Source organism: Aulonocara stuartgranti (assembly GCF_965226115.1).
Source record: "Aulonocara stuartgranti genome assembly, chromosome: 14".
NCBI classification, from domain to species: domain Eukaryota; kingdom Metazoa; phylum Chordata; class Actinopteri; order Cichliformes; family Cichlidae; genus Aulonocara; species Aulonocara stuartgranti.
In genome coordinates, this window is record NC_138950.1 from 15,089,815 (window position 1) to 15,202,711 (window position 112,897).

The 112,897-nt window shown below is 40.6% G+C and overlaps 8 protein-coding genes across 8 annotated transcripts; all 8 read right to left on the reverse strand.

The window, feature by feature from the left end:
• Positions 1 to 5,735: 5,735 nt before the first annotated feature.
• Positions 5,736 to 16,966, reverse strand: LOC309688143 (extracellular calcium-sensing receptor-like; the record flags this gene model as incomplete). Its single annotated transcript, XM_082503617.1, has 5 exons — positions 16,930 to 16,966; positions 15,269 to 16,063; positions 14,865 to 15,092; positions 14,544 to 14,667; positions 5,736 to 6,649 (listed from the first exon to the last, which is right to left on the reverse strand). Exons 1-5 carry the CDS (start codon positions 16,936 to 16,938, stop codon positions 5,736 to 5,738), a joined length of 2,070 nt encoding a protein of 689 aa, XP_082359743.1. The 5' UTR covers positions 16,939 to 16,966.
• Positions 16,967 to 28,604: 11,638 nt separating this feature from the next.
• On the reverse strand, positions 28,605 to 30,552 carry LOC309688159 (extracellular calcium-sensing receptor-like). Its single transcript, XM_082503650.1, has 2 exons — positions 28,756 to 30,552; positions 28,605 to 28,667 (listed from the first exon to the last, which is right to left on the reverse strand). Exon 1 carries the CDS (start codon positions 30,287 to 30,289, stop codon positions 29,477 to 29,479), a length of 813 nt encoding a protein of 270 aa, XP_082359776.1. The 5' UTR covers positions 30,290 to 30,552; the 3' UTR covers positions 28,605 to 28,667; positions 28,756 to 29,476.
• Positions 30,305 to 43,734, reverse strand: LOC309688147 (extracellular calcium-sensing receptor-like). Its single transcript, XM_082503621.1, has 8 exons — positions 42,323 to 43,734; positions 38,282 to 38,366; positions 36,528 to 38,110; positions 36,019 to 36,316; positions 34,996 to 35,790; positions 34,592 to 34,798; positions 34,284 to 34,394; positions 30,305 to 30,390 (listed from the first exon to the last, which is right to left on the reverse strand). Exons 3-7 carry the CDS (start codon positions 36,785 to 36,787, stop codon positions 34,317 to 34,319), a joined length of 1,638 nt encoding a protein of 545 aa, XP_082359747.1. The 5' UTR covers positions 36,788 to 38,110; positions 38,282 to 38,366; positions 42,323 to 43,734; the 3' UTR covers positions 30,305 to 30,390; positions 34,284 to 34,316.
• Positions 43,735 to 46,564: 2,830 nt separating this feature from the next.
• Positions 46,565 to 51,528, reverse strand: LOC309688121 (extracellular calcium-sensing receptor-like; the record flags this gene model as incomplete). Its single annotated transcript, XM_082503596.1, has 6 exons — positions 46,565 to 47,478; positions 49,249 to 49,372; positions 49,500 to 49,727; positions 49,883 to 50,677; positions 50,766 to 51,057; positions 51,296 to 51,528. The coding sequence occupies 6 exons, from the start codon at positions 51,526 to 51,528 to the stop codon at positions 46,565 to 46,567; spliced, it is 2,586 nt and encodes an 861-aa protein (XP_082359722.1).
• Positions 51,529 to 62,988: 11,460 nt separating this feature from the next.
• On the reverse strand, positions 62,989 to 88,797 carry LOC309687007 (extracellular calcium-sensing receptor-like; the record flags this gene model as incomplete). Its single annotated transcript, XM_082501676.1, has 5 exons — positions 62,989 to 63,065; positions 64,371 to 64,515; positions 67,759 to 68,547; positions 88,249 to 88,534; positions 88,766 to 88,797. The coding sequence occupies 5 exons, from the start codon at positions 88,795 to 88,797 to the stop codon at positions 62,989 to 62,991; spliced, it is 1,329 nt and encodes a 442-aa protein (XP_082357802.1).
• LOC309721123 (extracellular calcium-sensing receptor-like) lies at positions 74,916 to 75,877 on the reverse strand (the record flags this gene model as incomplete). The annotated part of the gene is made up of 1 exon (XM_082558475.1): positions 74,916 to 75,877. A coding segment is annotated over one exon (930 nt), but the record flags the coding sequence as incomplete, so codon positions are not given.
• On the reverse strand, positions 76,914 to 78,530 carry LOC309686914 (extracellular calcium-sensing receptor-like; the record flags this gene model as incomplete). The annotated part of the gene is made up of 3 exons (XM_082501586.1): positions 78,487 to 78,530; positions 77,964 to 78,068; positions 76,914 to 77,729 (listed from the first exon to the last, which is right to left on the reverse strand). Exons 1-3 carry the CDS (start codon positions 78,493 to 78,495, stop codon positions 76,914 to 76,916), a joined length of 930 nt encoding a protein of 309 aa, XP_082357712.1. The 5' UTR covers positions 78,496 to 78,530.
• A 2,881-nt stretch (positions 88,798 to 91,678) lies between the features above and the next one.
• LOC309687008 (extracellular calcium-sensing receptor-like) lies at positions 91,679 to 104,926 on the reverse strand (the record flags this gene model as incomplete). Its single annotated transcript, XM_082501677.1, has 5 exons — positions 104,817 to 104,926; positions 103,122 to 103,207; positions 102,980 to 103,035; positions 102,696 to 102,819; positions 91,679 to 92,583 (listed from the first exon to the last, which is right to left on the reverse strand). The coding sequence occupies exons 1-5, from the start codon at positions 104,846 to 104,848 to the stop codon at positions 91,679 to 91,681; spliced, it is 1,203 nt and encodes a 400-aa protein (XP_082357803.1). The 5' UTR covers positions 104,849 to 104,926.
• Positions 104,927 to 112,897: the final 7,971 nt, after the last annotated feature.

Consider the following 112,897-nt stretch of genomic DNA (forward strand, 5'->3'; position numbering starts at 1 on the left):
CAGAAACTATTCAGAAAAGCATAAAGTCAAACATGACTTTAAACACCAGTATAGGTTTATGAGGCCCTGAAGGTAAAAAACTACATTTTTCGCAAAAATGCTGTCACTTCTGGTTTCAGGCAGGGAATGGCGGACATGCGATAGTTCATTCTGACGTCTATTGCAACGTAGGAAGTTTTATGAACAGCTGATCAGATCGGCAAAGCGTTTTTCTGGAATATTATGTTTTTGTTGCTGCAAGTGTTTTTTATCCAGTTTTTGCAAAGCTATATGTGTAACGTCATCCCCGAGCTGCTGCTTTGTGAGTTGTTGTTCTGCGCTCACAGACGACACAGACAGCGCGCAGTAGCACACCTGATGATGTTTAAAAGATGCCAAAGCGCAACTGCAGCTTTTCAGACTAACTGTAAAAGAAATTTCCCTCGTACCGTCCCGGTACTGGTAATTTTTTTTTTTTTTTATACAGATGAGGCCTTATTTCTGTACCATTATTTTATTCCAGAGGTTTTTAAATTTTTTGCCCTTGTTGACTTGTAAAAGCCTATATGACATTTTTTGCTTCACCATTCATTAACCGCACAGAGAAGGCGTCGTTTAAATGTGTTAAAATTTTCTTTAAGCAAACAGTATTGCCTCGGACTTCCAGTGTTAAAGTTCTTCCTGACTTTTTGGAAATCAAAATATGGTCACCCTAAAGTAAGCTATTAAGAATCGACTGTACACTGTGTTCGGGTTTTCCTCCAAAATAATAATTTCCGTTGGAGCAGCCTTTCAACTCCTCTCTCTGTCTCTCACTAGCAAAGTTGACCCAGACAAAGTAAAGCTAGTTTTCAGCTACGAGCCTGACACGGAACCCAGCTTATTAGCCAGAGGTCCCTTTACTACGGTTCAGAGCCGCGGACTTGTTTTATATACGTGTGAAATTGTTTTCTATACAAGATCGCTGCAAAAAGTGCAGCCTTATCTAATGTCCACCCTACTGTTACTCATTTTATATTAAGATTTAGAAATCTAGTTGGTATTGGTATTGCGACTAACCTTCAGTAATAGCAATAAATCACACAGTAATGGTACAGTCATGTAGTTGTAAAAAGCATGATAATATATTAAGTAATCCAAAGTTTTCAGAACGTTTCTCTCATTGAGTAACGTAACGTAACGGAATACATTACAAAATACATTGTGAGGCATGTATTCCGTAATCTGTAGTGGAATGTATTTTAAAAGTAACCTTCCCAACACTGCGTATGTTTTACTTCTTATGTCATTTTTACTCCTTTGTTCAAATCTCTGGTTAGAGAACCGGGGGTAAAGCGCCTGTCATAAGCTATCCACTAAGTTATCTCAAGGTCTTCCTCCAGTTTATATTTGTGTACTATATTAAACCACATCTTTAGTGTGAACTTGGTGACACTACCCATTTGGTCGATTACACTCATTGCTCCCTCTCGGTCTCTAATGAGATTTTGAATTTCCCTTCCCTGTATATATTGTTCTAGAGTGTTCCATTTGGATACAAAGTCTCTGTCACACCAACAAATTATAGGTCTAATTTGTTTTGCATGAAAATATTCTTCATTCTTGATCTATGACCATTCTATAGATATCTAGAGATGATTTTATCCCATAATCTATATTGTTTTCTGGGATTGTTGTTTTAAATCACTGCCTATTGAGATAGGCAGTGATTTAAATAGTAGAGAAGCTGGGAAAAAATACTTATTTTTATAGTCTCTATTCTTGAACCAATATCTAATGAAAGAAGGTTCCACCCTTCCACGTCACTCCTTATCTTTGTCTATTTTAGTGAATGGACAAAGAAATAAGGAATGAACACTGGGCTGTGAGTTCAGTTCTTTGATCATTAATATGCAAATTGTCATGACCACTCATCAACAATTACTGATCACTTGGATTCGTTAATGATCTGGTTCATATCTATACAGTGGTCCCTCGTTTATCGCGGGATAAAAATAACCTGTGATAGTTGAAATCCGCGAAGTAGCCAACTTAATTTTTTTTTATTATTATAGATGTTTTAAGGCTTTAAAACCCCTCATTACACACTTTTCTCAGACAGGCATGAACAATTTCACACTTTTCTCTCATTTAAACACTCTCAAAGTTCCAACCTTCGTAGAAAAATAAGTCCAGTATTATAGAAAGAAACCAATGGCACCCGCAGGTGCCTTTGACGGTGCACGATTTGTTGACATTGTTGTGTTTGTTGGGGAGAAAACTTGTCCAAATTGTCCATTGCTATTTTCTTCTTGGTTAAAATTTTTATCTTTCTTTTACTCTTGAGTTACTACTTTGTATTTTTCCTCTGCCCATTTAGTTTGACCTCCAGATAAACTGCACAGCGATCTTATACACCTGCTTCTTGAATTTCACATTTCTTTACCCATAGTTCCTTCTTATGTGTAAAAAAACAAATAGTCAATTTTTGTGTAGCTGTTATTGGTCCCTGAGTAGTGTATAGTCCCTCTTTTAGGGGTGTACTGCCCTCCAGATGTGAACTATCCCAAATTCTTTGTCTTAATTGTTTTTGTAATGAGGTTAGTATTTTTCTTCTTATTTGTTGTGTCCAGTTTACTGTCTAAAACTATATTAAAGTTGTCACCACATATTAATATCCCTTCCATTTCCAGACTTATGGTATCAAAAAAGGTTTAAAGAAATGTTTTCCACTGTTGGGCTATGCATATACAGTACATGAATCACTGTGGCCATTTCATCTTCTAGTCTTCCTTTCACAAGGACAAATCTCCCTTCTTTTTCCTTAATTTTTTAATGCACTCATTTTGCTTAAAAGACAGAAGGTGAAAGTGGGAAGTGCATCCTTGTTTTGTTAACATAAGACTTGTTGCCGCTACTACGGGCACTATAGCAGTTTTTTTAAGAGCAGGGCTCCATGGAGTAAGTTTGCCTTAATAACTTTGTGTCACTGACAATGGGCCAATCTACTTAGCCCAATCTACTTGAATGGAGGAGCCACAGTGTCTGCTGGCCGGGGGTGGGCTAACAACTTGAATCTGTCTTTTAACAGATTTGACAATGGCCCACTTATCACCTCTCCCACCCCCCAGGTTCCATTAACCCCCCCCCCCTCCAGTTGCCCCCCCCCCCCCCCCCCTGCAATGCCATTGTCACCTGAGCTCTCCTCTCACCACAACCCTGCTTCACCCCTATCCACACATCTACCCACAACAAAGCCAGCCCCCCCCCCTCCAGCTCAGCCTCACATCTACTTCACAGCTGATCAGGTGAAAAATCAGCTCAAGAGGACGAAGGCAAGGAAGGCTGCAGATCCGGATGGAATCTGCTCCAGACTGCTCAGGGACTGTGCAGACCAGCTCTGTCAGGTGGCCCTGTACATCCTCAAACTGAGCCTGAGCCTGGAGAGAGTTCCTGAACTGTGGAAGACTTCCTGTGTGGTTCCGGTGCCAAAAATCGCACACCTCAAGTAGTCCAACCACTTCAGGCCTGTTGCCTTGACTTCTCATCTGATGAAGACTATGGAATGGCTCATCCTGCACCACCTTCGGCCACTGGTGGGCTCAGTGATGGATCCCCTGCAGTTCGCCTACCGTTCTGGAATTGGGGTGGATGACGCTGTCATCTACCTGGTACACCGATCCCTCTCTCATCTAGAGCAGGCGGGGAGCACTGTGACGATCATGTTTTTTGACTTCTCCAGTGCTTTCAACACCATTCAACCTGCACTACTGAGAGGGAAGCTGGAGAGAGCCGGAGTAGGCAAACAGCTGACTGCATGGACCATCGACTACCTTACCAACAGACCACAGTATGTGAGGCTCCATGACTGTGCGTCCGAGGTGGCAATCTGCAGCACAGGAGCACCACAGGGCACGGTTCTCTCACCTTTCCTGTTCAGCCTTTACACTTCAGACTTCTGTTATAATTCGGATGATTGCCATCTACAGACGTTCTCAGATGATACAGCCATCATTGGATGCGTATCAGACGGGAATGATCAGGAATACAGGGGGGTCATCAGTGACTTTGTTGGCTGGTGTGAGACCAATGTACTCCAAAACAACGCCGGCAAGACAAAGGAGATGATCATAGACTTCAGGAGGAAGTCACCCACTACTACACCGGTGAACATCCAAGGGAAAGACATTGAGATAGTGGACTCTTATAAGTACCTGGGTGTTCACCTCAACAATAAACTGGACTGGACTACAAATACAGACATCCTGTATAAGAAGGGCCAGAGTCGACTCCACCTGCTGAGGAGACTGAGGTCCTTCGGAGTCTGCAGGACTCTGTTAACCCTTTAAAACCGGTGAGAGCGGGCACGCTCCGTTTTGTGCAACTACATTTAAATACTTGTAGAACTGCAACCACATAAGCTAGCGCAATAATTTTTTTGCATATGAAACCGGAGGAGTTGTACTTACATCTTATGCCATCAGCTTGTCCTAGGTAACGGTTTCCTTCCACATATGGCTTTGCAAAAACTGCATAAAAAGCACTTGCAGCAACCAAAACATAATATTCCAGAAACACGCTTTGCCGATCCGATCAGCTGTTCATAACACTTCCTACGTTACAATAGACATCAGCGTGAACTATCGCGTGTCCGCCATGACCTGCCCGAAACCGGAAGTGATGTCATTTTCGCGGAAATGTAGTTTTTTTTTTTACCATCAGGGCTTCATGAGCCTATACTGGTGTTTTTAAAAGATATGTTTGACTTTATGACTTTCTGTGTCGTTTCTGAGATGCTTAGAACTAAAATTGCACTGCTGGAAATAGTTTATTTTGATGCATATGCTGCTTTTTGAACAAAAAAGCAGCATATGCTTTTTTGTATATTTTTTTTATGCACCAAAAAAAATATAGTGCAAATTTGCACTATAATATTTATTTTCGTTTTTCCTGTTTTGCTGTTTTTCAAAAATAAAACTATGAAGACACTCAAAATAAATTTTCTGTGGTGGGAAATTATTTTGTGCAACTTTTTTGTATTTACAGTTTTGAGGGATAAGCCTCTTAAATTTGTCTAACTAGAAATATATGTTTAAAAAAAACAAAAACGATTTTCAATTTTTTTGTAGTTTATTGCACTTTCTTGCAATTTTTGTAATTTCTATGCACTTAATGCCGACATATTATTAAAATTTGGGCTATAATGGTTGTATTGCAACTTGAAATGCTCCCAAAAATGGCACTACAGCATGTAAAAATATAATATAAGCTCTGGCGGACTTGGTAGGTCGTAAAGGGTTAAGGACATTCTATGACACTGTGGTAGCATCTGCCCTTTTCTATGCAGTGGCCTGCTGGGGGAGTGGATGCACGGACAGGGAAAGGAGCAGGATTGACAAACTGGTGTGGAGGTCTAGCTCCGTGCTGTTATGTCCCCTGGAGTCTGTGGAGGTGGTTGGCGAGAGGAGGATGTTAGTTAGTTAGCTGACATCCATCAGGAACAACCCACATCACCCACTGCATGAGTATATGAGTGGGCTGAGCAGCTCTTTTAGTCAGAGACTGAAACACCCTCGCTGCAGGAAGGAGCGCTTTCGCAGATCTTTCTTGTTTGAATAAGTAATTAAAATGCATCAAAAAAGGAGAAGTAGTTTCTATAAAGACAGTATCAATTGGAGTGTATCCTGCTGACAGCTTCTTTCTATTCTGACAGGATGGTGACAAACTAATTATGTACAAATGATCAAATTAAAATCCCATTTTACCACATTCAGTTTTCAGAGTGAATTTGGTGCCTTCTTCCCCATCATGTGTTTCTTTGTATTCTTCTCAGGTTTCATTAAGATTATATAACATTTGGGTATGAAGATGCAAATTAGCAGTCCAAAACTGGAAGCAAGTATAGCAAAAATTTCTACAGCAACACTGAACTTCCCAGGGGAGCTGACATATGCTGGGACAAATGTAATCCATACTGCACAGAATATCAGCATGCTGAAAGTGATAAATTTGGCTTCGTTGAAATTATCGGGTAGCTTTCGAGCTAAAAATGCAAAAATAAAACATAAAATAGCCAGAAGTCCTATATAACCAAGCACAGCCCAAAAGCCCACAACTGAGCCGAGGGCACACTCCAATGTGATCTTGTCTTTGATTTCCTTAAAATTCTTAAATGGAAAAGGAGGAGAAGTTGTTAGCCAGATGATACATATGTTAATTTGTATAAGAGTAAATGCTGTAACACAGAGTCTCTGCTGTGTCTGCCCAAACCATTTTTTAACATTACTACCTGGACGTGTAGCTCTGAAGGCCATTAAAACAACCATAGTTTTTCCCAGAAGACAAGAGATACAGAGGACAAAGGTGATGCCAAATGCTACATGTCGGAGCATACAGGACCAATCAGAGGGCTGACCAATGAAGGTCAGAGAACACAGAAAACACAGAATTAAGGAGAAGAGCAGCAGGAAGCTCAGTTCAGAGTTGTTTGCCCTGACAATAGGAGTTTTCCTATACTTGAAGAAAATAAGTATCACACCAATCGTCATGTGGGCCCCAAATATAGATGCTGCAGTCAGCAGTGCTCCCATAATTTCTTCATATGATAGAAACACTGCTTCCTTCTTTATACAAGCATCTCTTCTCTCATTTGACCAAAACTCAGGGAGACATCTCACACAGGTGACTGAATCTGGAAATTAATATTAAAACAGACGTTACTTTTACCCAGTACAGTTGTGTATGCCTCTGCCATGATATATTCTACTGGTGCTTTAGAATTAGAAGTTGAAAAACAACATTATTATTGAATGACTGCTACACTGTTTTGTGATTAAATGACGATTGACACAGCATTCATCAGAGATTGTGAATGTAGTATACTTTCCCCTAGAATTTTAAAGGAATATGCATATAATTTTAAAAAAAATCATGAGCATACACAGGCAGAAAGATACATAATTCTCCTGTTAGAAAATCAAACATGTCCCTTTTATCCTAACGATATCTATATCTATATATCTATATCTATCTATTTATATGTATATGTATATGTATATGCATGTGTGTATATATATATATATATATATATATATATATATATATATATATATATATATGTGTACATATATATATATACATATATGTACATATATATATATATATATGTATGTATATATATGTACACATATATATATATATATATATGTACATATATGTACATATATATATATATATATATACATATATATATATATATGTATGTATATATATATATATGTATGTATATATATATATATGTATGTATATATATATATATATATATATATGTACATATATATATATATATGTATATATATATATATATATATATATATATATATATATATATATATATATCCCCAAGAAAGAGGAGGAACCATCATGAAGAATAGGCCTCTGCACAGTATGTATGCTGGCAGACAGAGGAAGTGGCTGACATCCAGAAATCCTACCAGTGCCTCGAAAAAGCTGAAAGACAGTACAGAGGCACTAATCATGACAGCAGAGGAAAAAGCTCTGAGCACAGGATCCATAGAAGCTGGGGTCTGTCACACCAGACAAGACCCCAGGAGCAAGCTGTGTAAAGATGCCCCTGAGACAATCCAGCACATAACTGCAGGATGCATGTTGCTAGCTGGCAGGGCATACATGGAACGCAATAACCAAGTGGCTGGCATAATATACAGAATCATCTGTGCCGAGTATGGTCTGCAAGTCCCAAGGTCAAATTGGGAGAAACCCCCTCGAGAATGATCGAGTTAAGATTCTGTGTGGCTTTTTGGTAGGACTTGACAAAGAAGTGCAGGAGACAGATGCTGTCCAGTGTAGCAAGTGATTTATTCACCATTTTGTGACCAACCAATATTTACAAAAATAAATAAAAAACTCAACTCCAAAATTAACTCAGTTCAAATAAACATAACTAAACTTAAATCAACGGAAATTAAGGTCAAACTGCACACAGCTACACTGCCCTGGTCCTTCCTTCCTTAACACCTGCTTTCATCTGCTTAAATAGTCCATTCACCCCTGGACTATTCCATTAGGGTAGGTATGGCAAACATTTCTATACTCAAACCTGTACTACTACTTATCCTAGCAATAAAACTCTAAGGTATAGTCACTACATCCATCCATCCCTTTGCTTCCGCTTATCCTTTTCAGGGTCGCGGGGGGGCTGGAGCCTATCCCAGCTGTCATAGGGCGAGAGGCGGGTACACCGTGGACAGGTCGCCAGTCTGTCGCAGGGCCAACACACAGGGACAGACAACTATCCGCACTCACATTCACACCTAGTGGCTATTTGGATTATCCTATTAACCTATCCCCACAAGTTGCATGTCTTTGGATGGTGGGAGGAAGCCGGAGTACCCGGAGGGAACCCACGCAAACACGGGGAGAACATGCAAACTCCACACAAAATGACCCCGGCTTGATGGTAGAATTGACCTTCTTGCTGTGCGGCATAGTCAATACATATGAAAACAAATCCATTTCTCTACTAACACTCTAAAAATCAGCTTTATTAAATTACAAAGAGTCTCCTCCTTCTTCACCTGGTCTCTTCCTGTGACCTCAGATTAACCAGGAAACTAAGCTACATTTCCTCCTTTTGTTCCTGGAACACAGGTAGGTAAGGTGGGTTCAAACAAAACCAATTAACAGTTGAAATAAATAACATGTTAACTTAACAAACTTGTCAGAATTGAGTTAAACCAAGATGTTGCACAATCTGTAAAAGTGCAAAACATAAACAAACCCAGGATAGTAGATGTTTGCTTATTGCAGACTACATATGAGATATGGCTAAATCAAAACAAGAATGTTAACTAAAAATATGGACAAATGGTGTTCTCACCACTTTGTCACAGGCTTTCAGATACAGATGGACAAAATGGAGATGGCTAACCAACCGGACATAGTGGTGGTAAACAAACAGAAGACAACAGCCGTAGTGATAGATGTAGCGGTTCCCAATGACAGCAACATCAGAAATAAGGAACACAAGAAGCTTGAGAAATACCAAGGGCTCAGAAAAGAGCTCAAGAAGACGTGAAGGGTGAAGGTAACAGTGGTCCCAGTGGTAATCGGAGTGCTAGGTGCAATGACTCCCAAGCTAGGTGAGTGGCTCCAGCAGATACCAGGAACAACATCTGAGATCTCTGTCCAGAAGAGCGCAGTCCTAGGAACAGCAAATATACTGCACAGGACCCACAAGTTCCCAAACCTCTGGTAAAGGACCTGAACTTGAAGGACAGACCACCCACAGGGGCAAGAGGGAGTTTGTTGAAATATATATGTATACTCTTCTAAGGTAGCACGTTTTATTACAGCTCAGTACTTAAATAGTAATAGTCAGGTAACAAGGCAGAAACAAAGTAGTAATGCAGTTATCGGCCCCTCTGGTGTTGGCCAGAGGGGCCGATGGCGCGATATGGCAGCCTCGTTTCTGTCAGTCTGCCCCAGGGCAGCTGTGACTACAACTGTAGCTTGCCTCCACCAGTGTATGAATGTGAGAGTGAATGAATAGCGGCATTGTAAAGCGCTTTGGGTGCCTAGAAAAGCGCTATATAAATCCAATCCATTATTATTATTATTATTATTATTAGTTAAGTTGCGCCTTAGGGTCGGGGAACGGGTCCTGACTGTCATCTGCGCTGATGCGCCGAGTGGCAGTTCAGAGTACCCAGCCTTCTTAGAGTCCCTGGGGGGGGGGGGGGGTGCTGGAGGGTGCTCCACCTGGAGACTCTGTTGTCCTGCTGGGAGACTTCAATGCTCACGTGGGTAACGACAGCGAGACCTGGAGGGGCGTGATTGGGAGGAACGGCCTCCCTGATCTGAACCCGAGCGGTGCTCTGTTATTGGACTTCTGTGCTAACCACAGTTTGGCCATAACGAACACCCTGTTCGAACATAAGAGTGTCCATAAGTGCACGTGGCACCAGGACGCTCTAGGCCGTAGGTCGATGATCGATTTTGTATCAGCAGACCTGCGACCATATGTTCTGGACACTCGGGTAAAGAGAGGGGCTGAGCTGTCAACTGATCACCACCTGGTGGTGAGTTGGATCAGGTGGCGGGGGAGGACGCTGGACAGACCTGGTGCACCTAAACGCGTAGTGAGGGTGTGCTGGGAACGTCTAGCAGAGGCCCCAGTCCGCGAGATCTTCAACGCACACCTCCGGCAGAGCTTCAACAGCATTCCGAGGGAGACTGGGGACATTGAGTCCGAATGGACCATGTTCAGCGTCTCCATTGCCGAAGCTGCTGCATTGAGCTGCGGCCGCAAGGTGGTGGGTGCCTGCCGTGGTGGTAATCCCCGAACCAAATGGTGGACACCAGAGGTGAAGGGAGCCACCAGGCTGAAGAAGGAGTCCTATCGGGCTTGGTTAGCCTGTGGGACTCCGGAGGCAGCCGACAGGTATCGACAGGCCAAGCGGAATGCGGCTCGGGCAGTGGCTGAAGCAAAAACTCGGGTGTGGGAGGAGTTCGGAGAGGCCATGGAAAAAGACTTTCGGACTGCCTCGAAGAGATTCTGGCAAACCGTCAGACGTCTCAGGAGGGGAAAGCGGTGCTCTACCTGCACTGTGTATAGTGCTGGCGGAGCGCTGCTGACGTCGACTGAGAAAATTGTCAGGCGGTGGAAGGAATACTTCGAGGACCTCCTTAATCCCACTGACACGTCTTCCGAGGAGGAAGCAGAGTCTGGGGATGAGGGGAATGACCCGCCAATTTCCGGGGGCGAGGTCACTGAGGCAGTTAAACAACTCCTTGGTGGCAGACCCCCTGGTGTTGATGAGGTCCGCCCCGAGTTCCTGAAGGCTCTGGACGTTGTAGGGCTGTCCTGGTTGACACGCCTCTGCAATGTTGCGTGGAGATCAGGGGCAGTACCTGTGGACTGGCAGACCGGGGTGGTGGTCCCTATCTTTAAGAAAGGGGACCGGAGGGTGTGTTCCAACTACAGGGGGATCACACTCCTCAGCCTGCCTGGGAAAGTCTATGCCAGGGTGCTGGAAAGGAGAGTTCGTCCGTTAGTCGAACCTCGGATACAGGAGGAACAATGCGGTTTTCGTCCTGGTCGCGGAACACTGGACCAGCTCTTTATCCTCTCCAGGATACTTGAGGGTGCATGGGAGTTTGCCCAACCAGTCTACATGTGTTTTGTGGACTTGGAGAAGGCATTCGACCGTGTCCCTCGGGGTGTCCTGTGGGAGGTGTTGCGGGAATATGGGGTGTCTGGCCCATTGCTACGGGCCATTCGATCCCTATACAACCGTTGCAAGAGCTTGGTTCGCATTGCCGGCAATAAGTCGGACTCGTTCCCGGTGGGTGATGGGCTTCGCCAGGGCTGCCCTTTGTCTCCGGTTCTGTTCATAATTTTTATGGACAGGATTTCTAGGCGCAGCCAAGTGGCGGAGGGCTTTCGCTTTGGGGGCCTCAGAATCTCATCTCTGATTTTTGCAGACGATGTGGTTCTGTTGGCTTCATCGGGTGAAGGCCTCCAGCTCGCACTGGAACGGTTCGCAGCCGAGTGTGAAGCAGCGGGAATGAGGATCAGCACCTCCAAATCCGAGGCCATGGTTCTCAGCCGGAAAAGGGTGGAGTGCCCACTCCGGGTCGGGGATGAGTTCCTGCCCCAAGTGGAGGAGTTCAAGTATCTCGGGGTCTTGTTCGCGAGTGATGGGAGAAGGGAGCCGGAGATCGACAGACGGATTGGGGCTGCAGCTGCAGTAATGCGGACGTTGCACCGGTCCGTCGTGGTGAAGAGGGAGCTGAGTGTAAAAGCGAAGCTCTCAATTTACCGGTCGATCTACGTCCCTACCCTCACCTATGGCCACGAGCTGTGGGTAGTGACCGAAAGAACGAGATCGCGGATACAAGCGGCAGAAATGAGCTTCCTCCGAAGGGTGGCTGGCCTCTCCCTTAGAGATAGGGTGAGAAGTTCGGCCATCCGGGAGGGGCTCAGAGTAGAGCAGCTGCTGCTCCACATCGAAAGGAGCCAGCTGAGGTGGTTCGGGCATCTGACAAGGATGCCCCCTGGGCGCCTCCTGGGTGAGGTGTTCCAGGCATGTCCCACCGGGAGGAGGCCCTGGGGCAGACCCAGGACACGCTGGAGAGATTATATCTCTCGGCTGGCCTGGGAACGCCTTGGTATTCCCCCGGACAAGCTGGAGGAGGTGGCTGGGGAGAGGGAGGTCTGGGCCTCTTTGCTTAGGCTGCTGCCCCCGCGACCCGACCCCGGACAAAGCGGATGACGATGGATGGATGGATGGATTAGTTAAGTTATTACCATGCTATTACCAAAGTAATAACCACTTAATAACCAAGTAATATTATGGTAGCAACATTTGTAACTGGAAAGGAATATTATGCTGACATTTATGTTAATGCATAATAAGCACCCAAAAACTAAGTTTAATACTGTAGAAATACAGCTCGGTAAAAGAGTGGTAATAGTAGGGTAAAAAATGCAGTTTTCAAGTAATAACTACTGAATTACCACTGGTGGTTTCTGTGTAATAAGCAGGAAACAGAACTGCAAAATGCAAATCTGCCTCTCTATTTAATAACATATTAATCAACTATTAAAGCAGACGTAAGAACGTTGTGATTACCTGGAAACACCTGTGGTAGTTTTTCTGTTATAAGCATAAATAGAAACAACCTACAAAGAGCTGGCTGCCAGTAGGTGGCAGACTGCTGTCTACTGGGAATCTGTCATTTGTATTTTAGCCCTGGATAAAAACAAAGAAGAAGTAGTGTGTCTTTTTGGCTTGCTTCTTGGAGCGATGCTTGCACAAAACAATGGATTATAACAGTATATTGGACAAACGGGAGAACATAGATGGCATCTTATTTTTGTGTACTGGACATTTTAAAAATTAGTTCCACTTCCTTTCCTACCTGAAATATTTTTACGATACTATGCATTGTCATCCATATTTAAACTATGCTGTGAAAGAGGGTCCTTTACACTTCTATGCACACCTAATATATTCATATGTATTATTCTTTTAAGCTTAATTATTAGTATTTTACCTAAGTTTTTTCACTTCATTACAGACTTCCTGGTTCTTGTTTCATTCAGTTATAATGATCATGGAATTCAATTCCTGCTTATTAACCCTTTAAGACCTACCATAGAACCAAGTCCGCCAGAGCTTATATCATATTTTTACATGCTGTGGAGCCATTTTTGGGAGCATTTCAAGTTGCTATACATCAATACAACCATTATAGCCCAGATTTCAATAATATGTATTCATTAAGTGCATAGTAATTACATAAATTGCAAAAAAGTGCAATAAACTACAAAAAAATTGAAAATCGTTTTTGCTTTTTTAACATATATTTGTAGTTAGAGAAATTTAAGAGGCTTATCCCTCAAAACTGTAAATACAAAAAAGTTGCACAAAATAGTTTCCCACCACAGGAAATTTATTTTGAGTGTCTTCATAGTTGTATTTTTGAAATACACCAATTTTTAGACACTGCAGGAAAAACGAAAATAAATATTATACTGCAAATTTGCAAAAAAGCAGCATATGCATCAAAATAAACTATTTCCAGCAGTGCAATATGAGTCCTAAGCATCCCAGAAACGACACAGAAAGTCATAAAGTCAAAGATAACTTTTAAAAAGACGAGTATAGGCCCTGAGGCCCTGATAGTAAAAAAGACTACATTTCCGCGAAAATGACGTCACTTCCGGTTTCGGGCAGGTAATGGCGGAAATGCAAAAGTTCGTGCTGACGTCTATTCCAACGTAGGAAGTGTTATGACCAGCTGATTGGATCGGTAAAGCGTGTTTCTGGAATATTATGTTTTTGTTCCTGCAAGCGCTTTTTATGCAGTTTTTGCAAAGCTTTATGTGGAAGGAAACCGTGACCTAGGACAAGCTGATGGCATAAGATGTAAGTACAACTCCTCCGGTTTCATATGCAAAAAAAATTTTTTGCGCTAGCTTACGTGGTTGCAGTGCTACCGGGATTTAAAAATAGTTACGCAAAACAGAGCGTGCCCGCTCCGATCGGCTGTAAAGGGTTAAGCAGAAAATGCCAAAGGTGTTTCCTGGTGGTCATCACTACTTTTTAAGTTTGGTTATTAATTTGTTATTAAACAAAAATGGGCAGTTTTGCAGCGCTGCTTCCTGCTTATTACACAGACTCTTTGACAAGTAATTGAGTGGTAATAACTTAGAAATTACCACATTATTACATATTTGTTTCTGCCTTGTTTCCCTAGTCCAATAACATTAATGTTAGTTTAATATTTCTTAACTATAACCACTGTTGCTACCATGATATTACTTTGATGTTGAAAGGTTATCACTTTATAAACAAGCTGTAATAGAATGTGCAGGCATACAGACTAACCTGAGGCAGTGAGTTAAATATTTTCAAATATTTTAATCAGGCATTCTAGATGGAGATTATCTCTGCATAAAAGCATTAATCAAAATCATTAAATAGTTCTCATATGGCCTTCCTACATATATAACTTTGCTTTGCAACACACCAAAATTAAATGAAATATCACCACACCGGTAACGTTGCTGATTTCTCCTTCTGCACATCTTATACAGTCATAGCAGCAAACAGGCCTTCCTTTCTGGAGAACCTTACGTGTTCCTGGGGGACATTTCTCACTGCAAACTGACACAGGCACCTGCATGATCAAGAACGTTTAACTGTCTATAGACATTGAGAAAAAAAATGTCTCTGTGATGTTCTTTGTTAAAAAACAAATAAATAAAACTCTTAATGTTGAAGCATCAAAACCAAAATAAACAAAGTATGTACATATGTATAAAATTAAAAAATAGAACAAAAACATAAAAACAATGAAATTGTACGATAGCTTACCTGCTTTGAGTTTCTTGCCCAAATTAAAGACTTGTTTTGCAGATTTAGCTGTTTTTCTTGAACTAATGATGGATTATACAGACCAACTGTTACAAACTCCACAACACTGTTTTCTCTTGACTGCCAGTTTATAATGTCATACTTTGCTGCTGGATCTCCATTCTCATCAAAGTGAACCTCATCTCCTTCCTTAGTTGTGAAATGGATCTTTCGTATGTGTTGCAGAACCTAAGAAATATGTTATGACTCAATTTATTGCGTGACAAAGATTTTGCACACCTACTGACTGAAAAATATACAGAAGAACTGCAAAATGAAGTTCTTGAAAATATTTTTAACTAAAATATCTTTTTAATAATGTATCTTAATGTGAACATTGTAATGTAAATTAGTAAAAAGCTCACCGTGAGTGGGTCTAGCTGCACATTTTTGTTACATGTTTTATTACAGCTGAGGATATTGTGAAGTGCATGGGCCACTGCATACACTCCTTTGTAGACATTGTTAAAGAGAGGCATGAGAGACATGTCAATGAAGCTATTTTGAACTCCAGTTACATCTTCATGCCCAGTACACTCTTTCTGAATGTCTGCTGATGACGCTGACTGCCTAAACCTACAGTTAAATAATGTCTCCCAGAACTCAATAAACAGTTCATTGTTTGATGAATTGAGTGGCTTCTCATTCAGTATGAACTCTCTCAGGCCAGTGACATGTACTTTAGGAATGGAAAGACCTATGGCACCATCCAGTATGTGATGTGTGTCCATTTCTGCAGTTCGTGAATCAAATATCCAAGTCTCACTGCCTATCCACTGATACCCAGACAAGTTATGGTATGAAAACTCAGGTAGCAGCACATTCAAATCTGCACGGGTAAGGAATGTAACAATCACCTTGGAGGTTGAAGCCTTTATAATGTCAATTATCCTTTGTATCTTGGCAGATGGATCTGTTCTAAAGAAAGGTACAGAATACTCCAGACAGATGCCCAGCTGCTGTGCAGTTTCAGTGAATGTGGCCATGCCATTATTTCCATAATCATCATTGGATCTGATAGCTCCAACCCAAGTCCATCCAAAATACTTGACCAAATGGGCCAGGGCTCTGCTCTGGTAGTAGTCACTGGGTATTGTTCTGAGGAAGGATGGGTACTTGGTTTTGTCACTGAGACAAGCACATGTAGCAAAGTAGCTGATCTAGAATAAAAAATGTAAAACTTATAAATGAAAAAGACACAAGATGAAAAAAATGAAGCTGTTAAAAATAAAATATTTGAATTTTTTTTTAACAGCTGTGATGCATATGCATAGATACAAAAATAGCAATTCTACTCAGTACAGGTACATAAAATGTACCAGGCAAAGCTTTGATCTAAGAAAACAAAATATTTTTAAAAGTATTCAAAGATTTAAAAAAAAAATTAGATATGTAAAATACCCACCACTGGTATAAAAAAAGGTCCGATGACAGTAGCTACTGCTATGCTTTTAGAAGAAGAGGTCGCTCCTATAATGGCCTGCACATGTGCAGGTCTGGTGCACGTTGTCTTTGACGGTACAGACACAATTTCATTACCATTAGCTAAAGCCAGGGTAGCTCCAATGCTTCTGGTATCAGGTCCACAAATGTCATAGATTTTATAGCCCACAGAGATTCCTGGCAGTAGGTCTGTGCTGTTATTAATTTCCTCAATGGCAAAAAGCATAGCCTGGGCAAACTGCAAATCTCTGAAATTTAAACTTAATTGAGACAAACAATTATGAATAATTGTGTTCCTTAAAACAGACACAAATATTTATGGATAAATGTTTAAATAGAAACAAAAGCATTTCTCATGAAAACATTTAAGATAAGATATGATAAGATAACATTTATTAGTCCCACACATGGGAAATTTGTTTTGTTACAGCAGAAAGTGGACAGTGAAAAGTTACATAGAAAAATTAGAAAAACCCCTAATGAAAGGAATTTAAACGACTGAAAAAATCAAAATAAATTTTATTCTACTTTTGATTCCTAACAGATTTCGTAAATGTAAATGGATTTGTATCTTGTCATTTACCTGGTACATTGTAGTCGCAGAGGTTTGATCATGTAGGTATCTGTTCTGTCTTTCCAGCCTGTGTGAAAAGAAAACACCCCACCCAGTATAATTTCTCCATCTTTAAATAGCAGCAGGTTCTCAGGATCTCCTCTACGCCTGCACACTGGCTCCTCAGCAGAAGAGGCAGATGCCACTAACAGCAGTTGCAGAAGTGCCCATCCCTTTTCTGGCCATCTTTGTGTTGATGTCATTTCTTGAGCTAAACCCTTAGTAGCATTAAAGTACTGTAATGACGATGAAATACTTAGACTGGTATTTATACCTTTCGGTGCAGCATAAATAAAAATCGAATAGAGACAGTTAATTCCCAGTAGATGTACAAATTCAGCAAAATGAGGGACAAGCCCAACTTTGCCATTTAATGTAGTTTCATATATGTAAAATAAGGATATACACAGGTTTATTTAAATATGAATTAACAATGCAAATCACAATTCATTACAAATGAATATGTAGAAAAAAAATTATTTTTCCAAAACAGTACTTTTATGGAGTATATTTTTACAGCACTCTTAGAGTTTTATGAAACAAGTTACAGTCATCCATTCACTTCCACTTTCACATCTGTGATGCATAGATGTGATATTAAGATCTGTCATCAGTATGATACTAATTTCATTCTGAAGTTTACATGACATGCTGAAGAAAATTTACACTATTGAACCCTCCTCTCAGAAACTGTAGTGGATTTAACAATGTCTTTGAAGTGTGGTTTAAGAAAAAGTGATTTTACATCATGTGTAGCGCCATCTTGTATCAGTACAGAACCTGATTGTTTCGTGTTACATCTTTTACTAGATGCACTGAAATGGGGTAATCCACCTGTGGGCCGTAATGTTTGGGTTTGTAGATCACTTTGCAAATGACAGTTGTGTGGATAAGTACTTGCTTGAGTCAGTTGCATAGGTGGTTCAACAGACCCACAAGTTGAAGCTGACACTGTCCCCTCTGTGTTGTTGAGTCATGATGTGGAAAAACCAAGCGTTGCAATCAGCTGGCAGTGCAATATCCTTTTTCAATGAGTACCAAGCACTTCCAACCAGTTTACACCAGTTTGCAACCAGTGTGGGGGGTCAGTACTCAAGAACAATAATGTATTACACATTATGTGTTACATTTAAGTAAAACAGTATGTTATATACTCTTAGCCTAAAGTTATTTGTTATGTTACTCAATACTTTCTGGTAACTTTGTAAAATGACCGGTTATGTTGTTTAGATGAGCTGCATTTTATCACATAAAATATTGCTGATTGTATCCAACGGGCATCTGCTCTGCCAGCTTGTTCTGTATACTGACCCAGCGAAGAGAAATCAAATCTGGCTTTAGCCTGTTGGTCCAGTGAACCACTGGTTCTACTTAGATGACAGATTCCATTCAGCATCAGCAACAACGTACCAGATGTGAGATGAAGAACAAACACAGCACAAAGGCAAGAGTACATGATCAGCAGTTTAGAGGTATTTTAGACATTCAACACCAACAGATTTTTTTTATTAACTGTAATTTTTGTTTACACTAAAAACTCATGTTCTAAAATACCATATATTATATTCTGTTGTAATTCTATACGAAAGAAGAGCTTGACTGTTATTGCTGTTACCAATATATTAAGAGAATAAAGGTAAACTTTCCTGATTTCATTTGCTCTGTATCTGTGTCTAGCTGCTCTTTGAGAATCATGCATGAAACTGAGGTAAGTGACGGAAGTGACGGACAAGGTAAGCGACCCATGTTGTAGGTGACATCAGACGCCGGAGATTTTGGCGGAGAAAAAGCAAATGGTAGCATAGAGTTTAACAAAGGTTTTTCAAGCTTCAGTATTACCAAATATACTAATCAACTGTCATATAACTAACAACATCTGTTTTATCATCTCTAACACCCTGGAGGACAACGGGGAGAGTTTAGACGCTCTCCAAGATTACATCGACCGCTGTTTTCAAGATTTAGTAATGAATAAGGCCCAGAGTGCATCTTCCCCGGCCAAAATTGAGACGCCGTCATCGAAGAGATGTCGCCCGGCAGACTCCCCCGGTACAACATCGCCTGCCGGCAAAGACATCGCAGACATCCTGGAGTCAATCGACAAGCGATTGTCCAGTTTCGATGCGAGGCTGTCCCTGGTGGAGATTTTACACCGGGAATTTAAATCTCTGAGAGAATCCCTGGAATTCAGCCAGCAGCAGGTGGAAACGCTTGCCGCTGAAAATGCCACGCTACGGGAGTCGGTCAAATCTCTCACCGATAACGTGACCCAGCTAAACATTGAAAATAAAAAAATAAAAGAGTCCGTTATCGATCTACAAGCCCGTAGCATGAGAGATAATCTTGTGTTTTCTGGTATTCCAGAAACTGCTGGAGAGGACGCAGAGGCAACGGTGAAAAGCTTCATTAAAATCCACCTGAAGCTGCCGGAGGACACCGTAAAGAACATCAACTTCGATAGAGTACATCGCTTGGGGGGCGTGCGGTCGCGGACCGGGAGACCACGGCCTATTGTGGCCAAATTCGGTCAATTCAAACAGAAGGAACAGGTGAAGAGTCGCGGCAGAGAGCTGAAAGGAACGGACTTCAGCGTGAACGACCAGTTCCCCAAAGAGATCCTGGAACGACGCAAGGTCCTGTTCCCAGTTCGACGTAGCTTCATCCAGAAAGGCTCCCGTGCTGTCATCGCCGTGGACCGGCTCTACGTGGACGGACAGCTCTACCGCGACCCCGGCACCACACCGTGGTTATATTGACTGCACTCCAGATAAGAACCCGCTACACTCTTTTCTTATTCATTCACACTTTCTCTTTTAACATGGGTTTAACCTAGTAATATCAATATGATGTCATAGCAGATATAACACCGTCACCCTCCGTCATTGCTTTAATTGGAATGTTTCCGTTTCGTTTCTTTTTTGTTGTTGTTGCTCACAGTTCATGTGGTTTCTTTCTTTCTCTTGTCTTTCACTGCTGTGGTCACCTACTTCCCCACTCACCTACAAACAACACCCTCTATTTCTCCATATTTTCACACCACGATCACGCAAACACATCAGCTCAACGGCAGCACATTCACAACAGCCTCACAGCACGCACAGACTTGCAGGACACATAAGCAAGCCACGCTTGTTCATATTAGTGAATATTCACACACATAGTCAGACTTATGGAGCCTCTCACCACACTTCTTTTTCTCTTTCTATTTACAAACAAGGGATGTTTCCACATTCTCTCCACCTGTCTAAACGAAACACCCAGCATACTTCATTAGACATACACACACAATTATGGGCATGCTGAGGTTTGTCACATGGAATGTAAATGGAGCTGGCTCCAGAGGAAAGAGGTTAAAGATATTTAACCAGCTTAAAAAACTACAGGCAGATGTTGTTTTATTACAAGAAACTCACAGACCTGTCACAGGTTTAAACGAACTTAAAACACCTGAGTTTCCTAACGTGTTTGCAGCCTGTTATAATTCTAGACAACGGGGAGTAGCAATTTTAATACATAAAAATGTTAATTTTACAGTACTCGATACAGTTATAGATCCAGAGGGTAGATTTCTAATTATTAAACTATCAATATTGAACAAAAAACTATGTATTGTAAGTATATACGGTCCAAATGTTGATGAACCCTCATTCTTCCACGGATTTTTTAGTGCACTCTCTGAACACCTTGATTGCACACTCATTCTTGGCGGTGACCTCAACCTTGGACTAAATGAAGACATGGATAGGCTCAACACAACAGGAACTCAGCGCAATTGGCAGTCCACAAATATAATCAAACAGTATATGAGCGACTTTGGTCTTTGCGATGCATGGCGCTCTCTTCACCCCACCAGTAAGGAATATACTTTTTTCTCACATGTTCATCACTCTTACTCTCGTCTGGATTATTTTTTGGTCAGCAGCTCACTGCTGTGTGACATTTCAGACACTGAGATTCATCCTATAGCTGTCAGCGATCATGCTCCTGTATCTTTAACACTAATGCACAAGAATAACACTACGCCAAGAAAAAACTGGAGATTTAATATATCACTACTTAAAGATGAAGACTTTATTAAATATTTTAAAAAGGAATGGACTTCATATTTAGACTTTAATGACACTCCCGGAATATCTGCTTCTGTTCTATGGGAAGCAGGGAAAGCTGTGATGAGAGGTAAAATAATTTCTTTCTCATCACACAAAAAGAAAGAAGAAAACAAAAATATTCAGGAATTAGAAAAAAACATCAAATCACTAGAAGAAGCCTATGCGTGCGACCAAGATCAGGAAACATTGAACAAAATATGCAAAACAAAACTAGAATTAAATGAAATTATTAATAAAAAAACACAATTCCTTATACAAAGACTTCGCTTGCAGAATTTTGAACACAGTAACAAATCAGGTCGATTTCTAGCTAACCAGCTAAAAATAAATAAAGAAAAAACAACTATATGTGCTGCTAAAGATTTATCGGGGAACATAATATATGATCCTGGAAGAATAAACAACATTTTTAGGGATTTCTATGAAACTTTATACTCACCACAAATAAACCCATCTAAAAATGAAATTGATCTGTTTCTTGACAACGTAACTCTTCCAAAATTACTAGATAGTCAAGCAATGGAACTGGATTCGCCACTGACGCCAAGTGAACTCCAGGAAGCCCTGATAAGTATGCCCAATAATAAGGCTCCAGGTCCAGACGGCTTCCCTGCAGAATTCTACAAAGAATTCTGGATAATTTTGGCACCAGTATTCCACGGCATGTTGCAGGAAATCGAGGAAAATGGCAGACTACCACCAAATATGAATTCTGCCAACATTAGTCTCCTGCTAAAACCAGGCAAAGACCCTTTATTTCCCTCAAGCTATCGTCCAATTTCTCTTTTAAATGTAGACCTTAAAATAATCTGCAAAGCTCTCTCAAAGAGATTAGAGAAAATGACCCCCCTCTTAATTCATCCTGACCAAACTGGTTTCATAAAAGGTCGGCACTCCTCAACAAACACTCGTAGATTACTTAATTTAATAGACTACTCATACGATAAAAACATCGAAACCATAATATTATCTCTAGATGCAGAAAAAGCATTTGACAGAGTTAACTGGAAATTGTTATTCGCAACTTTACACAAATTTGGTTTTGGAAACTCTTTCATAAACTGGATAAGAATACTATACAATTCCCCAACAGCTCGTATCAGAACAAATGACCAGACATCCTCCAGCTTCTATCTCCTGAGGGGCACCAGACAGGGATGCCCACTCTCCCCTTCACTTTTTGCAATTTTTATCGAACCTCTAGCAGCAGCATTTAGACAGGCTACAACAATTAAGGGCATAAAATGTAAGAACATAGAACATAAAATCAGTCTCTATGCGGATGATGTGTTGCTTTTTCTGCAAAACACACAAACCAACCTCTCTGAGGTAATTACTTTAATAAACTGGTTTTCAAGAGTTTCAGATTATTCAATTAAATGACCAAAATCTACAGTTCTCCCCATTAACTGCTCCTTCCATAATTCTTCCTCTGCCCCACTGCAATCCGGAAATATTAAATATTTAGGTATTAATGTCTCTCCTAAGCTTTCAGACTTAACTAAATTAAACCACATCCCACTTCTAAAGAAAGTAGAAGGCGATCTGACTAGATGGAAATCTTTACCCATATCACTTATGGGAAGGGTCGCCACTATAAAAATGATGATCTTGCCAAAAATAAATTACTTATTTTTGATGATCCCTAACAAACCATCACAAGATTGGTTCAGATCTCTGGATTCATATATTTCCAAATTCCTTTGGAAAGATAAACCCCCGCGTATCAGCTTAAAAACGCTACAAAGAACCAAGGATAGAGGAGGATTAGATCTGCCTAATTTTCACCAATACTTCTTAGCCAATAGGCTTCAGTTCATCTCAGAATGGTTAAAACATACCTTCTTAGTTGAGCCCTGGCTAGATGTTGAACAGGCACTATGCAAGGATCTAGAGATTTCAGACCTACCATTTATTAGCTCAAACATCAAAAGACATGAATGCTTTAAAAGTATCAACATCAGCTTTTCTCTGACAGCATGGTGGGAGTTTCTAAAAATAACGGAGTCTTCATTAATCCCATGCAAACGTACACCTATCTGGAATAACCCTGACATATTACAAAACAATAATATGATTAATTTCCCAGAATGGAGTTGTAAAGGAATTAAATACTTAGAACATATATTAGAGGGAACAGAATTTATTCCATTTGACAGACTAGTTGCACAATATGGGATCAACAAGACAAGAATTTTAGAATATCAACAAATTAAATCCATAGTAAAAAAGAAATTTAACCTCAGTCAAGTTGAATTACAAACACCACTAAGTGCGGCACATTTTCTTACTCTTAAATCCCCCAAATTATTATCTAAAATATACAGAACACTTTCTAAATTAGATGAATCAATATCCCTTCCTATTGCAAAGTGGGAAGCAGATTTATCAGTCAGCTTAGACCAAAACTTCTGGTCTCAGATTTGCTTAAAAACCTTTAAATTAATTAAAAATCCCAGTCTGCAATTAATACAATACAAAATACTACATAGAGTGCACTATACAGGTCATCGGATGTTCAAGATGGGCTTTACATCTTCCAACAACTGCTCACACTGTCAAGGCAATACACCAGACAATTACATCCACGCTCTTTGGTTCTGTCCACCAGTGCAAAAGTTTTGGCGCGAGATATGTGAAGACTTATCAAAGTGTCTGAAATGTAACATTCCAACCTCCCCCTTAGTGTGTTTACTGGGCAGCTTAGATAATGTCACTTCAGAAAAGAATATAGCCCATATGATTTTCACTGCCCTATGCATAGCCAAGAAAACAGTCCTCATGAACTGGAAAAATAAAAATAATCTTAATTCTAACCAATATAGAAATTACCTATTAGATTACATTAGTCTTGATACAGCCTCTGCCACCACATCAGATCAATTGCTCTGGACTCCTTTTATCAGCTCCATCACCTAGTGGGGGTGGGGGGTCATAATTTGGTCCCACCTTCACTGTTGTGATTGGTGTGGGGGTAGGGACAGGCTTAGGGCGTCGGGGGGTTCCCCGGAGGCATCTTCCTTGGGGGGCTCAACCCGGGGTAGCGGTCATGTCCGGTTGGGGGCTCTGTTGGCTCTCAGGTGACTGTTTCCTCGCGGCTGCGTGCAGCGGGGCTAGGGGAGGGTCTGCGCTGACGGACGTGGGTTACTGACCTGGTAGCCTGGCTGGCCCTGGGTGGGTCCGGGATGGGCGTGAGGTTCTGGGGGCGCTCCGTCTCTGGGCTGGGGCCCGGGCCGGGCCTCGGGGGCTTGGATCCTGGTTGGTGTGTTGCCGGGGTTGTGGGCGGGTGGGTGCATGGGGGCCCGGCCCTGGAGCAGGGTGCCGCCGGTGCGTCGAACCACCTGGGGGGCTCTTCAACTGGTGGGGGAGATGGTCACATCTTGCAGGAGCTTTCCTCTCTTCAGGAACTCTCTCTGCAGGAGGGGGAGATACAGGAGAGGTGGAGGAAGATCTCAGCCTGGGCGTTTATTGTCTTATGTAGTCTGGAAGATGAGTGGATGGTGGGGTGGGTGCAGTTTTCTCTGTGGTGGGGTTGGGTGGACTGTCCCGGGCTGTGTGGGGCCGGGAGGCGCTGCTGCACTGGGCCCAGGTCCATCCAGACCGGGGCCCCCTTTCCCTGGCGGGTCGCGGAGTGTGGGAGTGCCTACTGGGGTCAGCGGGGGGGCTGGCCCCAGGGAGGGGTTACCTGCCCCTCCCTTCCTTCCCTCCCCATCTCCAGCTGCCTCTCTCTTCCCGCTCCACCACAACCACCCACACATGCAGGGCCTTGGAGTAGGGGTATGTCACCAGGGTGCAGAGGAGGCTACCCCCCCCCCCCCCCCCCTCTGTCCCCTTCTGGCTGCCTCTGCCTCAATTTTATCCCACAACTTAGACATTCACATTATTCACACTCTCATTACACATACATATAGGATCTTGGGGGTGGGCACAATCACGGAGTCCAAATTACCATCAGGGTGTACACCTCACCCCTGGCGTCGTTGCCCACCTCTCAATTTTAAATACACTTAGACATTGAGGGCTATCAGGAGGGACTATGCGCTTACCTGCTGCTCCTTGGCAGGTAGCTCCATGCCCTCCTGGGTTTTAATTGCACCTTAGAACACACATGCATCAACACTACAATGAGCGGGTGGAGGGAGGTTTGGAGTCTTCTCCCACCCCCATTCTCTGCGACCTGCTGGAGCGGGGGGGCTAGGAGGAGGAGTTGGCCGTCCGACTGCGGTCTGGAGTGTGGGGCCTCCCTGCTGCTGCGGAGTCGGGGCGGTCTGCCTCCCCCCACCGCAGGGAAAAGGGTAACACCACCTGGGTCTGGGTGCAGTTCCCCCCTCCAGGGGCAAGGGTACCTAGACCCGGTTTGTAGAGTACGCTTGGGGAGTGTGATCGTGTGTACAGTGTCTCTTTATGTCTGTCTCCACGTTGGTTGAGTGTGGAGTGAGTGCATATGAGAGCATGAGGGGGGGAATGGATGTTTGTGTCTGTGTGTGCCTGTATGTCTGTGTCTATATGTCAGGTTGGGTATCAGACGCCACCTCTCTGGGGAAACCTCAGGCCCTCCAAGGTTTGGAGGCCTATCTCCACCTACCACCACTTCCCCTGCCGGTGGCGGACTCCCTCAGGTGTCGGTGCGTTGGTGGTTCTTTGTGTCTGGGGGTGGGCTTCCAGGTACACACCGGCTCACTCCTTGGCGGCCGCTTATCGGGGCCTGGAGCCTGGGGCTCGCTCGGGCCCCTTCGGGGGTGGGGTGCCCCCGGCCTCTCGGCCTGGGGCTCGGTCACTCAGGCACAGCTGGCGGCCGGCGGAGCTCACGGGCGCGTCACTGCAACTCCCCCTGGCTTCTGCTCCGCGGCTGCTGAGTGAACCCTCATCTGGGACTCTCCTCAGCTCTTACTGGAACAGTGGCGCGGCTACCCCTCTGTTGGTCTTCCATGGTTTCTTGTGTTCTGGGGGCCTCTGGATGTCTGGAGTTTTGATCTCCTCCATACCTGCTTCACACCCTGGAGGACGGGGCTGCGGCCCCCCCACACTCCCTAGCAGATCGTTACATGGAGAAACCTTTGGAATACAAGCGCGCTGATCCACACAGGTATGCACACGGGTGTTCACTGCTCGTAGACCCAAATTACACCTTTCTTGGCTGCTACTTCGAAGCACATCTGTCCTGCGTGCTGCACAACAACATTGAATATTTAGTATTTACTGCTGTTTACACTTAGCTAGATTAATGCGATGGTGTTGTGTTTAGTATGTTGCTTTGTTTGTTTTTTTTTGTTTTTTTTGCTTGTTTTCTATTCTTCTCTCAACAGGTGATCCAGGAGATTTTTTTTTTCTCCCCCCTTTCTCACTGTCCCTCTCCCCTTCTGTTTTTCCTTTCCTTCCTCTTTCTTTCTCCCTTTCCTATCTCTCACTCATGTCTGTCCCGTCTGTAACATCTGGAAATAAAATATAATAAATAATAAAAACAAAGATCGACCAAATGGACCAATACGGCAATGCCACGATGATCCATTTGGCAAAGTAAATCCATTGGGTATCCTTGTTGGTCTTCAGACAACAATTCTGATGGCTAAAGAACCAAATGGGACAGGCGGGAAAAAAAAAAAGAGAATCATGCATGAAATGCATACAATATTTTTCGGACTACGAGGCGCACTTAAAATCCTTCTCCCAAAAATCAACAGTGTGCCTTATAATCCAGTGCGCATTATGTATGAATTCTGGTTGTGCTTACTGACCTTGCACAGATTTTATGTGGTACACGGCGCTCAAAGATCTGTCAAAAAATGTTTTAGTACAACTTTGATAAGCTACGAAGGTGCACCGCTTGATGGATTGTCTGAGCATTACGGCTACTATAGTCAGGAACATTGCGGAGTAATCTGCGTCAAAACTGCGCTTCAGGTCCCAAAGTCAAAAGAACAATGTGGTATCACTGAGAGTTAAAAACTGTCTATCAAATGATCAGTGTTGCTGCTTTACCAGGTGTAACAATTAAGATTAACAGCCAGGCATCCATGAAAACAGAATTTATTAATGTTCTGATATCAAAAGTTTTTAAGGTAGACTGTTTTCTTAGATTTGGTAAATGTTTAAATATGCAATTGTAACTCTCTGGTGCCACCTTAAAACATGTAGTCGGTAATAGGACATGATGTCGTTGGAAAACAGGAAGTAAGTCTGTGAATTAAGGAGAAGGCATGTGCAGCATGGTGGCCTTAGCCAGATAAATCCAGTGGCATCCACATACATCCTATGCATTTGGTAGCATTGTAGGTATGTATGGACTTGTTTTATATTTTATGTGCATGTATAGACCACTTTCTTTTAAGTAAGTTAATTTTTCTGTAAGTTTAATGATAAAACCAATCTTATGCAGTTTACGCTAGCAATCGCTTATGGAGCTAGTTAAAGGGGAATGACAAACGAATTGGAGGCATTCATTATAGCAAGACTTGTTAAAATCATAATTTGATGTTTGTATTTGAGTTAAAAAGGGAAGTAATTCATATGAACGTTGCATGTTGACATATTAAAAAAACTGGGTTAATATATTTTCATCATTATATATGTACATGGTGAATAAGTACAGTGATTATGCCTTGTACTGTTTGTTACAGTTTCACCTTTCCCTGTGTCAATAAACCTGTGAACTGGGAATCGTGTCATCAGAGTCTTGATGTGGGGAAGGAGTTTAGCTGACTGCCCAACCATAGCAGAGGCAGTACAATTAAACTTACCAGAGTTAGAAGTTAGAAGGAAGTTAGCTCGCTAGTTTCCATCTAAACATGATATACCATGTTTTGAAATTTGTGAAAAAATTTAAACATACAGCGCTGCTATGACTTCCAACATAAATGAAGACAGAAAAATAAACAGCAGTGACGTTTGTAGGGTTAATGAAGTTGGATTAGCTGGTATATAATGATGTGCTAAGTGCTAGCGATCACTTAGCACATCATTATATACCAGCTAGTCCAACTTCGAGACAGTTATGTTAGCATAACATTAGAACAGTTAAGCTGGATGATGAATGCTAACTTTGTTCCACTTGATAAAAATTAATGTGAGGGCTTCCGAAGGTGAGGGACAAATGCAATCGCATGGCAGGATGCTGTAAACAGACCAAACTTCTGTCAGGAGAACACCTCATATAATCCATCCACAATATGAGGCTAGTCATTAATATACTGTAATAACATGGGAATAGAGCAGCTGTGAGAGAATTCAACATTAATGAATCAATGGTACGGAAGTGGAGGAAGCAAGAAGAATGACTTGAGTAAAGTTTGACCTATCTGACTGTTTTGCTTAATGCCCCTTTTAATTTGGTGCACGTTACGTATGAAAACAGACCCGTTCATCGACAGTGTGCCTTATAGTCAGAAAAATTCTGTCATGGTGAATTGGGTTAAAGGACTCAGGTGCGAGACTCCTTGCAGAGTGACAGTGAATTTATTCACAGTGAAAAAATAAGGCAACAGTTCGAGTCTGTAATCCAAAAAGGGCAGTGCAGTGATACGGTGGCTTCTCCCCGTGGTGACAGTGCAGTGACAACCCAAAACAACTCCTTGTGCCCGCTCCTCCTTCGATCCCTGGATCCTGGAGGCAGATGAGAAAAACATACGCACGGTAACGAAAAATTTCTCTCTCCTTCACAAACTAGGTATGCTAATCGCGACTACGCTACCCGGTTTAGCTCAACGTTCCAGCGTTGGTTGTGACTCGACTGCACCGTTAAATAGGTCTGCTTCGGATTAGTAGTAGCCGGCGAAGTGATTAAGCACAGGTGCGACGATTCCAGCTCAGGATACTCCCCCCGGGTCAGCTGCCGTTCCGTGCCACGGCTTCCGGAAGTACACGTTCCAGCATACAAACACACATGCACAGGATGGAGAGGAGAGCACCACAAAGTACACACAAACACAACAAAAATTGGCAAGGCGACCGATGAGGACCGTCTAGCCGTGACAAATACGGTACATGGAAAACGCAAACCAGCGATTGTCATCTTTTAGACTGTGCTGCACACTAAATTTTAACAATGGATACACATAGAGGCTTCTTGAAAATTAAAACAAACAAGATAGAGAATTATAGATACTCTTACTGATTTTACCTTCATTTGCATATTATTCAAATCAAAACCTTCCCGAGTTTTACAGAACAATATAAAAGCATGTCATGATGAATGTGTGAATGACTCAATAACCTTTAGCTATCACTAACTTGGTATGGTTTCTTGTTTGAATAAGTGATTAAAATGCATCAAAAAGGAGAAGTAGTTTCTATAAAGACAGTATCAATTGGAGTGTATCCTGCTGACAGCTTCTTTCTATTCTGACAGGATGGTGACAAACTAATTATGTACAAATGATCAAATTAAAATCCCATTTTACCACATTCATTTTTCAGAGTGAATTTGGTGCCTTCTTCCCCATCATGTATTTCTTTGTATTCTTCTCAGGTTTCATTAAGATTATATAACATTTGGGTATGAAGATGCAAATTAGCAGTCCAAAACTGGAAGCAAGTATGGCAAAAATTTCTACAGCAACACTGAACTTCCCTGGGGAGCTGACATATGATGGGACAAATGTAATCCATACTGCACAGAATATCAGCATGCTGAAAGTGATAAACTTGGCTTCGTTGAAATTATCGGGTAGCTTTCGAGCTAAAAATGCAAAAATAAAACATAAAATAGCCAGAAGTCCTATATAACCAAGCACAGCCCAAAAGCCCACAACTGAGCCAAGAGCACACTCCAATGTGATCTTGTCTTTGATTTCCTTAAAATTCTTAAATGGAAAAGGAGGAGAAGTTGTTAACCAAATGATACATATGTTAACTTGTATAAGAGTAAATGCTGTAACACAGAGTCTCTGCTGTGTCTGCCCAAACCATTTTTTAACATTACTACCTGGACGTGTAGCTCTGAAGGCCATTAAAACAACCATTGTTTTTCCCAGAAGACAAGAGATACAGAGGACAAAGGTGATGCCAAATGCTACATGGCGGAACATGCAGGACCAATCAGAGGGCTGACCAATGAAGGTCAGAGAACACAGGAAGCACAGAATTAAGGAGAAGAGCAGCAGGAAGCTCAGTTCAGAGTTGTTTGCCCTGACAATAGGAGTTTTCCTGTACTTGAAGAAAATAAGTATCACACCAATTGTCATGCATGCCCCAAATAAAGATGCTGCAGTCAGCAGTGCACCCATAATGTCTTCATATGATAGAAACACCACTTCCTTCTTTATACAGGCATCTCTTCTTTCATTTGACCAAAACTCAGGGAGACATCTCACACAGGTGATAGAATCTGGAAATTAATATTGAAGCAGATGTTACATTTACTCAGTACAGTTTTGTATGCCTCTGCCATGATATATTCAACTGGTGCTTTAGAATTAGAAGTTGAAAAACAACATTATTATTGAATGACTGCTACACTGTTTTGTGATCATCTCATCAGAGAATATGAATGTGGTACTCTTTTCCCCAGCATTATAAAGGAGTATGCATATATATATATATATATATATATATATATATAGAGAGAGAGAGAGAGAGAGAGAGAGAGATCCAAGAAAGAGGAGGAAGAGGAGGAACCATCGTAGAAGAATAGGCCCCTACACAATATGTATGATGGCAAACAGAGGAAGTGGCTGACATCCAGAAATTCTACCAGTGCCTGGAAAAAGCTGGATTGAAAGACAGTACAGAGGCACTAACCATGGCAGCAGAGGAACAAGCTCTGAGCACAAGATCCATAGAGGCTGGGGTCTATCACACCAGGCAAGACCCCAGGTGCAAGTTGTAAAGATGCTCCTGAGACAATCCAGCACATAACAGCATGATGCATGTTGCTAGCTGGCAGGGCATACATGGAACGCAGTAACCAAGTGGCTGGCATAATATACAGAAACATCTGTGCCGAGTATGGTCTGCAAGTCCCAAGGTCAAATTGGGAGAAACCCCCTCGAGAATGACCGAGTTAAGATTCTGTGGGGCTTTTAGATACAGATGGACAAAATGGAGATGGCTAACCAACCTGACATTGTAGTGGTAGACAAGCAGAAGAAGACAGCTGTAGTCATAGACATAGCGTGCTGATAGCACTACATGTTATACACCCCCCTTGGTTGATGATGTTGTTAATTCTATGTTGTCACCTGCTCCTCTATTCTGGACACAGTGGCCCCAGTAAAGTTGAAAAGTCCCAGATCTTCATCTTAACCTTAGTTAAATGACTCTATATAAGCCTTGCGATGTGTCTTTCGTCCATCTGAGAGGAATTGTAAAAAAGACAATCTTCAAGTATCCCTTGACACTCTACGCAGGAACCGTTCTATATACCAGGACTCTGTTAAGACAGCTATAGCATTTTTCCTGTTGGATATTATTATAACTAATAGTCATAACCCCCGAATCCTGTTCAAGATCTTTAACTCTGTGATCGATCCTTGTCCTGGAATGTTGGATTTGGCCTCCCCAGCTCTCTGTGAGCAATTTTTAAATAATTTTACAAGAAAAATTGTATTGTTATGGGCCTCACTTTTACACCCTTCTGTGGTGAATCCTCTTCCTACTTCAAGATTTCTGTCGACTTTTTATCAGTTTGAGCCAATCCCACTCTCCAACCTCAAGAGATTAATTGAACAGCTGAGAAGTTCAAATTCTGTACATGACATTCTCCCCTCCTGCATTATTAAGGATGGTTTTGATGTAATGGGGCCTTACATTCTATCTTTGATGGACCTATCAGTACTGGTGGGCTGTCTCCCAACTGCTTTTAAACACACAATAGTGCAACCTGTTCTAAAAAAAAACCCAGCCTTGACCACAATGAACTTGCGAACTATAGACCGATCTCCAAACTCCCGTTCTTATTTAAAGTTTTAGAGAAAATTGTCTTTTTGCAACTACAGGCCTACTTAAACACAAATATTGGTGACAAATTTCAGTCTGGTTTTAAACTACGCTACAGTACTGAAACAGCTCTGCTGAGGGTCTTCTACAATCTTCTTTTAATTACTGACTCAGGTTGCCCTGCTTTTTTAATTTTATTGGACTTGTCTTTAGCTTTTGACATGGTGGACCATAATATTCTTTTAAAGAAGCTAGAATATGCTTTAGGCATTAAGGGTTCTGCCCTTAACTGGTTTAAGGTCTTTTTCTGTGAAGATGGGATGTTATTCATCCACCATGGCTCCTCTTTGTTGTGGCCCCAGGGGTCTGTGCTGGGCTCTTTGTTGTTTTCTTTGTACCTGCTATCTCTGGGCTCTATTTTTGATATAAAATCGCTTACCACTATTATGCTGACGACATTCAAATTTATTTTCAATTGACTGATGATTTGTCATTTTCACTGGACTGCTTGTTAGATTGCATGAAAGAGGTCAAAGATTGAGTGTCAGCCAATTTTCTTATTTTGAATGAAAGGAAAACTGAGATTGTGGTGTTTGATAGTCATATCCCTCAGGACCAGTTAGCCTTTCTATTTGGGCCACTTGCCATCTTCCTCTCTGACACTGTAAGCAATCTAGGTGTTTTCCTGGACAGTTCATTTAAGCTCGATAAACAAGTGTCCCCAGTAGTCAAATCTGGCTTTTATCAATTGCGCCAAATCGCTAAAGCCAAACATTTTATACCGTGCAACAATCTTGAAAAACTTAAACACATTTTTGTGACTTCCAGATTAAACTACTGCAATTCCCTTTACTTTGGTCTTCAATCCGTACACCTTCATAGACTTCAGCTTGTTCAAAATGCTGGGGCTCGTCTCCAACCTGAACCCAAAAATTTGCTTCCATTGCTCCAGTTCTTGCTGACTTACATTGGCTACCCATCAAATATCGTATTGATTTTAAAATCTTGTTGCTTACCTTTAAAATTTTAAATAATGTTGCTCCTAGCAATCTTGCCGACCTTCTTAGCTTGTATACTCAAGCATTAAGATCATCTGGTCAACTACTCCTGGTCCAACCTAGGTCCTGCCTAAAGACCAGGGGCGATGGTGCTTTTGTCTCAGCTGCCTCTGGAATAGTCTTCCTGTTACTATTCGTGCCTTGGACTCTGTTCAATCTTTCAAAACATGGTTGAAAACGTACCTAATTAATTTGGCATTCCCCACTAGCTAATGCTCTTATCTAATCTATTTTAACCTTTTACTGCATTATTCCTGATTCTCCTAGATAATATTTTATATTTTGAATTGACCCTATCTCTGAACTGAGGCCCGATATCTATTTTATTTTGCCCACACTCCTGGTTTAATTAGTGCTTCCTGTCTGTTAGTATTAGTACTGGTGCTTGTTTTGTACTTGTTTTGTTTTGTTAATGTTTTATATCAATGATTTATTGCATTATTGTGAAGCACTTTGGTCTACCTTTGGTTTTAAATGTGCTATATAAATAAAATTGTATTGTATTGCATTGTAAGGAACATGAGAAACTGGACCAAGGTATCAGAGAAGAGCTCAAGAAGATGTGGAGGGTGAAGGTAACAGTGGTCCCAGTGGTAATCGGAGTGTTAGGTGCAGTGACTCCCAAGCTAGGTGAGTGGCTCCAGCAGATGCCAGGAACAACATCCGAGATCTCTGTCCAGAAGAGCGCAGTCCTAAGAACAGCAAAGATACTGCGCAGGACTCTCAAGCCCCACACGTCCTGTAGAGGACCCGAACTTGAAGCATAGACCACCCACAGGGGAAGGAGGTAGCACGAAGTTGGACTAGCTGGTATATAAGGTAGCACGTTTTATTACAGCTCAGTACTAAAGTGGTAATAGTAGGGTAGTAATTCAGTAGTAATTCAGCAGTTATTACTTGGAAACTGCCCTGTTAACCTACTATTACCACTCTATTACTGAGCTGTATTTCTACAGTATTACACCTAATTTTTGAGCCCTTATGATTCAATAACATAAATTCCAGCATAATATTACTTTACTGTAATCAGTGTTGCTACAATGATAATACTTTGATGTTATGTGGTTATCAATTTATAACCAAGCTGTAATAGAAAGTGCAAGGAGATATACTAATCTGTGGCAATGAGTTAAATATTTTCAAATATTTTAATCAGGCATTCTAGATGGAGGTTATCTCTGCATGAAAACATTAATCAAAATGATTAAATAGTTCTTGTATGGCCTTCCTACATATGTAGCATTGCTTTGCAACACACCAAAGTTAAAATGAAATATAACCACACCTGTAACGTTGCTGATTTCTCCCTCTGCACATCTTATACAGTCATAGCAGCAAACAGGCCTTCCTTTCTGGAGAACTTTGCGTGTTCCTGGGGGACATTTCTCACTGCAAACTGACACAGGAACCTGGATAATCAATAAATTTTAAATGTGTATAGACATAGAAAAAAATGTCTCTTTGATGTTCTTAGTCAAAAAAGCCCCTCTTAATCTTGATGCATCAAAACCAAAATAAACAAAGTATGTAAATATGTATAAAATGAAAAAAAGAACAAAAACATAAAAACAATGAAATTGTACGATAGCTTACCTGCTTTGAGTTTCTTGCCCAAATTAAATACTTGTTTTGCAGATTTAGCTGTTTTTCTTGAACTAATGATGGATTATAAAGACCAACTGTGACAAACTCCACAACGCCGTTTTCTTTTGGCTGCCAATTTATAATGTCATACTTTGCTGCTGGATCTCCATTCTCATCAAAGTGAACCTCATCTCCTTCCTTAGTTGTGAAATGGATCTTTCGTATGTGTTGCAGAACCTAAGAAATATGTTATGACTCAATTTATTGCGTGACAAAGATTTTGCACACCTACTGACTGAAAAATATACAGAAGAACTGCAAAATGAAGTTCTTGAAAATATTTTTAACTAAAATATCTTTTTAATAATGTATCTTAATGTGAACATTGTAATGTAAATTACTAAAAATCTCACCGTGAATGGATCTAGCTGCACATTTTTGTTACATGTTTTATTACAGCTGAGGATATTGTGAAGTGCATGGGCCACTGCATACACTCCTTTGTAGACATTGTTAAAGAGAGGCATGAGAGACATGTCAATGAAGCTATTTTGAACTCCAGTCATATCTTCATGTCCAGTACACTCTCTCTGAATGTCTGATGATGACTTCAACTCCTTAAACTTACAACTAAATAATGTCTCCCAGAACTCAGTAAACAGTTCATTGTTTGATGAATTCAGCGGCTTCTCATTCAGTACGAACTCTCTCAGGCCAGTGACATGTGCTTTAGGAATGGAAAGACCTATGGCACCATCCAGTATGTGATGTGTGTCCATTTCTGCAGTTCGTGAATCAAATATCCAAGTCTCACTGCCTATCCACTGATACCCAGACAAGTTATGGTATGAAAACTCTCGTAGCAGCACATGAAAATCTGCACGGGCAAGGAATGTAACAATCACCTTGGAGGTTGAAGCCTTTATAATGTCAATTATCCTTTGTATCTTGGCAGATGGATCTGTTCTAAAGAAAGATACTGAATACTCCAGACAGATGCCCAGCTGCTGTGCAGTTTCTGTGAATGTGGCCATGCCATTATTTCCATAATCACTGTTTGTTCTGATAGCTCCAACCCAAGTCCATCCAAAATACTTGACCAAATGGGCCAGGGCTCTGCTCTGGTAGTAGTCACTGGGTATTGTTCTGAGGAAGGATGGGTACTTGGTTTTGTCACTGAGACAAGCACATGTAGCAAAGTAGCTGATCTAGAATAAAAAATGAAAAACTTATAAATGAAAAAGACACAAGATGAAAAAAAAATGAAATGGTTAAAAATAAAAGATTCTGTATTACTGTAAAAATACAAAAATGACAATTCCCCTCAGTACTGAGTACATAAAATGTACCAGGCAAAGCTTTGATCTAAGAAAATAAAATATTTTTTAAAAGTATTCAAAGATTTAAAAAAAAGATTAAATATATAAAATACCCACCACTGGTATAAAAAAAGGTCCGATGACAGTAGATACTGCTCTGGTTGTAGAAGAAGAGGTCGCTCCTATAATGGCCTGCACATGTGCAGGTCTGGTACACGGTGTCTTTGACGGTACAGACACAATTTCATTACCATTAGCTAAAGCCAGGGTAACTCCTGCACTTCTGGCATCAGATCCACAATCATCATAGATTTTATAGCCCAGAGTGACTACCGGCAGTAGGTCTGTGCTGTTATTAATTTCCTCAATGGCAAAAAGCATAGCCTGGGCAAACTGCAAATCTCTGAAATTTAAACTTAATTGAGACAAACATTTAGGAATAATTAGCATTGCATTGTGTTCCTTAAAACAGACACAAATATTTATGGATTAATGTTTAAATAGAAACAAAACCATTTCGTGTGAAAAGGACTTTAAACAACTGAGAAAATCAAAATACATTTTACTCTTCTTTTGATTCCCAACAGATTCCTTAAATGTAAATGGATTTGTATCTTGTCATTTACCTGATACATTGTAGTGCCAGAGGTTTGATCATGTAGGTATCTGTTCTGTCTTTCCAGCTTGCGTGAAAAGAGAACACCCCACCCAGTATAATATCTCCATTCTTAGATAGCAGTGGTTTCTCAGGATCTCCTCTACGCCTGCACACTGGCTCCTCAGCAGAAGAGGCAGATGCCACTAACAGCAGTTGCAGAAGTGCCCATCCCTTTTCAGGCCATCTTTGTGTTGATGCCATTACTTGAGCTAAACCACTTAGTGGCATTAGAGTACTGTAATGAAGATGAAATAGTTATTCTGGTATTTATACCTTTTGGTGCAGCATAAGAAATAACTGAATAGAGAGAGTTCATTCCCAGTGTCAGCAAAATGAGGGACATGCCCAACTTTGCCATTTATTCAATTCAATTCAATTTCTTTATTGTCCCACAAGGGGAAATTAGTTTAGCAGCAGGAGGATAAAAATAAACAGAACAATACTATAAAATAATAATAACAATAATAATGATAGAAAGTTCAAGGACAATTATTTGCCATAAAGGAGACAAGACACCGTAGGGATAAAAGAGACCTGGAGTCTTTTAGTCCTCCTCGGAGGTACTCTAAAATGGCGGCCGGAAGGCAACAACTCAAACTCACTGTGGATGGTTCACACAATTAATAATAGAATGAGCCTTTCTAAGCACATTTCTATTGTAAATGGCCAAAAGTCCATCTTGCCAGCGCCCTGAAAGTTTGCTAGCAGTTTTTACCAGAAGTCCCAACCGATTCTTATTCTTCACCGTCAGGTTACCAAACCAGGCAGCAATACAAAAAGACATCACAGATTCGATAAAACTTCTATAAAACAAGGACAACATCTCAGATGAGACATTAAAAGATCTCATTTTCCTTAAAAAGAACAGTCTTTGTTTAACTTTTTTAGTAGTGGCATCAGCATGAGATTCAAAACACAGTTTATGGTCAAGTACCACACCTAGATATTTATAACTCTCAATGATCCCAATATCGGCAGTTTTAATGATAGTGGGTGATGAGCTATAAGAGGACTTCCTAAAATCAATAATCATGTCTTTAGTTTTTGACACATTAAGGGAAAGGAAGGACTCATCACACCAATTCACAAAATCATCTACAACCTGTCCATGGCCTGACTCATCCCCCACTAGAAGACTGACGATTACTGTGTCGTCAGCAAACTTCAGGATGTGTCTGTTTGTGAAATTGCTGCGACACTCCGTGTACAGAATGAACAGAAGGGGAGAGAGGCAACAACCCTGGGGTGATCCAGTAGAGGAGGAAAGCACATCAGAAAATACATAATTCACCCTCACACATTGTGACCTATTGATCAGAAAGTCTGTCACCCAGCCGACCAGACTAGTTCTTGGTGATTTTGATTCAAGCTTGAAATGATTGTAAAGCCTGTCAGCGAGTAAGAGAGGTTGAATTGTATTAAATGCAGATGAAAAGTCAGCAAATAATAATCTTGCATGGGTGTGGGGGGCCTCAAGATGCTTATACAAGAGATGCAGGAGTGTGACAACAGCGTCCTCCACACCTCTCCCTGCTCTATAGGCGAACTGCACTGTAAAAAAGAAAAAGTTGAGAAAACGTAAAATTTCAAGGCAACATGATGCAAGAGATTTTTGAGTTTTCTCAACTTTTGCAACTGTTGTTGACTTAACTAAGATTTACAAGTTCTGCCAACTTGGTTCTTCTTTATAATTAAATTATAAATAAATTAGGACAGTCTTACCTCCTCAGAGTAAAACAGTGCAGGTCATCTCTCCTGGACACACACACTGGACACCATAGGCTGACACTCTACAACCTCTCTCCGCCTGAGAGAAAATGTTTGCAATAATGAAACATTTCAATATAACAGAAAAAAAAACGAGTTACGGATTGGACTCCCTGATCCTTACTGCGCATGTGCGAAGTCGGACCGTACAGATCGCGTCTACCCGTGGAATTGTACATAAAATCAATACTCCACCAACACAAAGGCTCTCAAAACAATACCATACTTTCCACAGCTTTGAAGGATGGGTCAGGTGTATCCTTCGTGGCCCACCCTATGCCAGAATTCATAGCGCGGCCCAGCTGATTCTAGTCTCCAACAATGGCGGAAGCCACTTAGTTTTAATATTACTCTTATTACCCTTTCTGGGTCACAAAGTAAACTTTTAAGATATTTTCAGGCGAGAATGTAGCTGTGTACATTTCAAATATCTGCTCAGTTTATTAAGATAACACATATTTGCAAACATGCTTCTATGTTTTCGGAGACGTCTGTTACCACCGGCTATGGTAGCTAGCTGGTATATCATTTTCAAACCCCCCACGCGGTCCTTCGCTAGCTTAAGCATGATATATAAGTCACTTAGATAACTTAAATATGTTATTGTTTGGCTTTTTTTCAGTGTTTTACTCATTCCACCCTCCTGGGTCCTGAGGAGGATGCAGCCTAGGCGCTTGTAGAAAATCCTAATAATAGATCTCGTTAGCTTACCTGCTAGGGCAAATAGTCAGCTTGTCCTGTTCAAAAAATACACTCCAACTTCAGACCAGGTAAAATCTGTAATGGTCGAAAAATTTTAATTTCCATCCAACTTTGGACACGTGTCTTCAAATTTTCTTAGCAGGTTTTCAGTCCAGAACACATTGACAAACCACTATCTATCACACAGCTCAGGTCTGCTCAGGCTCGTTTGGTCTAGTTCAAACTTGGCACAGACCACGTGTGCCAGTCATCTACGGGGTTTCGCACTGGTTCCCAACTTGACTCGAAAAATCTACTCAAAAGATGATAATCTTTGTTATGCTCTCTAGAAAATCTTAGTTAGGACAACAATGGAAGAAATTTGTTGGGCAGACATGCTTTTTCAGGTTGTAAATGGAAAGTTTTATTTCTAAGTCAGTTTAATTTGAAAACTTTAATCAAATCAACAATTACTAGTTATCGTTTTTACAGTGTGGAAGGGGTCAAGATGGTGTTCAACCTGCATTAAAATCTCCTTCTTAATTATCTTCTCAAATGTCTTCATCACTAAAGAAGTCAGAGCCACAGGCCTAAAATCATTCAGTGCTTTAGTAGAACTGCCCTTATCAACAGGAACAATAATAGCATGTTTCTAAATCTTAGGTACTGTCTGTAGCTCTAAAGAAAGTGAGAAGATATAGTGAAAAATCCCACTCAGCTGATCAGCACAAGTTCTCAGTACCTGTCCACAGATGTTGTCAGGTCCAGGACTCTTGCTTTTGGTGTGTCTAAAGAGATTAGCTACCCCCCTCTCATCAATATAAATAGATGGGGGAGTGATAGTCTTTTCCCTCAGTGTGCTGGTCTGCCTAGAACAGTCATAGTTCTCAAAACGAAGGTAAAAACTGTTAAGACTGTCTGCCAGATGTTTGTCAGAGGTAAACCCCTCTAAGGTAATGCTACTTTTACCTTTCGTGTGTAGCCCTGCCATTGTTTTCATACCAAGCCAAGCTCTTTTGAGGTTGTTACTGCTGAGTTCTGCGTCAATCTTATTTCTGTACAACATCTTGGCGATCTTTATTGCAGCCCTCACCTCCTTCCTCAATATTCTCATAGTGGGAACGTCTCCCTCGTTAAAAGCAATTTTACTTTTAAGAATCAGATCCTTAGTATCTTTAGAGAGCCACGGTTTGTTATTAGGGAAAGTCTTAAATTCTCTGACTGGAACCACAGAGTCTTTGCAAAATGAGATGTAGCTACACACCACATCAGTGAGTTCATCCAAATCAGAAGTGCTCTCTTGAAACAAGGACCAGTCAGTGCAATCAAAACACCCCTGAAGGGCAACACAACTGTCTTTTGTCCAGACATTAGTCCGCTTCACACAGGCCTTCTCCCTCCTAATCACAAATCTGTAAGCAGGGAGGAGGTGAATAACATTGTGATCCGAAGAATCTAGCGCAGGTCCAGCCACAGACTTATATGCCCCCTTAATTGGTCCATAACACAAATCCAGGATTTTGTTATTCCTTGTAGGACAAGTGACATATTGAAAGAAATTGTTCAGTGATTTCTTAAGATTACAATTGTTAAAATCACCAAGAATAAAATTAGGAGCATCCGGTGAGAGAGTCTGCAGATTGTGTACCACTTTAAAAATGGCATCGGCAGCAACTTTAATGTCAGCCTCAGGATGAATGTAAACAACAGTGACAAAAATTTGAGGGAACTCCCTCGGTAAGTAAAAAGGCCTGACAGATACTGAAAGGAGCTCGATGTCAGGAAGACACAACCGTTCCCGCACAGTAAAATTATTACACCAGCCCTGGTTAATATACAAACAAACCCCTCCTCCGTGAGATTTACGTGTTACTCCACAGTTCCGATCCAATCTGACAGGGGTCCCAAAGCCGCCACCAAGAATCACATCTGTCCGAGCATTAGAAGAGTCGTACATAGACAAACAGGACCACCGTAATCCAAGTAGTTCCTCGCGTGTATAAGTGATTGTCAGTGAGAGTGAATGACTCCAGGTGAATATCGCCAACAACAATAAAACTAACGTGTAGAAGATCTCCATCTCGGCAAAAAGTTAAAACCACGGTTAAGAACAGAGTTAAAACAAAGTTAAAAGCAAAAAGAAAAAGAGAAAGAAAACACTAATAAACACCTGCTTCAGATCGCCACAGGAGCAGCGCCCTCACATGCACAGCGCCCTCACATACACATTTAATGTAGGTTCATATCGGTAAAATAAGGATATACACAGGTTCATTTAAATATGAATTAACAATGTAAATCACAATTCCTTACAAATGGATATGTAGAAAAAATATTTTTCCAATACATACTTTTATAGAGTACGGTTATACAGTACTCTTAGAGTAAGTTACGGTCATCCATTCACTTCCACTTTCACATCTGTGATGCATAGATGTGATATTAAGATCTGTCATCAGTCTGATACTAATTTCATTCTGAAGTTTACATGACATGCTGAGGAAAATTTACAACATTGGACCCTACTCTAAGAAACTGTCGTGGATTTAACAATGTCTTTGAAGTGTGGTTTAAGATAAAGTGTATAATGATTTTACATCATGTGTAGCACCATCTTGTATCAGTACAGAACCTGATGTCACTAGGTTGGTTGTTTAGTGTTAAATTTTTTTGCTAGATGCACTGAAATGGGGTAATCCACCTGTGGGCCGTAATGTTTGGGTTTGTAGATCACTTTGCAAATGACAGTTGTGTGGATACTTGCTTGAGTCAGTTACATCGGTGGTTCACCAGACACATAAGTTGAAGTTGACACTGTCTGTTCTGTGTTTGCCATTGAGTCATGTGGAAAAACCAAGCGTCACATCAGCTGGCAGTGCAGATGTCCTTAATGTTCAATGAGTAACCTAGGCTAAAGTTATTTGTTACACTACTCGATACTTTCTCATTAGTCTGTAAAATGACCAGTTATGTTGTTTGGATGAGCTGCATTTTATCGCATAAAATATTGCTGATTGCATCCAATGGACATCTGCTCTGCCAGCTTGGTCTGTATACTGACCCAGCATGGAAAAATCAGATCTGGCTTTAGCCTGTTGGTCCAGTGAACCACTGGTTCACCCACACAAACAGCCTCTCCTCTACAAAGTCCTCATACATAAAGTAGAGATGGACCGATCCGATATTACGTATCGGTATCGGTCCGATACTGACCTAAATTACTGGATCGGATATCGGAGAAAAATAAAAAATGTAATCCGATCCATTAAATATCACGAAAGCACCTCACAAAACTTGCAACACGCCGTAACTCACCTCAGAACGTTAGCACGTCGAGCAGTATGCATCACGTGATAGAGCGGCTGTGGCATGCGGGACCTGTGGTCTGGATAGCATGTGGAGCTTCGCTAGCAACCCGGCATTTCATCTCCGACAAAGTTATCCCCGAGAGAAGTAAAGCAAGTGTGTAAGTCCATCTCTGAATGTTTGTAAAGCATTCCTGCGTTAAGCTTAACAAGCGACTGCCTCTCGCTCTCGGGCTGCTACTTCAATCATGAAACTGCTTAATGATCAGCTGATCGGCTTTTCTGTCGCGAGTCCGTGTCTCTGGTTTGTTTTTGGCCCACTTTGCACCAGAAAGAGGAAACCAGCGGCTGAACAACAGCAGCACTTTTAAGCTTGATCAGCTGTTGTTAGAATTTATTTATTATTACTTTCTACTCGAGGATCTTTTTCTACGTAGCTGACGGCTGGTAACTGTGCAGGGGCGGATCTAGCAAAGTTTAGCCAGGGGGGCCGATAGGGCATTAACAGGGAAAAGGGGGCACAAAGACATACTTTTCTTTCTTATTCTCATTTAAAATGTCGAGCTTTTAATAAATAATTATCCGAATCTTACACCCAAAGTTTTAATTTGATGTAAAATGAATAGAAGTCAATTACTGTATATAGTGACTATTAAGTCTAATATATATACCCTAGTAAGCTATAGTACTTTTTCCTTTGAGAAGGTACCATCTGTGCAGTCTGCAATTTTGTTGAAGAAAGATGTTGAATCTATTTAATATTTCTTGAAAAATAATTAATTTCTGTGCATTTTTTTTTCACACTGCATCAAATTAAGGTTGATTACGTTGATTAAGCATCATGAGGTGGAGTGTGAGGGGTGGTTCCCTATTTTTTATTTATTTTTGTTGTTGCTGGGAGTTGGAACCCTATTAGTTAGGTTGCTTAATATTTACGCTAAGTACTCTTTAAAATACCAGAATAGGGAGGATGGTGTAGGTTTAAGTTTATTAGATTGATCAGTATTGCTGAACTATGAACTATTTTTTTTTTTTGCATATAGGTATAACAGAATAGCTTTAGTGTAGTTGTTGTTTTAAACTTGAGTATGAACTTATACAAAATGCAGCAAGATATTTAAAAAAAAAACAGTTTTGTTGAACCCTTGGTAGAACCTGGGACCATTTCGTGGCCTTTCCGTTTTTTAATTCCACGCCATTTCCACTGTGTTTAATGGAGTATAGCCAAATTTTCAAACATGTATTTTTTTCCCATTTTATTTTAAAATTTCAGTCTGAGTTTTTTAAATGAGCTTAAATGGCTGAATAAAAGGCATACATCCACTATCGAACCTCGTGGCCGATTTGTGCCCCATTGAAACCCATTATAAACGCTATTTTTCACTGTACAATTATTACCATTAACGTCGTGGTGATGGCTTAACTTTCACTTTCATTCTGGACTCAGGGCCTTAGAATTGTAATTTTTTATTTGGCCACCGGGTGGCGCCCTTGTTCCACATGTGACGCCTGCTGGAACATACACACCTTCTCCAGCGGCCTGCTCGAGACAGATACCCGGAAAAGGCAGACTAATTTCCCGCGTGCAGCAGCAGCTTGGCCCGCTGCTCGTTCCGGACCATTTTCTGCCCTTAGGATCGTTTGAGGGTGCATTAATTTTTTTTAATCAACAGGAAATGACGTATTTGTTTTCACGTGGTAGCGGAAGTGTGTGCTGCAGACACGGGAACCGAACCATATGCTCCGGCGCTGCGCGAAACACACCCGCGGCAGAGGCACTCCTCCCCGGGGGAGCAGGAGCAGCAGCGCCGCCTGGGGACATTTTCGGCTTCTGCAAAAAAAATTAAAAACGGATCGAAATTAATGTTGGTGCCAATCTTTTGTCCATCTAAAGGCCTAATTATAATAACAATAAAATATTACTTCAAATGTTTTTTTTGGAAAATATTTTATGTTTTATGTTTTATGTTTTTGGGGCAAAAAAAGCAGTGCGCTCATGTGACGAAACCGGGATATAAAGGGTTAAAATCCGCGAAATGTAATTAAAACTTGACATGAATATTTCAAGGAGAAGTAGGTCTAAAAGATTGGCTAATTTAAAGTGGAATAAAATATTAATATATAAATTTTTTATAGCACTTTTTGGGCGTGGTCGATAGTGTGCATTTTATGAAATGCGCTCCTGGAAAAAAAATAAAAGGCGATCGAAATGACTGTTGGTGCCAATCTTTAGTCCATCTAAAGGCCTAATTATAATAACAAACAAATATTACTTCAAATGTTTTTTTTGGAAAATATTTAGTTTTTTTGTTTTTTGGGGCTAAAAAAACAGGGCGCTCATGTAATAAAACTGGGATTTAAAGGGTTAAAACAATGAAAATATAATTAAAACTTGACATGGATATTTTAAGCAGAAGTAGTTTTAAAAGATTGACTAATTTAAAGTAGAAAAAAATATTGATATATAACATTTTTAGAGCGCTTTTGGGGCGGGACCATTTTTGGTCCCGAGGTTCACGAAAGGATGGGATTTTGAGGTTCTACCAAAGGTTAAAAAACACTATATCGGATTCATATCGGTATCGGCAGATATCCAAATTTATGATATCGGTATCGGTATCGGACATAAAAAAGTGGTATCGTGCCATCTCTAATATAAAGTACTATACAACACTCAGCATTACAGTTAACAAGTGGATTCTCCCATTTCAGTGCAGCATTTACAGCATTTACCAAAAAACAAGATAAGGACAAGTATAAAGCAGAGATGTGTTTCTGTTAGAGGAGTTAACCTGTGGAATAGTTATGACAGTGATTTAAAAAGGTGTAGTCCATTTTCCTTGTTTAAAAATATGTTTAAAAATAGAGTATTAGAAAAATATATATATCAAGAATGAAAAGAGCAAAAAAAAAAGAAAACCCCCAAAATAACCTCTTGACTCTTTTGCTTTGATGTAGTTACTTATCTAAGGTGGAAAGTTTTTTTTCTTGTTTGTTTGTTTTGTTTGTTTTGTTTTTGCTTTGTTTTATTATTTGCTTCGAGCCCTGTGTACAGGAGCTGCATGCAAAAAGATCTTTTGTTAAAAGGGTTGGTGTAATAGGCAAATGCTTCAGCCAATACCTTTTGATTAGCCTTGTCTCATGCTTTCTTGCTTTGTGGTAGATCTTTGTTCTGTCTTCACTGAGATATTTGAATGCTAATCAATAAAATCAAATCAAATGAAAAAAAAAGCAAGAAAAAAGAAACACCTATTGCTTAAAACATGGAAGGTGAAAGTGGACAGCATCCTTGTTTTTTTTTAAAACATAAAACTCATTTCCGCTGCTAGGAGCAGTATGACTCTTTTTAGAGCAGTGCTCCTTGGGGTAAGTTACCCTTAATACATGTAGAGTTTAATGTCCACCTTCAGTAGCTAGACTTTGTGTCACTGACAATGGGCCAATCTACCTGGGAGACAGATTCCATTCAGCATCAGCAACAATGTACCAGATGTGAGATGAAGAGCTAACACAGCGCAAAGGCAAGAGTACATGATCAGCAGTTTAGAGGTATTTTAGACATTCAACACCAACACATTTTTTTTTGTTAACTCTAATTTTTGTTTACACTAACAACTCATGTTCTAAAGTACCATATATTGTATTTCGTTCTGATCTTACACCAATGAAGAGCTTGACTGTTATTGCTGTTACCAATATATTAAGAGAAAAAAAGTTAATCTTTCCTGATTTCATTTGCTATGTATCTATGTCTAGCTGCTCTTTGAGAATCATGAATAAAACACATCCATAGACAATGCAAAGCAACTACTGTCATCAAGTTAGACTGTGCTGCAGTCAGCAATGGTTATGCGTGGAAGCCTGTTGATAATGAGAACGAACAAGATAGGGAATAATAGATACTCTTACTGTTTTTATCAGCATTTTATTGCATGTTATTCAAATCAAAACCTTCCCGAGTTTGACAGAACAAAATAAAAGCATGTCATGATGAATGTGTAAATGACTCAATAACCTTTAGCTATCAGTCACTTGGTATGTTTTTTTTTTTTGTTGTTTTTGTTGTTGCTGTTGTTTAGGTAAGTTGCAAAGTAAGTAATAAAAACACATCACAAAGGAGAAGTAGTTTCTATAAAGACAGTATCAATTGGAGTGTATCCTGCTGACAGCTCCTTTCTATTCTGACAGGATGGTGACCAACTAATTATGTACAAATGATCAAATTAAAATCCCATTTTACCGCATTCATTTTTCAGAGTGAATTTGGTGCCTTCTTCCCCATCATGTGTTTCTTTGTATTCTTCTCTGGTTTCGTTAGGATTATATAACATTTGGGTATGAAGATGCAAATTAGCAGTCCAAAACTGGAAGCAAGTATAGCAAATATTTCTACAGCAACACTGAACTTCCCAGGAGAGCTGACATATGCTGGGACAAATGTAATCCATACTGCACAGAATATCAACATGCTGAAAGTGATAAACTTGGCCTCATTGAAATTATCGGGCAGTTTTCGAGCTAAAAATGCAAAAATAAAACATAAAATAGCCAAAACTCCTATATAACCAAGCACAGCCCAAAAGCCTATAGCTGAGCCTAGAGCACACTCCAATGTGATCTTGTCTTTAATTTCTTTAAAATTCTTAAATGGAAAAGGAGGAGAAGTTGTTAGCCAGATGATACATATGTTAATTTGAATAAGAGTGAATGCTGTAACACAGAGTCTCTGCTGTGTCTGCCCAAACCATTTTTTAACATTACTACCTGGACGTGTAGCTCTGAAGGCCATTAAAACAACCATAGTTTTTCCCAGAAGACAAGAGATACAGAGGACAAAGGTGATGCCAAATGCTACATGTCGGAACATGCAGGACCAATCAGAGGGCTGACCAATGAAGGTCAGAGAACACAGAAAACACAGAATTAAGGAGAAGAGCAGCAGGAAGCTCAGTTCAGAGTTGTTTGCCCTGACAATAGGAGTTTTCCTGTACTTGAAGAAAATACGTATCACACCAATCGTCATGCATGCTCCGAATAAAGATGCTGCAGTAAGCAGAGCTCCCATAATGTCTTCATATGATAGAAACACTGCTTCCTTCTTTATACAGGCATCTCTTCTTTCATTTGACCAAAACTCATGTAGACATCTCACACAGGTGACTGAATCTGGAAATGAATATTGAAGTAAATGTTACTCTTACTGAGTATAATAGTTTATGCCTGCATTTGCATCTACAACAACATCCATGTAATATTCTACTGGTACTGTACAGTCAGAAGATGATAACCAACAAATATACTCAGTGACTGCTACACTGTTTTGTGGTTAGGTGAGGATGGATAAATGAGACATTTAAAGTGCTCAATAGCTCTTGTGATTATGGCATATTTTTTGTTTACATTTTAAAGCAAAGTGCATAATGTTATAATTTCTTTCCAAGGAGCACAGAAGTAGAAATGTTCATATACAAATTCATAAAGCTCTGCATACACCTCTGTTTTTTGGATATAAAAATTGGCAATGAAAACAACCTCAAATACTATTTTGGGACCTCATTTCTGTTATTGAGAGGAGAAAAAAATGAACTCAATGAACTCAATTATTTTTCATCAACAACAAACACCAGCTACTATTGAGAGGCCTAAACAAGAATTATCATGTCACAGTAAGAAAGTGGACTACTGTATGTATAAATATGATTTTGTAAGCCGCCAAAATAAATACAGAAAATAAAGTGAACTTATGCAATTTAGCACAGACTACTTTTTGATTTCTTCACGTAGTTCATCTTTCTGAACTACTCCACTTATACAATCCCAACAGAGCACTTGGATCGTCCAATCACATGCTCAACCTAGGTCTCAACTTAAGTCAAGAAGTGATCGGGCCTTTGCAACCGTGGCACCTAGACTCTGGAATAACCTCCCTGTTCATATTCATACCGCCGAGTCTATCCAGTCTTTTAAATCTCATCTTAAAACCCATCTTTTGATTCTAACTAGTTGGCTGTTCTAACTTGTTGTGTTGTTACCTATTGTTTGTTGTCCTGTTTTATTGTTTTGTCTTAATTTTCTCATGCTTTTACTGACTGTGAAGCACTATGGTCAACATTGTTGTTTTTAATATGTGCTATACAAATAAATTTTGATTGATTTGATTTGATGTGAGAAATTTTTATCTGATTTTATTTTTCAATTCTAATTCATGACTGAGACCTGGATGAGCACCAGAAAATGGATGGATGATTTCCACTTCACCATATACCATATTCATATTGATAGCTAAAGAGGTTTTTACTGTATAACCATATCCACACTGTACACTGAACTCAAGATTACTCTAAACAGAAGACTGTGTTTTTATTATGAATGTCGATTATGTGTAATATTTATAATTTTCACTTTGTTGTTGTTACTCCTTTATATGTTTTTTTATTATTTTGGTTGTATTGGATTATTATAAGGCATCAGTCCTTATTTTGACAGTGCAGCATCATTTATAAAATGACAAGTATCTCTTGTTATTTTATATTGGTTACTGGTATGAAGTGTGTTAAAATACCAGAAATGGTCTGAAAACCACGCAAACATTTCTTATTGTGTTCATAGAGCTACAAACTGGAGCAATGTTCTTGATCATGTCTTTATCTTTCTACAAATGAAAATAAACATAATAAAAATTCAACATGAAATATATGGTAAAGATGGGATTTAATTTACATTTCTATATGTGGCTTTACTGTTCATAGTTTAAGAAGGCGATCTGGATGCTGATGTTATCTGCAGTAAATATAAACCAATTATTTAATTTTAAAAACATAGTTTAAAATGATTCAGAAATTCTCCAATGAGCTTCTAACATGTGTTGGAAGTATTTATAACTGACAATAACTTGCCAATGAAATGCAAAAAGCCTTAAAAAAAATATCACCACACCTGTAACGTTGCTGATTTCTCCCTCTGCACATCTTATGCAGTCATAGCAGCAAACAGGCCTTCCTTTCTGGAGAACCTTGCGTGTTCCTGGGGGACATTTCTCACTGCAAACTGACAAAGGCACCTGGATGAATTTTAAGTAATTTATTAAAATTTAAGCATTAAAATAATGACAATAATAATGCAAAATAATTTAAATACAAACTGATATCTTAAAAGTAAAATAGAAGGGAAAATGTATCGCAGCATACCTGCTTTGAGTTTTTTGCCCAAATTAAAGCCTTGCTTTGCAGATGTAGCTGTTTTTCTACAGCTAATGATGTATCATACAGACCAACTGTTACAAACTCCACAATTCCGTTTTCTCTTGGCTGCCAGTTTATAATGTCATACTTTGCTGCTGGATCTCCATTCTCATTAAAGTAAACCTCATCTCCTTCCTTTGTTGTGAAGTGACTCTTTCGTATGTGTTGTAGAATCTAAGACATATGACATAGCTAAATTAGTTTTGACAGATATGCTGAAAATGGACTGGCTGAAGAATATGAAAGAAACCATTTCTTTAAATTAAAACTATTTTCTTGCCAATGTGACTTAATATGAAAAATATAATTTAAGCTAGTAAAAAGCTCACCATGAATGGATCTAGCTGCACATTTTTGTTACATGTTTTGTTACAACTCAGGATATTGTGAAGTGCATGGGCCACTGCATACACTCCTTTGTAGACATTGTTAAAGATAGGCATGAGAGACATGTCAATGAAGCTGTTTTGAACTCCAGTCATGTCTTCATGTCCAGTACACTCTCTCTGAATGTCTGATGATGACTTCAAGTCCTTGAATTTACAACTAAATAGTGTCTCCCAGAACTCGGTAAACAGTTGGGTATTAGACGAATTCAGTGGCTTCTCAGTCAGTATGAAATTTCTCAGGCCAGTGACATGTGCTATGGGAATGGAAAGACCTATGGCACCATCCAGTATGTGATGTATGTCCATTTCTGCAGTTTGTGAATCAAATATCCAAGACTCAGTGCCTACCCACTGATACCCAGACAAGTTATGGTACAAGAACTCATGTAGAAGCACATTCAAATCTGGACGGGAAAGGAAAGTAACAATCACCTTGGAGGTTGAAGCCTTTATAATTTCAATTATCCTTTGTATTTTGGCAGATGGATCTGTTCTAAAGAAAGATACTGAATACTCCAAACAGATGCCCAGCTGCTGTGCAGTTTCTGTGAATGTGGCCATGCCATTATTTCCATAATCACTGTTGGTTCTGATAGCTCCAACCCAAATCCATCCAAAATGCTTGACCAAATGGGCCAGGGCTCTGCTCTGGTAGTAGTCACTGGGTATTGTTCTGAGGAAGGATGGGTACTTGGTTTTGTCACTGAGACAAGCACATGTGGCCAAATGGCTGATCTAAGAGAGTACAAAATTTATATATATATAGAAATGACAAAAAAATCTATCTATCTGTCTTTAGATATAAAGAAAGAAGTCTACACACCACTGGTAGAAAAAAAGGTCCGGTGACAGTAGCTAACGCTATTGTTGTAGAAGAAGAGGTTGCTCCTATTATGGCCTGTACATGTGCAGATGTGGTACATGGTGTCTTTGACGGTACAGACACATTACCATTAGCCAAAGCTAGTGTAACTCCTACACTTCTTGCAACATTGTCACAAGTATCATAGATTTTATAACCCAGAGAGATTCCTGGCAGTAGGTCTGTACTTTTATTAATCTCCTCAATGGCAAAAAGCATAGCCTGGGCAAACTGCAAATCTCTGAAATTTAAACTTAATTGAGACGATAATAGACACTTATGAATAATTTGCTTTGCATCATGTTCTTTAAAACAGAGACTAATAATTATGTATAAATCATTAAACAGCAACATAAGCATTTCAAACAACAATATTTGATGCAAACAATTTATAAAACTGAGAACATTAAAATATTTATCAAGTCTTATTAGCATCTACATATTTCAAGCAGATTCTTTTAAACTAAATTAATTTCTGCGGTGTCATTTACCTGGCGCATTGTAGTGGCAGAGGTTTATTCATGTAGGAATCCTTTCTCTCTTTCCAGCTTGTGTGAAAAGAGAACATACCCCCCAGTATAATATCCCCATTCTTAGATAGTACTGGGTTCTCAGGATCTCCTCTCTGTCTGCACACTGGCTCCTCAGCATGAGAGACAGATGCCACCAACAACAGTTGTAGAAATGCCCATCCCTGCTCTGGCCATTTCTGTGTTGATGTCATTTCTTGAGCTAAGCCACTTAGTGGCATTAAAAGTATCTTGATGAAAATGAAAGTGTACTGGTATTTATACCTTTCAGTGCAACATTAGAAATAATATAATAGTAACAGTGTATTCTCTATAGACCTACGGGGTTGGGCACAAGGAGGGACCTGCCCTAATTTGTATTTTAATGTAGTTTAATATATGTAAAATAATAGTATACACACATATCCCCATTTAAATATGTAACAGTGCAAAACTTCTTAAAAATAAATATGCACAAAATTTTTTTTGCGCATGTGAAATGTGCATTGAGCTCTTCTTATATGGCAATGAAGGTCATATATTTACTCTCTTATCAAGTCAATATCTTAATTAACAAGTGGATGCACTGAAATATTATTTACTGTATTTCATACAATATTTTGGGCTACTCTTAGAGCTTTACACAACAAGTCACAGTCACTTATTCATCTCCATATTCACAGTGAAGATGTAATATTTTGAGTCTAAATTCATTTGCTCACTCTCACATACATACATTCTTCTTTCACATTCATATATTACTGTATACATGTTTATGAGGGCATATTTCAATTCATTTTAATTCAGTTTTATTTATATAGCCCCAAATCACAACAACAGTTTCTTCAAACCACTTGATATTGTAAGATGAAAAACCTATAATAATACAGAGTAACCCCAACAATCACATGCAATCACTTTGGTGAAAGTGGTAAGGAAAATTACCCTTTTAACGAGAAGAAATCAATGACAGAGCCAGGTTCAGAGAGGTGCGGCCATATGCCATAACCAAGTGGGGGTTAGGGGAGGGAGACAGGACAAAAGCCATGTCGTGGAAGAGAGCCACAGATTAATAATAACTTGTAATTAAATGTAGATTTTTTTTTTTTTTTTTTTGCCTGTCCCGTTTGGCTCTTTTGCCATCAGAATTGTTGTCTAAAGGCAAAGAAAGATGCCCAACGGATTTACTTTACCAAATTGACCATCCCAGCCTTGCCATAATGGTCCATTTGATTCACCTTTTATTGTTTATTTTATTTTCACTTACTGAACATGGGACAGACTTGACTGGGGGAAAGAAGGGGAGAAAGAAAGAGGGAAAGAGAAACAGCTGAGAAGAGGGACGGGGGAGAAGGGCAAAAACCAAAAACCAACAGAATGAGCAGGAAAAGAAAAAAAAGAAGAAAAAAAGAAAAAAAATGCATATATCAATCACCTGGGTCACCTGCTGAGAAAGAAAAAAGAAAACAAGCAGAAGAGAACAAGAGTAATAGAATAAACAACATCACAATGATATATGGGAATATGACAGTAAATACTAAATATTAAACATTATTGTGCAGCACATAAGATCAACAGAACACAGTGTGCTTTGAGGTAGGAGCCAAAAAGGGTGTAGTTTGTGGGTGTGATCACCCGTGTGTACACCTGTGAGCATGGACGCGCTTGTTTTTTGTTTTTTAAAAGGTTCCTTCATGTAATGATCTGCTCGAGGGTGTGGGGGGGCCACAGCCCCGTCCTCCAGGGCATGAAGCAGGTATGGAGGAGATCAAAACTCCAGACATCCAGAGGCCCCCAGAACACAAGAGACCAAGAAAGACCAACAGAGGGGCAGCCGTGCCACTGTCCCAGAAAGAGCTGAGGAGAGTCCCAGATGAGGGCTCACTCAGCACCCGCGGAGCAGAAGCCAGGGGGAGTTGCAGTGACGTGCCCGTGAGCTCCGCCGGCAGCCAGCCGTGCCTGAGTGACCGAGCCCCAGGCCGAGAGGCCGGGGGCACCCCACCTCCGAAGTGGCCCGAGCAAGCCCCAGGCTCCAGGCCCCGATAAGCGGCCGCCAAGGAGTGAGCCGGTGTGTACCTGGACGCCCATCCCCGGACACAAAGAACCACCAACGCACCGACGTCTGAGGGAGTCCGCCACTGGCAGGGGAAGTGGTGGTAGGGGGAGATAGGCCTCCATACCTTGGAGGGCCTAAGATGTCCCCAGAGAGGTGGCGCCTGACACCCAACCTGACATATAGACACAGAAATACAGGCACACACATATACAAACATCCATTCCCACCCTCATGCTCTCATATACACTTACTCCACACTCAACCAACGTGGAGACAGACATAAAGAGACACTGTACACACGATCACACTCCCCAAGCGTACTCTAAGCCCCGGGTCTAGGTACCCTTGCCCCTGGAGGGGGGGAACTGCACCCAGACCCAGGTGGTGTTACCCTTTTCCCTGCGGTGGGGGGAGGCAGACCGCCCCGACTCCGCAGCAGCAGGAAGGCCCCACACTCCAGACCGCAGTCGAACGGCCAACTCCTCCTCCTAGCCCCCCCGCTCCAGCAGGTCGCAGAGAACGGGGGTGAGAGAAGACTCCAAACCTCCCTCCACCCGCTCATTGTAGTGTTGATGCATGTGTGTTCTAAGGTGCATTTAAAACCCAGGAGGGCATGGAGCTACCTGCCAGAGAGCAGCAGGTAAGCGCATGGTCCCTCCTGCTGGCCCTCAATGTCTACGTGTATTTAACATTGAGAGGTGGGCAACGACGCCAGGGGTGGGGTGTACACCCTGATGGTACTTTGGATTCCGTGTATCGTGCCCACCCCCAAGATCCTATATGTATGTGTAATGAGAGTGTGAGTAATGTGAATGTCTAAGTTGTGGGATAAAATTGAGGCAGGGGCAGCCAGAAGGGGACGGGGGGGGTGGCCTCCTCTGCACCCTGGTGACATACCCCTACTCCAAGGTCCTGCATGTGTGGGTGGTTGTGATGGAGCGGGAAGAGGGAGGCAGCTGGAGATGGGGAGGGAAGGAAGGGAGGGGCAAGTGACCCCTCCCTGGGGCCAGCTCCCCCGCTGACCCCAGTAGGCACCCCCATACTCCGCGACCCACCAGGGAAAGGGGGCCCAGGCCCATCCAGACCGGGGCCCAGCGCAGCAGCGCCTCCCGGCCCCACAGAGCCCAGGACAGTCCACCCAACCCCACCACAGAGAAAACTGCACCCACCCCACCATCCACTCTTCTTCCAGACTACATAAGACAATAAACACCCAGGCTGAGATCTTCCTCCACCTCTCCTGTATCTCCCCCTCCTGTAGAGAGAGCCCCTGAGGAGAGGAAAGCTCCTGCAAGATGTGACAATCTTCCCTACCAGTTGAAGAGCCCCCCAGGTGGCTCGATGCACCGGCGGCACCCTGCTCCAGGGCCGGGCCCCCATGCACCCACCCGCCCACAACCCCGGCAACACACCAACCAGGACCCAAGCCCCCGAGGCCCGGCCCGGGCCCCAGCCCAGAGACGGAGCGCCCCCAGAACCTCACGCCCATCCCGGACCCACCCAGGGGCAGCCAGGCTACCAGGTCAGTAACCCACGTCCGTCAGCACAGACCCTCCCCTAGTCCCGCTGCACGCAGCCGCGAGGAAACAGTCACCTGAGAGCCAACAGAGCCCCTAACCGGACATGACCGCTACCCCGGGTTGAGCCCCCCAAGGAAAATGCCTCCGGGGACTATGACCCCCCACCCCCACTAGGTGATGGAGCTGATCAAAGGAGCCCAGAGCAATTGATCTGATGTGGTGGCAGAGGCTGTATCAAGACTAATGTAATCTAATAGATAATTTCTATATTGGTTAGAATTAAGATTATTTTTATTTTTCCAGTTCATGAGGACTGTTTTCTTGGCTATGCATAGGGCAGTGAAAACCATATGGGCGATATTCTTTTCTGAAGTGACATTATCTAAGCTGCCCAACAAACACACTAAGGGGGAAGTTGGAATGTTACATTTCAGACACTTTGATAAGTCTTCACATATCTCGCGCCAAAACTTCTGAACTGGTGGACAGAACCAAAGAGCGTGGATATAATTGTCCGGTGAATTGGTTTGGCAGTGTGAGCAGTTGTTGGTAGACGTAAAGCCCATCTTGAACATCCGATGACCTGTATAGTGCACTCTATGTAATATTTTGTATTGAATTAATTGAAGACTGGGATTTCTAATTAGATGAAAGGTTTTTAAGCAAATCTGAGACCAGAAGTTTAGGTCTAAGTTAACTGATAAATCCGCTTCCCATTTTGCAATAGGAAGTGATATTGATTCATCCATTTTAGAAAGCATTCTGTATATTTTGGATAGTAATTTGGGGGTTTTAAGAGTAAGAAATTGAACCACACTTGGTGGTGTTTGTAGTTCAACTTGACCCGGTTTAAATTTCTTTTTTACTATGGATTTAATTTGTTGATATTCTAAAAATCTTTTCTTGTTGATCCCATATTGTGTAACTAGTCTGTCAAATGAAATCAATTCTGTTCCTTCTAGTATATGTTCTAAATATTTGATTCCTTTACCACTCCAATCTGAAAAGTTTATCATATTATTGTTTTGTAATATGTCAGGGTTGTTCCAGATAGGTGTACGTTTGCATGGGATTAATGAAGACGCTGTCAATTTTAGAAACTCCCACCATGCTGTCAGAGAAGCGCTGATGTTGATGCTTTTAAAGCATTCATGTCATTGGATGTTTGAGCTGATAAATGGAAGGTCTGAGATCTCTAGATTATTGCAAAGTGCTTGTTCTAAATCAAATTCAAATTCAAATTTTATTTGTCACGTACACAGTCATACACAGTACAATATGTAGTGAAATGCTTGGACAACTGCTCGTGACCTAAAGAAAACAAAAAAGGAAAAGGCTATGAATAAGATAGGAAATAAATATGAAAAATTAAAAAGGGTAAATTTAACTAGGAAGGAATAAAATATAAATTAAGGTTAAAAATGAAATAACTGTACAACACAAATTAGAATGAAGGGTAAATTTAACTGGGAGAATAAGATAAAATATATAAATTAAAGTTGAAAATAAAATAACTGTACAACAAAATACACAATACACAATATAGAACTATATAAGAATGTATGAAGAAATCTAAATATAAATAAATATATACACAATAACAGCAGCTGTTCAAGTATTAACCGGAAATGAAGAATATAGTGACCAGTGTTGTGCAAAAACAATGTCCAGAAAGTCCAGTGTGTGTGTAAGAACCATATGTGTGGGTCAGTACTGTGTGGTGGTGTGATTGAGAGACCGTATCGCCTGCGGGAAGAAGCTCCTCCTCAGTCTCTCTGTGTTGGTCTTCAGGGAGCGGAATCGCTTTCCTGACCTCAACAGAGAGAACAGTCTGTTGTTGGGATGGCTGAGGTCCTTCACGATCTTCCTGGCCTTGGTCCAGCACCGCCTGCTGTAGATTGAGTGCAGGTCAGGGAGCTCGGAGCGGATGGTGCGCTCAGCTGACCGCACAACCCTCTGTAGAGCTCGTCTGTCCTGCATGGTGCTGTTCCCGAACCAGGTTAAGATGTTTCCCGCCAGGATGCTCTCTATGGTGCACGAGTAAAAGTTCCTGAGCACCTTGGAGGGCAGTTGGAAGTCTCTCAAGCGTCTGAGGTGGTAGAGACGCTGTCGGGCCTTTTTCACCACGGTGTTGATGTGACAGGACCATGACAGGTCCTGCGTGATGTGAACTCCGAGGTATTTGAAGCTGTCCACTCTCTCCACTGGGCACTCGTTGATGACGGGGGTCTGGTAGTTCCTCTCCTGCTTAGTGCTGAAGTCCACTATCAGCTCCTTTGTCTTACTGACGTTTAGAAGGAGGTTGTTCCTCTGGCACCAGTTCTCCAGATTCCTAATCTCCTTCAGGTAGGCCGTCTCGTTGTTATCAGAGATCAGGCCCACCACGACGGTGTCGTCAGCAAACTTGATGATGGTGGTGGAGCTGGTAGTGGCCACACAGTCATATGTGTACAAAGAGTACAGCAGGGGGCTCAGAACACACCCCTGGGGGGCTCCAGTGCTGAGAGTGGTGGAGGCTGAGACATGTCCGCCCATCCTTACTGCCTGTGGTCTGCCAGTTAGGAAGTTGGAGATCCACTGACACATAGATGAGCTGAGTCCCAGATGCTCCAGCTTGGTGGTGAGTGTGGAGGGAATTATGGTGTTAAATGCAGAGCTGTAGTCTATGAAGAGCATTTTAACATAATTCCCCCTTCTAGTGTCCAAGTGAGTGAGTGATGTGTGGAGGAGATGAGAGATGGCATCGTCTGTGGAACGATTTGGACGGTAAGCGAACTGTAGTGGGTCCAGTGTGTCTGGTAGTGAAGAAATGATGAAGTCTCTGACCAGGCGTTCAAAGCACTTCATCACTACTGAGGTGAGGGCTACAGGGCGATAGTCATTGAGAGAAGCAGGGTGGGGTTTCTTCGGGACAGGAACAATGATGGACTCTTTGAAGCATGTGGGGATCACCGACTGAGATAAAGAGATGTTGAATATCTCAGTGAACACAGGAGCTAGCTGGTATGCGCAGTCTCTTAGGATACGACCTGGGATGCCGTCTGGTCCTGCTGCTTTCCTGGTGTTCACTCTCTTGAAGGCTCTCCTTACTTCATGCTCGGAGATGACGAGCACGTTTCCGGTGCTGGCAGTATCTTCCTGTCTGCAGCCGTTAGCACCGCTAACACTAGCATTGTTGGAGACCTTAGCTGCAGCCTCGAAGCGAGCATAGAAAGTGTTCAGCTCGTCTGCCAGAGTCACGGCCGCGTTCGTCATACCGGTTGTTGGTGCTTTATAGTCCGTTATTGTCCTTAGTCCCCGCCACAGGCTCCTAGAGTCACTCTGTTGGAGTTGTGACTCTAGTTTCCTCCCGTAGTGCTGCTTCGCCTCTTTCACCGCCCTCCGCACGTTATATGACGCGGCTTTGTACGGGTCCATGTCCCCCGTCATGAGTCCCGTGTTGTAGGCAGCGGTGCGGGATCTCAGAGCGTCGCGGATGGTTTTATCCACCCACAGCTTCTGGTTGGGAAACGTTGTGATAGTCTTTGTCTCCACGGTATCATCTGCTAGTTTCCCGATGAATCCCACAACCGCTTCCGTAAACACGTTGACGTTATCGTCGGAGCTGTTTCTGAACATGCCCCAGTCTGCGTCATCGAGTGCGTCCTGTAACGCGGCCACCGATTGATCCTCTGAACCGGAACTTCCTGTTTCAGCCTTTGTTTGTATTTTGGCATGAGGAAGATGGCGGCGTGATCAGATTTGCCAAACGGGGGGCGGGATTGTGCCTTGTAGCCGTCCTTGACCGTAGTGTAGCAGTGGTCCAGTGTCCTTTCACCCCTGGTGGGGCAGGTGATGTGTTGATAAAAGTTCGGTGCTGCGCGTTTGAGGTTGGCGCTATTAAAGTCCCCCGTCACAATAAGCGCAGCGTCCCGGTGTTGTGTCTAGTGCTGTGTGAGTGCCTCATGCAGCTCGCATAAGGCGGTGACCGTGTCCGCTTGTGGTGGAATATAAACGGCACTTACAATGACCGATGTAAATTCCCGAGGTAGATAAAAAGGACGACACATGATGGACAGTAGTTCCAGATTTGGTGTGCAGGAGCGTGTGAGAGGAACAACGTTCGCACTGTTGCACCAGTTGTTGTTCACCATTAAACACACGCCGCCTCCCCTTGACTTCCCCGAGTCCCGTGTCCTGTCCATGCGGTGAACCGAGAAGAACTCGGCCGGCTGGATGGCGTGGTCCGGCACCGCTGGGTTCAGCCATGTCTCGGTGAAGCAGAGGAGATTGCAGTCCCGAATGTCTCTCTGGAACTTTATCCTGGCCCTGAGGTCGTCAAGCTTGTTCTCCAGTGACTGGACGTTGGCGAGCAGGATGCTAGGCAGAGGTGTGCGGTGTGCACGAGCTCTCAGCCTGTTCCTGACGCCGGCTCGCTTCCCTCTAGGCCGCCGCCGCTTCCCTTTGTTCTCCCTCGAGATCTCACTCGGCCAGCTCGGATCCGGAGTTAAAAACTTCGAATTGTGAGTACATTGTATACCAATAGAAACAAGAGTGTCACTGTCATACCTAATGTACCCAATGGTGATGATTTTGCCGATTTAGAAACGCTGAAAACTAACTTAAAAAACAAAGACAAAGAAAAAGTGTCACGGGCGAGAATGCGGTGGACTCAAGAGCAGACTCAATTTGCTTCGAACTGTGTATAATTTATTGAAAAGAACAAAACGTGAACAGAACTGGGTTTAACAGAAACCATACGCAGAAACTAAGGGAAATCCGTGGGCGGAGAGACCGGCGTAGAGCACGGGGAGAACTCTAAGGGGAACTTCTGTAAACACAGGAGAGAGATGTTACTGAATGGGAAAAAAACGAGTAAGGGACAGAGGTACGGAGTGCCAGTGGATAGTCTTGGGCTTACTTGGAGACCCTAGTTATTAGGCGGGAAAAGGGCTGCCGTGGGAGTATTCCAGAGAGGGTAAAGAGTGTGGAGAGTCCGGTCCAGATTCCAAGGAGGTGGAGAATACGGACTGAAGGGCAGGCTGAGGAGAAGTGGAGTATATAATCCTCGGGTTCAGAGCAGACGGAAGAACAGAATGGAGACCAAACCAGCACTACTGATGAGTGCGACGGGTGGTGAATCTGAAGAATACAGGAAACAAAAACACATTAACCCATGGTCCAGATATACAGAGTCAGAGCTCAGAGGAGGGCGAGTTTACCACAGATGGTAGCAGGACGAACTGGCGAGGAGTGGCAGGCCGTGCCGGCTTAAAAACCCTCTAGGTGGAGCCCCGGAGATTGACAACAGGTGATGAGCTGGCCAACTCCACCCCCAGGGACGAATGACAGGAACCTGGACCACGCCCGACAAGACACTCCCACAGCATATGACAAAAAGTGGTCGGAGCAGTCGTGACGGCAGCCGACCTCACCGGCGCCATCAGGATTTCTACATCTAGCCAAGGTTCATCTAAGAGGGTATGTTTTAGCCATCCTGAGATAAACTGAAGCCTGTTGGCTAAGAAGTAGTGCTGAAAGTTAGGCAGTTCTAGTCCTCCTTTATCCTTGGTCTTTTGTAGTGTTTTTAAGCTTATACGTGGGGGTTTATTTTTCCAAAGGAATTTGGACATACATGAATCTAGAGATCTGAACCAATCTTGTGGCGGTTTAGTTGGGATCATTGAGAATAAATAATTTATTTTTGGTAAGACCATCATTTTTATAGCGGCAACCCTTCCCATGAGTGATATGGGTAGACATTTCCATCTAGCCAGATCATCTTCTACCTTCTTTAAAAGTGGGATATGGTTTAATTTAGTTAGATCTGCAAGCTTGGGAGAAACATTAATACCTAAATATTTTATATTTCCCGATTGCAGTGGTGTAGAAGAGGAATTATGGAGGGAGCAATTAATTGGTAGAACTGTAGATTTTGACCAGTTAATTGAGTAATCTGATATTCTTGCAAAAGAGTTTATCAATTCAATCACCCCAGAGATATTGGTTTGTGAATTTTGGAGAAAGAGTAACACATCATCCGCATAAAGGCTGATTTTATGTTCCACGTTCTTGCATTTTATGCCCTTAATTACTGAATTCTGTCTAATTGCTGCTGCTAGTGGTTCAATAAAAATTGCAAACAGTGAAGGGGAGAGTGGGCATCCCTGCCTGGTGCCCCTCAAGAGACAGAAGCTGGAGGATGTCTGGTCATTTGTTCTAACACAAGCTGTTGGGGAATTATATAATATTTTTAACCAGTTTATGAAAGAGGATCCAAAACCAAATTTGTGTAAAGTTGCAAATAGAAATTTCCAGTTAACTCTGTCGAATGCTTTTTCTGCGTCTAAAGAGAATATTGTAGTTTCTAGGTTTTTACTGTATGAGTAGTCTATCAAATTAAGTAATCTACGTGTATTTGTTGATGAGTGCCTACCTTTTATGAAACCAGTTTGGTCAGGATGAATTAAGAGGGGGGTTATTTTCTCCAGTCTCTTTGAGAGAGCTTTGCAGATTATTTTAAGGTCTACGTTTATAAGGGATATTGGACGATAGCTTGAGGGATATACAGGGTCTTTGCCTGGTTTTAGCAGGAGATTAATGTTTGCAGAATTCATATTTGATGGAAGTCTGCCCTTTTCTTTAATTTCCAACAACGTTCTGTAGAAAACTGGTGCTAGAATCGACCAGAATTCTTTGTAGAATTCTGCAGGAAAGCCGTCTGGACCTGGAGCCTTATTATTGGGCATACTTATCAGAGCTTCCTGGAGTTCAGTGTCAATGGTGAATCCAGTGCCATTGCTTGAGTGTCCAATAATTTTGGAAGAGTTATGTTGTCCAAAAACTGATCAATTTCTTTTTTAGATGGGTTTATTTGTGGTGAATACAACGTTTTATAGAAATCCCTGAAAATGTTGTTTATTTGTATCGGATCATATATTGTGTTCCCAGATGAATCTTGAACAGCACATATAGTTGTTTTTTCTTTATTTATTTTTAGCTGGTTTGCTAGAAATTGACCGGATTTATTACCATGTTCATAATTTTGTAGGCGTAGTCTTTGTACTAAGAATTTTGTTTTTTTTTATCAATTATCTCATTTAATTCTAGTTTTGTTTTGCGTATTTTGTTCAATGTTTCCTGATCTTGGTGGGACGCGTAGGCTTCTTCTAGTGATTTGATGTTTTTTTCTAATTCCTGAATATTTTTGTTTTCCTTTTTCTTTTTATGTGATGAGAAAGAAATTATTTTACCTCTCATCACAGCTTTCCCTGCTTCCCATAGAACAGAAGCTGATGTTTCGGGAGTGTCATTATAGTCCAAATATGAAGTCCACTCTTTTTAAAAATATTTAGTAAAGTCTTCATCTTTAAGTAGTGATATATTAAATCTCCAGTTTTTTCTTGGCGTAGTATTATTCTTGTGCATTAGTGTTAAAGATACAGGACCATGATCGCTGACAGCTATAGGATGAATCTCAGTGTCTGAAATGTCGTTCAGCAGTGAGCTGCTGACCAAAAAATAATCCAGACAAGAGTAGGAGTGATGGACATGTGAGAAAAAAGTATATTCCTTACTGGTGGGGTGAAGAGAGCACCATGCATCGCAAAGACCAAAGTCGCTCATATACTGTTTGATTATATTTGTGGACTGCCAATTACGCTGAGTTCCCGCTGTAGATTGATGTATAAGCACATGGTGAGTGAAAAGGGCTGAGAGAAGGAGAAACGCTTAGTGTATCATGAGATGCCAAGTCTATTGCAACATAAGGGTGGAAAAAGAGAAACATATACAAACTAGTGGACATGTCCACATGGCCTTCTCAGCTTTCAAGCTGACTCCTCTCCTCTCTCCCATCCTGGCGTCACTGAAAAAGGAAGACACTAATTAGGAGGATAAGGAACAGCTGCCCTGTCAGCCTCACTGGCATTGCCCCTCAAGCCTGCTGCTTCATCCCTCCCCTGCACCTACCCCAAAGACACATCCCCACCACCACCCTCACCACCTGGCCGAGACTGGGGAGCCATCTGGCCGAACCTACTCCTCCTGTGGGTGTGGGAGAGGAAGTCGGCCACTGCCATCTGAGGACCAGTCCTATGGATCACCTTGAATTTAAAGGTCTAAAAAGCCAGATCCCACCAGGTGATCTGGGCGTTGGCATCCTTCATGCGCTGGAAGCACTGCAGCGGAGCAGGGTCTGAGCAGAGGGCGAACGAGTGTTCCGGGAGGTTCCGATGGAAATTTTTTTTACCTTAGTGTACTGATCACGTGTTCTGACGATAGTATACATATGTATTAGTGATATTAGTTATATATGAAGGATAACTTGTTTCCCACTCGCTGGTTGAACAAGAAGGGTCCTTGCAACTGGAAGAGGGAAGTAACACAAGCACTTTGTCTCCTGGTGAAAACTGCCTGAGTCTAGCCCCTCTGTTGTACAGGTGCTGCTGGGACTTGAGCAGTGTCTCTCATGACAACCTCCCCAAAGTGTACGGCTTTGGTCTCAGGTCCAGAACCTACTGAATCTGATTTTTTGCTGGGCTTGGACCTTCCTCTCAGTTTTCTTTAAGCAGGTCCAACACCCCTGCGGCTTTCTGCAGGGGGCACTTCATGCACTGCAAACAACAGAGGGTCTAACCAGCAATCACAATTGTGTTCATCCTTATGAATGAAATTCCGAATCATGGACTTTAAGGTCCATAATCCACGTGGATGCCCCGGCCAATAACATCTGGCCATTATTCATTCCAGAGTTTTGTCATAGACAACAACAACTGTGTGTGTTCCTCTGTGCGAGTATCACAAATTACTCAATAAAGCCTATCATTTAACAATATGAAGTGCAAGTAGGACCATGCGGCTTCAGGGTGCACCAAGTAACCATTAATTTCTATCACTTAGTTAAAGTCTGAGTGTAGGGGTCATCATGAGACTGCTTCAGTGGAAAATTCCGTGGGGCAAATCGTTGGAGCCAGCAGGACCTTCTAGTGAGGTCTACTCAGTCAGTACACGCTACTAAAGGTTATGATCGCATCTCCACACACTGCCTCAACAGGTTATTACACCCCAGCCAATTCATTTCCAGAATTAGGGGATGCATCAGGCACGAGCTAAGTGCAACCTTTATCCCATGCATTTTTCCCTTGTATTTTAATAGCAGCAGCACAGTGGGGTATTTGTGAATATTCCCATGAACAACTTAATCTTCACCCACTCTGCTTCCAACAATGTCCTGGGGTGAACCGTGAACTAGGGTATGCTTGCAGCCCATGTCCACAAAAGCCTGCTGTATACCCCCTTGACACCTTACCAGAGAGCAGCCAAAGCGGAACACCCAACTGACCTCCATCAGCTAACAATCCTGTAGTGGGTGTCCCGACCGACCACACTTTCAGCACTCCCACCCCTAGTGGCTTGGGTGCAGTGCCTGTTGTTGCCAGGGCCCAGGGTGACAGATCGGCAACGACTGGGTTTGTGGAATGTAGTGGTGGCTAGCCCTAACCCACTCCGATGGGGCAGGGCCTGCTGACCGGCTGGCTGCGGCCCTCCTCTGCTTGTCTCCATGCAGCCAGATGATCCTCAGCTAGGGTGACCACGGTTTCCAAACTCGCCGGCTGGTTGCAGCAGTCTCTATGGGCAGCCTCTGTCTGACAGTGGGTGGGAAGTCTGAGACTAATTGTAATTGGTTAGGCAGGAAGTCTTCTCAAGGTTGTACAGTTTGGTGGTGAGGATGTCTGGGATTGTGGTGTTGAACGCTGAGCTGTAGTCCACAAAGAGCATCTTCATGTAGCTAATGTTGTTCTACAGAATGATCAGCGTTCTGTGAAGGGTGATGGCATCCTCCATGGACAAACTAAGTAAATGGTAAATGGTAAATGGTCTGTATATGTATAGCGCTTTACTTGGTCCTAAGGACCCCAAAGCACTTTACACTATACACAATCATCCACCCATTCACACACACATTCACACACAGGTGATAGCAAGCTACAGTGTAGCCACAGCCACCCTGGGGCGCACTGACAGAGGCGAAGTAAAGGTTTCCAGGTTTCCAGGTCAGACTCAGCCTTTGGTTTTGGCTTTTGTTTTCTGTAAAGTTAGGTGTGTGGGAATACGAGTTTAGTTTAGTTTATTATTTTGGCCTTGTCTCACCCTAAGTTGTTGACTCTCCCGTTTTGTTGTTTCCTTTTCATTATGTTGTAAATAAATGACATTGCAATGAACAGATATTTGTTTCTTGTGGCTGCTTGGGTATTCAGTAGGGTGGGGATGGGGGGTGCTTCATTCATGTTATGACCCTGCCCCTAGATGGGTCATAACAAGGCACTAATATGGAAGTTAATAAGGAGTTTGGATATATTTCAGACAATTCACACTGATAATAAACAGTGTGAATTGTCATACACAGTTTATCTTTTGTTTACAGTAATTTGTGTTTACAATGGTTAAGTAAGGAGATTTCAATGGTAAATTGTCATCATGTAAAGTATCATATACCATTTTTTTCTACTCCAATACCAAGCAAAGGTTTGGCTTGTATTCCAAAAAGAAAGGGTTAACTTTCCTCATTTCATTTGCCATGTATCTCATGAGTGTAGCGGCTTTCTAGAAATCATGCAGAAGTGCTTGAGGCAAAGCAACTAATCAAGTTACATTGCACTTAATACTACAATTCATACATAGCAGCCTCTTGAAAAATAAGGAAGAATTGACCAGGTTACATATGCTTTCTGAATTTATCTGCAGTACCATGTCAATTAAATTTAAATGTAAAAAATTCTAACGTTTAACATAATCAAGAAACTATAAAAAGTGAATGCAAGCTAAAGGTTATTGAACCATACATATAATTACTATCGTTCGTCTTTATTTTATTAAGTAAGTAAACAAAATCTCATTTTACTACATTCAGTTTTCAGAGTGACTGTGGTACCTTCTTCCCCATGATACGTTTTTTTGTATTCTTCTCTGGCTTCATTAAGATTATATAACATTTGGGTATGAAGATGCAAATTAGCAGTCCAAAACTGGAAGCAAGTATAGCAAATATTTCTACAGCAACACTGAACTTCCCAGGAGAGCTGACATATGCTGGGATAAATGTAATCCATACTGCACAGAATATCAACATGCTGAAAGTGATAAACTTGGCTTCGTTGAAATTATCGGGTAGTTTTCGAGCTAAAAATGCAAAAATAAAACATAAAATAGCCAGAAGTCCTATATAACCAAGCACAGCCCAAAAGCCTACAGCTGAGCCTAGAGCACACTCCAAAGTGATCTTGTCTTTGATTTCCTTAAAATTCTTAAATGGAAAAGGAGGAGAAGTTGTTAACCAGGTGATACAAATGATAACTTGCATAAGAGTGAATGCTGTAACACAGAGTCTCTGCTGTGTCTGCCCAAACCATTTCTGAACATTACTACCTGGACGTGTAGCTCTGAAAGCCATTAAAACAACCATTGTTTTTCCCAGAAGACAAGAGATACAGAGGACAAAGGTGATGCCAAATGCTACATGTCGGAGCATACAGGACCAATCAGAGGGCTGACTAATGAAGGTCAGAGAACACAGGAAGCACAGAATTAAGGAGAAGAGCAGCAGGAAGCTCAGTTCAGAGTTGTTTGCCCTGACAATAGGAGTTTTCCTGTACTTGAAGAAAATTTGTATCACACCAATCGTCATGCATGCTCCGAATAAAGATGCTGCAGTGAGCAGTGCTCCCATAATTTCTTCATATGACAGAAACACTGCTTCCTTCTTTATACAAGCATCTCTTCTTTCATTTGACCAAAACTCAGGTAGACATTTCACACAGGTGATAGAATCTGGAAATTAATATTGAAGCAGATGTTACACTAACTCAGTACAATTGTCATATGCCTGCATTTGCATCTACAACATCCGTGCATCATACTGATGCTGTACAAGTAGAAGATGAAAAACAACACCTTCATTGAGTGAATAACTAGTATCCTGATTTGTGATCAAGTGAAGATTGACAGATGTGACATCGAGAGTCCATCAGCATTTGTGATTGTGGAATACTTTACATTTCAAAGGAATGTTCATACAATTCTAAATATTTTCCAAAGTGCACAGAGACAAAAAGGTACATGCAAAATTTGAAAGAGACCACATATATGTCCTGTAACAAGATGAAACGACTCCTTTGGCCTTCCTAAATACTTAATTTTGCTAATCACCACACCTGTAATGTTGTTGATCTCTCCCTCTGCACATCTTATACAGTCATAGCAGCAAACAGGCCTTCCTTTCTGGAGAACCTTACGTGTTCCTGGGGGACATTTCTCACTGCAAACTGACACAGGCACCTGCATGATCAAGAACGTTTAACCATATGGACTTTGACAAAAAAGATCTCCCAATGATCTTCTGTATCAAACAGTTTATTCATTTTGAAGCATTAAAACCAAACAATGTGAAACTAATTAGGTATAAATTGAACAAAGGAACAAAGACATAAAAACAAAATTGTATGGTAGCTTACCTGCTTTGTTTTTCTTGCCCAAATTAAAGACTTGCTTTGCAGATTTAGCTGCTTTTCTGCAGCTAATGATGTATCATAAAGTCCAACTGTTACAAACTCCACAACGCCGTTTTCTTTTTGCTGCCAGTTTATAATATCATACTTTGCTGCTGGATCTCCATTCTCATTAAAGTAAACCTCATCTCCTTCCTTAGTTGTGAAATAGATCTTTCGTATGTGTTACAGAACCTAAGAAATATGTTATGACTCAGTTCATTGCATGACAATTTTTGCACACCTACAGATTGAAAAATACCCAAGAATCAATTTTGAATTAAAAATCTTCTTAATACTTCAACTTAATGTGAAAACTGTAATTTAAGCTTGTAATAAGCTCACCATGAATGGATCTAGCTGCAGATTTTTATTACATGTATTATTACAGCTCAAGATATTGTGAAATGCATGGGCCACTGCATACACTCCTTTATAGATGTTGTTAAAGATAGGCATGAGAGACATGTCAATGAAGCTGTTTTGAACTCCAGTCATATCTTCATGTCCGGTACACTCTCTCTGAATGTCTGCTGATGACTCCTTAAACTTACAACTAAATAATGTCTCCCAGAACTCAGTAAACAGTTCGTTATTAGATGAATTCAGTGGCTTCTCATCCAGTATGAACTCTCTCAGGCCAGTGACATGTGCTTTGGGAATGGAAACACCAATGGCACCATCCAGTATGTGATGCATATCCATTTCTGCTGTTTGTGAATCAAATATCCAAGACTCACTGCCTACCCACTGGTACCCAGACAAGTTATGGTATGAAAACTCATGTAGAAGCACATTCAAATCCGCACGGGCAAGGAATGCAACAATCACCTTGGAGGTTGAAGCCTTTATAATGTCAAGTATCCTTTGTATTTTGGCATATGGATCTGTCCTAAAAAAAGATACAGAATACTCCAGACAGACGCCCAGCTGCTGTGCAGTTTCTGTGAATGTGGCCATGCCATTATTTCCATAATCATTATTAGTTCTAATAGCTCCAACCCAAGTCCATCCAAAATGCTTGACCAAATGGGCCAGGGCTCTGCTCTGGTAGTAGTCACTGGGTATTGTTCTGAGGAAGGATGGGTACTTGGTTTTGTCACTGAGACAAGCACATGTGGCAAAGTGGCTGATCTAGAATGAAAAATGAAAAATGTATATATGTAAAAGACAAAGAATGAGAAAAGCTGTAGCTGTTAGAAATAAAACATTCAAACATACTGTAAAAATATGAAAATAACAGTTCTGCTCAGTACTGTTACATAAAATGTGACAGGTAAAGCAACAGATCTAATAGAGTAAAATATGGTTTAATAAGTATTCAAAAATAGAAAAAAAAGATTATAATACCAACCACTGGTACAAAAAAAGGTCCAATGACAGTAGCTACTGCTATGGTTGTAGAAGAAGATGTTGCTCCTATTATGGCCTGTACATATGCAGGTCTAGTGCATGTTGTCTTGGAGGGTGCAAACACAATTTCACTACCATTAACCAAAGCTAGTGTAACTCCAATGCTTCTGGCAACAGATCCACAATCATCATAGATTTTATAACCCAGAGAGATTCCTGGCAGTAGGTCTGTACTTTTATTAATCTCCTCAATGGCAAAAAGCATAGCCTGGGCAAACTGCAAATCTCTGAAATTTAAACTTAATTGACACAATTTTTAAAAATTTGCATTGCATCATGTTCCTTAAAACAGACACAAATAATCATGAATAAATCTTGAAATTTAAAACAAATCATTTCAAATTAAATCATTTAATGAAAGGAATTTAAATAACTAAGAAAATCAAAATACCCTTTACTCCTCATTTGTATCTTTAATGAATCCCAACAGATTCCTTAAATGCAAATTGACTTGTAATGTGTCATTTACCTGATACATTGTAGTGGCAGAGGTTGGTTCATGTAGGTATCCTTTCTGTCTTTCCAGCTTGTGTGAAAAGAGAACATCCCCCCCAGTATAATATCCCCATTCTTAGATAGCAGTGGGTTCTCAGGATCTCCTCTCTGTCTGCACACTGGCTCCTCAGCATGAGAGACAGACGCCACCATTAACAGTTGCAAAAATGCCCATCCCTGCTCTGGCCATCTCTGTGTTGATGTCATTTCTTGAGCTAAACCACTTAGTGGCATTAAAAGTGCCTTGATGAAAATGAAAGAGTTATACTGGTATTTATACCTTTCAGTGCAACATAAGAAATAATACTATAGTGACAGTTTATTCTCCGTAGACCTACATGGTTAGTCAAAAGTAGAGACATGCCCAAATTTGCAATTTAATGTAGTTTCATGTATGTAAAATAATGCTATACATACATATGCCCATTTAAATTTAAAGTAACAATTCAAATAGAACTCCTTACAAATACATATCCACTAAAAATAATTTTTCTAATGTGAAATGTGCAATGATCTCTTCTTATATGGCAATAAAGGTCATATATTTACTTTCTTGGTAAGTCAATATGTTATTAAACAAGTGGATGCATTGGAAACATTATTTACTTTATTTAATAAAGTACTTTTGGGTTAGAGATTTACACAACAACTCACAGTCACCTACTCATGTCTATATTCGCATTGAAGAAGTAATATTTGAAACTATCATCAATCTAATACCAGTCTGATATAATCATTTAAGTAGTCACACTGCACATTACTGAAAGTCAGTCAAATACACTGGGCAAACTAATTCTAGGAGGAGTATTCCAAGTCCAAATTCATTCTTTCACTTTTACATACATAGCTTCTTCTTTCACATACGTGCACTACTGGTAAAACGTTTTAGAAATCAAAGAAATCAAATATTCCTCAGAATGTTATTCCCATATCTGTTGGAGAAGTTCCCATAAATGTGGGGCACTTGTAGGTTGGTTTGTTTTCACTCTTCTGTCCAGTTCATCCCAAACCAGCTCGACTGGGTTTAAGTCTGGAGACTGTGCTTGGCACTCGACGTTTTCAAGCTTACCATCTTTTTCTTTTTTCCTGAGGTAGTTCTGGCATAGATTGGACTTATGTTTTGGGTTATTATCTTGCTATAGGATGAACGCCTGAGCAACTTCTACAGCAACACTCAGAGGGTGTTGCATGGTGCTGCAGAATGCTGTGGTCGGCGTTCACTGTAAAATCTAATTAGTTCACAGAACTAAAAAAAAAAACAACTATGTAAACTCGTTGCCTCAAAAAATGTAGTAAAGTTTTACTTAAGATGATTAAGCTAGGGCAACTTACCCATTTTGAGTATACTGTACAGCCTCATTAGTTCCCAGAACTCAAAAAAACTATGCAAACTTGTTGCCTCAAAAAAATTGAGTAATATTTACTTAAGATGACTAAGTTAAGGCAATTTATTCACTTTGAGTACAGAGTAAAAACCTATTTAGTTTCCAGGACTCAAAAAAAAAATATGCAAACTTGTTACCTCAAAAAAACCCAAGTAAAGCTTACTTAAGATGATTGTTAGGACAACTTATTCATTGTAAGTATGCAATATTAAGAATAACTTGATATTTCTGACTTTACAATACTAATTGTTTACCTACTGACAAACATTTCAAGTTCAACTAAATGAAAAAACAATTTGTAGTAACCTGAATATGATTAAAAATAATTAACAACACTTTTTGTAATGATGTTAAAAATCAGCCCAACTTTTATTTTTAAACGCAACAAAGTATAACAGCCAACATACTGGACACTGTTCTCTTGAACAACAAACAATTATATTGCCATCACTGTTATAATCTTACAATGAAACAAAGTCTCAGATGTAATTATTCTGAAACTAAGTTTGGCCTTCCTCAAGTTTGTTTTGTACTTACATTACTTATATAATCAAAATAAAATATATTTGTTGTTCTGTCACAAGTGCAGTCTCTAATTTATTAAACAACACATTTGTTTTTCATTCCAACACATGAGCTGGAATGTTGTAATATTTTAAGGATGGCTTGTTTCCAGTCCAGGCATTACTGCCTGAATTACTATCATGGGTCGAGGTGATCCAAATGTAAGTGCAGAAGAAAGTCTTTAACTTCCCTTAAGTACAGTGGCAGTGGATGTGGGTTGGAGATGCAATGAGCTTGAACCTGCAGGCGACCATCTTCACTCACCACACCATCTGTGACGGAGGACTCATCTCTCCTGGTGTCCTGCAAGCAAACAATCATATTCTTTGGAACACGAACTTAATTGCTTTCTTAAAACATTTTTTTTCTGGATTTGGTATAGAACAGACTCCAATTTAGACAATCTCAGGCTCCCTCCCCACCAGAGAGGTGACATTCAATGTCCCACTTGTCAGTCTGGATAGCCTTGACCACCACCCAACATACAATAATGTCATGAAAGCATATTTTTAAAAAGGGCTATGCAAACATGGCCAATAATTTTCATTCTAATGCTCTGCAAAATGACTTGGGCACAAAACAAATTTTGCTGTTAGAAAACCGCAGACTTCACTATATACAGTGTAGACCCTTATTAAATTCAGTTATTTGCATTCTTTTGGAGGCGAAGAAAGACTCAAGCTCAAAGTGGTCTAACTCAAATAATGATCTTTAATTTTACATTTTCCGGAAAAGGGAGACCGAGCTCATAGAGACACCAGCTCAAGTCTGACTGCGGTAGCAGCCAGCATGGTTATACAGGGAGTGCAGAATTATTAGGCAAATGAGTATTTTGTCCACATCATCCTCTTCATGCATGTTGTCTTACTCCAAGCTGTATAGGCTCGAAAGCCTACTACCAATTAAGCATATTAGGTGATGTGCATCTCTGTAATGAGAAGGGGTGTGGTCTAATGACATCAACACCCTATATCAGGTGTCCATAATTATTAGGCAACGTCCTTTCCTTTGGCAAAATGGGTCAAAAGAAGGACTTGACAGGCTCAGAAAAGTCAAAAATAGTGAGATATCTTGCAGAGGGATGCAGCAGTCTCAAAACTGCAAAGCTTCTGAAGCGTGATCATCGAACAATCAAGCGTTTCATTCAAAATAGTCAACAGGGTCACAAGAAGCGTGTGGAAAAACCAAGGCGCAAAATAACTGCCCATGAACTGAGAAAAGTCAAGCGTGCAGCTGCCAAGATGCCACTTGCCACCAGTTTGGCCATATTTCAGAGCTGCAACATCACTGGAGTGCCCAAAAGCACAAGGTGTGCAATACTCAGAGACATGGCCATGGTAAGAAAGGCTGAAAGACGACCACCACTGAACAAGACACACAAGCTGAAACGTCAAGACTGGGCCAAGAAATATCTCAAGACTGGTTTTTCTAAGGTTTTATGGACTGATGAAATGAGAGTGAGTCTTGATGGGCCAGATGGATGGGCCCGTGGCTGGATTGGTAAAGGGCAGAGAGCTCCAGTCCGACTCAGACGCCAGCAAGGTGGAGGTGGAGTACTGGTTTGGGCTGGTATCATCAAAGATGAGCTTGTGGGGCCTTTTCGGGTTGAGGATGGAGTCAAGCTCAACTCCCAGTCCTACTGCCAGTTTCTGGAAGACACCTTCTTCAAGCAGTGGTACAGGAAGAAGTCTGCATCCTTCAAGAAAAACATGATTTTCATGCAGGACAATGCTCCATCACACGCGTCCAAGTACTCCACAGCGTGGCTGGCAAGAAAGGGTATAAAAGAAGAAAAACTAATGACATGGCCACCTTGTTCACCTGATCTGAACCCCATTGAGAACCTGTGGTCCATCATCAAATGTGAGATTTACAAGGAGGGAAAACAGTACACCTCTCTGAACAGTGTCTGGGAGGCTGTGGTTGCTGCTGCACGCAATGTTGATGGTGAACAGATCAAAACACTGACAGAATCCATGGATGGCAGGCTTTTGAGTGTCCTTGCAAAGAAAGGTGGCTATATTGGTCGCTGATTTGTTTTTGTTTTGTTTTTGAATGTCAGAAATGTATATTTGTGAATGTGGAGATGTTATATTGGTTTCACTGGTAAAAATAAATAATTGAAATGGGTATATATTTGTTTTTTGTTAAGTTGCCTAATAATTATGCACAGTAATAGTCACCTGCACACACAGATATCCCCCTAAAATAGCTAAAACTAAAAACAAACTAAAAACTACTTCCAAAACCATTCAACTTTGATATAAAGGAGTTTTTTGGGTTCATTGAGAACATGGTTGTTGTTCAATAATAAACTTATTCCTCAAAAATACAACTTGCCTAATAATTCTGCACTCCCTGTATGTTTAGCTGAGTCACATTTGCAGTAAATGATTTGACCAACTCCCATAGCGTGGCATTTTCAGCAGCAAGCGTTTCCACCTGCTCCTGGCTGAACTCCAGGGATTCTCCCAGAAATTTTAATTCCCAATGTAAAATCTCCACCAGGGACAGCCTCGCATTAAAACTGAACAATCGCTTGTCGATTGACTCCAGGATGTCTGCGATGTCATTGCTGGCAGGCAATGTTGTGCCAGGCAACATGTTTTCGATGACGCCGTCTCAATTTTGTCCGAGGAAGATGCAATCTGGGCCTTCTTCATCACTATGTCCTGGAAGCACCGATCAATGAAATCTTCGAGAGCATCTAAACTCTCCAGGGTGGCCTCCAGGGTGTTGGAGATGATAATACAGATGTGGTTAGCTATATGACAATTGATTAGTATATTGATTAGTATATTTAGTATACTTGAAGTCTAAAGAAACATTTGTTAAATTCTACGCTACCATTCACTTTTTTTGAGTCACTTACCTTTTCCCGTCACTTTCGTCACTTACCTCTTGTTCCTCTTTGCTACCAAAAAAAACAAACAAACATGTGTATCTAATAAAAGAAAGTATGTGAGAATGAAAAAAAAAAGAATTATGGTACCGGTAAAATTATATTTTTTCTTGTTCAGCAACAGCAGCAATGATATGTCTAAATGAGGCACTAACATAGAAAAATAGAATAAAAACTGAAGTAACACTACATGTTTAGAAGTTTAGATATATTTCAGACATTAACACCAATACATTTTATTTTTATTTTGTTTACAGTAATTTGAGTTTACAATGGTTTAGTAAGGAGATGTCAATGGTAAGTTGTCATAATGTAAACTACCATATACCACTTTTTTCTGATCCAATACCAAATAAAAGTTTGGCTGGTATTGCTTTTTCCAGTTAATAAAAAAAGTCAAGAGAGGGTTAATTTTCCTCATTTCATTTGCCATGTATCTCATGAGTGTAGCTGCTCTCTAGGAATCATGCAGAAACAGCATTTCTGAAAGCAAAACATACTAATCAAGTTGCATTGCACTTAATAGTAGAATTCAACTATGGCTCTAAATGGCAGCCAAAGAAGGAAGAATTGAGCAGGTTACATATGTTTTCTGAATTTATCTGCAGAACCAATTCAAGTAAATATAAATAAAAAAGCTTCTAACTTTTTGAGATAATCAAGAAACCATACCAAGGCTAAAGGTTATTGAGCCATACATATAATTATTACTGTGTGTCTTTTTTTTTGGTAAGTAAGTAAAATCCCATTTTCATACATACAGTTTACAAAGTGACTATGGTGCCTTCTTCCCCATGATATGTTTTTTTGTGTTCTTTTCTGGTTTCAGTAAGATGATATAACATTTGGGTATGAAGATGCAAATTAGCAGTCCAAAACTTGATGCAAGTATAGCAAATATTTCTACAGCAACACTGAACTTCCCAGGGGAGCTAACATATGCTGGGACAAATGTAATCCACACTGCACAGAATATCAGCATGCTGAAAGTGATAAACTTGGCCTCATTGAAATTATCGGGTAGTTTTCGAGCTAAAAATGCAAAAATAAAACATAAAATAGCCAGAAGTCCTATATAACCAAGCACAGCCCAAAAGCCTACAGCTGAGCCTAGAGCACACTCCAGAGTGATCTTGTCTTTGATCTCCTTAAAATTCTTAAATGGAAAAGGAGGAGAAGTTGTTAACCAGATGATACAAATGACAACTTGTATAAGAGTGAATGCTGTAACACAGAGTCTCTGCTGTGTCTGCCCAAACCATTTTTGAACACTACTACCTGGACGTGTAGCTCTGAAGGCCATTAAAACAACCATTGTTTTTCCCAGAAGACAAGAGATACAGAGGACAAAGGTGATGCCAAATGCTACATGGCGGAACATGCAGGACCAATCAGAGGGCTGACCGATGAAGGTCAGAGAACACAGAAAACACAGAATTAGAGAGAAGAGCAGCAGGAAGCTCAGTTCAGAGTTGTTTGCCCTGACAATAGGAGTTTTCCTATACTTGAAGAAAATGAGTATCACACCGATTGTCATGTATGCCCCAAATACAGATGCTGCAGTGAGCAGTGCTCCCATAATTTCTTCATATGACAGAAACACTGCTTCCTTCTTGATACAGGAATCTCTTCTTTCATTTGACCAAAACTCAGGTAGACATCTCACACAGGTGACAGAATCTGGAAATGAATATTGAAGCAGATGTTACAAGTAGTTACACTCAGTACAATTCCATATGCCCGTGTTTGCATCTACAACATCCATGCAATATCCTACTGATGCTTTACAATATGTTTATTGAGTGAATAAAACTTGCATTCTGTTTTGTGATCAGGTGAGGATTGACAGATGTGACATCTAGAGTGTCCATCAATATTTGTGATTGTGGCATACTTTCCTTTACATTTTAGAGTAATTTGCATACAATTCTAAATATTTTCCAGAGTGCACAGAATCAGAAAGGAGTGAGTGCAGTTGCCCCCCCGCCCACCCACCTTCTTCAAATCCAACAAAAGTGGTGCCAAATGTATAAGGTATGCGTGTGCTGGTTTGTGCAAAGATTGAAATGAAATATCACCACACCTGTAATGTTGCTGATCTCTCCTTCTGCACATCTTATACAATCATAGCAGCAAACAGGCCTTCCTTTCTGGTGAACCTTATGTGTTCCTGGGGGACATTTTTCATTGCAAACTGACACAGGCACCTGTATGATCATTTAATTGTATAAGGAATTTGACAAAAAAAAATTGTCTATGATCTTCTGTCAAACAATTTACTCATTTTGAAGCATCAAAACCAAAATACTGTGAAAAAAAGTTAAGTGTATATTTCTAAAATGAAAAAAGAAATGAAAACATAAAACATAAAAAAGGAATTTTACCTGTTTTGAGTTTCTTGCCCAAATTAAAGACTGGTTTTGCAGATTTAGCTGTTTTTCTTGAACTAATGATGGATTATAAAGACCAACTGTAACAAACTCTACAATACCATTTTCTCTTGGCTGCCAGTTTATAATTTCATACTTTGCTGCTGGATCTCCATTCTCATTAAAGTAAACCTCATCTCCTTCCTTTGTTGTGAAGTGACTCTTTCGTATCTGTTGTAAAATCTAAGGAATATGACATAGCTTAATTCATTATATGATAAAGATTTTGCACACCTCTTGCTTAAAAAATTTTAAGAATCATTTTTTATTAAAAGTCTTCGTAATAATTTAACTTAATGTGAAAACTGTATTTTAAGCTACTAAAAAGCTCACCATGAATGGGTCTAGCTGCACAGTTTTGTTACATGTTTTATTACAACTGAGGATATTGTGAAGTGCATGGGCCACTGCATACACTCCTTTGTACACATTGTTAAAGATAGGCATGAGAGACATGTCAATGAAGCTATTTTGAACTCCAGTCACATCTTCTTGTCCAGTACACTCTCTTTGAGTGTCTGCTGATGACTTTGACTGCCTAAATTTACAGTTAAATAATGCCTCCCAGAACTCAGTAAACAGCCCATTATTTGATGAATTCAGTGGCTTCTCATCCAGTATGAACTCTCTCAGGCCAGTGACATGTGCTTTAGGAATGGAAAGACCAATGGAACCATCTAGTATGTGATGTATGTCCATTTCTGCTGTTTGTGAATCAAATATCCAAGACTCACTGCCTATCCACTGATACCCAGACAAGTTATGGTACAAGAACTCATGTAGAAGCACATTCAAATCTGCACGGGAAAGGAATGCAACAATCACCCTGGAGGTTGAAGCCTTTATAATGCCAATTATCTCTTGTATTTTGTCAGATGGATCTGTTCTAAAGAAAGATACAGAATACTCCAGACAGATGCCCAGCTGCTGTGCAGTTTCTGTGAATGTGGCCATGCCATTATTTCCATAATCATTATTGGATCTGATAGCTCCAACCCAGGTCCATCCAAAATACTTGACCAAATGGGCCAGGGCTCTGCTCTGGTAGTAGTCACTGGGTATTGTTCTGAGGAAGGATGGGTACTTGGTTTTGTCACTGAGACAAGCACATGTAGCAAAGTGACTGATCTAGAATTAAAAATGAAAAACATATAGATGTGAAAGTCAGAGAATGAGAAAAGATAAAGCTGTTAAAAATAAAACATTCAAATTTACTGCAAAACTCGATTGTAAAAATATGAAAATACTAGTACTCGTACAAATAAACAAAAACAGCTAATCTAAGAGAATTAAACATTTTAAAAAAATATTAAAAGATGAAAATTATATATAAAAATATAAAATTATATATAAAATACCCACCACTGGTACAAAAAAAGGTCCAATGACAGCAGCAACTGCAATGGCTGTAGGAGAGGAAGTCGCTCCTATTATGGCCTGCACATATGCAGGTCTGGTACATGATGTCTTGGAGGGTATGGACACAATTTCATTACCATTAGCCAAAGCTAGTGTAACTCCTGCGCTTCTGGCAACAGATCCACAATTATCATATATTTTATAACCCAGAGAGATTCCTGGCAGTAGGTCTGTACTGTTATTAACCTCCTCAATTGCAAAAAGCATAGCCTGGGCAAACTGCAAATCTCTGAAATTTAAACTTAATTGAGACAATTATTTGCATTGCATCATGTTCCTTAAAACAGACACAAATAATCATGGGTAAATCTTGAAATACAAAGCAAAAGCATTTCAAATTAAAGCATTTAATGAAAGGAAATTAAGTAACTAAAACAAATGAAAATAACTTTTACTCCTCAGTTGTATTTGTAATGAATCCCAACAGATTCCTTAAATGCAAATTGACTTGTAGTGTGTCATTTACCTGATACATTGTAGTGGCAGAGGTTGGTTCATGTAGGTATCCTTTCTGTCTTTCCAGCTTGTGTGAAAAGAGAACATCCCCCCCAGTATAATATCCCCATTCTTAGATAGCAGTGGGTTCTCAGGATCTCCTCTCTGTCTGCACACTGGCTCCTCAGCATGAGAGACAGATGCCACCAACAACAGTTGCAGAAATGCCCATCCCTGCTCTGGCCATCTCTGTGTTGATGTCATTTCTTGAGCTAAACCATTTAGTGGAATGAGAGTACTGCAATGAAGATGAAATACTTAAGCTGTTATTTATACCTTCTGGTGCAGCATAAGAAGTTATCGAATAGTGGCAGTATATTCCCAGTAGATGTACAGGTCCGGCAAAAGGCGAATCATGCCCAAATTTGCATTTAAATGTAGGTTATTATATATGTAAAACAAGGATATACACATTACACATGAAGCAAAATATGAAGCAACAGTGCAAAAAACAATGCATTCGAAATAAATATAAACTAAACAATATTTTTCAGATATCATATTTCTATACAGAAGTCTTAGAGCTCTATTCCACAAGTTACAATAATCTATTCCACATTCACATCTGTGATTCATTGATGTGTTAAGATCTGTCATCACTCTGATATTAAATTAAAGTTGACATGAAATGCTAATGGAAATTTACAGCATGGACCCCTACTTTAAAAGCTGTCATAGATTTACCGCTGTCTTGGAAGTGTGGTTTAACCCTTTAAAGCCGGTCGGAGCGGGCACGCTCCATTTTGCGTAACTATTTTTAAATCCCGGTAGCACTGCAAACACGTAAGCTAGCGCAATAATTTTTTTTTGCATATGAAACTGGAGGAGTTGTACATTCATCTTATGCCATCAGCTTGTCCTAGGTCACGATTTCCTTCCACATAAAGCTTTGCAAAAACTGCATAAAAAGCACTTGCAGCAACAAAGACATAATATTCCAGAAACACGCTTTGCCGATCCGATCAGCTGTTCATAACACTTCCTACGTCCATCAGCGTGAACTAATGTAGTTTTTTACCATCATGAGCCTATACTGGTGTTTTTAAAAGTTATGTTTGACTTTATGACTTTCTGTGTCCTTTCTGGGATGCTTAAGGTTCATATAGCACTGCTGGAAATAGTTTATTTTGATGCATATGCTGTTATTTTGAAAATTTGCATTATAATATTTTCGTTTTTCCTGCAGTATATGAAAATTCGTGTATTTCAAAAATAAAACTATGAAGACACTTAAAATAAATTTCCTGTGGTGGGAAACTAGTTTGTGCAACTTTTTTGTATTTACAGTTTTGAGGGATAAGCCTCTTAAATTTCTCTAACTAGAAATATATGTTAAAAAAACCAAAAGGATTTTCAATTTTTTTGTAGTTTATTGCACTTTTTTGCAATTTATGTAAGTACTATGCACTTAATGCATACATATTATTAAACTTTAGGCTATAATGGTTTTATTGATGTATATGAACTTGAAATGCTCCCAAAAATGGCTCTACAGCATGTAAAAATTTAATATAAGCTCTGGCGGACTTGGTTCTATGGTAGGTCTTAAAGGGTTAAGCTCCATTCCAATTTACTTGGAAGACAGACTCCATTCAGCATCAGCAGCAATGCACCAAATGCTAGACGAACAGCTAACACACCACAAATGCAACTGTACATGATCAGCATTTTAGAAGTATTTTAGACATTTGACACCAACAGATATCTTTGTTTTTACTGTAATTTTTTTCACTAAAAACTTATCTTGTAAAGTACAATATATTATATTTTGTTTTGATCCTATTCCAAGGAAGAGCTTGTTATTGCTATTACCAATATATTAAGAGAAATTTTTTTTTAAACTTTATTTCCTTGATAAAATGTTGCAGGGGCAGGGGCAAGCTCAGTACTATGCACCTGCACCCCACAACCATTTAATGCACAGCTGGAAAATAGTCGCTAGTTCCATGCTCTACTGCTCCTCCATGCTGTTTATCTCTGCTAAGCATAGGATGTCAGCTTTGATGTTTTCCATCCCTCTTTACGCAAAGTGCAGAAGCAAACTTTGGCATTGTGATGCCAGGTTCTTTCTCTATCTGTCATTCGCAAAATGCAGCAAACTTCCTGCCACCGAGTTGCCAGTTTCTCTGCATTTCTTTTTGCAAAAAGCAGCTGTTAACCCTTCTGGCACTGGGATGCCAGGATCTTTCTCTAGCCCTCATTCACAAACACAGCATCAAGCTTTTCTACCACTGATTTGGCAGTTTCTCTGCATTTATCATTGAAAAATGAAAGGCAGTTCGTCTTGTAATCGGAAGGTTGCCGGTTTGAGCCCCGGCTCTGACAGTCTCGGTCGTTGTGTCCTTGGGTAAGACACTTCACCTGTTGCCTATTGGTGGTGGTCAGAGGACCTGGTGGCGCCAGTGTCCGGCAGCCTCGCCTCTGTCAGTGCGCCCCAGGGCAGCTGTGGCTACAATGTAGCTTGTCATCACCAGTGTGTGAATGGGTGGATGACTGAATGTAGTGTAAAGCGCTTTGGGGTCCATAGTGACTAAGTAAAGCGCTATACAAATATAGGCCATTTACCATTTTACTAAAAGCACTGTCAAACCTAAAATGAGGATGTGGGCCCAGCTAGTGAAATATCCTAGGAACCACAAGTAGCCTTCGGTTTAAGACTGAAATTCTCAGTTAGGGTGATACAGCAGTATGAGTTCTCTAAGATAAGATGGGGCATGATTATTCAAGCCCTTGTAAATGAGGAGAAGGGTTTTAAATTTTATTGTAGAATAGAATAGAGAATAGCCCTTTATTGTTATTGTACATTTACAGTGAAATTATGTGTGTTCCATGCCAAATATGCAAGAATAAAATATAAATTGCAAGACAGCAGAAATAAATAACAAACAGGAGATATACAATCAAGCAGCAGCTTCTGGTCCAGGTTATTCTTCCTCCGGACTCCGAGGAAGTGCAACCACTGTTGGGTCATCATTACAAGGGCGTTTATGTTGTGGGTCTAGGTGAGATCAGCAGAGATGTGGTTGCCCAGAAACCTGAAGATGGAGACAGATTTCACCCGTTCTCCATTAAGTATAAGAGAGGAGTGGACTGTCTGTGCCTCCTGAACTCCGTTATGAGTTCTTTTGTTTTAAGGGCATCTGGCTTCAAATTATTTTCTAAACACCAGCAGGACCGATTTTCTACCTCCGACCTGTACACTGTCTCATCTCTCTGAGAGATGAACCCAACCACTGTGGGCATACTTGACAATGACCCTGGCTGCGTGGGTTGGTGTACAGTCAAATGTGTACAGGGCATAAAGTGGGGGGCTGTGAATACAGCAATATGGAGATCTGGTGCTGAGTGACAGTGGGCGAGGAGTCAGACTGATTGAGGCTGGCTGATTAGAAAGTCTTCTGAAGGTGGTACAGTCTGGTGGTAAGGATGTCTGGGATTGTGGTGTGGAATGCTGAGCTGTAGTCCACAAAGAGCATCTTCATGTAGCTCTTCCTGTTCTCCAAAGGGCCAGTGCTCTGTGAAGGGTGATGGCATCTTCCATTGACAGACTTAGTGAAGGTCTCCATGTCCTGCTGTTCAAAGATGGACCAGTCTGTCAGATCAAAACAGTCCTGTAGCTGGAGGACAGCATCATCTGGCCATGTCTTAATGACCTGGGTGCTTAGAGAACTATTTTCTCTTTGGGGGATGTAGGCAGGGATAAGGAGCAGAGAGAGGTGGTCAGATTGTCTCAGGTTGAGAGAGGGGTGTTGCTCTGTAGGCATGCTTCATGTTAGTACACAAATGGTCCAGTGTTATATCCCCCCTGGTAGGACAATTTGCAGAATGGGCAAAACAAAAATTGGACTGGACCCTCAGTTCACGCAGAAGATTTTTTTCAGTGATGAGGCAAACTTTTATGTGAATGGTGAAGTTAACAAACAAAACCACTGCTATTGGTCTGACACTAACCCACATTGGATGGATCCCTCCAAGACTGTTGGAACAACAAAAGTGATGGTTTGGTGTGGTATATGGGGTACAACGATAGTGGATCCATTCTTCATCAATGGAAACCTCAAGGCCACTGGATATTTGAAATTGCTACATGATGATGTGTTTCCCTCTTTGTGCACTGAAGCTGGCACATTCCCTGAGTTTTTCCAGCAAGATGGTGCACCACCACATTATGGGTGCCAGGTCCGAGCTTTCCTAGATGAACAGTTTCCTGGAAAGTGGATTGGTCATCGTGGGCCAGTTGAATGGCGCTCAAGGTCTCCCGATCTGACCCCCTTAGACTTTTATCTTTGGGGTCATCTGAAGGCAATTGTCTATGGCGTGAAGATACGAGAGCACCTGAAACTACAGATACTGGATGCCTGTGCTGTCATTTCTCCTACGGTGTTGCTATCAGTGTGTGAAGAGTGCGAGAAGAGGGTTGCATTGACAAACCAACACAATGGACAGCACATTGAACACATTTTATAAGTGGTCAGAAACTTGTAAATAACTCATGAAAGAATAAAGTTATGTTGAAACCAAGCACACCATTGTTTTTCTTGTGACATTACCAATAAGTTTGATGTGTCACATGGCCGTCTTCCTATTGAAAAAACAAGTTGTATCCAAGATGGCCGACTTCTAAATGGCCACCATGGTCACCACCCATCTTGAGGAGTTTGCCCCCTCACATATACTAATGTGCCACAAACAGGACTTTAATATCACCAACCATTCCCATTATTACGGTGTATCCATATAAATGGCCCACCCTGTACATTGTGGGCTATGTCCCTGAAAGACTTTTGGCCACAGTCTTTTGACAAGATGGGTAAGCAGCGACCGAATAGAGAAAGGAAAGACACTCCGTCTGAACTGATCGAAGCCCCTCAAGATGGTGCCCACTCCGACTCTGACCCTACTGCCGAATTGGACCCATCCCTTGCCAATGCCTTTAACTTGATGACGGCTAATGTTGTTAAAGTAATTGACGAGAAACTTAGTCCTCTGACCGAGGCTGTTTCTAAGCTCGTGGTGGAACTCCAGTCAGCACATAAAAGGTTGGACAAAGCAGAAGCTAGGGTGCCAGCTGTGGACAGCGTTGCTATTGCTCACGAGCCCCGGATCACCGAGCTTGAAAATCAAGTCAGCGCTCTCATGGAAAGATTGGATGCAGCAGAAAACTACAGCACACGACTGAACGTTCGGCTTGTTGGCCTACCGGAGGACACTGAATCTGCTCATTTGTTTTCACTCTTTCACAGATAAGCAGAGAGTCATGGAAGCGGTGCACCGACTCAGATGGGGGGCTCAAGCTTAATGGCTCAACGGTGTCATTCTACAATGACTTCTCCACGGCGGTGCTGAAGAAGTGAAAGGCCTATGATGCAGTGAAGCTGCTTTTGCGGGAGCGGGGGATACAGTACGCCATGTTCTTTCCGGCGACACTCCAGGTGACACACAACGGCTCAAGGAGGAGATTCTCCACCCCTGGGCAGGTGCAGGATTTCCTGGCTTCCCTACCTGATTGAATCCCTTTCCGTTTGCTTCTTCTTCCACCCATTATTACTGCATCATTGACCTCATCCGGGTCCTGGTTTGGTTCTACTGTTCCCTACACGCTGAATCAGCCAAGCGGCTTGGGCGCTCGGTTTATGAACAGTTGCTCTTTACTTGGAATGTCTAGCTCCAGCACGATGAGCCTAAGTTTTTGTTTTTTTCATATGCGTGGTGTTGTTATGACTAGAAACCAAGTACACCATTGTTTTACCCTGTACATCAATGTTAAAATGTATACATATGAGAATGAAAATGTGCAAATATAAAAATTAACATAAAATTATGTAAGAGTAAAAATACGTGTATCTAACAGAAGAAAGAAAAAAAATTCTGGCTTGCATAAAATTACATTTTTTCTTGTTCAGCAATGTGTCTAAATGAGGCATTAACATAGAAAAACAAAGAAGTTAACAGTAAATCAATAAATTGTATTTATTTTTTGTTTACAGTAATTTGTGTTTAAAACGGTTAAATAATGTGCTGAGAACAGCTAGTTATCATCATGTAAGGTACCATATAGCATTTGTTTTCTGATCCAATACCAAGAAAAAGCTTGGCTTTTATTGTTTTATCCCATATATAATAAAAGGAAGAAAGGGTTAACTTTCCTTATTTCATTTGACACGTATCTCATGAATGTAGCTGCTGTCTATGAATCATGCAGAAACAGCATTTCTGAAAGCAAAACATACTAATCAAGTTACATTGCAATTAATACTAGAATTCAACTATGGCTCTACATGGCAGCCTCTTAAAAAAGAAGGGAAAATTGAGCAGATGACATATGCTTTCTGAATTTATCTGCAGTCCCATGTCATTCAAATTTAAATTAGAAAATCCAGACTTTACCATAACGAAATAAATGAAGAAAAATCATAATAAATATATATACATCCGTAACTTTTAGCCTTCAGTCACTTGGTAAATCGCATTTTACTGCATTCAATATTCAAAGTGAATTTGGTACCTTCTTCCCCATCATATTCCTTTTCGTATTATTCTCTGGTTTCAGTAATATAATATAACATTTAGGTATGAAGATGCAAATTAGCAGTCCAAAACTGGAAGCAAGTATAGCAAATATTTCTACAGCAACACTGAACTTTCCAGGAGAGCTAATATATGCTGGGATAAATGTAATCCACACTACAGAGAATATCAGCATGCTGAAAGTGATAAACTTGGCTTTGTTGAAATTATCGGGTAGTTTTCGAGCTAAAAATGCAAAAATAAAACATAAAATAGCCAGAAGTCCTATATAACCAAGCACAGCCCAAAAGCCCACAACTGAGCCAAGGGCACACTCCAGAGTGATCTTGTCTTTAATTTCCTTAAAATTCTTAAATGGAAAAGGAGGAGAAGTTGTTAACCAGATGATACAAATGATAACTTGTATAAGAGTGAATGCTGTAACACAGAGTCTCTGCTGTGTCTGCCCAAACCATTTTTTAACATTACTACCTGGACGTGTAGCTCTGAAGGCCATTAAAACAACTATTGTTTTTCCCAGAAGACAAGAGATACAGAGGACAAAGGTGATGCCAAATGCTACATGTCGGAACATGCAGGACCAATCAGAGGGCTGACCAATGAAGGTCAGAGAACACAGAAAACACAGAATTAAGGAGAAGAGCAGCAGGAAGCTCAGTTCAGAGTTGTTTGCCCTGACAATAGGAGTTTTCCTATATTTGAAGAAAATGAGTATCACACCAATCGCCATGCATGCCCCAAATAAAGCTACTGCAGTGAGCAGTGCTCCCATAATTTCTTCATATGACAGAAACACTGCTTCCTTCTTTATACAGGCATCTCTTCTTTCATTTGACCAAAACTCAGGTAGACATCTCACACAGGTGACAGAATCTGGAAATTAATATTTAGTACAATTGTCATATGCCTGCATTTGCATCAAAAACATCCATGTAATATTCTACTGATGATTTACAGTTACAAGATGAAAAACAACATGTTTATTGAGCACCCCCCCCCCTCCCAAAAAAACAAAACAAAAACCAAAAAACAGTGCTTCACGGTTTTGTGGTTAAGTGAGTTTGCACAGTGTAGCTATCTAGTGCATTGACTTGCTGTTTTTGATTGTTGCATACGTTTCCTTTGCACTTTAAATGAATGAACATGCAATTCTAAATATTTTCCAGAGTGCATACACAATTTTACGAAGACCACATGTAAGTCCTGTTATAACATAAAAACTCTCTCTCTATTTATCTATATTTACATATGCAGACATATGTAAAATTTATATAAATTATCAAAAATAATGTCCAAATTAATTTTATCTCCTTACTCACGATTCCGTGATAAGCAGTTAATTATTTTCACATAGTTCAACAAGGAAATCTAAATGATATTATGTCTCCACAAAAACAGACATCAAACTTATTATATGGTTACTGTGGCCTTCCTACGCACTTAACTTTGCTTTGCAACGCACCAAAGTTAAAATGAAATATCATTGCACCTGTAATGTTGCTGATCTCTCCCTCTGCACATCTTATACAGTCATAGCAGCAAACAGGCCTTCCTTTCTGGAGAACCTTGCGTGTTCCTGGGCGACATTTCTCACTGCAAACTGACACAGGCACCTGCATGATCAACAGTATTTAACCGTGTATGGACTTTGACAAAGAAAAATGTCCATATGATGTTCTCTGTAGAACAATGTATTTTGAAGCATCAAAATATTGTGAAACATAATTAATTACATATTTTGAACAAAGAAACAAGAACATAAAAAGGAATTGTACGATAGCTTACCTGCTTTGAGTTTCTTGCCCAAATTAAAGACTTGTTTTGCAGTTTTAGCTGTTTCTCTGTAGTTAATGATACATCATAGAGGCCAACTGTGACAAACTCCACAGTACCATTTTCTCTTGGCTGCCAGTTTATAATGTCATACTTTGCTGCTGGATCTCCATTCTCGTTAAAGTGAACCTCATCTCCTTCCTTTGTTGTGAAATGGATCTTCTGTATGTGTTGCAGAACCTAAGAAGTATGTCATAACTCAATTCATTGCATGACAAAGATTGTACATACCGACTGGTTAAAATATATATATAAGAATTCATTTTTTTAGATAACATTTTTAATTAACAACTTAATGTGAAAACTGTATTTTAAGCTACTAAAAAGCTCACCATGAAGGGATCTAGCTGCACAGTTTTGTTACATGTTTTATTACAACTGAGGATATTGTGAAGTGCATGGGCCACTGCATACACTCCTTTGTAGACATTGTTAAAGAGAGGCATGAGAGACATGTCAATGAAGCTATTTTGAACTCCAGTCATATCTTCATGTCCGGTACACTCTCTCTGAATGTCTGCTGATGACTTCAACTCCTTGAACTTACAACTAAATAGTGTCTCCCAGACCTCAGTGAACAGTTCATTATTTGATGATTTCAATGGCTTCTCATCCAGTATGAACTCTCTCAGGCCAGTGACATGTGCTTTAGGAATGGAAAGACCAATGGAACCATTCAGTATGTGATGTATGTCCATTTCTGCTGTTTGTGAATCAAATATCCAAGACTCACTGCCTATCCACTGATAACCAGACAAGTTATGGTATGAAAACTCAGGTAGCAGGACATTCAAATCTGCACGGGAAAGGAATGCAACAATCACCCTGGAGGTTGAAGCCTTTATTATGTCAAGTATCCTTTGTATTTTGGCATATGGATCTGTTCTAAAAAAAGATACAGAATACTCCAGACAGACGCCCAGCTGCTGTGCAGTTTCTGTGAATGTGGCCATGCCATTATTTCCATAATCATTATTGGATCTGATAGCTCCAACCCAAGTCCACCTAAAGTACTTGACCAAATGGGCCAGGGCTCTGCTCTGGTAGTAGTCACTGGGTATTGTTCTGAGGAAGGATGGGTACTTGGTTTTGTCACTAAGACAAGCACATGTAGCAAAGTGACTGATCTAGAATTAAAAATGAAAACTTATGAATGAAAAAGACAAAGAATGAAAAAAGATGAAAGTGTTAAAAAATAAAACATTTAAATTTAATGGAAAAAATATAGTAAAAATATTAAAATTACAGTTCTACTCAATACTTATACTGAGTACATAAAATGTACCAGGCAAAATGATTGATCTAAAAAAATTTTTTTTTTTTAAAAAGTATTCAAAGATGATAAAATAGGTTCTATATATGAAATACCAACCACGGGTACAAAAAAAGGTCCAATAACAGTAGCTACTGCTATGGTTGGAGAAGAAGAGGTCTCTCCTATTATGGCCTGCACATATGCAGGTTTTGTACATGAGGTCTTGGATGGTACAGACACATTTTCATTACCATTAGCCAAAGCTAGTGTAACTCCTACACTTCTGGCAACAGATCCACAAGTATCATAGATTTTATAGCCCACAGAGAGTCCTGGCAGTAGGTCTGTACTGTTATTAATCTCCTCAATGGCAAAAAGCATAGCCTGGGCAAACTGCAAATCTCTGAAATTTAAACTTAATTGAGACAATTATGATTAATTTGCATTTCATTGTGTTCCTTAAAACAGACACAAATAATCTGGATAAATCTCAAAATACAAAACAAAAACATTTCAAATTAAAACATTTAATGAAAGGAATTTAAATAACTAAAACAAATGAAAATACCTTTTTGTCTGTAATGATTCCCAAAAGATTCTTTAAATGCAAATTGATTTGTAATGTGTCATTTACCTGGTACATTGTAGTGGCAGAGGTTGGTTCATGTAGGAATCTCTTCTGTCTTTCCAGCTTGTATGAAAAGAGAACATCCCCCCCAGTATAATATCCCCATTCTTAGATAGCAGTGGGTTCTCAGGATCTCCTCTCTGTCTGCACACTGGCTCCTCAGCATGAGAGACAGATGCCACCAACAACAGTTGTAGAAATGCCCATCCCTGCTCTGGCCATCTCTGTGTTGGTGTCATTTCTTGAGCTAAACCACTTAGTAGCATTAAAAGTACTATAATGAAGATGAAATACTTAAGCTGGTATTTATACCTTTTGGTGCAGCATAAGACATAATCGAAGAGTGGCAGTATATTCACAGTAGATGTACAGGTCTGGCAAAAGGAGAATCATGCCCAAATTTGCATTTAAATGTAAGTTTATGTATGTAAAACAAGGACATACACATCACACAGGGCTTAAATAAGAAGTAACAGTGCAAAAAACAATTTATTAGAAATAAATATGCATTAAAATGTATTCAAATGTTAAACATGCAGTATCCTTTTCCAAAGTGGTAACAAAGGTCATAAAATTACTTTCTTAGAAAGCACCTGCTTAATAAGGAAAGAACTGGATGCACTGGAAACTTTACTTTTTTATACATTACTCTTATACACTCTTCTTAGAGCTTTATACAACAAGTTACAGTAATCCATTAACTTCCACTTTCACATCTGTGATGCATAGATGTGATATTAAGATCTGTCAACAGTCTGATACTAAATTAAAGATGACATGAAATGCTAAGGGAAATTTACAGCAGGGAGGATTTGACATTTGAAGTGTAGTTTAGGAAATAAGTGTTTTAAGTTTTTACAACAGGTGTAGCGCCATCTTGTGCCCGTACAGAACCTGATGTCACTAGGTTGGTTGTTTTTTAATTGTTAAATTGATTCCCACTGAAATAAGGTAATCCACCTGTGGGCCATAATGCTTGGGATTGTAGATCACTTTGCAAATGACAGTTAGGTGGATAAGTGTGTGTTTAAGTCAGTTGCATCGGTGGTTCACCAGACCCACAAGCTGAAGTTGACACTGTCCCCTCTGTGTTTGACTTTTCCTCGTCAGGCCACGTGGAAAGGCCAAGCAGCACAATCAGCTGGCAGTGCAGATGTGCGATGAGTACCCAAGCACATCAAATCAATTTACAACCAGTTTGCAATCAGTGCTGCGGTCATTACTCAAAAACAGTAATGTATTATACATTACGTGTTACTTTTGAGTAGCACAGTATGTTACTTACTCCTATGATAAAGCCATTTGTTACACTACTTGATACTTTCTGCTTACTCTGTAAACTGACCAGTTATCATGTTTTTTGATGAGCAGCATTTTATTCGCATAAAATATTGTTGGTCGCATCTTACAGACATCTGCTCTGCCAGCTTGGTCTGTATACTGATCTAGTGAGGAAAAATCTAATCTGACTTTAGCCTGTTGGTCCGGTGAACCACTGGTGCACCCACGCAAACAGGCTCTCCTCCACAAAGTCTTCATTTATAATTGACTCTTCAAAACTATGCATTATGGCTAACAAGTGGATTTCATTTCAGTTCAGTTAGCCAACAATAAATAAATAATTAAAATCACTCGTTGCTTATTAGACAGAAGTTGAAAATGAACTGCATATCCTCGTGTTTTTGTTCTTAAAATTAAATCTATTGCTGCTACTAGGGGCAGTATGACAGCTTTTTAGAGTTTAATGTCCACCTTAATTAGCTAGAATCTGTCTCCCAATCTACTTGGGAGACCGATTCTGTTGCCAGCAGAAAGGCAACAGTAAATGATTAGCAGTTTAGAGGTTTTTTAGACATTTTACACCAGCAGAATTTTTTTGTATATTTACTGTTTTTGTATTTACTCTAATATCTCATCGTATAGAGTACCATATATTATACAGTGGAACCCTGACTTACGAAATTAATTCGTTCCTGAGGGTCTTTCGTAAGTCGAAAATTTTCATAAGTCGAAGCACCCATTGCGCCTTTTGAGTGAACGATAGGCTATAGGCTAATTGCTAACTGCAGGCATTCTGGGCTCAGCCAATCAGAGCCAGCGGATTTCGTTACGCGGGCATTTTGCCGTAACACGGGCAGAAATATTGCCGTTAAGTGCCTTCGTAACTTGAATTTTTCGCTAAATGGGGTATTCGTAAGTTGGGGTTCCACTGTACAAGTAATCTGCAATAAATTACAGTAATAAAATAAACTACTAACTCTTTTACGCTGTGTCCACACCTACATGGGTATTTTTGAAAACGCAGCTATTTCTATGCGTTTGGGACTGTATTTTGTTCTGATCTTATATCAAGGAAGAGCTTAACTGTTATTGCTATTATCATTAAATTAAGAGAAAAAAGTTAAACTTTTCTGATTTCATTAGCCATGTATCTATGTGTAGCTGCTCTTTGAGAATCATGCATAAAACGCATACATGGACAAAGCAAAGCAACTACTGTAATCAAGACTGTGCTGCACACTAAAATTCAACAGTGGTTGGAGGCCTCTTGATATGGAGAATGAACAGGTTACAGAATAATACATACTCTTACTAATTTTATCTGCAGTGGCATGTCATTCAAATAACAAATTTCCAGAGTTTGACAGAACAAAATAAAAGCACGTCATGATGAATGTGTGAATGACTCAATAACCTTTAGCTATCAGTCACTTGGTATGTTTTTTTTTTTTGTTTGAGTAAATTACAAAGTAAGTAATGAAAATGCATCAGAAAGAAGAAGCAGTTTCTACAAAGCCAGTATCAATGGACTATATCCTGCTGGCAGCTTATTTATATTCTGAAAGGATGATGACCCAATTATGTAAAAATAATAATAACATTAAAATTCCATTTTACTGCATTCAGTTTTGAAAGTGACTATGGTGCCTTCTTCCCCATAATATGTTTTTTTGTATTATTTTCTGGTTTCAGTAAGATGATATAACATTTGGGTATGAAGATGCAAATTAGCAGTCCAAAACTGGAAGCAAGTATAGCAAATATTTCTACAGCAACACTGAACTTCCCAGGAGAGCTAACATATGCTGGGATAAATGTAATCCACACTGCACAGAATATCAGCATGCTGAAAGTGATAAACCTGGCCTCATTGAAATTATCGGGTAGTTTTCGAGCTAAAAATGCAAAAATAAAACATAAAATAGCCAGAAGTCCTATATAACCAAGAACAGCCCAAAAGCCTACAGCTGAGCCGAGGGCACACTCTAAAGTGATTTTATCTTTGATTTCCTTAAAATTCTTAAACGGAAAAGGAGGAGAAGTTGTTAACCAGATGATACAAATATTAACTTGTATAAGAGTGAATGCTGTAACACAGAGTCTCTGCTGTGTCTGCCCAAACCATTTTTTAACATTACTACCTGGACGTGTAGCTCTGAAGGCCATTAAAACAACTATTGTTTTTCCCAGAAGACAAGAGATACAGAGGACAAAGGTGATGCCAAATGCTACATGTCGGAGCATACAGGACCAATCAGAGGGCTGACCAATGAAGGTCAGAGAACACAGGAAGCACAGAATTAAGGAGAAGAGCAGCAGGAAGCTCAGTTCAGAGTTGTTTGCCCTGACAATAGGAGTTTTCCTATACTTGAAGAAAATGAGTATCACAATAATTGTCATGCATGCCCCAAATAAAGATGCTGCAGTGAGCAGTGCTCCCATAATTTCTTCATATGACAGAAACACTGCTTCCTTCTTTATACAGGCATCTCTTCTTTCATTTGACCAAAACTCAGGTAGACATCTCACACAGGTGATAGAATCTGGAAATTAATATTGAAGCAGATGTTACACTTAATGAATACAATTTTTTATGCCTCTGCTATGATATATTCTACTGGTGTTGAATTAGAAGTGCATAAACAACATTATTATTGAATGGCTGCCACACTGTTTTGTGATCAAATGACGATTTAAAGATATAACTTCTAGAGCATTCATCAGAGTTTATGAATGTGGTATACTTGTCCTTTGCATTTTAGAAGCAATGTGCAAATAATTCTAAATATTTAGTAGCAAGCACAAAGGCAGAAAGATACACAATTTTACATAATACATCCTGTTACAACAGTGGTTCCCAAAGTTTTTTTTGCTAGGCACCCCCCTTTGTTTTACAAGAAAATTTTGCCCCCCCCCCCCCCCCCCACCTAAACCCCATCCCCCAGCACAAATAGATCCTCTAACCACACACACCCATATTTTTTGTTTTCAAACTCAATTGCAGTTTATTTCACACCTCAAATATTTAGTAAACAAACAAATACATTAAAGTGCAATAAATTATAGGTAGCAATAAAATGAACTTTTAACTCTTTTACGCTACGTCCACACATACACGGATATTTTTGAAAAAGCAGGTTTTTTATGCATTTATGCATGGAGCTTTTGTCCACAGGTAAACGGCGTTTCGGATCACCGCAAACTGAGATTTTTAAAAACTCCTGTCAGGTTGGAGATTTTCAAAAACTCAGTTTTCACGCAACATCAAAGGTATTTGCCTTTTTTGACATCACGCTGTGCGCCATGTTCTTGTTTACATGAGATGAATTTCTACAATGGCGAATAGAGACAAAATACTGTTAATCTTACTATCTGCAGTTGTTACATGCTTACATATACACACACAGTTACTGTCCCTCCATTTAGAAAGGCAGAGGCGTCAGAATGTAATTATTTTACGTGTAGCTGTTTTTCTTCCTGTGTAATAATATTCAACATAGCTATCAATACATTTTTCAAAAAATGCCTCTATGCAAAATGGTTTTAAAAACATAAACAACTGTGGGATACTGTTTGTCCTTGATTTGGAAAGCCCAGCGCATGCTCCCGACGCATGGGAAACAAATTCTGTCAGGGAGACCTACCTTCGCACTTGTGCAGGTGAAGCCAAAGGTAAGATATGCTTCATCATATTTTCTAGTCTTTGGGTTGGGAAGTTGGTTTGGAAGCATATTTTGCGATGCTTCATCTTCTGCTTTGCGTTTCTGTGGGAGCCCTGTCAAAAACCTGTCCATTATGCTAGCAGTGTCCAAGCGTTCTTTTTTTAAAAAATTCATACCGCAATGACACTGCGGTATTTCTTAGGCATGTCCCCCACTTTGGGAACCTCTGTGTTACAAGATCAAACATGTATCTCTCTTTCTAATAATACATAGTTTTCTATGGCAGCACTTTTTATTACAGCTCGGCATTTGTAAGTAATACCACTCAATTACTGGTGGTAGTTTCTGTGTAATAAGCAGAAACAGAAATACAAAATGCAAAACTGCCTTTCTGTTTAATAACATATTAGAAAGTCTTTAGAATCTTTTTCTTCAATTGATCTTTCTTAGTTAACTTCAGTAATTAATTCCTCCAAACCATCAACATGTCTTCCTGACTGCATTCATACAAGACTGCACAAAGAAGTCCTGCTATTAATTAATGTGTCAATCTTAAATATGATCAACCTATCTCTAATAATTTGCTATGTAGGCCTTCAAGCTTATGGAACGCCAGGACTGCCATAATGAATTAATTAAATACACCATTAAATAATTAATTAAATGTGTCAATAATTAATTAAAATTGGAATTAATTAATTAAATAAATAGTTATGACACATGTAATTAATTAATTATTGACACATTTAATTAATTATTTATGTATTTCACATTTTAATTAATTATTGACACATTTAATTAATTAATTATTGACACATTTAATTAATTATTTATGTATTTCGCATTTTAATTAATTATTGACACATTTAATTAATTATTTAATGATATATTTATTTATTTCATTTTGGCAGTCCTGGTGCCTGGCTCTCATCATGAAATAATTTTATCTGTCAGCCTCACCCATCAAACTCAGGGGGCGGGGTTAACGCTGCCCATGCAGCTTCTCTAACATTTGATTGGTTGCCGTGCAAAGTAAGTCAAAACAGGTCGATCCTAGATAATCGATTGCTTGTGTAGACTTGGGGCAGCCAGGTATCCCAGAATGCAGATCAAATCACAGGCAGCAATGGTGGTGGAGTAGTTTTAAAATACCCCGTTTTTCTGTCACCAGCTACACTTTTAACAGTGTTTTAGCCGCGAATGTCGCGCCATACGTCTGGTCAGGTTGTCAACATAGAACATGTTTGCAAAAGTGCTCAGATGTTTTCAGAGATTTTACTAGCTCTGCTAACAATTAGCATGCAGAGTGCACCCAGGGGGTTACGTTAACCGGTTTGTTTACATATTCCACTCTCCGTGTTCCACATGTTGCATTCGCAGATTCTCATTTTCACCGAACGATTGTCTCTTTCCGCCTGGTCTTGTGTCTCTGTGCTTCTGTAACATAAAGAACGAGCTGACATTTTTCTCACGAAACCAGCGATCAGCTCAACAGACCCTCAGTTTACCTGCATGCATCCCCCTCCTCACCTGTCAGCTGTTTAACACCTGCTGCTAAGGAAGAGTACCCAGCCACTGGTACAGATACGTGGACGACACCTGGGTCAAAATCAAGACACAAGAAGTGGAATCCTTCACTGCGCACATTAACGTTGTGGATAAAAACATCAAGTTCACCAGGGAAGACACAAAGGGCAATTGTTTGCCTTTCCTGGACTGTGCTGTGCACATTGAAGAGAACGGCAAACTCAACATCGAAGTTTACCGGAAGCCCACACACACGGACCAGTACCTCCTCTTTGACTCCCATCACCCTTTGGAACACAAACTTGGAGTAATTAGGACCCTACACCACCGGGCAGAACATGTTCCCTCTAAGCCTGAAGGAAAAAAGAAGGAACACACACATGTAAAGGAAGCACTCCAAACGTGCGGCTATCCTAAATGGGCGTTCTTAAAGTCAGCAAAGAGGCACAGAAAAGAAGACCAGACACCAGCGAGGGAGGATAAGAAGGACAGACGCAACAACATTGTCATCCCCTATGTAGCCGGTGTATCAGAGAAACTCAGGAGAGTTTTCTCCAAGCATGACATCCCAGTATATTTCAGACCCAGCAACACGCTCAGACAAAAACTGGTTCACCCGAAAGACAAAACGCCAAAACACAAACTTAACAATGTGGTGTATGCTGTACAGTGCAGCGAGGAATGCTCAGACCTCTACATTGGAGAGACCAAACAGCCACTTCACAAGTGCATGGCACAACACAGAAGAGCCACCTCCACAGGACAAGACTCAGCAGTCCATCTGCATCTTAAGGATAAAGGACACTCTTTCGAGGATGCCAATGTTCACATTTTGGACAGGGAGGACAGATGGTTTGAAAGAGGAGTGAAAGAAGCCATCTATGTCCACTGTGAGCGACCATCTTTGAACAGAGGCGGGGGTTTACGACACCAACTCTCTGCCATCTATAATCCAGTTTTGAGATCCCTTCCCAGACGCCTTAACGCCCACTCACATCCTGGGCCATCTGCCCTCAGGAATTCGCATGATAAGGTGGGGCCAGGTTTCACAATGAACACACCCGAAACTCTGGCTGATTGGGACCCACACCCAGTTACACACCTTGGCTCAGGCGATTAGAGGATCATCAGGGGGTCCTTTTGTCCCTCTGTGGGGGGTTTCTCCCACTAGGTTTATATCTGGGACTCTCCACCATTTGACCCTTAGAACTGAAGAAGCTTCTCGGATGAGAGGTGAAACGTCTTCAAGCAACTTAAAGAAGTCCAGACGCTTTTCTTTGCAAGCTCCTTTGACTACGATGACCTGGATGACTGAGAACCTTCACAGACATTTTTCCTTACAGAGCACTTTATAGGCGAGCCAGCTTTATCAGCGGCTGATGTCCAATCACACAGCTTTGAAACCTCAGCTGAGTTTTAGCTCTCAGTGGTTAAACGCTGGACTTCATTCACTCAGGTTCTGTCTGTCGGGTCACGTTTACTTCGCTGTTTTATTTACAACTGAGCAAATCGGTTTGGCTGGGGTTAGAGTTATGTTTCATAACTGCATAGTTTCACAGACGTTTAATGGTTCACTGGCACATGTGTTAGACTGAACTATCATCTAAATATCATCTGATTTTTAATAGTTATTCAACTGTATTCTAAGCACCAGCTGTCTGTTAGAATGTGATTTTTTTTCTCTCTCTGTTGGCAGAGATATAAAAATGCGCAGGAAAATCTGACATGCATGGCGAACTTCACCGACGATATTTAGGGAGTAATAAAAACACATCAAACATAAATAAACCATTTGCCTGTCCCCATTATTGAGAGCATTTTCTCTTCTTATGTCAACACTCTCTCTCTTTTTTTTTTTTTTTTTGGCTTTTTCGGTCATGTTATGTTTACCTGTCAAAGGCTTGTTACAAACTATGAAACACATCGTGCAGACTTCTGGATGTTAGAAGAAAACTAATACTGCTCATGAAGGAGACTAAAGGCAGGAAGGTGTCCTTTAAAACTAAACATGTTAATAGGACCTCCCTATTTATATCATAGTTTATGATATAGCACGTGTATTTCAGTAATAGCCTGCTGATTTCAGTGTAGTGGTGAACAGTCACACAGCTGACGTAGGCGTTATCTGTGATACTCCTTAACTATAATTTATCCAAGTTAACTTCAGTTAACCATTCAGACAGTTCTTTTGCAATGAAAAACATAAACACCCATGCTGCCGGTAGGTTTTCTCAGTGCCAGCTGTTAACATTATAGCTGCTTATGCAGTAACCATGGTAACCACGGACTCTGAGCGGCTGGATCGACGGAGGTCAGACAACAATTTTACATGTATGATCTTAAAACAGGACACAGCCACTATACGTGCTTGCCTCACATTTGTTTATATCTAATCTTCCTTTTCAAACATTTAAACAGCAGCGAGTCTGCAGCTGAGGGAATACAAACTCAAATTGTCGGAACAGGTTTGCTCGTTTCTTGGATTCATTTGGTGATTTATTAAATCTATAACTGTTATTCTAATCTGCTGCTGAGTCTCTTGCACTTTTCTTTATGCTGTATATTTTCACGTCTCTGGAATAGTTGGCAGTTAGATAGTCAGCTGGGAAACTTTGTGTTAACTCATGGAGCTGAGGATATCGTGGATATGCTGACCTCGCTCCGTGGTGTACAGGGCCGTTTACCCTCATGATTAATATTCACAATAAAAATATTAGCCGAACATCATGAAGTCTGTATGTGTTTCATAGCGTCGAACAACCTTTGTACAGTTAAAGCCAGCAGTTACTACATGACAGAAACACCAACGTTATCTCTTTTATGCGTTTATACACAGGTCACGCTGATTACTGAACAAAAACCCAAAGATCAGATGTTAAACAGATTTATTTGCTCTCTCTCCTCCTTAAACATTTTTTTAATGTTAGTTATAATTCAGAATTGGCGACTGAAACACGTAGGACACATAAGAACTTCAGGAAATAAAACACCGATAAATATGACCTCAGTAAAAGAAGTCAGCGGGGGTTACTACAGCTGTGTACTGGGGCCTGCGCTTTGTCGGTGGGATTGCTTGCGAGGCGAGCGGGTCTATCCCACGCTTTGCCGTGAGACTGGGCAGACATCTCCGACATCATCGAAGCACTTTTGCAAAGAGGCTGTATCTTGACAAACCGACCAAACACATGAAGATTAAACCACTACATTCTCGGCTAAAAAAATATTAAAACGGTATTTGGTGACACACAAACAGGGTTTTTCAAAGTTCAGTTCTGTTAGCTTCCACGTGCCGGTTGTTGTGTGCTAGAAACAATGGCCACCAGGCCAAAGCAATGGTTTTGACTCGATCAGCGTTAACCCCGCCCCCTGAGTTTGATGGGTGAGGCTGACAGATAAAATTTTTTCATGATGAGAGCCAGGCGCCAGGACTGCCAAAATGAAATAAATAAATATATCATTAAATAATTAATTAAATGTGTCAATAATTAATTAAATGTGTCAATAATTAATTAAAATGTGAAATACATAAATAATTAATTAAATGTGTCAATAATTAATTAATTACATGTGTCAATAATTAATTAAAATGTGAAATACATAAATAATTAATTAAATGTGTCAATAATTAATTAATTACATGTGTCATATCTTTATTTAATTAATTAATTCCAATTTAATATCCCCTTGGCTTGCTGCCGGTATGTTGGGGTTTTTCCCGGTGGATGAGAGGGTTTGTTCCCTGCGCCTGTAACCCGTTCCCCTGTGTCGGGGAACGGGTCCTGACCGCTTATGCGCCGAGTGGCAGTTCAGAGTACCCAGCATTCTTAGAGTCCCTGGGGGGGGGGGGAGAGTTCTGTTGTCCTGCTGGGAGACTTCAATGCTCATGTGAGTAACGACAGCGAGACCTGGAGGGGTGTGATTGGGAGGAACGGCCTCCCTGATCTGAACCCGAGCGATGTTTTGTTATTGGATTTCTGTGCAAATCACAGTTTGGCCATAACGAACACCTGGTTCGAACATAAGAGTGTCCATAAGTGCACGTGGCACCAGGACGCTCTAGGCCGTAGGTTGATGATCGATTTTGTAATCGTATCACCACACCTGTGACCATATGTTCTGGACACTTGGGTAAAGAGAGGGGCTGAGCTGTCAACTGATCACCACCTGGTGGTGAGTTGGATCAGGTGGCGGGGGAGGACGCTGGACAGACCCGGTGCACCTAAACGCGTAGTGAGGGTGTGCTGGGAACGTCTAGCAGAGGCCCCAGTCTGCGAGATCTCCGGCAGAGCTTCAACAGCATTCCGAGGGAGACTGGGGACATTGAGTCCAAATGGACCATGTTCAGCGTCCCCATTGCCGAAGCTGCTGCATTGAGCTGCGGCCGCAAGGTGGTTAGTGCCTACCGTGGTGTAATCCCCAAACCAAATGGTGGACACCAGAGGTGAAGGGAGCCACCAGGCTGAAGAAGGAGTCCTATCGGGCTTGGTTAGCCTGTGGGACTCCGGAGGCAGCCGACAGGTATCGACAGGCCAAGCGGAATGTGGCTTGGGCAGTGGCTGAAGCAAAAACTCGGGTGTGGGGGGAGTTCGGAGAGGCCATGGAAAAAGACTTTCGGACTGCCTCGAAGAGATTCTGGCAAACCGTCAGGCGTCTCGGGAGGGGAAAGTGGTGCTCTACCTACACTGTGTATAGTGCTGGCGGAGTGCTGCTGACGTCGACTGAGAAAATTGTTAGGCGGTGGAAGGAATACTTTGAGGACCTCCTTAATCCCACTGACATGTCTTCTGAGGAGGAAGCAGAGTCTGGGGATGAGGGGAATGACTCGCCAATTTCCGGGGGCGAGGTCACTGAGGCAGTTAAACAACTCCTTGGTGGCAGAGCCCCTGGTGTTGATGAGGTCCGCCCCGAGTTCCTGAAGGCTCTGGATGTTGTAGGGCTGTCCCGGTTGACATGCCTCTACAATGTTGCGTGGAGATCAGGGGCAGTACCCCTGGACTGGCAGACCGGGGTGGTGGTCCACATCTTTAAGTAGGGAGACCGGAGGGTGTGTTCCAACTACAGGGGGATCACACTCCTCAGCCTCCCTGGGAAAGTCTATGCCAGGGTGCTGGAAAGGAGAGTTCGTCCGCTAGTCGAACCTCAGATACAGGAGGAACAATGCGGTTTTCGTCCTGGTCGCGGAACACTGGACCAGCTCTTTATCCTCTCAAGGATACTTGAGGGTGCATGGGAGTTTGCCCAACCAGTCTACATGTGTTTTGTGGACTTGGAGAAGGCATTCGACTGTGTCCCTTGGGGTGTCCTGTGGAAGGTGTTGCGGGAGTATGGGGTGTCTGGCCCATTGCTACGGGCCATTCGATCCATATACAACCGTTGCAAGAGCTTGGATCGCATTGCCGGCAATAAGTCGGACTCGTTCCCGGTGGGTGATGGGCTCCGCCAGGGCTGCCCTTTGTCACCGGTTCTGTTCATAATTTTTATGGACAGGATTTCTAGGCGCAGCCAAGTGGCGGAGGGCTTTCACTTTGGTGGCCTCAGAATCTCATCTCTGCTTTTTGCGGATGATGTGGTTCTGTTGGCTTCATTGGGTGGGGGCCTCCAGCTCGCACTGGAACGGTTCGCAGCCGAGTGTGAAGCAGCAATAATGAGGATCAGCACGTCCAAATCTGAGGCCATGGTTCTCAGCCGGAAAAGGATCGGGGATGAGTTCCTGCCCCAAGTGGAGGAGTTCAAGTATCTCGGGGTCTTGTTCGCGAGTGATGGGAGAAGGGAGCCAGAGATTGACAGACGGATTGGGGCTGCAGCTGCAGTAATGCGGACGCTGCACCGGTCCGTCGTGGTGAAGAGGGAGCTGAGTATAAAAGCGAAGCTCTCAATTTACCGGTCGATCTACGTCCCTACCCTCACCTATCGAGCTGTGGGTAGTGACCGAAAGAACAAGATCGCGGATATAAGTGGCAGAAATGAGCTTCCTCCGAAGGGTGGCTGGCCTCTCCCTTAGAGATAGGGTGAGAAGTTCGGCCATCCGGGAGGGGCTCAGAGTAGAGCCGCTGCTGCTCAACATCGAAAGGAGCCAGCTGAGGTGGTTCGGGCATCTGACAAGGATGCCTCATGGGCGCCTCCTAGGTGAGGTGTTCCGGGCATGTCCCACCGGGAGGAGGCCCCAGGACAGACCCAGGACACGCTGGAGAGATTATATCTCTTGGCTGGCCTGGGAACGCCTTGGTGTTCCCCCGGATAAGCTGGAGGAGGTGGCTGGGGAGAGGGAGGTCTGGGCCTCTCTGCTTAGGCTGCTGCCCCCGCGACCCGGCCTCGGATAAAGCGGATGAAGATGGATGGATGGATAATTAAAAATAGAATGGGAGGGAGAGTATTCAGTTTTCAGGCCCCTGAAACCACCTTCTATAGAACCAGCTTCCAGTTTGGATTCAGGAGACAGACACTATCTCTACTCTTAAGATTAGGCTTAAAACTTTCCTTTTTGCATATAGTTAGGGCTGCATCTCGTGACCTTGAGTCCTCCCTTACCTATGCTGAAATAGGTGTAGGCTGCTTGGGGATTCCAATGATGCATTGAGTAGTTCTTCTTCAGTTACCTTTCTCACTCCCTATGTGTTAATAGACCTCTCTACATTGAATCATACTTGTTATTAATCTCAGGCTCTTCTCCACAGCTTATCTTTTATCCTGTCTTCCTTCTCTCACCCCAACCGCCCCTCCCTGAGCCTGGTTCTTCCAGAGGTTTCTTCCTGTTAAAAAGGTGGTTTTCCTTCCCACTGTCACCAAAGTGCTTGTTCATAGGGGGCCATGTGATTGTTGGGGTTTTTCTCTGTATGCATTGTTCTAGGGCCTACCTTATAATGTAAAGTGGCTTGAGATTACTATTGTTTTGATTTGGCATTGAATTGAATTGAAAAACGCAAAAGGTGTTTCCTGGTAGTCATTACTATTCTTTAAGTGTGATTATTAATATGTTATTAGATAGAAACAGGCAGTTTTGCATTTTGCAGCTCTGTTTCCTGATTATTACACAAACACTCAAACAGTAATTGAGTGCTAATAAATTAGAAAGTACCATATTATTACATTCTTGTTTCTGCCTTGTTACCCTACTATTTCCACTTTTTTACCAAGCTGTAGTTCCACATTATTACCCCTAGATTTTGGGACTTACTATCCATTTACATAAATGTCAGCATTTTATTATTATATTATGCTACCATGATATTACTTCGATATTAAGTGGTTATCACTTTATAAGTGAGCTGTAATAACAAATGCAAACATATATACTATTCTGTGGCAATGTGTTAAATATTTTTAAATATTTCAATCAGGCAATCTAGATGGAGATTATCTCTGCATAAAAACATTCATCAAAATGCTTAAATAGTTCTCGTATGGCGTTCCTACATACATAACTTTGCTTTGTAATGCACCAAAGTTAGAATGAAATATCACCGCACCTGTAACGTTGCTGATTTCTCCCTCTGCACATCTTATACAGTCATAGCAGCAAACAGGCCTTCCTTTCTGGAGTACCTTGTGTGTTCCTGGGGGACATTTCTCATTGCAAACTGACACAGGCACCTGAATGATCAAGAACATTTAACCGTGTATAGACACTGAGAAAAAATTGTGTCTATGGTGTTCTATGTCAAACGATTTCTTAATTTTGAAGCATTAAAACCAAAATAAACAATTTAAGTACATATACATACAATAAAAAAGGAATTGTATGATAGCTTACCTGCTTTGAGTTTCTTGCCCAAATTAAAGACTTGTTTTGCAGTTTTAGCTGTTTCTCTGTAGTTAATGATATATCATAAAGACCAACTATGACAAACTCCACAACGCCGTTTTCTCTTGGCTGCCAGTTTATAATGTCATACTTTGCTGCTGGATCTCCATTCTCATTAAAGTAAACTTCATCTCCTTCCTTAGTTGTGAAATGGATCTTTCGTATGTGTTGCAGAACCTAAGAAGTATGTCATAATTCAATTCATAGCATGACAAAGATATTACACACCTACTGACTGAAAAATATGCAAGAATCAATTTTTAATTAAAAATCTTAATGTGAACACTGTCATGTAAATTAGCAAAAAGCTCACCATAAATGGATCTAGCTGCACATTTTTGTTACATGTTTTATTACAGCTGAGGATATTGTGAAGTGCATGGGCCACTGCATACACTCCTTTGTAGACATTGTTAAAGATAGGCATGAGAGACATGTCAATGAAGTTATTTTGAACTCCAGTCATATCTTCATGTCCAGTACACTCTCTCTGAATGTCTGCTGATGACTTCAACTCCTTGAATTTACAACTAAATGTTGTCTCCCAGAACTCAGTAAACAATTCATTATTAGATGGATTAATTGGCTTCTTATTCAGTATGAACTCTCTCAGGCCAGTGACATGTGCTTTGGGAATGGAAACACCAATGGCACCATCCAGTATGTGATGCATATCCATTTCTGCTGTTTGTGAATCAAATATCCAAGACTCACTGCCTACCCACTGGTACCCAGATAAGTTATGGTATGAAAACTCATGTAGAAGCACATTAAAATCTGCGCGGGCAAGGAATGCAACAATCACCCTGGAGGTTGAAGCCTTTATAATTTCAATTATCTTTTGTATTTTCACATATGGATCTGTCCTAAAAAAAGATACAGAATACTCCAGACAGATGCCCAGCTGCTGTGCAGTTTCTGTGAATGTGGCCATGCCATTATTTCCATAATCATTATTGGATCTGATAGCTCCAACCCAAGTCCATCCAAAATACTTGACCAAATGGGCCAGGGCTCTGCTCTGGTAGTAGTCACTGGGTATTGTTCTGAGGAAGGATGGGTACTTGGTTTTGTCACTGAGACAAGCACATGTGGCAAAGTGACTAATCTAGAATTAAAAATAAAAAAATATAAATGAAAAAGACACAGAATGAAAAAAGATGAAACTGTTAAAAATAAAACGTTCAAATATAATGCAAAATTACAAAAAGAACAATTCTACTCGGTACTTGTACATAAGATGCACCAGGCAAATATATATAATACCCACCACTGGAATAAAAAAAGGTCCAATGACAGTAGCTACTGCTACGGTTGTAGAAGAAGATGTTGTTCCTATAATGGCCTGCACATGTGCAGGTCTGGTACATGATGTCTTGGATGGTACAGACACATTTTCATTACCATTAGCCAAAGCTAATGTAACTCCTACACTTCTGGCAACAGATCCACAATTATCATAGATTTTATAACCCACAGAGAGTCCTGACAGTAGGTCTGTACTGTTATTAATCTCCTCAATGGCAAAAAGCATAGCCTGGGCAAACTGCAAATCTCTGAAATTTAAACTTAATTGAGACAATTATGATTAATTTGCATTGCATTGTGTTTCTTAAAGCAGACATAAATAATCTGGATAAATCTCAAAATATAAAAAAAAGCATTTCAAATTAAAGCATTCAATGGAAGGAAATGAAATAACTGAGAAAATCAAAATACATTTTACTCCTCTTTTGATAGCCAACAGATTCCTTAAATGTAAATTGATTTGTATTGTGTCATTTACCTGATACATTGTAGTGGCAGAGGTTGGTTCATGTAGGAATCTCTTCTGTCTTTCCAGCTTGTGTGAAAAGAAAAGATAGCACCCAATATAATATCCCCATTCTTAGACAGCAGTGGGTTCTCAGGATCTCCTCGCTGCCTGCACACTGGCTCCTCAGCATGAGAGAGAGATGCCACCAACAACAGATGCAGAAATGCCCATCCATGCTCTGGCAATCTCTGTGTCGATGTCATTTCTTGAGCTAAACTCTTAGTAGCATTAAAGCACCACAATGTAGATGAAGGTATTTATACCTTTTGGTGCAGCAAAAGAAAAAATAGAATAGAGACAGATCATTCCCATTTGATGTACAGGTTCAGCAAACGGAGGGACTCGCCCAAATTTGCAATTTAATGTTGGTTCATATACAGAAAATAACGATACACTGTTAGCCTTTGCAGTAATTTCCATAGCTTAGTACTGCAAAATCAACAGTAAAAAACTCTAAAGGATGTTTGCAGTTTAGTACTGTAATTTGCATGTAATTGTGGGAAAATTCCATGAGATTACATTATTTTTACGGTAACTCACCGTACCCATGGAAACAGCTGTAAAATACAGCAAATGTAACAATTGGTGATGTTACTGAGATTACTATTACACCATCCGGATTTCTGTTGTTTTCTACTGTAGATCTAAGAGTAATTACTTAAATCCTCATTCAGAGTGTATTACTATAAAATGCGATTCACTGTGAAAGTAGTATAACATATAAACTACAATATACAGCGTAATTTTTAACTGAAGGAGTAAGTTACAGCCACACTAAAATTTAATTCCTTGAACTGAATGGAACCTCATATATTAATAAATGTATTTGTTTATTCAAACAATGTGAAACATTATTAATACTGTAAGGTTAGTATTGTGATAGAGTCGAGTATATTTAATTATACTCTTGTAGACATTATGACATTATGCTAGTACATTTATGGTGAACAAAAAGTACATCTAAAAGTTAATTTCAAGAATACTGTTATGTACTAAAACGGGGGCCAATATAATCCCAAGAAGCATTATTAGTATACGTACTAGGTAAGGTATACTTGGGAAATATAATTGAAGTATACTTATTTTTTGTATGGCCAGCAACAAAAACTAATGGCTACATTTAGAGTAATGTTTAAAAATGACTTCATTTAGCAGGGTGTTCCTTTGTTCTCTTCTTATTCTTTCTTATACTGGACCTTCATTTGGTTTGTATAAGGTGGTACTTTTTAAGACACCTCTGCCTAACTACAGTGAACTAACCTAATAATATGCTCTGGTCATCATTTTACTCAAGTTAAGGTGTCACATCCATGAAACTTACACCACTAACCAGCATCAGTCCTACAACTTCACTCTCAAAATTAATAAATTCTGGGACAAGCAGAAACTGTATTTTTAGCGGTGCATTTTGTGGCAGGCCAGACTGCTATTAAATGCACTCTCCTAAACAAATAATTCCTTTGTAGCACCACTTCGTCTTGGTTCAGAAGAGATGTCCTGGATATACGTGATAATGTAACACGGGTGTTTATGTTTGTTCATGTTTAGCGTGTTGGGTTGTGTTTTTAAAGCGATTGTTACGTTTTTGAAGCTTTGTAATGCGACAGGTGCGATAGCCGACACCACACCTTCACCTGACGTACAACGTGACGTATGACACACACGTCGGGTATTCACTTTCAAAACAACAATGGGGATAGAAAATATTGCTCGAGGTGGTTAATGCTCCTTTCGCTGGTTGCCAACCACCATTAAATAACAACAAGAGGAAAATATTGATCTGTTTCTCAAGTTTTGCACGTTTAAGTCGCAATTCAGACTCAAACAAAGCTGCAAAGCAGGAGAACAACATAACCATCAACTATTGATGGTTAACATGTGCAACTTAGAAGTAGTCAGAGTTAACTGGATGTTCAATCGGGTTAAATGCAAGGTTGATTGGATTATATCTGAAGATCGTATGCTATTCGTGATAACTCTGCTAGACTCCAAATTGCTCGTCCACTTTTTCCCTAAAACGGACTGACATGGAACACATTAAAGTTGGATTGACACCAGCTAATCAGTCTGAAGGTAAGTGTTTTTTTCTCTTATTCGAGAGAAGTCAGAAATGCGTTCTTAGTACTGTTTGTTTTGACTTTCAAGCTACCCTACCAGGATATTTTCAGTCAAATGCTAAGAAAAAATGTCAATATCTATGAATGTGGAGACTCAAGAGACTAGTTAGGTAATAGTTGCCAATGGATTTATGAGACTTGATAGAAACTTGGACGTTTGCAACAGGTGAATCGGTGAACTACCGAGGTTGCGCCCAAATGCTTAAAGCTGTTAGCTGGTCAGTGTTTTCAGGTGTGCTTGTACTACCTGTACGGTGCGGGGTGCTGACTAAGTCATGTTAAACCCATTAAAGAGTCGAGCTCAAATATCTTTTCATTTTTGTGCACTGCTCTCTTGTCGGCACACATTTTCTGTTTATTGAAGCCTTTTGTGAATAATTTTGATCATGTAAAAACTGGGAATTGGTCCCTATTGACAATACTCTTACTTTTTGCATTGCATATGTCATTTAGGAAAGGTAATTGGTCACTGAACTTTTTGCAACTATGTGTATTTCGAAATTTTGTGGCATCAGTGCACGCAAATATATATTGTTCAGTTTGCATGTTAAAAGCCACAAACATGTAGCTAACTATAGGCTTTCTTGTGGAACTGAGAACTGCCCTGCCACTTTCAGAACATTTTCTGCCTTCATTCACATATGCCTAGGAATCACAGAACAAGAAGGGAGACCACTAAGGAGGAGTTTTATATGTTCACTGGTGACCTCGGCTGTCAAGTTCCTGGATGTGGGTATGCTGCACAAAACTTCACAGCTCTTTGTGCCCCTCTCAGATTTCATATCAAAGATGGGGGAGAAAGTATTATGTCCATTTGAAGGTTGCTCTAAATACTTCAGTGTCCGAACATCATTTTCCAGCCATATTTCTCGAAAACATAAGTAGACAGTTCAGCAGTCAAGGCAACAAGAAATTGGAGGATTTGCCATAATACAAGGAGAGGACACAGTTAATCTATTAGAAGACAGTTGACTTTGTGTCATTTAAAAATGCAGGCTAAAATGCTCTTGCCAACCAGCACTATACAGAGCATCATAGAGGATTTTCAGGATCTTTGCAGCTGTAACAAAAGTAGACACTGAATCTAACACCATCTCTCTTTTTTTTAGATGGCAGACCAAAGAATTTGAATGACACCATTACTCTGGAGCTTGGGAATGATTTCCACTCCAACTGTCCCATGCAATCACAAGAGGAGACAGAGGTCATCCAGAGGACAGAAGTATGGTTAGAAATTGTTGTGGAGGCCATGCAAGTTAACTGCAGAAACCCTAAACGTGCATCTTGTGAAGAGGTTGCTAAGATCATTATAAACAGATACCCTCAAACATTTGCAGATTTTACTGAAAAGGGAGAAAGACTGGGTTGTGGATATTATTCACTACTAAGAAGCATCAAATCTAGAGTTCAACATGTTAATCGAGATAATACAACACATAGACTTCGTCAAACAAAGAGAACCAGGAATGAGGAAGACTGCAGTCCCAACAGTAATGCAACCTCACATAAAAAAGTTAGATGCCTTGCAGATAGCTATGGCTGTATAAATTGGCAGCCAGTTGAACTTCCTCAGGTGGAAACGCCAGCTTCTTTAGAGGAAAAGAAACACATCTTGTTAACAATTTTTAATTCAGAAGGACCTGGAGCTGTGGAGAGACCTGATGTGGATGACTTCATGTGCATCACATATATTTCTCAGCGGCAGCTTATCAACAGTTGTCCCTCACTGTCAGTAGTTGAAATTCAGGAGCAGTGGCCATTCTTGTTTACTCGGAAAGGTCTTTCGAACCACTTTTACAAACTCACAGGCATCGATGTCAGTGAGTGCTTAGGTCAGGCCCTCGTAACCAAAGGCAGAAGGATTGTTAACTATTTCTCCACCCAGAAGCTCAAATGGAACCTTGGTATAAGGACACTCATCCAGCAGATAGAAAGTGAGGGAGTTTTGACCAACAACAAGGTTGGCACAGCAGCCATACTTCTCATGATGAAGTATTACAAGGAAGATGAAGACTCCCTCTTTGTCTTAGCAAATGTAAGCTTTTTTCATACAGCTCTACAGGGAGTGCAGAATTATTAGGCAAGTTGTATTTTTGAGGAATAATTTTATTATTGAACAACAACCATGTTCTCAATGAACCCAAAAAACCCATTAATATCAAAGCTGAATGTTTTTGGAAGTAGTTTTTAGTTTGTTTTTAGTTTTAGCTATTTTAGGGGGATATCTGTGTGTGCAGGTGACTATTACTGTGCATAATTATTAGGCAACTTAACAAAAAACAAATATATACCCATTTCAATTATTTATTTTTACCAGTGACACCAATATAACATCTCCACATTCACAAATATACATTTCTGACATTCAAAAACAAAAAACAAAAAACAAAAAAATCAGCGACCAATATAGCCACCTTTCTTTGCAAGGACACTCAAAAGCCTGCCATCCATGGATTCTGTCAGTGTTTTGATCTGTTCACCATCAACATTGCGTGCAGCAGCAACCACAGCCTCCCAGACACTGTTCAGAGAGGTGTACTGTTTTCCCTCCTTGTAAATCTCACATTTGATGATGGACCACAGGTTCTCAATGGGGTTCAGATCAGGTGAACAAGGAGGCCATGTCATTAGTTTTTCTTCTTTTATACCCTTTCTTGCCAGCCACGCTGTGGAGTACTTGGACGCGTGTGATGGAGCATTGTCCTGCATGAAAATCATGTTTTTCTTGAAGGATGCAGACTTCTTCCTGTACCACTGCTTGAAGAAGGTGTCTTCCAGAAACTGGCAGTGGGACTGGGAGTTGAGCTTGACTCCATCCTCAACCCGAAAAGGCCCCACAAGCTCATCTTTGATGATACCAGCCCAAACCAGTACTCCACCTCCACCTTGCTGGCGTCTGAGTCGGACTGGAGCTCTCTGCCCTTTACCAATCCAGCCACGGGCCTAATCCATCTGGCCCATCAAGACTCACTCTCATTTCATCAGTCCATAAAACCTTAGAAAAACCAGTCTTGAGATATTTCTTGGCCCAGTCTTGACGTTTCAGCTTGTGTGTCTTGTGCAGTAGTGGTCGTCTTTCAGCCTTTCTTACCTTGGCCATGTCTCTGAGTATTGCACACCTTGTGCTTTTGGGCACTCCAGTGATGTTGCAGCTCTGAAATATGGCCAAACTGGTGGCAAGTGGCATCTTGGCAGCTGCACGCTTGACTTTTCTCAGTTCATGGGCAGTTATTTTGCACCTTGGTTTTTCCACACGCTTCTTGCGACCCTGTTGACTATTTTGAATGAAACGCTTGATTGTTCGATGATCACGCTTCAGAAGCTTTGCAATTTTGAGACTGCTGCATCCCTCTGCAAGATATCTCACTATTTTTGACTTTTCTGAGCCTGTCAAGTCCTTCTTTTGACCCATTTTTGTCACGGTCTGCAGAGGCAGGTCGTGCGGTGGTGTGTGTAATGGACCCAGGAGCGTACACAAGTGAGTAGACGGGAGTGAGTTTAACAGAAAGCGAGCCTTTAATATGACTGAAGACCAGGAATACAAACACAGCAGGGATAGCGTGGCTAAACTATAACTAAACTGGGAAAACTAATACTGTGACAAACTAAGAGAACTCTGAGACGAAGATGATCACAAAAGACTGATCGTGAAAACATGGGGGTGAGAACACAGACGACGCGACACAGACTGTACGAAACACAGAGACTAAATACACATGAGGGAAGATCAGGGGAAGTGGATGCACACGGGGAACACAGGTGACACTGATAATCATAACAAGACACGGCAGGAGTGAACGTAACACTGATGGGAGATGGGCAAAGTAAAGCAGGAAGTACACAGAGGTTCAAACAGGAGGAGAGAGAGCACGGGGAGAACGCAGACATAACGGGCTGGGGAAAACATAGAATAAAGCACAAAGAGAGACGAGGGCTCATAAATACACAGAGGGGCACACAGGGGGTAAGAGTCACGAAGGGAAAACACATAAGGAACAACGTAACAGATCAACCCAGGAAGCATGGCCTAAATAAAGAACAAAATACAAAAATACATGAAAACTAAGAATACTGGGCCCACATGGCCCAGGACCATGACAATTTTGCCAAAGGAATGGAAGTTGTCTAATAATTATACACACCTGATATAGGGTGTTGATGTCATTAGACCACACCCCTTCTCATTACAGAGTTGCATATCACCTAATATGCTTAATTGGTAGTAGGCTTTCGAGCCTATACAGCTTGGAGTAAGACAACATGCATGAAGAGGATGTGGACAAACTACTCATTTGCCTAATAATTCTGCACTCCCTGTATGTTTAATGCTGTTGCTTGCTGTCCTGTTATATTTTTTTTATTTGTTACATAAAATGTCTTGGTCCTTTTTCTGGCAGGAAACATCTACCAGGATGTCCCTTGAAGCAGAGAGCAACCTGCCCATCACCCCAAGGCTGATTATGCTTGGTAAGAAGTCATTTATGAAATAGAGCTGATTAGACCATATTAGAATTTCTGTTTGGCACAGGAGCTTTTCGTGGACACAGGTATCCAGTGTCTGTTTTGTTAGCTCAAATTTCTGTAATTTCCTTTATAAACCAAGGTTGTTGGACAAGTGTCTCAGTGAATCCAGCAAAGTAACAATATCAAATTTCACAATACATATTACTGATCAACGTAGTAGTCTAGCTACACCAACAGCAGAAATACTGAAGTCAATACTGTAAAGTTTAACAGCAGCACAAACTATGAACTCCAAAATAACCATAGAGTTGATTCATCTCTGGTAATTTAACTGGGCTGACTGTTTGTTAGGTGTGTTTAATGTGCAGAATAATTCCCAATTATGTACAATTATAATATGTTAAAATGGACTTATGTACATAAGGCCATTAATAATTAACAGTACGTAGCTATTTGCTTTATGACTATCTAGACAGTGTGAAGAAGTGAAGTATTACAATTATTTTATGTTGCATAATGACAACATGTTGCCCCTATACATTTAAGGACAAAGTTCAATGACCGCCACCTGCTGGATGGTGAGTGCAGAGGGGCGTGTAATTGTTGAGCTGGACAAAGAGAACACCTTTGCTGATGCAATGTCAGTCTCTGACATTGATGTATTCAACCTGGAATACCAGGAGTCAGCGTGTGCAAGTTTTTTGTAAGGATAAACCCTGAAGAGGGAACAAAATGTACCTCCAAGGTTGGGACAAGCAGAAAGACTGGGACCACTGTGAAGCGAAAGGTTGTTTACATTAACCCTCATGTCACAACTTTCCTCCAGCGGCTTACTGAATTTGAGTGGAGAACTTCAAATTAGGTAACTGTTGCCATTTTTAGTGAATTTCTTGTATAATTTAAGTGACCAATGTGTTGTTACCTGTGTCTCCACAGATGATCCATGGCCCATGCTTTCTGGACATTTACACAAGACGAACAACAATGAAGACAAGCTCTCTTGCCATCTTGCAAGACGCTGTCTCTGTCCAATAGGTTTTTTGAGTGCAACAGTTTTGATTTTTTTCCCTTCTTTTACCTGTTTGTTAAAAATTATTTCAGCTACTTACACTTTAATTGTCACATGTATTGGCTCACCCTACAAATCAATGAACTCAGTCCACAAAGCAAGATCAGGGTTCAGTGCAGGTCAGTCAAGTTCCTTCACACCACACACGCTCATCCATGTCGTGGACCCTGTTTTGTGCAATGATTTGGTGGTGTGAGCCAGTATTTTGGACAAAGTGTATATAAAGGCAGAAGTGTGGGGCTTGATATTATATTCATTACAATTCACTTTATTTGTATGGTGCCAACAAAATGAATGCCAAGGCACTTCAAAACCCTACAAAATATAACTAAGAAAACCCAACACTTGAGCATATGTTGTCTGCCATGATATGGATATGACATAATATCGTTATTGTTTGT

Coding starts and splice junctions, on each gene's coding strand:
- LOC309688159 (XM_082503650.1), bottom strand. CDS start 30,289: ATGGGTGCACTGCTGACTGCAGCATCTTTATTTGGGGCATGCATGACA.
- LOC309688147 (XM_082503621.1), bottom strand. CDS start 36,787: ATGCCACTAAGTGGTTTAGCTCAAGTAATGGCATCAACACAAAGATGG. Junction 36,317..36,527: donor CTGGCACTACAATGTATCAG/GTAAATGACAAG, acceptor GTCTCAATTAAG/TTTAAATTTCAGAGATTTGC. Junction 35,791..36,018: donor GACCTTTTTTTATACCAGTG/GTGGGTATTTTA, acceptor TTTTTATTCTAG/ATCAGCTACTTTGCTACATG.